General features: G+C 40.4%; 4 protein-coding genes, 1 long non-coding RNA gene and 1 other non-coding gene across 21 annotated transcripts in view; 1 reads left to right on the plus strand and 5 right to left on the minus strand.

Moving 5' to 3' along the window:
• Positions 1-11,357: 11,357 nt before the first annotated feature.
• SEC31A (SEC31 homolog A, COPII coat complex component) lies at positions 11,358-80,107 on the minus strand. 12 transcript variants are annotated; one of them, XM_060779314.2, is made up of 29 exons: positions 79,909-80,107; positions 71,826-71,905; positions 71,460-71,583; positions 68,942-69,140; positions 68,743-68,838; positions 66,961-67,101; positions 64,779-64,921; positions 64,216-64,315; positions 61,372-61,533; positions 60,384-60,533; positions 57,956-58,195; positions 55,710-55,784; positions 54,347-54,397; positions 50,500-50,577; positions 47,632-47,698; positions 47,323-47,501; positions 45,735-45,861; positions 43,000-43,145; positions 41,549-41,722; positions 39,621-39,797; positions 32,642-32,722; positions 31,625-31,754; positions 27,963-28,322; positions 23,975-24,013; positions 17,228-17,286; positions 16,144-16,425; positions 14,719-14,838; positions 13,713-13,784; positions 11,358-11,882 (listed from the first exon to the last, which is right to left on the minus strand). In XM_060779314.2, the coding sequence occupies exons 2-29, from the start codon at positions 71,902-71,904 to the stop codon at positions 11,703-11,705; spliced, it is 3,831 nt and encodes a 1,276-aa protein (XP_060635297.2). In that variant the 5' UTR covers position 71,905; positions 79,909-80,107; the 3' UTR covers positions 11,358-11,702. The 12 variants fall into 12 exon arrangements, with proteins under 12 accessions (XP_060635297.2, XP_060635300.2, XP_060635301.2 ...); XM_060779317.2 differs by having other exon boundaries at positions 28,008-28,322; positions 79,909-80,106; XM_060779318.2 differs by lacking the exon at positions 50,500-50,577.
• LOC132777372 (U1 spliceosomal RNA) lies at positions 70,112-70,271 on the minus strand. The gene has a single exon (XR_009631669.2). It is a non-coding gene; the product is annotated as a U1 spliceosomal RNA (small nuclear RNA).
• A 2,277-nt stretch (positions 80,108-82,384) lies between the features above and the next one.
• LOC137097079 (52 kDa repressor of the inhibitor of the protein kinase-like) lies at positions 82,385-85,454 on the minus strand. The gene is made up of 2 exons (XM_067468380.1): positions 85,344-85,454; positions 82,385-85,292 (listed from the first exon to the last, which is right to left on the minus strand). The coding sequence occupies exons 1-2, from the start codon at positions 85,452-85,454 to the stop codon at positions 83,514-83,516; spliced, it is 1,890 nt and encodes a 629-aa protein (XP_067324481.1). The 3' UTR covers positions 82,385-83,513.
• Positions 85,455-86,630: 1,176 nt separating this feature from the next.
• On the minus strand, positions 86,631-89,493 carry LOC132777039 (uncharacterized). The gene is made up of 3 exons (XR_009631650.2): positions 89,166-89,493; positions 87,172-87,230; positions 86,631-86,779 (listed from the first exon to the last, which is right to left on the minus strand). It is a non-coding gene; the product is annotated as an uncharacterized lncRNA (long non-coding RNA).
• Positions 89,494-92,924: 3,431 nt separating this feature from the next.
• On the minus strand, positions 92,925-134,678 carry LIN54 (lin-54 DREAM MuvB core complex component). 5 transcript variants are annotated; one of them, XM_060779313.2, is made up of 15 exons: positions 134,377-134,678; positions 117,175-117,239; positions 115,404-116,122; positions 113,640-113,760; positions 112,586-112,731; positions 108,890-109,045; positions 108,179-108,395; positions 105,016-105,092; positions 104,686-104,883; positions 103,853-103,944; positions 101,638-101,709; positions 100,396-100,498; positions 100,017-100,154; positions 98,803-99,005; positions 92,925-95,985 (listed from the first exon to the last, which is right to left on the minus strand). In XM_060779313.2, the coding sequence occupies exons 3-15, from the start codon at positions 116,085-116,087 to the stop codon at positions 95,784-95,786; spliced, it is 2,409 nt and encodes an 802-aa protein (XP_060635296.2). In that variant the 5' UTR covers positions 116,088-116,122; positions 117,175-117,239; positions 134,377-134,678; the 3' UTR covers positions 92,925-95,783. The 5 variants fall into 5 exon arrangements, with proteins under 5 accessions (XP_060635296.2, XP_060635292.2, XP_060635294.2 ...); XM_060779309.2 differs by having other exon boundaries at positions 108,890-109,048; XM_060779311.2 differs by having other exon boundaries at positions 108,890-109,048; positions 134,346-134,678.
• Positions 134,679-134,781: 103 nt separating this feature from the next.
• The window catches only part of COPS4 (COP9 signalosome subunit 4), a 13,968-nt gene continuing 4,570 nt past the window's right edge, over positions 134,782-144,179 (plus strand). The window contains exons 1-7 of the mRNA XM_060779308.2: positions 134,782-134,885; positions 138,229-138,308; positions 138,690-138,841; positions 140,284-140,387; positions 141,441-141,594; positions 142,167-142,317; positions 143,469-143,639. Of these exons, the coding sequence (XP_060635291.1) occupies positions 134,812-134,885; positions 138,229-138,308; positions 138,690-138,841; positions 140,284-140,387; positions 141,441-141,594; positions 142,167-142,317; positions 143,469-143,639 (886 nt within the window). The 5' untranslated portion in view covers positions 134,782-134,811. The remainder of the gene's footprint in view (positions 134,886-138,228; positions 138,309-138,689; positions 138,842-140,283; positions 140,388-141,440; positions 141,595-142,166; positions 142,318-143,468; positions 143,640-144,179) is intronic.

Here is a 144,179-nt window from a genome sequence, read left to right on the forward strand (position 1 = left end):
AGGCTTTGAAGCTGCAAGGGCATTAAATGCTAATCAAGGTGGCCAATTGCAACACTATTCCACAGATATATAAACCACATTTTCTTAGTTTCCAACCCACCTCACAATCTATGAGGATGCCTGCCACGGATGCAGGCAAAATGTCAGGAGGGAAAGCTTCTGGAACATGACAGGAAACAATCAAGGCCAGCTGATATCTCCCAACGAAGGATTCCCCCAGGCAGCAACCAGCCAGGCTTTGAAGCCACAAGGGCATTAAATGCTAATCAAGGTGGCCAATTGCAACACTATTCCACAGATATATAAACCACATTTTCTTAGTTTCCAACCTACCTCACAATCTTTGAGGATGCCTGCCATGGATGCAGGCGAAACGTCAGAAGAAAGATTCCGGAACATGACAGGAAACAATCAAGGCCAGCTGACATCTCTCAACGAAGGATCCCAAGCAGCAACCAGCCAGGCTTTGAAGCTGCAAGGGCATTAAATGCTAATCAAGGTGGCTATTTGCAACATTCACACCTACCTCAAATAGACAAGAGTCTTTTCTCCCACCCTGGACATTATTCCACGGATAAATAAACACAATTTTCCTAGTTTCCAACCCACCTCACAATCTATGAGGATGCCTGCCACGGATGCAGACAAAATGTCAGGAAAGAATGCTTCTGGAACATGGCCATACAGCCTGGAAAACTCACAACAACTCGGTTGCTGGAACTATTTCTACAGTGGCTGTGTATCCCACCCTACTGTTACCCAAACTGGCTCCCATAGACTAATTTGCTGGATTAATTGATTTTTAAAAATTAATTATAATTAAATACCTCCCTTCCTGAAGTGACTTGAAAGAAATCCACAAGACTCTTCTCATCCCACATAGATGGGGTTCAGGAAAAATGACTGACCCACCCAAGGTCACCCAAGGACTCCTTTCATACCAGAGGATGGACAAAAAACAGGAATACCAGACAAGAATCAATCAGGGCCAGCTAACACCTCCCAGCAAACGACACCCCCCCCCCCCCCCCCCGCAGCCATCCAGTCAGGCTTTGAAACTGCAATGCTCTTTATTTACTGTCCTGATATTATTTATTTATTTACTATATTCGTACCCCGCCTTTCGCAACCTAGAGGGACTCAAGGTGGCCTTACAATAGGCAGCAAATTGATGCCAAACATACATGTTTGAGAGGTTTTTTTAAGTACTGGTAGCCAGATTTAATACTGGTAGCCAGATTAGAAAACTCTAAAATCAGGACAGTAAATAAAGAGCAATACTAAGAAAATGGGGAAATTTCAGACAGAAAACTATTAAGGCCAGCTAACATCTCCCAACAAAGGATCCCAGGCAGCAACCAGCCAGGCTTTGAAGCTGCAAGGCCATTAAATGCTAATCAAGGTGGCCATTTGCAACATTCACACTTGCCTCAAGCAGACAAGAGTTCTTTCTCCCACTCTTGACATTCCACAGGTATATAAACCCCACTTACTTAGTTTCCAACAGTCCCCTCAACCTCTGAGGATGCCTGCCATAGATGTGGGTGAAACGTCAGGAGAGAATGCTTTGGGAACAAGGCCAGATAGCCTAGAAAACTCACAAAACCCAGTCATTTAGGCTATGAAAGCCTTCAACAACACATTCTTCCTGCATTCTCAAAGCGGATTGTACTCAATTAAAGCATTGTAGTCTACTTTAACTGTCATGGCAACTTCCTGTGGAATCTTGGGGATTTTTGGAGGGAGACTTTAAAATTTGTGGCTACTAAACTATAACTCCCAGGATCCCATAGCACGAAGCCAAGGCAGTCAATGTGGAATTATGTCCTGGGAAAGAGCCCACAGTGAGGATGAGTACCTGGGTTTTCCAAATCTCATATCAATATTATGGCGGCTGAGTGTCCCTTATCCAAATGCTTGGGAGCAGAAGTCTTTGGGATTTCAGATTTTGGAATACCTGTATTTATATACTAGCCGTCCCCTGCCACGCGTTGCTGTGGCCCACATGGCTGTTCTGTGTGGGAGGTTTGGCCCAATTCTATCGTTGGTGGGGTTTAGAATACTCTGTGATTGTAGGTGAACTATAAATCCCAGCAACTACAACTCCCAAATGTCAAGATTCTGTTTCCCCCAAACTCCACCAGTGTTCACATTTGGGCATATTGAGTATTCATGTAGAGTTTGGTCCAGATCCATCATTGTTTGAGTCCGCAGTGATCTCTGGATGTAGGTGAACTACAACTCCAAAACCAAAGGACACTGCCCACCAAATCCTCCCAATATTTTCTGTTGGTCATGGGAGAACTGTATGCCAGGTTTGGTTCAACTGCATCGTTGGTGGGGTTCAGAATGCTCTTTGATTGTAGGTGAACTATAAATCCCAGCAACTGCAACTCCAAAATGCCAAAATCAATTTTTTTTTTTAGTGAAGGACATACATTGGGTTGTTAGGTGTCTTGTGTCCAAATTTGGTTTCAATTTGTCCAGTGGTTTTTGAGTTCTGTTAATCCCAGAAATGAACATTACATTTTTATTTATATAGATATGTACACATAATGTACAGAATACTGGAGATGGGACCCAACTCTAAACACAAAATCAATTTATGCTTCAAATATACTCCCTAAACATAACCTAAAGATGATTGTATACAATATTTTGTAATAATTTTGTGCATGAAGCAAAGTTAATGCACATTGACTCATCAGAAAACAAAGGTGTCCTGATCATGGACTTTTGGGTTTTGGAGTATTTCAGATTTCCGGATAAGGAACGCTCAATGGCTATATTGCTGTTTACCTTCTATACTTGGAAGGGAGGCATTTACTTTGAAAATATCAGTCTCGATTTCTTTGTTGCAGATTGTACTCTAAGGAGAATGAGTCTGACTCTTCAGGCAGCAAATGTTGGGAGGCAGCACGTTGTTGGAGAAGGTAGCTGCTTGTCCTCGATGAAGAACGCTGTCCCATCATCTATCATGAAGGAAACCTGAACAGCCAAAGAGTAGCCAAACTACAACTTCCAGGATCCCACAGTATTGAGCTATGCCAGTGAAAGTAGTATCAAACTGCATTAACTCTGCAGTGTAGATGCACCTTTATTTAAACAGAACTTCAGTCTTTGCATGGTTGGGATGTTCAATAGATGTGCGGTTTAGTTTTTAATATGTGGTATGTTTTTAAAAATATGTTTTGATTGGATTGTTAAAAGAACATGCAGGTCAAGAATAGGGCTTCACAGTCACCTACGGATTCACCGCCAGGACACCTATCTTGGAAGACAATCCTACTCGGACAATGAGGGATCGCCTAAGTAAGTAATGTTTACTAAACATTCCTGCCACACATTGTGTTAGTCTCATCTCCTGATTGAGTTTATTGTTTCATGCTTATTTTTTGAACCCTGGTTTTGTGTATCAGGAGCCCCCAGTGGCACAGTGGGTTAAACCGCTGAGCTGCTGAACTTGCTGACCGAAAGGACGTAGGTTCAAATCCGGGGAGCGAGGTGAGCTCCTGCTGTTAGACCCAGTTTCTGCCAACCTAGCAGTTCGAAAACATGCAAATGTAAGTAGATCAATAGATACCGCTCCAGCGGGAAGGTAACAGTGCGCCATGAAGTCATGCTGGCCACATGATCTTGGAGGTGTCTACGGACAACACTGGCTCTTCAGCTTAGAAATGGAGATGAGCACCAACCCCCAGAGTTGGACACAACTGGAATTAAAGTCAGGGGAAAACCTTTCCCTTTGTATATCAGTGCAAGGCTTTCCAGATACTTGTTTCTCATTGGAGATGTATTCCAAAAATTGTTGGTATAATTTGGATATTCCAGTGAATCAAGTGGATTCATGGGCTCAGAAAGCAGCAGAATATATTCATCCCTTCCAACCCGTCTCCCGTTGCCACCATGCTATTCCATTACTTGTTGCTTTGGCCTCATTTATTTTATCCCCTTTATCATATTACAGCGCCGTCATTTCAAAAAGAGGAGCGAGGGGGGAGAAAAGAAGACAGCGCCTCTGTTGTTCTGTACTCCATGGCAGAGTTTGTTAACTGAGGATCTGAAAGATGACCCAGATTCGCAGAGAAAAGAAAATAGTTCACTGGAGCTAGAGGACAAGTTCATCCATGACTGACTGGCAGTAAGTTGGAGGAGGACATTCCACATGATCCGTTTTCTGGAAAAGCACATTTGCCTTCCTCCTTGGCGTCCTTTTGGAAAGTTTATATTATTTGGTTGCTAAGGCTGTTAGTAACTTTGGATTCAATTCTTTTCTTAACCAAGCCTTCTTATTGCTTCTCTCCATTGAGAACAACCTACCAAGGATGGAAGCACATTGGCATTGAATGTCCCACTCTGTAGTTCATGCACTGTGCAACTATATCTAAAATGTCCCATCCTGACGAATGGGGATAAGGTCCAGAGTGCAACTACACTGTAAAATTAATGTAGTTTCACCCCTTTTATTGCTATGGTTCAATGCTAAGGAATCCCGGGAGCTTGGTGAGGCACCAGCACTCTTTGGCACGGAAAGGTTAAGACCTTGTAAAATTGCAATCCCCATGATTCCATAGCACTGAGTCATGACAGTTAAAGCAATGTCAAATTGCATTAATTTTACCATGTAGATCGGTATGACAAACCCAGGCCCAGGGGCCAGATGTGGCTCCTTGGACTCTTTTTTCAGGCCCTCCTGTCTCTCACCATCATATCCTATCCTTCCTTCCTTCCCTTTCCTTCCTCCTTCCCTCCCTCCCTTTCTTGCTTCCCTTTCTTCCTCCCTCCCTCCCTCCTTCCTTCCCTTCCGCCCTTTCGTCCTTCCTTTCTTCCTTCCCTCTTTCCTCCCTCCTTCCCTCTCTTTCGTCTTTCCTTTGTCGCACCTCAGGATAGATTCACCTTGCTCAGAACACCACACACCCCAAGGCTGTAGGTTTTGTAGTTTAAGAAAGAAAAGGCAAAGTCTTAAACACAAAAGTAAAGTTGCAAAAGTTCAGTAGCCAGAGTCTTAAATGCAAAGGCAGAGTTTCCAAAGTCCAAAGGCAAAAACCATGAAGCATAATCCATAAGCATTGATCAAACAAGACTCCATGGCAGCATGACAGAGTCCCAAGAACCAAGGTCCAATACAAAGTCCCAAGAAGCCAAAAGCATTGCCCAAAAGCAGAGGCAATCCTGAGAAGTTATCAGGGTGTTCGCTGAAGTTGCAATGACAAAAAGTTGCCTTCAATCAGCTCACTAAATATACTTCTCCAGCATGAAAGCATTTCTTTGACCTCTAACCTCTCTCTTGTTTGCATGCCTTGTACTACGGCAAACCCTGAGTTGCAAGCGATCCTCCCTATCTAACTGTGGAGAACCTTCAAGATCAAATAACTCATTATCCTGGAGCTGGGAATCAGCAGCCTGAGAATTGGCAGGCAGAGAGCTCAGAGGCTGGCTTGCCTCCTCCTGCAACTGTAAAGTTTCACTAAGATCAGAAACATCTTCTAAGACAATATCCCTTCCCATGGGAAACTGGAACTCCTTGTCTTCCGCATCAACATCGTCTGTATCAACAATAAGAACATGTTCAGCAATCTGAAACCCATCATCCTCTTCCAGCTCTTCCTGAGGCTCCTGCTGAGCCACAACATCCTTCCTTCCATCCTTCTCTTCTTCCCTTCCTTCCTTCTCTTTTTCCTTTCTCCTTTCCTCCTGGGGGATGTTTAGCTGGGAGAAGAGACAATAGAGAAGGAACATGAGAGCCATGTTCCATGATTTCAAAGGGTCTCCCATTGAGGAGGAGGAAGGGAAAAACTGACTTTCTCTAGAGACCAGGGCACAAGGGAGCAATGGGTTCAAATGAAAGGGAAAGAGATGCGACTGAAAAGATTAGGAAGAACTTCCTGAGAGTAAGAGCTGTTGGAGAGTGGTGTTGGCTGCCTGGGAATGTGGTGGAGTCTCCTTCTCTGGTGGCTTTTCCACAGAGGCTGTGCTCTGATTGTTATCTTTTTGCAAGGCAGGGGGTTGGACTGGATGGTTCTTCAGGGTCTCTTCCAAGTCTAGGATTCTATATCACGAGTAGGCAATACGGGGTCTCATGGATATACTTTTTCTCTCCCATTCACCATCTCATCCTGACCAAAGCTAACCCTTTGAGATCCAAAGGATTCCTGTCTTTCCTTCACTTTCTGCCTCCGACAGAGAAGAGGAAAGGGAGGAAAGGGAAGGGAGGGGACTTGGGGAGAACCCCCCCTCTCTCAATCTGCCCACCCCACTCTGGCCCGGCATGTGGCCCCCAAGTTAGAAAGTTTTCCCATGCCTGGTGTGGATTCACTCCTAGTCTTACCATCTGTAACAGAGAATTAATCTTGGTTCTCTTCAGAACATTGAAGTGTGTGAACTTCCAGATCCCATCTCAATCTTCTCTTCTCCAAGGTAAACATATGCACAGGCCTTTCAACCATATCTTGTAGACTTTGATTTCGATATCTCTATCATTGTTTTTTTTTCTATGAACTTGCTTCTGTTTGTCTCTATCCTCCTCAACAACAGCAAAAGATTTAGAAAACCAGATTCCCCTTTTGTGAGCAAATACATTCACTGATCGCTGGAAAAGATGAAGCACCTTCCCTGCACTTTTAAGCAATTCTTAATTTTATATTTAGACTTTAAAAGGTAAAGGTTTCCCCTTGACATTAAGTCTAATTGTGTCTGATTCTTGGGAGTGTTGCTCATCTCCATTTCTAAGCCGAAGAGCAGGCATTGTTCATAGACACCGCAAAGGTCATGTGGCCAGCATGACTGCATGGGGCACCGTTACCTTCCTGCTGAAGCGGTACCTATTGATCTACTCATATTTGCATGTTTCTGAACTGATAGTGTGGCAGAAGCTGGGCCTAACAGCAGGAGCTCACCCCACTCCCCAGATTTGAACCACCAACTTTTCGGTCAGCAAGTTCAGCAGCTTAACCTGCTGCACCAACAGCGCGCTCCATTGAGACTTTAGACACAGAATATCCCATAGTAAAGCAATCAGAGGTGGACCTAGGTAATTTTCAACAGTAAGCAAACAGTATTTTGCGCCCCCCCCCCCCCCCCCGCCAACCAATCACTGATATATATTTTCTGTTCGTCGTGGGAGTTCTGTGTGCCATATTTGGTTCAATTCCATCATTGGTGGAGTTCAAAATGCTCTTTGATTGTAGGTGAACTATACATCCCAGTAACTACAATTCGCATATGTCAAGGTTTATTTTCCCCCAAGAGCGCCTCAAGAGCGCCCCCGGGCAAAATAAACTATACTGCAAATTTTTACTTTGCGTAATGGATTGAGCCGCCTCTGAAAGCAATACATCCCTTACAAAAATGTAAGGTCCAGATTTATGCCATAAACCAATACAATTGAGACACAAATTGCTTTCATTCTCAACTGAGCATTGGCGTCCATCAATTGTGCGGCGTGCTTGCCTATCAAAAGGAGGATCTACAGAAGATTTACCCAAAAAGTCAAACGCTATACCCGCTTGAAGCATACACTAGAAGAATGAGCCATTCATTCTTTTAAATCAAACCTAAAGAGGATTCTGTGTCCTTACTGTGTCCTTTTCTATGAATATTAAGCAGTTGCAAGGTGTTTTCCATTAGGTTGCTAGTCTCAAACACTGCTCTACTGATGAAAGGAAGATTAAAATAATTTTTCAGAGGTACGATATAATAGAATGGCTGAAGCACTGGAATCATTTGCCACGAATTCGCTTGAACTTATTTGAAGTATTTATAGTCCAACCTCTGTCTTTCGGCAAATCCCCATAATCCCAAGTCTTGCTCTCAATAGAGGAATATATAAAAATAAAATGGTTTAATCATTCAAGACAATTGTAAGGGCTACTGCATCCTAACTTGACCAGCCAGTCTACAGATGCATTGGAATACAACACCAATTATCCACAATGATAGATATGCTATCTGGTGGGATGGGAGTTGTAGTATAAGGGATTTGAAGACTCATGTTATGTAAGGCAGGACACTTGACAGCTGAGTGCTTTAACAATGCCATATAAGGGTTGTTGTGAGTTTTCCAAGCTGTATGACCATGTTCCAGAAGCATTCTCTCCTGACATTTCGCCCACATCTATGGCAGGCACCTGCAGAGGTTGTGAAGTCTCAATGTATTGTTGAAGGCTTTCATGGCCGGAATCACTGGGTTGTTGTAGGTTTTTCCGGGCTATATGGCCATATTCTAGAGGCATTCTCTCCTGACGTTTTGCCTCATCTATGGCAAGCATCCTCACTACCTCTGAGGACGCAGGCGAAACGTCAGGAGAAAATGCCTCTAGAACATGGCCATATAGCCCGGAAAAACCTACAACAACTCAGTTGTGAGGTCTGTTGGAAAAAAGTTAAGGGAGGTTCATATATCTGTGCAATAATGTCCAAGATGGGAGAAAGAACTATTGTCTGTTGGAGATAAGTGTGAATGTTGCAATTAATCACCTTGATTAGCACTGCAAAGCCTTGCAGCTTCAAGGCGTGGCTGATTCCTGCCTGGTGGTGGTGGTGGTGTTAGCTGGCCTTGATTGTTTCCTGTCTGGAACTCCCATGTTTTCAGAGTGTTGTTCTTTATTTACTGTCCTGATTTTAGGATTTTTTAAAATACTGGTAGCCAAATTTTGTTTATTTTCATGGTTTCCTCCTTTCTATTGAAATTGTCCACAATGTCATATAAATCAATTACTAGCCTCAGAAGTTGAGTGGGGAGATCAAAAGGCAACCTGGCAAAATGGCACTATCTAAAAGAATCCTTCACCTTGTGTGACTGTGGAGCAGAACACACAACTTCACATCTGTATGCTTGTCCTCTATGTCCTGCCTCATGTACAGAGGAAGAATTGTTGCTACAGACAATGCGGTTGCTGTTGCCCGTTTTTGGTCAAAAGATATTTATCCGCCTGCGCTCCTTCTATTTTTATCAGTTTTATACTAATTTATGCAATGCTTTTGATACAAAATAAATAAGTAGCCTCCCGAAAGACTGTTAGCTATCCTCAATAGAAACTAGATCTTTAGGTGCTACTCATCCAATAAAGGATGGAAAAGGGACTTAGTCCACCCAACTCAGGGTTACAGCATGGGAATGTTTATCTAATCCGCATATAAAACAAGCCCTACAAATATGGATTTTTAGTTGCAATCTTGTACAAATTAGAGAAAACTCTTGAATATAGAAAACTCTTGAATATGCGAGGAGGGAATTGCCATTTTGTAATGCTGTGTGTAATAGTCCATTTATTGTTCTGTTGGTGTATAACGTTAAAAGATGGCAAACCAGGAAACAGCAATTTTATGAAGCTTACTAAAAGAAAGCACATAATGTGAGCTAGCTAATTATGAGGAAAGTCTCCACAGGCAACTGCCTGAGCAAAGCAAGCTTGTAATTAAAACTAATAGACTTTTGAAATTTGTCAAAGGTCCTTCCAGTATGTTTTTGGTTAGGAATGTAAGAGAGAAACCCCATTAAAGAGAAATGCCTTGAGAAAGCATGGGGAGAAGTAATAAAAACAAGAACTTCGCAAATAGCACAGAATCTGCTAGAACAGTGGTTCTCAACCTTCCTAATGCCGCAACCGCTTAATACAGTTCCTCATGTTGTTGACCCCAACCATAAAATTATTTTTGGTGCTACTTCATAACTGTAATCTTGCTACTGTTATGAATCGTAATGTATATATCTGATATGCAGGATGTGATTTCATTCACTGGACCAAAATTTGGCACAAATACCTGATGCACCAAAATCTGAATACTGATAGGGTGTTTATTTTGTCATTTGGGAGTTGTAGTTGCTGGGATTTATAGTTCACCTACAATCAAAGAGCATTCTGAACTCCACTAGCAATGGAATTGAATCAAACTTGGCACACAGAACTCCCATGATCAACAGAAAATACTGGAAGGGTTTGGTGGGCATTGACCTTGAGTTTTGGAGCTGTAGTTCACCTACATCTTTATTTACCGTCCTGATTTTAGAGATACTGTGGTAGCCAGATCTAATATTGGTAGCCAGATTTAAAAACTCTAAAATCAGGACAGTAAATAAAGAGCAACACTCAAAACACAGTAGATTTCTAGACAGGAAACAATAAGTGCCAGCTACAAAGGATTCCCCCGGGCAGGAAGCAGCCAGGCTTTGAAGCTGCAAGGACAAAATACAAGTTGCAAACTGTTATACAAACAGAACTATGTTAACATAAACCGTGTAAATATACTGCATATAAACCCAACATTTAGGGCTGTATGGTGAACCACCCACTTTTATAAAGAAGACAAAATCCTGAAAAAGGGGAAGTCCCCCGAAACAAGGCAACCTCAACCTGGGGATCCTTGCCGCATTATAATTTGGATATTATTTTGAACTGGACAGCAAGCATTATAATTTGGATAATATTTTGAACTGGACAGCAGTTTGAACTATTTGGACTGTATTTTGAAGACAGTTTACTTTCTCAAGGACTACGAGATAACCAAGTAGCACTCAGACTTGTAATTTCTTTGTGTGGTTTATATGCAGTGTATTTACACGGCCGATGTTAACATAGTTCTGTTTGGATAACAGTTTGCAACTTGTATTTTGTCATTGTTATAGATCTCTGTGTTTCTTTGATATTTGAAGCTGCAATTGGCCATTCAAGGTGTCCAATTGCAACATTCACACTTGTCTAAAGCAGACAAGAGTTCTTTCTCCCACCCTGGACATTATTCCACAGATATATAAACCCCACTTGCCTAGTTTCCCACAGACTTCACAACCTCTGAGGATGCCTGCGATAGATGTGGGCGAAACATCAGGAGATAATGCACCTGGAACATGGCCATACAGCCCAGAAAACTCACAGCAACCCAGATTCTTCCTCTGTTCACAGATCACAGTTCCATGCAATGCAGGATAAAAGTGAGATGACATGAGAGCTGGGTTTTCAGCTAAACTCAGAGGATGTCTATATTCAAAGTGGATAAAGCCAACCTATAAAATACTTCCTGAAGTTTCAAATATTGGACTATTTACTGTTCTGAAAACTTAGGCCCAGAATGTGTTGAAGAAATATCATTAGTCCAATGGAGGGATTATATCACTGGTCAGACAGCACCAAATTTGCTACATTTGATCTAACCTTAATATAAAGTACAATGAAAAAGAAATCAGGCCTAATTTTGAAGTTTCATTTCATGGAAACCCATTTGACTAACTGTATTCATGCGATCCAATACAAAAGTGAAAGCTAATTAACTATTTAAATCAACTGACAACGATGTTCATGATCTACAACACTGAAGGGATGCTTTTCTTATGAAAGGAAATACTCAGGACACATATAAAATAGAATCTTGAATTTTTAATTGGTTGATGCTGAGGAAATGTGGCAGGAATCACTTTCAAGGTCAGCCTTAACACACAAACACTTCTCCTCTTTTCTGTATTTAAAAGCCACTGTCAAAGCAGCAGGTAACATGCATTTAAAATGGACAATACAGGATGGCATAATTAAATACACTATCTGTAGGTAAGGATAATAAAAGACGGAGAGAGAGAAAGAGAAAGAAGAAAGCCTCAGGGCTCTCCAGCCCTGCTAAAAGGAAGCTCATCGGCAAAGGGGACTGTAGTGACCAGCCTTCGATCAATCGATCAATCATGTCACGCATCAAAAACAATGCTGCTTCTCACTTCAAACGCCTAGTTTATTGGCCTGGGTGAGGACTACTTTCAACACTGGCATGAAGGCTGACGTCTCGCTGAAGTTGCTGGTGCTGACAATGTGAGTGTGGATGTTCAGCCCTTCCGCATAATTCCGTGTCTCGATGCTCCTGGCAATGTTGTGCAAACCGTTGATTATTGTTGGGGAGAGCTGGAAGGGAAGGCAGAAAAGAAAAATGTTACAGAAAACACATCTCTCGCACCTTCGTGGGCTTCCTTCTCAGGGCTGCTGCCACACTTAGGCATGATCAAGACCACACACTACAAAGAGCCACTTCTGAGCTCTGGCTTTCAAAACTGCTATTATAAATAATTTTGGGTTTCTTTTAAAGCTGCCCCTTGCTTGCTCCAATGGTAGCTGGATCTTGACTAGAATCACAGAATCCTAGAGTTGGAAGAGACCTTGTGGGCCATCCAGTCCAACCTCCTGCCAAGAAGCAGGAAAATCACATTCAAAACATCCCCAAAAGATGGCCATCCAGTATCTGTTTTAAAGCATCCAAAGAAGGAGCTTCCACCACACTCTGGGGCAGAGAGTTCCACTACTGAACAGCTCTCACAGTTAGGAAGCACTTCCTTATGTTCAGGTGGAATCTCCTTTCCTGTAGTTTGAAGCCATTGTTCCGCATCCTAGTCCTAGGGCAGCAGAAAACAAGCTTTCTCCTTCCACCCTATGACTTCCCTTCACATATTTATACATGGCAATCATATCTCCTCTCAGTTTCTCTTCTGCAAGCTAGTCAAAGGCAACTAATAAATGGCTTTCCACAGACTCCAAAGCTGCCCATAACATCTATGGCAATATCTGTTGGGCAAGTGGGCTTAACGAAAGACCCTCTCCATAAATGTACAACAGAGTAACCTATCAGCAGCGGCGTGACCCAGCACCAGTAGCCCAAATTGGTATAAAGATAAAAACAATGCTATATCTTCCATAGGAGGCTTTTCCTTGTAGTAAAATAATATGGTTGCACTATTTACAAAAACAAGGTTTCCATAACACAAATAAACAAATACACTGTAGTTTTACACACAGCAGCCTTCACACTGGAGGCTTCTCTCATACAGAGGTTTACCTCACACTCCTCTGAACAATGTTGTCTTTAAGTAGATATTGTCAGAAATATTAAATATTAGCTAGGTATTTTTATTACAAAAGAGTAAGTCAAGCACTGAAAGAGTTAACAGGCCGAAGCCTGTTAGAGTCAGTGGACCAAGCTAGTGTAGCTCTACACTAGCTTTGGTCCACTGACTCTAACAGGCTTCGGCCTGTTAACTCTTTCAGTGCTTGACTTACTCTTTTGTAATAAAAATACCTAGCTAATATTTAATATTTCTGACAATATCTACTTAAAGACAACATTGTTCAGAGTGGCCAACCTATTCCCTGTTGCTCCAACTTATCTTTGCTGTTTATTCAATGTTAGCCCTGATCTTAAAGCGATCCTTTGATTCAAGTATTGATCTTGGACTCTTTAGTGCAGGCATGGGCAAACTTTAGCGCTCCAGGTGTTTTGGACTTCAACTCCCAAACACCTGGAGGGCCACTTTACAGCCAATGGTAAAATAAGTCTTGAATTTACCACACATCCAATTAGTTAAAATTATTTCAACATCCAGCAGCGACAGTCAACCTTGTGGTGGTACCATCTCAAAATAAGTGCAAAAACCCACTCTAGTTATGCATGCAACTAATTTACTCTTCAATATGTCACCCCATAGCAGCACGGTATTATTACTAGCAAGTGCTCAGGTTGTTTTCAGAACAGAGGAACTGGGTTTAAAATAAATAAGCAAGTAAATAAATGTACAAACATGTCTGGAGAATGATCTGAGGCCAAAATGAAACAATTCTACTGCTAAAATGCAGCCTGCCCAGCTTAGGGATCCCTTGGGAACTCTTAAGGAAGCTATTCTTAGCTTGACAGGAGGACTGCAGGATATCAGTGCAATGTGCAGCAACAACAACGAAAAAACTTACTGTTTGATCTCTAAGTTTATCATATAGGAACTCCAGGCGTTTGTTGGCATCGTCTAATTTCCGCTTGGTTTGCTACAGGAGAGAATAGGCCACAGAAAATTACTGGAAGATGTTAAGACCAGAGCCGATATTCATATGTGCATAATGAGGAAAGAACAGATTTCACGCAGCAATGCCCTGAGTGTGCCTTTCATTTACTCAATTCAATGTTCAATGGGCTCTGCATCTAATTAATCACACATGTGTCTTTTTTCGACAGTGCACATGATGTTATTCTCTTGCACATTTGTGCTCCGTCCATACTCCATGGACATGTTATATTTAATATGGATCCAAGACAAATTTAAGGCCAGGTTCCTTTAATCCAGGCATGGGCAAACTTTGGCTCTCCAGGTGTTTTAGACTTCAACTCCTACAATTCCTAACAGCCCCAGGCCCTTTCTTTTTCTCCCTAAGCCAGTTTGCCCATGCCTGCTTTAATCTGTTGGAATGGGACCATCCCTATTCAAAGCATGCCCTCTAATGGAATTATAATTCCTCTAATATTGTGCTACAGGAGTTCACACCTTCCCGTTTTAGCTGAGTGTGTGAAAAATATGTTTTGCTTGTCCATCGTCCCCGTCCCCCCTCCCCTGAACAAAACATGCAAAGAAAATCCTGTCATGTGTTTGCCATAAATTGGAAACAACTTAAAGGCATGCAACAACAAATGTTACTTCTGTCTGGTTGGGAAGGACTTCTCTTAACATGGTGCTTGCAAAAAGGATCTCATTTAAGACTGTCCTACCTATGCGAAAATCACGCCATAACAGCAATTTATGGTGGGTGGGGAAGGTTAATCTGACTATATAAAGGTACACACCTATCTGATGGGTATAAATCATATCTGGCAACTTGCCACACAGAGCTTGAAATGTGTGATTCCACTGAATTAAATATATTAATAGAAATGAAAATGAAGCAGCAACCTACAACATAGAGCTAGCATTGTGTATGAAGGACATACCGGATCTGTTGCTGAAGAGAGACATCTCTGGATCAAAGCTTCAAAGGTGGTCTTTAGAATAAGGTGCTCCTCAGGGATGGGCTTTTTTGTTATCTTCTCTGTTGGTAGGGACTGCACATGCTACAACAGAGGGGGAAATCACTTAGACCATCTTCTTGGGTCCATTTGTTTCCATTTACTAAAAGGAAACCACGTGAGCTACCTAAAAGCCCACTTTTTGAAATGCAAGTATATTCCTCAGGCTGTGTCCAGAGACAGGAAAAGTTTGAATTTCATCTAGGGACTCTGTCTTGCCAACAAGGACGAGCCAAAGACATTTCAGAGTATAGGCTGAAAGTAAAATCCTGATTCCCACTCATGCCTCTTCCCTGGCATAAGTACACCTTTTAAAACTGTGGTGCTTTTTAACAGAATCTCTCTGTTGCAAATCACTACCCGATGGAACCGTCAGCCCTTTCAGCACTGGATAAACAAATGTGGTTTCCTTCTGATTGAGGAGGAAACAAATTTTTCAGCAACCACATTGAAATACCTTTGGGACCACATTAAATCCCTTCCCTGGAGAGAAGACAAATCCTACCCTCTGCCTCAACACCATGAAATCAACTTTTGGTGACAAATTCAACCTGCTTTAGAGGCTGCAAGAAGCCAGCATCTCCCAGAGCATAGCAACCCACCCACAGAGCTCTCGCAAGCTACCATGTATGAATCATTTGCTTCCACTGCCACCCTACTGAGTCAAAGGATTGGTTCTTTCTGTAGTAACCAGCAGATCTCTCACTTGAACAAGTGGGAGGGAGAAGAAGCCGTCACCTATTCAAACACTCAACAGTGGCCTATTTAGGAATACTTTGCAGTGAAGCACTCAGACACCAGCTTTTTTGACCTTCTACCTTTCTGATGGCCTTCCTCACATGTAGGGAAGAGTGTGTGTGCAACAAGACTATGACTGGTGTGTTTGAGAGCGTTGAGAGTATGAGAGAAAGACTGCAGTGTGTCGAGACTGAGAAAAGACTGTGGTGTTTGTATGAGAGAGAGAGAGAATGAGGATAGATGGGCCGATCAAATAGGCCTTTGCCTGCAGCTGCTTGTTGCAGACTTTTTGAGACATGAGGCTAACTGGGAAAACCTTTTGTGGTGAACACAATTTCACACTCCTGTCTAGCTTCAAAATTTGTAAGACAACAGTGTTCATTTTCAGTGCTGTGAGGAGGTAAGGGGGCCGTAACCACTATCACACTATAGGGAATGTACTTGTACACATCCTTCAAACCATGGTGGTCATTTACTAGCCATTCAAAAATATTATAGGAAAGTTCTCAGAAAATATATTGCAGTTCTACCAGCAATACCCACTCATTAATCTATGATGCCACCCTAGAAAATACAAGTTGACTGCATGTTGAGCCGCCCGTGATTCATTACCTGTATGGTGTTGCCAATAGGGGCTCCTGGGGCTCCTTCCATGCTAGATGCGGTCACAGACGGAGTCATGATAGTCTGACCTATAGGCTGCTGAATATTCTGGAAAGGATTCTGCAACACTGGCTGTCCAGGAGGAAGATGTGAGGGCTGAAAGGGTCCCTGAGCTGGAGGTGCAGAGGTTGGCGGCAGCTGTGGTGGCTGCTGCATCTGGGCTTGTGGATCGGGCAGAGGATTCATTATCGGGGCAGTGATGGGAACTGGTGGCATGAAGTTGTCAGGCATCTAAGGAAGGGAAAGGAAACATGTGGAACAGCTGGACTTATGACTTGAAAAGATTATTGACACAAATGGGCAGTTACGGTCACTACTCTATTGCTGCTTACAGCTTTTTCCCAAACAGTTATTTCATCCTAAAACCCTGGAGCCCCCGGTGGCACAGTGGATTAAACCCCTGTGCCGGCAGGACTGAAGACCAACAGGTTGCAGGTTCGAATCCGGGGAGAGGCGGATGAGCTCCCTCTATCAGCTCCAGCTCCTCATGCAGGGACATGAGAGAAGCCTCCCACAAGGAAGATAAAACATAAAATTATCCGGGCATCCCCTGGGCAACGTCCTTGCAGACGGCCAATTCTCTCACACCAGAAGCAACTTGCAGTTTCTCAGGTCGCTCCTGACACGACAAAAAAAAATCCTATAAACTATCAAATGACAATTAAAAATGCAGATTCCCTCTCACTATCAGGCAAAACATGCTTAAAATGTTATCTTAAAAGTAGGGTGCCACAAATGAGAATATGCTGGGTTGTCCCTGGAGAAGGGCTTCAGAGGTTGCCTCAAACCTCTGAAGAACACGGAGAAGGGTTTCAATACCTAGACAGTTGCCATGTAGAGCAGTGATTCCAAAGTTGTCTACTTTGGGAGAATGCCAATCTCCCCATGTGCCAGGGACCAGCACCATGTTTGTGCCCATTGTCTACAACTGGTTTTTCCTGCAAACTCTCCAGGGACCAGCAGTGGATGGCTTATGGGCTACCCCAGTCCACAAATCTCCACTGTTTTGAGTAGAAGTACTGCTTCAGAATACCTTCTTTTTCTTTGCAACTCTGCTCAAAGCAGGAGGGTCATTCCAGCCATTCTGAGGTCCTGAAACAAACAGTGCAAATAAAATCAGCAATGCATGAGTATGCTTCCTGCTCAGGAAGACAGAAATTGCCATATTCTGTTTTGCTCTTTGCCACTGAATCAAGTGCAGAAGCATGATAGAAGATCCACTGTGGTATTTGCAACATGAATTTGAACAGTGTAAAAACTACTGCTCCCTTCAGAGGTGGAAGACTTTGATTTAAGCCCTCGATTTCCAATTGAAACCAAGCACAATTATGTTTTTCTCCCCCCATTAAAATGTCAATAACACGGCATTATAAATTGTTGTTATTGATGGATTTAAATACACACATACATATATGAGGGTGGGTCAAAAAATAATTCCTCCATCACTCTTTTATTTCTTTCACAGCTACTGGATTAGCTATGCATGATGCGATAGAAATAACCTTACTCTACTGATATAGTCTTTTTTTTTTTGATTGACTAATTATAACCATGAATCTGAAGCTAAAAGAAAGAACTGTCATTTAATTTGTGGCAAACGAAGGATGTGCACCAAAGGAAATCCACTTGAAGAATGTTTATGATTCTGGCTTTTACCTGTTTGGACCTCTGAAAGACAACCTACATGGTTTCAGATTCAATGACCTGAATGACGCTAAAACAGCTTTAAAAGCATGGGTCACGAAGCAAAACCCTGACTTTGTCCAAAATGGTTTTGAAGCCTGGGTTAAACGATGGTGCAAATGTATACAAATTGATAGTGACTATGTTGAACAGTGGAGGACAGTTCAGACTATGATGTATAGCAACTTTTGCTGTTGTAAGTTCATTCATAACGCTTTTATGACACAAGAGGAAAAACTTTTTGACCCACCCTCGTGTGTGTGTGTGTAGAGAAGGGGGGAGGAATGGTCTACCAGTTATTAACATCTTAAAATAGTCTAATAAAAGCTTTCAATGGGAGCGATATTCAAAGATATAGCTGTGTTAATCTATATCCACATATTCAGGGATCTTGTAGCTCCTTTGAAACTGAGAGGAAGAAGTTTGCAGCATACGCTTTTTAGAGTGTTTACAAAGTAAACAGAGTCTAAGAAATCTTATGTTACAAGGTTTTTCCTCTCAGTTCACCTCAAAGGAGTTGTGAGATTATCTTCTGTGTTAAAGGACATTGCTGGGATTTATAGTTCACCTACAATCAAAGAGCATTCTGAACCCCACCAACAATGGAATTGAACCAAACTTGGCACACAGTTCTCCCATTACCAATAGAAAATACTGGAAGGGTTTGGTGGGCAGTGTCCTTTGGTTTTGGAGTTGTAGTTCACCTACATCTAAAGATCACTGTAGACTCAAACAATGATGGATCTGGACCAAACTCTACAAGAATACTCAATATGCCCAAATGTGAACATTGGTGGAGTTTGGGGAAAATAGAATCTTTACATTTGAGAGTTGTAGTTGCTGGGATTTATAGTTCACCTACAATCAGAACATTCCGAACCCCACCATCAATAGAATTGGGCCAAACCTCCCACACACAACCTCCATGTGGGCCACAGCAACGCGTGGCAGGGGACAGCTAGTCTGGGATAATTTTGATAATCTAAGGAGTAGAGACAATTGTACAGCATGTTAAGAAAAACCAAGTATTTTATATTGAGTTCTGCTCAGCACATTTCAAATTTCATTGCACTTATTTCTGAGATTAGATGGTTTTAAATACAGCAATGTTTTGCTGCATTAATACCAAAAAAAAAAAAAAAAAAAAAAGCATCAGCAGGCTCTTGAAAGCCACAATTCACAGCAGAAGCTACTTTAAAAATCAAAACAGAGTTTGGATTAAACCAGGAAGATCAGAAAAACGCAGCAGCTGTAAAAAGATGCTTATTTTAGCAGCCTGATTAAGATTTACAGTTGCTTTGTGCACAGAATACTGAACAGCCAGAAAGGGTTTGGGCACATCTTGCCACCTGAATTCATAATGAACCTAACTGGGAAACATGGTAAGAGGTTGTACCTTAACTGATCCGTTGGGATCTCTGCAGCAATGTTGCCTGACAGGAGGAATTTTAATAGCCTTGGCCAGATGTCCTAAGAGAAATTTACACACTTTCCTCTCCCCCCCCCCCGCCCCACAAACAAAGACCTAGCCATCTTTCCAGAACTTGTAATATTTCTGTCTCTTCCATTTTAGAAGTCTAAAGGGATCTTTTGCCTAAACCCTAAAACCAGGGTTTGAACCTCCAAATTCAAAATCAGTTCAGAGTGTGAGAGGCATTTTAATGGCATTGGGATAGAGGTAGTGCCTTTTGCGGAACGCTGTGCGGATTCCCACATATTCTTCTCCCCTTAGGCCATTGTGAATATAAAAATAATTCATTATTTTATACTGCTTGCCAGGGCTAAGAAAGACTCAAAGCTTGACAGGGGTGCAACTACAAGGATGGGTGGGAGTGCTGAAGGCACTGCTCTCCAGATAACAATTTATTCTGCATGAAAATTTCCTTCAATCTCCAAATTCATTGCAGAGTGTGAGACACTCAAAGCTTTCAAATGACTCTTGCTGCGTTTGCCCCCTTTTCTTTGGATCCACATATCTCGGATTGAATTTTAAGTCATTAAAATATTAAAGATGTGTGGACTTTAGGAATATTTCACTTGTGAGGGCAGAATTCTTACTGGGGGGGGGGGGCAGGAAGGATAATCTCATTCCCTTCACATCCCTTCATGACTACATCTGTATTTACATAATTTATTATTTGTTTATTTACAGTATTTATATTCCGTCCTTCTCACTCAGGGTGGATCATAGAACATACATATGCGGCAAACATTCAATGCCATTTTATACACAACTAGACAGAGATAAGAGGTATATATATCGGCTTTCCCCATTTTTCCGGCATCTCGGAACAAGTTGTGTTCGATTCTAGCCATGAGGTGTGTGTGTGGTGCTGTCGCTCCATCTCCCTGCCAAAGAGGTAGTTCATAACTTCCTCTTTAGGATTGAATTGCCGGCATTCCTTCTGAGTATCTCAGAAAACCTTCCCAGCTTTTAATGAGCGGTATCTATTTATCTAATCACATTTTTGCTTTTGAACTGCTAGGTGGGCAAAAGCTGGGCCAAGGCCAGGAGGTCACCCTGACCTAGCTTCAAACTGGCAGCCTTTGGACTGAAAAGATTGATTACAGCTTATGTTTAACCTGCTGTGCTAAAGCTGGCCCTACTATTTAAACCAGTGGTTCCCAACCTTTATTTGACCAGGGACCACTTGACCAGGGACCACTCCAACATTAGTACCAAAAGGGTTACAAATCAGTTTTTGGTCAACATTAGATTCAGATTGGTTATCTGGGGTCCTAAGTCAGAAAATTGCATTGGATAGACCACATCAACTCTAGTTTCTGATACAGAACATACACCATCCAGTAGTTGCCATCTGCTCACCCACAGAAAACCATATTTAATAAGCTTCTGTACTATAAGAGGGTTTTTGTGAGACCAGTTGCTCTTGTTGCAACGGTGTAGTAACAGTGAGCTGTGGACCATATTTTAGTCCTGATTTTTAAAATTGCATTGGATAGACCACATCAGCTCTAGTTTCTGATGTAGAACATATGCCATCCAGTAGTTGGCATCTGCTTGCCCACAGAAAACCATATTTAATAAGCCTTGGCACTTTAAGAGGGTTTTGCGAGACCAGTTGCTCTCATTGCAATGGTGAAATAACGGTGAGGCCGTGGACCATATTTTAGTTCTTGAGGACCACTGTTGGTTAGGAACCACCAATTTAAAGGTTTTTTTTAAAGTTGCTCAGTTACTTCTTACAAACACATCCAAAAATTAGATTAACTTGAGCAAATAACTTACAATATATAATAACTTTATTTTTATACCCTGCCAACCATCTCCCCTAGGGGACTCGGGGCAGCTTACAAGGGACACGCCCAAGATTACAATTAAAACACACATGAAAACACTTTAACTAATTAAAACATCAGATAAAACAAATAACAACACAATTGAAAGCAATATAAAAACAAGCCTTCAAACAAGCCAGTCTTTAGGGATCACAACAATCAAATCACTAGAGGTCACAACAATTGCTAGCATCCTAATCTAGGCAATTTTTGTGACAGCAGAGATTCACAGCAAATATGGACTGCAAAATGTATGTGTCCACTTAATGAAAACCCAATGTAGCCTCATGTGATACACATTTCAAGGGGTCCAAGTACCCTAAAGGCACCAGATCCCATTTAATACCGGCAAACTAAGCAGGGTCAGCCTTGGTTAGTACTTGGACAGAAAACTGCCAATGAATGCCAGGTGCTGAAAGCTATATTTCAGAGGTAAAACTGGCAAAACCACCTTTGAGTATTCCCAGCCTAAGAAAACCCTATGAAATTCATGGGGGCACTCAAATGCACATGCTCATGCACAATACATCTTTGCATACTGATCACATTCAAGTGACAATCAACTAGGACCAATTTTCCATTTTTTTTTAATAGAGGTTTCCCATACTATTAATCTCAAAATAATGGATGCAGATTTTCTGTAGGCATTTGGCCTTCCCCAGGGGAATACAAGATTTTCTTAAAGGTATGCATAAGATGACACTCTTTAGGTCCCTTCCACACAGCCCGTATATCCCAGGATCTGATCCCAGATTATCTGGTTATCCCTGGTGATCTAGCAGTAGGGACTAATATACTCCAGTTTAAAGTATCTAATCTGGGATCAGATTCTGGGATAAAGGGCAGTGTGGAAGGCCCTTACTTAGGCTTTTACCAAAATGAATAAATATACTTCTGGAACCAAGAAAATATATTCTGGATTGTTATTGCTAATGGATTAAAATCATCACAGCTGGAATTTTTAACCACAGGACCATAAATCTAGCAGACTGCAACATCTTCTTAATTAAAATAGCGAATTCATTCTTTTAAGAAATTTGGCAAGCATTCTGTGAGGATGTGCAGCTCAATTGTAAACAAGGACAAAGTTGTGGATTTGTGTTGAAACAAATATTGGGAACAGCTAATAAATTCTTAACAAACCAATGATTATGAAAAGTTTTTTGAAACTGTGTGGGTACTGCTTTCTCAAATCTCAAGACACCTGGATTCACAATTTAAGTCTTGCCTGGCCTTGAGACTTTCCCAGGATAAGAGAAATCTAAATTGCTCAAATGGGTGAAAGCTGCAGAATAAATTAGGAAAAATAAAAGGAAGAGAAGTTCCAGTAGATTTGGGAGTAGTCATGGGCCCGTTAACAGTTTCGGCCATTTAATTTGTAATTTGTACCGTTAGTTCCATTCGGATGACACGAAACGGTACACCTCCTCTGATACGGAAATATTAGTGAAACGAAAGGAAAGTGGGAATGGTAACCATTTGGTCACCTGATTTTCAGCACTCGGTTGCAGGCCCTGGCAGGTGCGGGTGCTTTGGGCCTGCAAACAACACACACGCCAGGACCTGCAGGGCAGGCGAGTGCCAATTGCTATAACTGAGAAGGGGAGCGTGGAAAACCTGCCTATTGCTGCCAATGGGATGAAAATATTGATTTTTTTTTTCAGACCTGAGATGAAAAAACTTATTTGGAAAGGCACCCATTTTTGGGAGAGGCATTCAAAAACAAAAACAGGGCCTTATGTGTGAAACAAACAGAAATGTATAGTGATTCTATACAAATGCATAAGACTACTTGTAAACTTTCTTTACGGTTCCCACAAAGATCATTCTCACCCAGAAAATTATGTAGACTCAAGAAGAGCTATCATTGTCCCTGAAAACTTTTGGAATGTGGTTCCATGCTGCTTGAGCTGATATTTTGTGGGATGAGTTAGTCCCTTCTCCTCTGATCCCAAACCCATCCTAGGATTTGCATTATAAACTACACCCAAGACAAACTATTGCAGCTTCCTTTCACTTCCTTTCTGCCCCTCAATATTTTGACCTACCTACAAGAATTGGGTCCTTAATTTCACTGTCTTTTTGCCAAAACATTTCCCAGGTGATATATGCTATCTACAATTTCAACCCATAGTAGTTTTTGTGCTAATAATAATAATAATAATAATAATAATAATAATAATAATAATAATTTATTTTTAACCCACCCTATCTCCTTGTTCTTGTGGAACACTTTTGGGGTGATATCAACTGGTACTATTTGTCAGTTATATATTTCTCATTTTTCTTCCACCATCTCTTATGTTTTCATGAGCTAAAGGAAGTTTATTAATATTCTGCACAGATTTGTCCAATTTGTACAAGTTTAAATAAGTGATGCGGGACACCCATTTTTAGACTGCTCAGGTGAAGAATTTTTAAGTAGAGTTATTTTGAAAACCTTGACTTGTCTTCCCTGTTATTTTTATTGCTGTCATGTTTGCACAAAAGAATGTTTCAATAATTATGGTGCAGACCATGGATCAATAGTTTAGAAAAACTGCATTGCTCCAGTAAACATTAATAAACATCTGTTTTATAAGCTGTTCGTCTCTGTGGTTATAAATCCCAGCTCTGTCATTTGACTTGAAGCATTTGTCTTCATTAAGACATTGCCAAATATTACAATTTATTGAATTTCACAAGTATTATTAGTTCAGGGTATTGAATTTGAGGTCACATGCACTGCAGGAGTCAGATTTGTTAGATTTTCGTGCTAGGCCTTAATGATTTCCTGTTTATAAGATGTCTAATTCACCTTGCAGGATACTGTCTTGCTCTTGTATGGTTTGATATTCTGCAGACAAAAATGCAAATACAGCTCAGACATTGAGTCAGGATCTACTGCTTTTTATCATTAACTTTTCAAACTTGGCATATTGCAGAAAATATTTTTAGAGGTACAGGCTGGAAATGACACTCCTTCTCATCCAATTAGCCACATAAACTCAAAGCTCTACCATACATGTTCAGAACAATAACAATTCATCAGATTATTTTACGATATTCCATTGACAGCATTTAAATGATGTGTCTCTGAAAGCGGAATTCAAAACCATAATAGGTCCTCCACTTTTGCAGAGTTGAGGGATGCCAGATCCTCCCCATCAATAAAACCACAAGTAAAAAATTACACCTTTTTTGACCTGAGAGATCACCCTTCCTGGTTCTCCAGTTTGACTCAATGGTCAACGTCCACTTGAAGCTGACCATAAAGTCACACTGGACTTACACACAAAGGTTAAACTCACTTAACTTTTGACTGTAATGCAATTTTTTTCTTGAGACTGATCTGGATTAGCCATGAAAAGGAGACACTCTATCACATGAGTCCTCTGGGGCCCCTTCACACAGCCATATAACCAAGAATATCAAGGCAGATAATTCCACAATAGCTGTTTTGAACTGGGTTATCTGAGTCCACACTGCCATATATTCCAGTTCAAAGCAAATAATATGGATGTTATTCAGCTGTGTGGAATGGGACTCACTGGAGACAACTGTTCCACAGACACATTGAATTCTTCTGTTCTCAACCCAGAAGCACAGTACTAACTGTAGTGTTACTCATATGGTAAGGCAGGACGACAAAACAAGGTCAGATGTCACTTGTTAACCTTTGGTGATGGTTACTGAACAGAGCCACTGTGGTATAAGCCATTGTGTTTTCCACCATGTTAATGTCTCTATCTTTAAGAGGTCCTTCTCATATCTGCCAAAGAGAAATGGCACACTGGGAAAAAACATGGAGACACACTCCAGAGTTATGTGGGGATAGTGTCCCAGACACCTCAGTCTTCACCATTGATTGCATCCAGCCCAAAAGTCAACTTTTAATTGAAATGAAGACTGGTAATGGAAAACAAAACATCACTCAAAAAATTCTCACTTGTGACTTCAGCATCTTCTCAGTGAACAGAATCTTAGTGACAATAGTGTATCCTCAGAGCGGTGGCTTGTTTCCCTATGGTTCTTTAGGGACTTGGTTAAGGACAATTACTGTAGTGAATTGTCAGGCTGTTTGAAATTTCTGATTAAGCAAAATGGGAGGCCTCTTTCGGTTTAATGTCATCTCAAGTGCACAATAGTGGATAACCCTATAGATTCAGCCTGGAGATTCATGGATAGAAGTGATAAAAATGTAAAACTAAATCAAACAGCAGTAGATGAAATGTGATTGGCTGGTGGCTACCTAATTACCACTCTTTCTGGATTCATCTGGAGAAGAAAATTTCCTGTACCGAATGCTTGGCCCTCTCTTCCAAACACTGAGTTCAGAAATGTTTTGGCCTCCAAATGGTGAGTTCATGGGTTCTGCACCGATACTGTTGTATTTGGGAGCTTTTTTGTTCAGAGAAGAAACTAAGGAGGTGGCAAGGCAATCATCATCATCATCTTTATTTATTTATATTCTGCCCTGCCTCCCCAAAGAGACTCAGGGCAATATGTTTGACTTTCACTCAGTGTTAGACTTTCACTCAAAGTCAAGGCTATCTCAAGTTTCGGATCAACATTGGGCACTTGGCTAATGGGCAGTTTTGTTCAGAGTTGAACTGCTACCGTGAATGAAACATCACATCGCTGACAGGGAAGGTAATCAGGTTATTTGATAAGGGCCATAAGTGATATGCTTTGAAAGCGTAAGATATACAGATCCACGTGGAAGTAGAGCAGAAAGAAATCAGGTAACTGATCCTTAGGTACTTAAGAAGCCCCATCTGCACATATGGGTGCCCAAGGCCTTACTGGAGCCACGTTTTATCAGCCCTGGACAGAAATTTTCAGACTATCCCCATCAATCATGTAAACAAGATGAATCTCTATCAGATCAGAAAGGTGAATGTTTTACATCACATTTTCCCAGAACATCATATTTTCTAGCACGGCCAATCAATGGCACTATTGGCTAGGAGATTCTAGAAGTTATAATACCAAATACTAACTCTTCCATGAACTGAATGGGGGGGGGGGGAGTGATGAGAGGACAGAGCTGTAGATTCAATATTAATCTGAGTATAATTGGCCTTGAAACCTTGTTGATCTTTTTATGAAACAACCGACTCTGTCCATTTGGTGGATGTTCTTATAGGACAACCCAGCAACATTGGCTATATGATCTATTTGTCTTCAGTTTGCATCAAATCTCATCCCAGGGAACATGCACAGGGTTGTAGCTTTGATCAGCTTTTAAGAGGCCATCTACAAGCTGAAAGCATCTGTCCACCAAGGCAAGAAGCTTTCTGCTATTAGTTTGCCTTACAGGATGACTTGAAATGCTCTACATTCTCAAAGTGAATACCCCAAGCATTCTAATCTGCTTTTCCCTCTGCCTCCCCTCAAAAAGAAAATTGTTTGTTTGAAAAGTCAGTTTCTATGTAAACAGTATCATTTCAGTGAAAACATTAATCCAGTTTTCTTTTTCCTTGCATCATCTAGCAAAATAAACAGAACACTCATTATCTCTAAAATATATATAATATCTATGTCTTTCTGTTATGAAATGTTCATTTCTTAAGACTTTTTAAAAGAAAAGGAGAGAAAAGAAGAATTGAACAGCATTGATAAAGAAACAGGTCTGTTACCATGCATTCAAAGCTGGTGAAGACAAAAACATTAATACAAAGCAAGATCACAGTAGCTCCTTGTTCTATGATACTCAAGTCTTCATGCCATGCTCACATTACATCTATGAGTAAACATTCTAGTCATGCACACATGCTTCTGTTTAGTTTGTGGGAAAGTGAAAAAGTACAACTTAAAGTGTTTCTAAACTGCAAATGGGAGGGGGGAATACAGCTTGCAATAAATAGAAAGAGGGACTGATAAGACTGCATCATATAATATTCTTCAGAATTAAGAATGTTTAACATTAAAGGTAAATGTTTCTCCTTGACATTAAGTCTAATCATGCTTGACTCTGGGGTGTGTGTGTGTGTGTGTGTGTGTGCTCATCTCTATTTCTAAGCCGAAGAGCCGGTGTTGTCCATAGACACCTTCAAGGTCATGTGGCCGGCATGACTGCTTGGAGCGTTGTTACCTTCCCGCAGAAGCTGTACCCATTGACCTACAAACATTTGCATGTTATCAAACTGCTAGGTAGGCAGAAGCTGGAGCTAACAGCGGGAACTCCCCCTGCTCCCCCGATTTGAATTGCCGACCTTTTAGCCGGCAAGTTCAGCAGCTCAGCGATTTAACCCACTGCACCACCAGGAGGACCTATCATAATCTATTTGGTGAGATCCATAGTTTAACTCCAACTAACAAGTTTTTAGATTACCCTTTAACCAACAGGTATACTGAAAGTAAGCCTGCTCAGAAATGAAAGTATCTAAGCAAGAGAGAAGGATGGATGCTAAAACTTTTAAAAAATTTGCATACTAGCTTGAGAATCTGCTTTCTATATGTGATGACTTTTGGGTATTCTAATACTTTTTTGTGTGGAAGTTATTCTTTTAGTTTTTGCGTGATGTATACTTTTAGTTGTATTTGTTTCAACCTTGAGTTAGGTGGTTTCAAGAGCGAACAAGCAAGCTCTTGATGTTATAAGGCTGGGCAGAGATTGGATACACTTTTATAAATACAAAAGCAAACCTAAATGAGGTATATGAGTGACATAATGCATACACGCAGGCAGCAGCAATATTAGTAATGATAAATAATAATAATAATAATAATAATAATAATAGATGTATCCCCCCCCCTCCCCGTTCCAAAATGCAAAACAATGGCCCCTTGCAAGCGCAGACCTGTTCTTTGGGATGCAGCGAGCTCACTGGTTGCAGGCTCTGTACCTGTGGGTCCAGGTGGCAGTGCATACGGCATAGAAGACACTGGAGCTCCTGGCCTGCCATGCTGGAAGGAGGCACCAGAAGGAGGAGGAGGTGGAGGAAGGGGAGAATTCGGATTCAAGGTCGTTGGAGAAAGCTGGGGTTGTGCTGAATATAAGGAAGAAGGCATAGAACTGGGAGGATTAGAGGACATGTAAGGAGGGTTGGGGTTAGCGTAAGAGACAGAAGCCGGAGGAGGAGGAGCAAGAGGTTGCTGCTGAGGCTGATACAGCGACGGTCCCCCTGTTCCGTAAGAATACTGCTGTGGTGGCTGACAAGCTACATTGGAGGAGAAAAGGGAGAATTGTCTGTTAGTAAGAGTGAGGGCTCAATCGTATCGCTAGATCACAATATTCCTGAGAGAGGATGCATTAAATTACTCTAGATCAGTGGTTCTCAACATTTGGTCCTCCAGATGTTTTGGACTTCAAACTCAAAAGACATTCCAGCCAGCTAGCCAAATGTTAGGAATTGTGAGAGCTGAAGTCCAAAACACCTGGAGGACCAAACATTGAGAACTACTACTCTAGATCAGGCATAGGTAAACTTCAGCCAACACATCTTTTGGGCTTCAACTCCCACAATTCCTGACAGCAGGTAATCTGGCTGGGATTTCTGGAAGTTGAAGTCCAAAACACCCAGAGAGCTGAAGTTTGCCCGTGCTTGCTCTAGATAATAGATTTTAGCTTAGTTCCTTATTAACATTAAAAAACAAGCAAACTGAAATTAATCTCAAGGCAGAATATTAAAGCAACACCACTTAAAACACATATGGTCTGGAGCCAATGTACCTGAGGGACTGTCTCACCCCTTACCAACCCCAGAGATCCCTCCGTTCTGAGGAACAAGATTTATTGGAAATTCCCAGTGTCAAGACCTTGCATCTAACAGCAACCAGACGCAGAGCCTTTACAGCAGTGGCACCATCACTCTGGAATACTCTGCCACCTGAAGTCTGTGTCTTGCAGGACCTATCAGCTTTCCGCAGGGCATGTAAGATATACCTGTTTCGACAGGCCTTTGATCTTTGATATTGTTGTTTTAAAATTGTTTCTAAATTGTTTTAAATTGTTTTTAAGTTGTGTTAGATTTTAGCCTGTTCTTGTAAGCCGCTCCGAGCCCCAGGGGAGTGGCAGCATATAAGTTTGAATAATAAATAAATACATAAATATTATGTATCCATCTCTTAGAATTTAGACAGTTCCTGAGTGCTATTTCTTTTTTAAAAAAATATAGCCATGAATGGTGGGTTGATCATTTTTGGCTCCTGGTGAAAAATCTCCACTCTGTACTGCACTGCATCAAAGTCTTCAGATATACAAATGGGTCGCCTTTTAAGTATCCTAGTTAATAACTGATGAGGGAGAGGGAAATGAGGAAAGTAATAAAATGAGTATCACAAGATTACAGCTACTTAATTTAATGTTTCTAAGAAGATCTTGGAGACAACAGTCAACCTTAGTAGAAACCAATGTAGTTGGGTTTGAACTGGGGAACCAAGAATTGAGTTTGAAAGGGAGGTGGCTAGAAACCTGGACGGCTCCTTTATAAATCCCACTGGGCAAGACACTATCTTTTGTGTCTTGCAGAGAAGGTAAAGCAAATCATTCTATGCACTTGGGACATGTCTGGGGGGAAAACATACCCCACAGTTGCCTTATTAAAAGTATTTATAGTCTGCTCTTCTCATAAAACACAAAGCTTTATAGGATGACTATACAAGAAGGGCATGCAATTCTCCAGGCAACACACCTGGATGCAGAAATATAGTTTACCAAGCCTGCAGACATGGTTGGGCTTTATAATAAAATTGGTGCTATAGGCTTTTTTTTAGCAAGACACATTCATTTATAAAGTTTATAAATTTATAAAGTGTCCACAAATTCCATGCAATGTCTCTCATAATAGCAAATAAAGTTAACACACGAAATCAGATTTACACACAGCAATCAAAAGAAACAAAGGCTCCGAAACTAGTCTAAACACTCACCAACAATAAACTGGGCTGAAATACCAAAGTGCTGTTTGAACAAAAAAGCCCTAGTTTGCTGGTGTAAAGATCATAAAGAGAAAGGGAGCCGTACTTCTCTTGGGCAGGAGTACCAAACTGAAACTAGAAGGACTTTTCTGAAGATCTAAAATATTATCAGCTGAGAACAGGGTCTTTCAAACTGCTTGATCCCAAATCGTAACAGGCTTTGTTGGTCACAATTTGAAACAGATCGATAGTCAGTGAATCTGTCCTAACAAGGGAGTTATGCACACCTCACAACTGGCCCTGTTGGCTTTCGCATTCTGGACCACCTGAAGTTGTTTAATACTGCAAATACTTTGAGTCCTAATAAATATAAACTCCCATTTGGTAGTCATCTGACCATGCAAATAGAATTACAGAAAGTTTCTTAATTACAGAAAGTTTCTTACAATGATCCCACCCACAAGAGAAAACCAGGCACAGAATATAATCTGAAATTGAGCAGAGCTAAATATCAATTGGGGAATACCCATAGTGGCCATGTTCCAGAAGCATTCTCTCCTGACATTTCACCCACATCTATGGCAGGCATTCTCAGAGGTTATGAGGTTTGTTGGAAACAAGGCAAGTGGGGTTTATATATTTGTGGAATGTCCAGAGTGGGAGAAAGAACTCTTGTTAAAGGACACCCCCAGGCAGGAAGCAGCCAAGCCTTGAAGCTACAAGGCTATTCAATGCTAATCACGATGATCAATTGAACATTAACACTTGCCTCAAATAGACAAGAGTTCTTTTTTCCACCCTGGACATTCCACAGATATATAAACCCCACTTGGCTTGTTTCCAACAGACCTCACATCTCTGAAGATGCCTGCCATAGATGTGGGTGAAACATTAAGAGAGAATGCTTCTGGAAGATGGCCATACAGCCTGGAAAACTCACAAAAGTGAGATGGTTTGTCAACAATTTTGGTGGTGTACTCATGAAAGCAGATTTTCTCTTGGGGCACCCACCTTCAGAGATACAAAGGGGAAAAAAGATTTCATGTGGGATACCTCATCAAGGGATGGAATTAAAGTAGGCTATTACAACTCCACTACTGTACACTTAAGGCACATAATCAATGTGATGAATCAGAGAGAGCTTTCCCCCAAGTCTCATCCATTTAGCCCCCTGTGGCACAAGCTGGCTGGCACACTCATCCCGAATCAGTCTTGCTTTTAGTACCAAATTCTTCCTTCCTTACTTACTTACCACCCAGAGCACAGTTGCAAAGATTGTTCAGGTCACTTTACTTAGGAGGAAATACCTATATCTACATATTACAAACAAGACCTAAAAAGAGATGGAGAATGAAGGTGGGATCTCTTTGTTTCTTATACCCTGAATATGATTTCTTTTCAAGAAGAAAATCTGGATTGATTTTGAATAACACTTTGATCAACATTTGATAGGGGAACATTGATTGGAGGGCTGAGTTCTCCCCACCAACTTGGCTTTCCTCACTTTACTGGATATGAGGGCACTTCAAAGAAAGCACTATCTTCCAAGTCTGCAACTCAATCAGAGCAAAAAAAAAAACAAAACAAAACTGCTGCTACTTACGTTGTGGATAAGGCGGCCGTGTCCCCACCTGTGAGTACATGTTGTAACCAGGAGGTGCAGGCTGATGTGGTGGTACATTGGGATTAACAGCCCCTTGCATGACAAATCCTGGAGGAGGGGGATTTTCTCCCTGGGAAACAAATGGAGGAAACACCCTTTTAAAAAGGTTACATTTGCTTTGGTAGCAAAATACTACCATGGGTTTAGGATATTCTAAGATGAGCAGTCTGATCCCAAAGCATCCAGCAGTCTGTATATAATTTCATTCAACTTCCCACCTGTTCCATGTCATCATTTACCAAACCACATAACATGAATTTTGAATGTAAGGACAGGCTATGTAACAGGTAACTAACAAGATGGTATATCAACCTGCAACATCTTGGGTGAAAATAATATGTGATATACTCTGAATTCATTACATGGACAGGGTGCAGGGAGGGAGGTGGTAATTTGTTTCAAGATGTTTGATGAGGGTGATCCATTTATTCAATAAGGGACGAAAATCAGAGGGTAGGGAAGGCATATTATTTTATTTTAGCCCATCTGTTTCCCCAAAGGAGGCTACAGTGTTTACTGCTGGAACTCAAAATTGGATTCATGAAGCCAGCTTGCATTTCTTTCAGGATTCTGAGAGTTTCCTTGCAATATGAGCAACAGCAAAATCAGACTTGATCAAATTAGAAATGTGTAGCTGCCTCCCAGACAGCCTGGGGATGCACTGAGAATTAGAAAGTGTGTAAAAAAAGTAAATGGTTTCCCTTATGATTTACCTTTCCCCTTTCCTTCTGGTTTTGTTCATTCTCTGGGCCATGGCTCCCTATATGTGTTTTGCTCGCCTCCCCCTGAACAGTTGGATGCACCATGACCTCTGTGCACCCCCACTGGATATTAAACTTATTTTATGTAATAAAAAAAGGTAAATGGTGGTGCATGAAGGTATGTGTGCAAGTGTCTGTATTTTTTAAAGGTATATAAGAGCAGGTTCTGCTCAAAGAGGAATAAGTGATGTTATACCTGTGTCCCTGCAGAAGGATGGCTGGGAAGGGCAGTGGGGTTTTTGTTACTCCAGGTAGTGACAGTAGGGGCAACTCTAACCTGAATTAAACAGAGAGATACCAATCATGGAAAAAATAAAAATGGGGAAATCCCGAAGGGTTTTAAATAGCTAGAAAGCTCAAAAGTCTATCAAAACTAAACAATGTTTTCTGGTTTTCATGCGACCTAGTAATTAGGATTAAGATTTCAATCGCGGCAAGCTAGGAAGGAGCCAAGCAGCACAGACAAGGCAGCAAGTGAAAGATGGCAAACATCCATCTGTGGCTTAAAAAGGTCACAAAGACATCTGATCATGCTATTAATCTCATATTAACAATCATATTGTTCTCAAGTCTTGCATCACTTCTTATACAACTAAGAACACTCTCAATGCCAAAACACCACTTTGCAAAATTGCCTGGTGCCAGAATTAAGCAGGAATTCTCCTCAATAATAATCTTTATGCAACATGCTTGCAGAGGAATATCAGTTCCGAGACTTTAACACAGGATTGTATCGTGCATTGTGAACAACCACACATACAGAAAGAGAAAGGAGGCAAGGAAAGAAATCACATCTTCATGCAAAAATTAGGATGGAGTAGAGAGTGGTCTATGCCCGATAGCAGTTGATTTGGAATTAGAGTATTAAATTAGGGGCGTGAGAATAAGATACATACACTCTATACAATCAAGAAACAATGGGAGATTACTTAAGATAAACAAGGCAGATCATTTTAAAAAGACTCAAAAATTACTCAATTTTCTACCTGCAGACTGGTGCATTTCCAAATATATATCTTTGATTTTGCTGTTCCAACCTGAAACATGTTCTCAAATATAGACTGTTGTTGCTGCTGTGTCTTTCAGGTCATTTCTGAAGTTTGGTGAACCTACCATAACAAGATTTTTCCCCTGAGGGGTTTGCCTTAGACTTCCTATGAGACTGAGAGTGACCAAAGTCATCCAGTGGATTAGGTAATATGCAAACCATGGTTTTCAAAGGTATGAGATCATGAATGGTCTCCTCTCTTCTGTGTGAAGTTATCCCATTGGTTTGCTTTCAGTATTACACTGTACTACACTGGCCTGTGATAATATGTTCAAAGACAATCAAGCTTTCCTGATAGCCACAGTACTATGGCAGCCAACACTAAAACTTTATTATGGGGTTACTCTTGTTACTTTAAACCTGATCTGCACCATGTTAAACAGAGCCACCTGACACTTCCAAATCTATATTTACCAAAAAAGATGGGGATGGAAGGATAATCTGTAGGGGAGAACTAACAGATAAAGTGAAAAAGTGATTAGCCCTTTCCTAGATGACTGTTTTCCCCTTTGTATTTGTTTTTTAGTCATTTGTCCATCAGAAACATTCCAAACTGGAAGTGAAGCAGATTTCATGGAAACAGATCTTAGGAATTTTTGTAAGCACAGGGTTATTAACGACCCATCTCTCCCATCAGAGAATGATAGGGTTGGCAGGGACTACAGGGTCTTCTGGCCTATGTTGGAAATTACATCCTTCTTCAAGACTCCCCTAGTGATTTGTTTGTATATAATCCTGTTGCTCACTTATTCTATGCACTGTATGTTCTGGTATGCAGATTTATTTCCTTTGCTCTATGTTTTCCTGAGAAGTTGTGGGAGGGGATGCAGACCACATGACTAAGCTCTGAGACTGCTCAGACCTCAGACTCCATTAGACTTTGGGATTGCTCAGACCAACACATGCCTGCTGTTGTTGTAAAAGAGGTGTCTTGTGCCATTTGCACACAGAGACTATATCAAACATATCTGAAACTGGACTGATAAGTTATGTATTTTGGGGCAACTGAAAAACACTTCTGAAGCATTGTTCTCTGCTTTCCTAACAGATCAGAGACAACGGGATATCAGTCTAACAACTGAAATCCAAATTGCCTTGCATAATGACATCTGGTTGTATACCACTTGAGAAGTTTCCACTCAAATGGGTTTTTGGCTCTTTGCTTTTGGCATTTCCAAAAGGTTATGATCTCCAAACGGTTATGAATGCCATTTCCCAAAAGCTTAACCTTCAGAGCAGGAATTGCAATGCAAAAGGGGAAAGGAGTACCCCTATGACATAGTCATCTGGGCTTAAATACCCCAGAGAACCCATGGTCTCCCAAAACAGGCATAATTAGGAAGTCTCCTCTGATGGCTAGATGAAAATTTACCCCTGCAATTTCCATTCTTTGATTCTAGCCTGGCTACTGCAGCAAAAGAAAACACATTTTCTGAATCTTCTCTATTAACTCCTTTCAAATATTTGAAGACAGCTGTCATGCTTCCGTCCTCATCTTTTTTTTAACATGGTAAACATATCCATCTCTTTCAGCTCTACCTGCCCTTTCCTCTGTATTCAAACATTATCTTGGCAAATGTTAACTTAGGAATACACATTTGCTGTGATAATGTCATTCCCCTCCAAAATTTGACTTATGTAAGTGAAGAGGAAAAGGAGACTAAATGTGTTTTCTTTTGTTCACTTGTAATGGTATGCTTATTTCTTTCTACTAATATTTCTACAATAGCAATATACTTTTGTATTATCATATTTCAATTATGCAAATAGTTATGTAACATCTTCTGGTCATTAAAAAGGATTCCCAAGGCAGCTTCTATCCAAAATTACAATCTCATCACAATTACTGCCAGGGAGAATCAAGGGCCAGAATAAAGACCGTTAAGAGATTATAGCAGTAACATTTAAAATTCATTAAAGCTGGTAAAAAGAGAATGTTTTAAACTGCATTCTTCAAACTGGTGCTATTGTGAAATGTTGGCCCACAATACACATAATCCACAACCATATGGATGAAAAAAGCTCTGGATGGGGACACTGCCATTCTAGCTGGGGATAATGAGTGTTGGAGTCCAATAGAGTTTGAGGGTGCCAGATTAGAGAAACTAGTCCTATATAATTCATTTAAACAATGGTAATTTGGGAAAGCTCAGTTAACAAAGCCTTTGACAAAGAAACTGCTTTTTGCAAAACAATGAAGAAACAGAAAACAAAAAATAAATCAGAATTTGGAAGATGGTATAAAGGGATTCAGAAATAAATATTTTTCAGAGTTGGGTTGCTACAGTATGTCTGCAGTAAACAACACAAGGAAACTCCAAAAGAATGGGATTTTCCTCCAACTGATGTGACTGCAGCTGTGCTTGTTTATAACAGGCAAGGTAAACAGTAACTTCTTCCAGAATCCCCTTACATGTATGATCAGCAAAACAGAGAGCAAAGAAGAAAGCATCGTTGGATGTGTTTTGGAAGAAATTTCCAAGTGGTTTCTAAAGAATTAAACTGTTTTGTTTACTAATTCTAGGTTTAGGTAAAGATAAAGATTTCCCCCTGACATTATGTCTAGTTGTGCCCAACTCGGAGGGGGGGGGGGGGAGGTGCTCACCTCCATTTCTAAGCCAAAGAGCCAGCCCCCGGTGGCGCAGTGGGTTAAATCCCTGTGCCGGCAGGACTGGAGACCGACACGTCGCAGGTTCGAATCCGGGGAGAGGCGGATGAGCTCCCTCTATCAGCTCCAGCTCCTCATGCGGGGACATGACAGAAGCCTCCCACAAGGATTAAAACATCAAATCATCCAGGCATTCCCTGGGCAACATCCTTGCAGACGGCTAATTCTCTCACACCAGGAGCGACTTGCAGTCACTCCTGACATGACCAAAAAAAAAGCCCAAGAGTCATCATTGTCGTAGACACCTCCAGGGTCATATCACAGGCATAACTGTATGGAGCGCTGTTAACTTCCCATCAAGGCAGTACCCATTGATCTACTCACATTTACATGTTTTCGAACTGCTAGATTGGCAGAAGCTGGGCTTAACAGTGAGAGCTCATCCTGCTCCTGGATTCGAGCTGCCAACCTTTCGGCCAGCAAGTCCACCAGCTCAGCAGTTTAACTCGCTGTGCCACTGGGGCCCCCCAATGTTAGGATCATCTGACCTGTTTATTCCATTTAATGTGTGCATATTATCATATTTTTGAATGGAAAGTTTGCTTGTTGACTTACTCTTCTTTTTTGTGTGCAACAACTGATTTCGATTTTCTACATGCTATTCCTGCTGCTGAAATCATCTGTTAATGTCTAAAAACACATCTACTCTTTTAACTGAGGTATACCTATAAGGATTTAGCCTAACTTCCTTGAAAAGGCTCTAAATTGTGCCACTTTAGCATTTGCATATTTAAGAGCCATCCTTTCCTAGTTTTTGTTTCATAAAAGGTTCTTTCACACAGGTATGGTGTGCCTCTGTGGCCCTCTTTCACAGTGAGAAATACAAAAGATACAAAGGAAGCTTGTTACTTGCTTCATCTTCATTCTTAATAGAGCTATTTTCTACAGTGGTGTCCTTCAAAAGGTCACGGTTGAAAAGTATTGATCTGAAGTCAGCCACTGTGTTATCAGTGCAAGGCATTCATGTGAAATATTACTGCACGCAGAAAGGCTTGGGAACTAATGATATTCTTGAATTAATCCCAAAATGTGAACACTGAAACATCATTATTAAACTAGTCTCATTCCATTATTTCCTTCTGATGTCTCCAAGGTATGTATTAAACAGGTAGAAGTAATTGTACAATTCCTACTGTCATTGGAAACATTTCTTTTCCCTTCCCCACCTCTGTCTTTTTCTGCAAGCTCTTTTATATACTAATAACCATTTCATTGCTCTCAAGACTAATTACAGTCTACTGAATGCTGCTTTAATAGGCTGTCCCACCTAACATTTCCTGTGTGACTTATGCACACTTTCATTTCCTTTCAGCATACAGTGTACTGGTACAAAAGCTTATAGCAGTGGTTCTCAACCTTCCTAATGCCACAACCCCTTAGTACAGTTCCTCATGTTGTGGTGACCCCCAACCATAACATTATTTTCAATGCTACTTCATAACTGTAATTTTACTAATGTTATGTCAACATTTGATATGCGGGATGCATTTTAATTCACTGGACGAAAATTGGCACAAATGCCCAATACGCCCAAATCTGAATACAGGTGGGGTTGGGAGGGGGGATTTTGTCATTTGGGAGTTGTAGTTGCTGGGATTTATAGTTATACAATCAAAGAGCATTCTGAACTCCACCAATGATGGAATTGAACCAAACCTGACATACAGAACTCCAATGACCAACAGAAAATACTGGAAGGATGTGGTGGGCATTGACCTTGAGTTTTAGAGATGTAGTTCACCTACATCCAGAGAGCACTGTGGACTCAAACAATAATGGATCTGGACCAAACCTCGCACAAATACTCAATATGCCCAAATGTAAACACTGGTGGAGTTTGGGGGAAATAGACCTTGACATTTGGGAGTTGTAGTTCTGGGATTTGCAGTTCACTATCAATCAAAGAGCATTCTGAACCCCACCAATGATAGAATTGGGCCAAACTTCCCACACAGAACCCCCATGACAAACAGACAATACTGATGGTCTTTGATGACCCCTCTGATACCCCCTCATGACCTCCTCAAGGCCCCGACCCCCAGGTTGAGAAACACTGACTTATAGCAACCAAAAATGGCTCTTCCTACATACGTTTTCCCTTGACCTGTTGGCAAGGTCTTAACTAAGAAATGCTTCACTTCCAGTGCTAATTACATTGGAGTCAATGAGGTAAGTCAAGACAAACAACTAGCTTGAAAATCAAAGAGGTACAGAGCAGGTAGGGAAAAATTGAGCTACTTTGTCTTATTTTAGCAGTCTTATCTAGCACTCCTTCTCATCATGCCAGTATGTGGATACGGCTAAGGAAGAAGAGATGAACACAAGCATCTAATGCAGGTATGGGCAAACTTTGGCCCTTCAGGTGTTTTGGGCTTCAACTCCAACAATTCCTAACAGCCTTAGGCCCCTTCCTTTCCCCCCTCAGCCGCTTAAGCTGAAGGGGCTTGAGGCTGTTAGGAATTGTGGGAGTTGAAGTCCAAAACACCTGGAGGGCCAAAGTTTTCCCATGCCTGATCTAGTGCTTGTTATGTATTATGAACCACAGAAAATTCACTACTACTACTACTACACACACAGCAGCCTCACAAATAAGCTTACCAAAGTTATTAGCTAGAAAAATGTTCAGTAACCATCTGCTCAAAAACATCCATGCTAGTTAATTGTGGCTGATATACCACCCTGAAAGAAAGGACAGTGTGTTGTCAAAGGCCTTCATGGCCGGAATCACTGGGTTGCTGTGAGCTTTCCAGGCTGTATGGTCCCCGGGCAACAACTAGCCAGGTTTTGAAGCTGCAAGGCTATTCAATGCTAATTAAGGTGGCCAACTGCAACATTCACACTTGCCTGAAGAAAACAAGAGTTCTTTCTCCCACCCTAGACATTCTACAGATATATAAACAACACTTGCCTAGTTTCCAACAGACCCCCCAACCTCTGAGGATGCCTGCCATAGATGTGGGAGAAACGTCAGGAGAGAAGGCTTCTGAAACATGGCCATACAGTCCGGAAAACTCACAGCAACCCAGAAAGGACAATATTTTTATAAGTTTGTAAACACTTCCCTGTTTGGTTACCTGTAAGAAGATTCTTGCTCACCAGAGGCAATGAATTCAATAGACTTTTTACAAGCCTAATGTAAATGGAGTACTCGGTACAGTAACTAAGTTATAGATTTGCTATCAGAGCTACTGGTCAAATATCCTGGCAGACAAAGGAGTACAAGATCGGGAAAGAAAAATAGCTGGCTTATTCTGAGTGGAAAGAGCAGGATAAATGTAAATGAAATCCAAGGAATGATACAGAAAAAACAACAAGGAAGTGCAAGAGTGCAAGAAACATATCTACAAAGTGAAAAAATACACACAAAAGCCTTTTATGATGCTCTTCATGCAGATCATCCAACAGAATCATTCAACTGTGTCACAATCCCAAGACTAAGCATTTCTGCTGAAGAATTACCTGCTGATAGTATTGTTGAGCAGGCATTTGTTGCGGCATCTGCATCTGGCCTGCTGGAGGCCCACCTCTTCCTTTGGCTGCAGGCTGTCTCTCATAAGATGCTTTGGGGGTCTCTGGGCCCCTCGGAAGCTCTCCTTGAGCTCTACAAATTCTCTCCCGCAATTGTACAACATTTGGCTGCAAACCACAAAACAAGGAATTATTTGTATTGTCGAAGGCTTTCATGGCTGGAATCACTGGGTTGTTGTATGTTTTTTCAGACTATATGGCCATGGTCTAGAGGCATTCTCTCCTGACGTTTCCCCTGCATCTATGGCAAGCATCCTCAGAGGTAGTGAGGATGCTTGCCATACATGCAACCTCACTACCTCTGAGGATGCTTGCCATAGATGCAACCTCACTACCTCTGAGGATGCTTGCCATAGATGCAGGCGAAACATCAGGAAAGAATGCCTCTAGACCATGGCCATATAGCCCGAAAAAACCTACAACAACCTAAGGAATTATTTACACACAAACACAGAGTCTAGAAGTCATGCTGCGTTCTGGAATCCTAACTTCTAGAGGGAAACATAACTTCGAGTAGCTTATTTCAGACAGTATACTTTATGCATTCTTTATTCAGTAACTAAGAAGAAACCTTATTAGCCCATCACCAAAGTATCAAAGACTTTCAGCATCTCATATATACTGTTGGGTGAGTGGGCTTATTAACAAAAGACCCTCCTCATAAATGCACAGCAGAGTAACTTATTAGCAGCAGCATGACCAAGCACCAGTAGCCCGAAAGTGATAAAAAGAACAAAAACACACAGACCAATGTTATCTCTTCCATAGGAGGCTTTTCTTTATAGCAAAATAATATGGTTGTACTATGTACAAAAACAAGGTTTCCATAACACAAATAAAGTTCTTTATACATCCTTCTTTGCTTTCACACTGGGCTTCTTTCTCATGCTGCTAAACAGCTTAGCTTTCACAGAGCCTCCTCTCACACCAAAGTTACACAGGAGCATCACACAGTAGCTTTTTACAAAGAGCAGCCTTGACACTTGAGCTTCCTCACCGAAGCTTCTCACACCAGGCCTACTCACATTGAGGCCTTCTCACATGGAGGGCTCTCTCAGACTGCGGCCTTTCTCCCACTGAGGCAAACTCACACTGAGGCCTACTCATTCTGAGGCCTACTTAACACACTGAGGCCCTTCTTCCAGAGACCTCTCACAGACTGACAGCTACCTCAGACTGAGGCCTATTGTATTGAGGCTTCTGTCACTGAGGTCTGCTAACACTGAGGGATCTCTCAGACTGAGGGCTAAGCTACAGGCACACCTGCTTATATAGAACTACAGCTTTTGCTGAGTCATTGCATCCATTTTCTCAGTACTTGACTCACATTTTTGTAATTAAAAATAACTAGTTAATTTTTAATATTTCTGACATATAAAATTTTGTATATTTTAAGTCTTAAATTGCATTGTATTAGTTTACTGTAAGACACTTTGAGCCTCTTTTTCAAGAGAGAAAAAGCAAGATACTAATACTTACAACAACAACAACAACCTAAGAAATCTGGAAAAAAATGATGAATTCTTTCCAGTTAAGTCAAGGTGGAAAATTGTCAGAGCAACAAAGACAAAAATGCTCTTCATAAAGACATGTGGAGGTGTATTGTGAACCATTGCAGCACAATTACAGTGACAGTATTTCCAACAAGCCCAGTTATTGGTTGGCTTTCATACTGAGTCTTCCCTTATATGCACTGACATCCGTGGTGCAGGCCATGATGCAAATTCATCTTCCATTTTACTATACTTTACTTATTATAATGGATCAGGTGGTTAAAAGGCTTTCAACTGTCAATCTAATATAAGGCAAAACCATATGAAATTAAGAAAAAAAAACAAAAACAAAAAAACCCCATTTACCTGGTTGGTATTTGCAGGCAAAAAAGCTAATGCGGCAGCAATGCTGCCCTGGGAAGCCAAGAGGTTAGCGTACTGGCTCATCTTCTCGGCCAGAAGAGCACCAACAGCATTGCCATCCATCACTTGTGTCTGCTGCACTGCTTTACGCAGGATTACCACTTTTTCAATGAGGTCCTGTAAATGTCAGATGGAAGAAAAAAAGAAACAAAGGGGTACTGCTAAAACGGTTCAAATGTACATAGCCACAGAGAGTATGAGGTGGCAATAAGGTAAAGGTAAAGATTTCCACTGACATTAAGTCTAGTAATGTCTGACTCTAGGAGGTGGGGGGTGGTGCTCATCTCCATTTCTAAGCCGAAGAGCCGGAGTTGTCCATAGACACCTCCAAGGTCAAGTGGCCGGCATGACTGCATTGAGCACCATTACCTTCCTGCAGAAGCAGTACCTATTCATCTACTCAGATTTGCATGTTTTCAAACTGCTAGGTTGGTAGAAGCTGGGCCTAACAGCAGGAGCTCACCCTGCTCCCCGGATTCGAAACATCAACCTTTCGGTCAGCAAGTTCAGCAGCTCAGAGGTTTAATCCATGAGGTGGCAATTGCAGAAGCAATCTGACTTCTTTAAGGACAGGAGCTGTGCAAGTGCACAAATAGTGTAATCAGTTAACCTACACTCACTCAAGATCTATTTATTTTTTGAATTCGGTACACAAATGACAAATTTTCCTTTTAAAAGACAGCATCAGTTGATCAAAAATGCACTGACTCCCAAACAACTGGGGTGGGCACCTATTTTGCTCCTCAAGGGTGACGCCCCACTCAATCTGGGTCAGGGGCTTTTCTGTGTGGAATGAAACCTGCTCGACGTCAGCACTGCAGATGTGTAATGGTCCCTCAGATTGCTGAGTAGAGTAAGCAAGGATTATGTTTCTATTTCAGGTGTCACGTCATTAGCAAAGTAGCTCACATAATTTCCCTCGCGCTGGAAAATCAACGACCTTCAACAACAGGACAGGGCTGTTTGCTTTGGGGCTTCCCAATGGCATCTGGGAAGAAAGCGATTGCTGGACTAGGCAGGGCTTTGCTCCCACTCAAACGGTCCATAAGCTGTTCTTATTAAGTTCTTAATACTGAACGGAACAGATGTGCAATACAAAAGCAAAAGGTGGGGGCTGTTGATTCCAGTGTCGATGAGACCTTAAGGGCTGCTGGGGAAACCCTGGATTCCCCTTCTCGCTATGCTTGGATATTTAGCAGGAATAAAAAAGCAAGTCCAATGATGTAGCCGTTTCTTTAGCAAAAGCAACACAACCGTCTATAAGATAAGAATGAGCTACTGGGAATATCGAACAGCAATGGTTTGCATCCAAACTTTTTATCGTGCTCTATCCAAATGGAAATAATAAAATCTTAGTACCAGGCTAAAGCGAATCAACTAAGGATGACACAAACCTGAAGAGACAATGGACTGTTTCCATCCTGAGCTTTCGTCCAGCAGGCAACCAGTTTCTCCACATTTCCAGCACAAATGTAGCACAGGCAAGCCTGTGTCTGCAAAAGGCTGTCACCTTCGCTTTCAAGTCTAGAGCCCAACAAATCTATAGTGAGGAATAAAAACAGAAAAAAGCTAAATATAAACTGGCGCAATAAAAACCAATCACTGAAATACTATTGAAAACAGCTGATCAAAATGCACTTTCCTGCCTTCATGTAGTTGCTTCTTCTCTTTATGGAATGGCTTTCCCTGACTACTGTCTGCTGAAATACCTAAATAAGACAACCTATTTTTGCCTAATCAGAATAAAGTAGCAAGATATGGTTGTAGTAAAAAGGGCATTCAGAAGGAAAGGGCATTCAGATGCAAAAGCCCACAACATATCTTCAGATTATTCAAATGGTAGATGGTAGAAGAGCCTAAAAACCTGGCTGTGTGCCTTTGAGGAATAGACAACAAATCCCCATATGTTGACCAACTCAGCACAAAATGCCCTTCGATGCACTTTATCTCACCCTTTAGTGAAACTAAACCCCATTGTTTGTTCCATCTGAACCTCCCATCAGATATACTACCCTATTCATCTCACCCAGGGCTTTTTTACAATTTTATCCTTTGTAATTGGCCCTGCCAACTCTGATCAATTTTTGTTATTTTATGTTATATCCTGTGTTTATCTTGTATTATTTTTTCTTTTGTTATATTTTATTATATTTTATTTGATGTATGATCGTATGTTTGTATTCTTTTTGCTTTGTTGTAAAAAAAAAAGCCAATGGGATTTTGGCCTGCATCAATAGGAGCATAGTGTCATGCTACCCCTCTATTCTGCCTTGGTTAGACCACACCTGGAATATTGTGTCCAATTCTGGGCACCACAATTGAAGAGAGATATTGACAAGCTGGAATGTGTCCAGAGGAAGGCGACTAAAATGATCAAGGGTCTGGAGAATAAGCCCTATGAAGAGCAGCGTAAAGAGCTGGGCATGTTCAGCCTGAAGAAGAGAAGGCTGAGAGGAGACATGATAGCCATGTATAAATATGTGAGAGGAAGTCACAGGGAGGAAGGAGCAAGCTTGTTTTCTGCTTCCCTGGAGACTAGGACACAAAACCATGGCTTCAAACTACAAGAAAGGAGATTCCATCTGAACATTAGGAAGAACTTCCTGACTCTGAGAGCCGTTCAGCAGTGGAACTCTCTGCTCTGGAGTGTGGTGGAGGCTCCTTCTTTGGAAGCTTTTAAACAGAGGCTGTATGGTCATTTGTCGGGGGTACTTTGGATGCAATATTCCTGCTTCTTGGCAGGAGGTTGGACTGGATGGCCCATGAGGTCTCTTCCAACTCTATGATTCTAATTGTTGGGCTTGGCCTCATGTTAGCCACGCCAAGGCCCCTTGGGGAGATGGTGCCAGCCTATAAATACAATATTATTATTATTATTATTATTATTATTATTATTATCATCATCATCATCATCATCATCATCGTTATCTCAACTAAGTCTGAATCTAGAGCAAAATTATAACAGATCCAATTAATACACTGGTGTCAGAAGAAGGGGCATCAAGAGATAATGAAAGGTGGCCTGGATTATCTTGTTGGTTGAACACAGGAACCTTGCTTTTCAAGAGTTGGGGCTATAATTTCTCAAAATATAAAGCATTCTAGGATTTTCAAAGCTATGGCATTGAGTGAATAAAGGGAGACAATGAGTAGAGAACACTCTCACAAGAATGCATTTTGAACTACAGTTCTAAAGACTTACAAAGCTATGCTGCCATTGGAATTAAGAGAACAGCCTTCTCCACGTCAACCTAAGTCTGAAACGACTTGAAAGCACACAACAACAATCCTATCTCATCAACCAAAAGCAGGCCCACATTTCCCATTGAAATACTAATAAATTGATATTTGTTAAAAATTGTTCTTCATTTTAATTATTTTATCGTTTTTAAGTGTTTTTTGCACTACAAATAAGATATGTACAGTGTGCATAGGAATTCATTCATTTTTTTCCAATTATAATCTGGCCCGCCAACAGTTTGAGGGACTGTGGCCTGGCCCTATGTTTAAAGTTTGTGGACCCCTGTTCTAAACCGTCACTGAGTCAGTCACATGATCGCAGCCCCTCCCATTGCTTTAGTACATAGAGACAAGGTAACTGCAAACTACAAACAAGACATATACTTCAGGTTACAAAATGACATACTAATAAAACATTATTACAAAACAGACAAACATCACATAGAGGAGGCTTGAGAAGGTTGCTTCCACCAACAAATAAACCCTATCATCCCCCACTAACAGGCCAGGGTCCAGTAATTATGGCCCAACACAACTGGAGGGCTATATACAGTATAATGTCATTCTCTGAATGGCCTGCTTCCAATATTAATACTGCTTTCTGCCATAGAATAGTCGAATACTGAAACAAGCTGAGACAAGGTTATATTTGGTGATGTGTACAATATAACAACTACACCACTGTTTCCATGCTGACAAACTAGATCTCAAGTGCCTTAAATAAGGGGGCTAATTTTCGAAATGGGACGTGCCCATGTATATGAGCTGCTTGAGGCCTCACGCTTGGAGCAAAGCAGAATATAAATTGAAGAAATGAAAGAGTGAAATTATTTCACTGACATAAAACAAGACTTTGTATTTAAATTAAACTTGTGTCCTTTTTCTTTACCACATAGAGAAGCAAATTCATCTGGCCTGGCATATGTCAACATGGCAGCTAAAGCCTCTCGCCAGTTTTGAAGATCACAAGATTGTACAATCTCCTTCCAGTTCTTAGTCACAACTGCGGTGATGAGCTAAAAAAGGAAAGGAAAAGATGCATACACAAGTAAGTGTGCTTTTCTCAAATTTGATATGATGTTACTGTTGCTTTAAAACAATCAAGTCAGGATTCTGGGCAAGAAAAACACAAAATCTTAACAAATGAAAATCTGACTATAAAATAGGATTGAGCAGTGTTTTCCTAAGCATAAAAGACACTGTTACTACTAATACATTAGTGTGATGACCATGGTTCATTTTGATTGCAGTATGTCAGGGTTTGGCCCATGTATGCAGCAAAATGGAAGGGTGGTAGACAGGGGCGGCTCAACCCATTACGCAAAGTAAGCATTTGCAGTATAGTTGATTTTGCCCAGGGGCGCTCTTGAGGCGCTCTTGGGGGAAAATAGACCTTGACATATGCGAATTGTAGTTCACCTACAATCAAAGAGCATTCTGAACTCCACCAATGATGGAATTGAACCAAATATGGCACACAGAACTCCCACGACGAACAGAAAATATATATCAGTGATTGGTTGGGGGGGGGGGCAAATACTGTTTGCTTACAGTTGAAAATTACCTAGAGCCACCTCTGGTGGTAGATCATTAGCAAAAAGGAGTGTACTACTTTGTAGCACATGTTGAAGGTCACATTTTGACTGCATCTTTTTTAACACCCTGCGAGGACCCAGCATTGCAATGTGGTGTTTAAAAAATGGATTTATATGACTTTCAGTTTGTAAAAATCTACATAAATTCACACAAAGGTCAGCCTATTATTTCAGAAGCACGTTTAGTTTTAGACCATGAACTCTTGCATATTAATGGTTTGACCAGACATCTCCTCGTGCCCATATAAATGAGATCAATCGAGCAAGAAGTGGCTAAAAAATTGAGAGGAAAAAAAACAAGCATTTCATGCTCTGTCCCCACAGTGAGCTCCTCTGCTTTGTCTTGATTCTAATTAAGTAATGCTCTGTCACCGATATTAATTGTGGCGAAGGCAGAAGGGGGAGATCACTGTGCAGTGACTGGTGACAGGTGCATGTGCTTAAACTAACCATCTGGCAGCAAACTCCTGAGTGGTTCTTTTGTGTGAGGAATGACCATAATTTGAATTCACTGTATATCTCCCCAAATTCAAATTGATCTTATGTTAATATATCAGTTCCACCATTTCACACTGAACACAGTTAATCCCATCTGATTTCAGACGTAATGAAGGTCAGGTCTGATTAGTCTTTGAACTTAACGCCACTGGGGAATACATGAGAGCTCCAGATAGGGCTGAGAAAGAATCCTGCTTGAAAAAAATGAGAGCGTGTTTGTAGTTAAGACAAGATTGACAGTACTGGATTAATGATCTGAAAGCTTTCTACTTTCCTGTCTTGGTGCAAAATAAATACACTTGCTTCTCTGAACTCTGTATTATCTGCTTCTTCTGGATGCCCATAAATAAAACGAGGGAGTTGTGACTACATAAACCTACATACCCTGGTAATTTTGCCTCGTGTCTTTGCAAAGTATTTCTTCTGCGTCCTGGACAGCAGCTCCTGGCCGCCAGCTATAGCCAGTATGATGGCATCAGCCATGCGATTGTCATGGAGGCAGAGGTCAACAGCACTCTCAAAGTTCCCTGTCAGCAAAGCCTGCGTGATTAAGCCGTCAATATCTGCACCAAGGGAAATACAAACATATACTGATGATCACCACTGCAGCCTTACAAAACAAAAAAAAAAATCTAAACTTTCAAAGCAATTGGAATACTCTGCAAAAAAATGTGTTTTTGTTGTTATCTTTACCTCCGGTGACGGAAATGTTAAATGTTTCTTTTGTGGATGGCAGGGCATCAGTCTCGTTTTCTGTCTTCTGATAAGGAGAAAGAATTAATGTACTTTAGTTTTTCTTTTAATTACAGCAGAATGCACACAGCTGGCACTGAGAAGCTGAGATGTGCTTTCAATGTGTCATTTTCCTAAGAAACTGCTCACTTACAGAAAGGAGAGTGCTACGACTATTGTACACAGATTATGAAGTGCCAAATCAATGTAATTCCTTGTATCCTATTCTTTCGCAGTAAGTCGTACTCGCAAAAAGGGTACATATTTAGGCTTGCAATCCTACGCATGCTTATCTTAGAATATATTCCGGTGAACTCTGTGGGATTTATATTTAATGAAACAGGCATACAATTGGATTGTTAGTCATTCAGCTAATTGCACAGTTGTCAAATAATCATGTAAAGAAACTTACAAAGCCACCCATTTCCAAAATACCATATATACTTGAGTATAAGCCGAGTTTTTCAGTCTTTTCTTAGGCTGAAAAAGCCCCCTTATACTTGAGTCAAAGTTATTTATTATTTTACTATATTTATTATTATTATTATTATTATTATTATTATTATTTTACTCTATTGTTATTACATTATTATTTTACTCTATTATTACTGTTATTATTACATTTACATTGTTTTGCTCTATTATTTTTTATTTTTATTACATTTATTATTTTACTCTATTATTACTGTTATTATTACATTTACATTGTTTTGCTCTATTATTTTTATTTTTATTACATTTATTATTTTACTCTATTATTACTGTTATTATTGCATTTACATTATTTTACTCTATTATTGTTATTTTTATTACATTTATGATTTTACTCTATTATTATTGAAAGGATACGTAGCCACATTTACATTGAAGGTTAGAATAATGGTTGAATCAGAGTTGGACAGCCTTATCTTAAAGTATAGTTTTATGTAAACATTTAACTTACTGATGCCTCAATTAATGTAATTTTATTGGTATCTATTTTTATTTTGAAATTTACTAGTAGCTGCTGCGTTTCCCACCCTCGGCTTATACTTGGGTCAATACGTTTTCTCAGTTTTTGTAGTAAAATTAAGTGCCTTGGCTTAAATTTGGGTCATTTTATACTCGAGTATATAGGTTAAGTGGAAAGTGGAGACAAAGATTAAAATATCCAGATATTTTGAAGAATGCCCGAAACTATCCAGTGCTTCCTTTTGAAGGAAGATAAGAAAGTAATACAATCCATATCCCAGGTTTACAACTGGGAATCCCTAAATTTTGAGGCCAGAATGTAAAACTGAAAGACAGTCTTGCTTTCTCTGAAGGTGAAGCATCCTTGCAGAGCAACTGATGCAAAATCAACCAGGGACATTTAATTAGACCTTCTGAGTTTGATAAGATACAGTATCAAAGAACCATAATGGCAGGCCAGTGGAAAAACAGTCCAGTTGGATCATTCTGCTGAACGTAATGGAGAAGCACAGCCCTTTGTTTTATCAATCCGACCTTGTTTCTCCTGAGAGTGAGCAACCTGGGAGCTCTACATCTCTTTCCAAGCCAATGCAGCAGAGTTAGAGGAAAAGCCATGTTATTGCATTGCTGCCCCCTGGTGTCATATGGCTTCTCATAGTTACAAAAAGTGGAACTTGGAAGCAAGCTACACAAAAAAGTCAGTCCTAGCATTCCAGGACACAAAGAGGAAATTTTGGGTGACTGGAATAGTTGCTCATGCTATAAAGTTTTACTTTTTTTTTCTTGGTATAAGAGCATCTCAATAGTTTTTAGTCTCAAATGCACAGAGACATGACATAGCACACCCCTATATTCCTGTTTTTTATCGTGTCAGAAGCAACTCGAGAAACTGCAAGTTGCTTCTGGAGTGAGAGAATTGGCTGCCTGCAAGGACATCACCCAGGGGATGCCCGAATGTTTTACCATCCTATGGGAGGCTTTTCTCACGTTCCCGTAAGGGATACTGGAGCTGACAGGTGGAAGCTCACCCCGTCTCAGAGATTCGAACCACCGACCTTCAAGTCAGCAGTCCAGCTGGCACAAGGGTTTAACCCATTGCACCACCGCAGATCCATAGTAAATGTTTTATTCTACTAGCTGAATGCCATGACAAAAGAGTTTTAAAATAAACAGAACAGTAAAAACTAAAATGTCCAAAAGACAGCAACCACAGTTATTATCAGGCTTGTATAAATAAGAGATTAAACATTTCAAAGTTCTAGATACATTTCCAAGTTGCCAACATGAAAATCAAATCAATACTTTGAATCCCTGTGGCAAAATATGGCAATTTCATCTAACTCTCTTTCCGATCTTTTTTGCTGCCAAAACAAGATCATTGAAATCACTCAGGAAAAAATGAACAAATTTATAAGAGATTTACTACCTCCATTTGTCAGGCAGGATTTCAGAAATCTTTTTCTGGGGGCACTATACAGGGGAGAGTTTAGCATGTAATCCACAATGCCGTCAACATGACTATTTGCATAGTCTATTTTCCAATGGCACCTTATTATATCATCTCTAACAATGCAGTAGACAATACGTGAAATCCCAGCTCATTACAGGCAACTTTTAAGGAGGGAAGCTTAGGTTTGTATCAGAGATCTGGCTATAAATGTTCACTTCTCAAAGAGGAGAATCATGGAGATAATTTTGAGATCCTACCAGACAGTAAATTCCTAGTTGCTGATACATATAAATGTATGTATATCCAATGGGGTATGCCTGTTCACATCTATATTACCTGTATACAGACATTCAAGTGCAATTGAGAGCTAGGAGATGATGAAAAAGCATCTCCTTGTGCAGCCATTAAGTGCAGAAGCAAATTAATACCTCTCCCAAGTGCTGATCCTTAGCCGCCAGGCCCTCTTCACCATCACTTTGTGCAGACTGGTCAAATGCCTCAAGAGCCTTTCTCAGAGATGAAAAAAGAATGTTTCAGCAATTTAGAGAGAGAGAGAGAGAGCAGTGCAGTTAAGCAAATCCCAATAGCACCATATTTTCCCCAAGTTCCCATGTTAGTAAACCTACGGCTACAGTAGGAATAAGCACAATCCTTCCTTCCTTCACTTCTCTTTCTAAATTGTCTCACACAGCGTGACTAACACCTGTCAAAATACATGACTGTATGTGAGTGCTCCACAGCTGTGCTGACAAGTGAATGCGTGGGAGGCAACCCCACTGGGGCAGCAGGCAGGGAAGAAATACTTCGTGACTCGTAGATCCTGGGAGAACTACTTGCCTGATCTCCAGATTAGTTCAGGAGAAAGGAGGATAACTTAATGGCAGAGTAAATTTCATTTATTTAAATGGCTGTACAAAGAGTCAAGAAAAAACAGAGAAGGATTTGTGTGGGCCACTCGGTCATCATGGATAAACACTGCTGTGTTCAAGTTGTTTCAATAGAAGACAAGAAGTCTCAACAATCACAATATGCGACTGGAACAAAATTATGGTGGCCTATATAAATTCAGGGGCAGATCAAGGCTGGGGATAGAATCATAGAATGAGTTGGAAGAGACCTTGTGGGCCATCCAGTCCAACCCCATTCTGCCAAGAAGCAGGAAAATCACATTCAAAGCACCCCTGACAGATGGTCATCCAGCCTCTGCTTAAAAGCCTCCAAAGAAGGAGCCTCCATCACACTCCGGGGCAGAGGGAGAGTTCCACTGCTGAACAGCTTTCACAGTCAAGAAGTTCTTCCTAATGTTCAGATGGAATCTCCTTTCCTGTGGTTTGAAGCCATTGTTCCGTGTCCTAGTTTCCAGGGCAGCAGAAAACAAGCTTGCTCCCTCCTCTCTATGACTTCCTCTCACATATTTATACATGGTCAACATGTCTCCTCTCAGCCTTCTCTTTTTCAGGTTCAACATGCCCAGCTCTTTAAGCCACTCCTGATTGAGCTTGTTTTCCAGACCAGATGTGGTCTGATCAAGATCTTTTGGACTTCCATATAATAGCAAACATCCACTCCCAACAGCCCTATTAGTCAGACTTGCTGATGGAAAGAGTCTAACAACATCCAGAGCGGCAAAAGTTCCTCAGTCTTCTCAAATGAAACTAGAGTTCCTGACACAAGCTGGATCTGCAATACCTTTTCTCAATAATCAGGATACTCAGTTAAGACTTTTCTGTGCCCTTCCGCTTTCTGACATTTCGTTCCTGGTATACAGGACAGGGACTTTTTGGTGATTATGTTAAGGCGCTGGAATAGTCTCCCTCAAGAGGTCTGTGTTGTCCTTCGTAACTTTTCAGTAGATTGTAAAGACAATCTTGCTACTTTCTCTGCATGAGACTGTGAAATTTTTCATTTCTTGTTGCTTTTTACAATTGTGCTTCTAGCTTTATTGTAAGCCACCTTGGGATGCATTTAGCAAAAATGCATCACAGAAGTATGAAGTTAAAACAAAGAACCCAAGAACTGCTACAGAATTTAGAGAAAATGGCATGCATCCTAAAAAGGGGAGAAGGGAGGCTCAAGTTGCAACGGAAGAGCAAGATGGGACTAATGGGGCACAAAGAGAGGAAAGAAAACACCAGCAAACCTTTAGTGAATGATCAAACAGTTCCCTGCTCAACTTGCTACCATTCTAAACTCATGAGGAATGCAACACAAACATAAGTTTAAACCAGCATTTTAAAGTTGTGAAAGCATTTCAAAACATTTACACTGGTAATCCATAGAGTAACTCTGGAACATAAACCTCACATCTCATTCCCACAGACAGATCTGCCTGGACTCATGTTGACAAAATTGACATATCCACACATTATGTTCAACATCATTTCAGCAAAACAAGGACAAGTACAAAGAAGATGCAGTGAGGTCTGGTGCTGTGCATATAATCCATTCTTTCCTTTTTACTTGCATAGCTAAGTTTGGAAGCTACTACTACTACTACTACTACTACTACTATTATTATTTTATTCTTATATCCTGCCGGCTTCCCCTGAAGGGACTCGGGTGGCTTACAGACGGCAAAAAGTGCCTAAAACAAACATAAAAGTGAACACAATATAAAATACAATGAAACAAATGCACATATTAAAACATCAATTCAGATTCAATCAACATGCAATCCTCTAACCATGGCAATGAATTACTGGCACCATGGCCGGGCTGTAAACATTGGAATAAAATAAGTGCCAGCTCTAGTAATGGAGAGAGGGCATGGGGAAAAGTGCAGGATGTGCAACTACTATGTAGGACAACTAGGGGCTAAATATTCTCAAAGGCTTGATTGAAGAGCCAAGTAAAGGTAAAGGTTTCCCTTTGACATTAAGTCTAGTTGTGTCCAACTCTGGGAGGAAGTGCTCATCTCAGTTTCTAAGTTGCGGAGCCAGCATTGTCCATAGACACCTCCAAGGTCATGTGGTGAGCATGACTGCATGGAGCGCCGTTACCTTCCTGCCAGAGCGGTACCTATTGATTAACTCACATTTGCACATTTTCGAACTGATAGGTTGGCAGGTGCTGAGGCTAACAGAAGGAGCTCACCCCGCTCGCCGGATTAGAACTGCCAACCTTTTGGTCAGCAAATTCAGCAGCTTAGCAGTTTAACCCGCTGTGCTACTGGGGGCTCCCTATAGTTTACCTATAGTTTATTGTATTATTTTAACTGACAAACCATGGTCAGCATCAATAACGATTTATTATTATGTTTATTTATACCCTGCTTTTCTGTCTGCGAAGGAGACTCAAAGTGGCTATAGTTTGTTTCAACTGGAAATTATAATTACTGAAGCTGGTTTACTACAATACCATAACAAAAGCTTATCACAATTTATTGTGTTTGAACTTAGAACTGAGAATAACAATAATTAAACACAAAAAACCCACCCAATCTCCTCTCAGCAAAAAGAGAGGATATTCAATATGAAACCCCAAGGTTTGCTACTGCTTGTTCATATCTCTTGAAAATATGGCTTTTCATAATAGGCTGACATGGACAACACAGGCTTGCCAGTATTTTTATAAATGTGCGTTTGAGGTGAGATCTGAACCAGCAGAATTCTTCACTCACAGCATATGCCATTAACCACTTTTAAACTACTGCTTCTACTTAGGTGTTAGAAATGACAGTCTGCTGCAAGAAAAGCTGATAGATGAAACCATGGCTCAGATTCTTGATGTACTTTCTTCTGCAGATTTAGCTGCGCTGCTTAGGTTTCTTCTTCTTCCAAAGTGGCACAACAGGGATTAATGTGCCTTCGTTTTAAAAGCTTTTATTAATTACAAAACGAGGACTCAATGCTTTTATGGAAACTAAGTGGAGACACTGTTTCCAGAAAACTGGAGAAGATAGAGAGGTGCATTACATCACTAGGGGGAAAATCAGCAGCATAAAACACAGCAGTGGAGACAACAGCACACTTGTGTAAAAAACACACAGACAAAAAGAAACACACAAATAGTAAGTCTTAGGTCAAAGAGAAGTTATTTCCCAAGAACATGGTTTAAGGATTAGGGCTTTGGTTTTTATAAATTTAAAGGCTGATTTCTTTCCTTTTTAATAATATGAACCTTTACTGCCTGATGTGGAATTTATAAACTGAAAATTAACGTGAGGACAAGCGTAGATGATTCATGCATTTCCATACCAATGCAGGTTGCCAGAGACACAAAGTGGCAGTTTCCAAATGCATTTGCGTGACAAAAGGACTATGTTTAGGTTCTTACCTCATCTGGTTCTCGGCTGTGAAGACTCTCTTTATGGAGAGCTGAAGTAATCTGAAAGGAGGAAAGAAGACTGCTCTATTTCTCTTGGAGAAAGAAACAATCTTTCAAGGCCCCTAACTGCCATAATGGCAAGTCGACATACAGCTCCTTTTTTCTAAATCTCAGGCATGAGTTACTGCATATTTTAAAAATATAACTTGTTTCGTCTGGGCATTACTGACAAGAGATTTTATACAAGACTGAAAAACCCAAAACAAAAAGTAGAAGCAACAAAAATGCACACAGTATTGTCTTTCCTACATTTCTTCCCTAAATCACATCTTAGAACTTTTTACTAGGGTTGGGTAGGTTTGTTCGGAAATGACTAAAATTCAGAAAAAAACATACGAATTTGGACATCCGATGCAGTTTCCAACCATGCAGGAAAGGTGGGGGGGGGGGGGGGGGGATCCGAATTTGAACCGCTTACCTTTTTTTTTGGGAAATATTCTATAATGTTCGGATGTCTCCCAAGGTTATTTTAATTTTCACAACCATTAAGCAACTTTGGTAAAGGCAAGGGAATTTTTAAAATCTCATTCTTTCCGCCGACAATGCAAGGAGGGAAGTGGTGGCTAATCAAAGCCATCGTAACTGTAGTTTGTGAAGGCCAGGCCCCTCAATGGCAGAGATTGCAGCTTAGCATTTCCCACAACGCTAAGCTGCTCATTAGCCGAAATGGCTGAAGGACCCAAAAAATGGCTGAAGGACTCAAAAATAACTGTCTGTAGCAGTCTTCATCTAAATATAAAATAAACCGATTGAATCTACAAAGATCTCTAAAGAAGGCAGAAAAGCAATAAGCAACTTTTGCAAAGCCAAGAGAACATAAACTGTTTAAAAACCAATCATTTTACTTTTGCCAGCCACAGCCAACCAACCAGCCCTTTACAGTCAGTAAGTAATGATAAAATAAAATGATTGGTTGCATCTGCAAAAAGGAATAAACAGATGGATGTGTCTTGAGGGTCCTCTCCAACTCAGTAGAGGAAGCAAATGGATGTCAGGAGAGTTTGGAGACTGCTTTACATATCTTTATATTTCAGGATCATGTCTAGTTCCTTCATAGCTGCTCTTCCAAATATAAATTTTCTAATTTTTTTAATGCAATTCCACTTCTGATTAATGACTGATCCAGTTAAAAATGGGATAAAATTGCTTTCCATGGCTTCAAACTTTATGAGAACTGTACATCTCTAACTTGTGATAGGAAACACTTATGCATCCCATCTACATTGCAAAGGCCTCTCATAACAGGACCTCATGAGTTTTCGTAAATATGTGTTTTAAAAAGCATGCAATATGCCAACAATAGTTGACTCACCTTTTGCCCCAGATCATCTTTCTTGTATCCTAAAAGTTCCAGATATTTACCACGTGAATCCTCTTCAAAATGCACCTGTTTTGAAAGTTGGGAGAAAGGAGAAATGTCAGAAAGTTTCATTTTCATTCGCTCCCCAATCTAACAAATGTCTGGGCGGGAAAATAGAAGCACATTGTGCCCACATGGTGCCAGGGAATCTTGAATTGGGGATGGTGCTATCCCCTTTTTGTGGAATGTCCCTTGGCTTATCCATGTCTCATATCAAAATCCCATTATTTTGGCTCCAGTATTTGCCCTTGTCTCATACATCAGGTTTAATTATATACAAGTACTAGCTGTGCCCTGCCACGCGTTGCTGTGGCCTATAGTAAAACTTATCAAAGTTGAGGTAGATATCTGGACTATTATGAAAGAGAGGTCCCTACCTATTCCTTCCCCCTTTTCCTCCCCCTTCCTCTCCTTTCTTCCTTCTCTACCTCTTTCTTTCTTTCCTTCTTTCACTACTTGGTTTCATCCTTCTCTCTTTCCTTCACTCCCTCCCCCTTTCTTCCTTTGCCTTTCTTCCCTCCCTGTTTGCTTCCTTCTTTCACTTTTTATTTCCTTTTATTTTACCACCAACATAACAATAACAGTAATGCAATGCATTGCCTCTGGGACCTGACACCTCTCCCATTCCCCCTAAAAGGGTCTCATAGGAACAATAGCATCATCATAATAATAATAGAAATAACAACCTTTACCCGCCATGTGTTGCTGTGGCCAATCTTCCCTCTTTCTCTCCTTCTTTCCCTCCTTCCTTCCTTCCCTCCCATCTTTCCTTCTCCTCTTCTTTCTCTATCTCTTTCCTTCCTTCCCCCCTTTTCTTTCTTTTCTGCTGTCTCTCTTTTCTTTCCTTCCATCTTTCCTTTTCTTTCCTTTTCTTCTTCCTTCTTTCTCTAACTTTCCTTCCTTCCCCCTTTTTCTTTACCTTCCTTTCTCTTTCGTCCTTCTTTCCTTCCTTCCTGTCTTTCCTAGATTTTGACAGGGCGGGAAGGGGCGGGGTGGGGTTTGGAGGTGGCGTGAAGTAAAAGGAGGTAAGATTGGGGCAGGGGAGTGATGGAGCGTGGGGTTGCGTGTGTGTATGCGGCGGCGGGGGGAGTGATGGAGCGTGGGGTTGCGTGTGTGTATGCGGCGGCAGGGGGAGTGATGGAGCGTGGGGTTGCGTGTGTGTGTGCGGCGGCGGGGGAGTGGGATTGCGTGTGTGCGTGCGGTGGCGGGGGGAGTGATGGAGCGTGGGGTTGCGTGTGTGTGTGTGTGCGGCGGCGGGGGGAGTGGGGTTGCATGTGTGCGTGCGGCAGTGGGGGGAGTGATGGAGCGTGGGGTTGCGTGTGTGTGTGCGGCGGCGGGGGGGAGTGGGGTTGCGTGTGTGTGTGCGGCGGCGGGGGGAGTGATGGAGTGTGGGGTTGTGTGTGTGTGTGCGGCAGGGGGTGTGTGTGTGCGGGAAGCGGCGCGGCGGGGCTTGGAGTGGGCATGGTTTCCGCAGAGGGAACATTGGCCGGAAGGCCATGTGCGCGCACCAGGGAACTTGCGGCTGGGCGCCAATGCGCATGCTCAGTTGTTTTGCCGTTTTGTGAGTGTGTTGTTGTGTTGTTTTTCATTTTGAGTAGATATGTTTGTACCTTGTGGGTTGTGTTATGAGCATGGGAATTTTGGTTAAGTTTCGTTGGGGGATTTTTGAGTTTTGTTGTTTTGCCGTTTTGTGAGTGTGTTGTTGTGTTGTTTTTCATTTTGAGTAGATATGTTTGTACCTTGTGGGTTGTGTTATGGGCATGGGGATTTTGGTTAAGTTTCATTGGGGGATTTTTGAGTTTTGTTGTTTTGCCGTTTTGTGAGTGTGTTGTTGTGTTGTTTTTCATTTTGAGTAGATATGTTTGTACCTTGTGGGTTGTGTTATGGGCATGGGAATTTTGGTTAAGTTTCGTTGGGGGGTTTTTGAGTTTTGTTTCCTCGTTGGATGCCCCTAACAAATTTATATATATAGATTGGTATATACCATACATGGGCAAACTTGGGTCTGGCTGTTAGGAATTGTGGGAATTCAAGTCCAAAACACCTGGAGAGCCCAAGTTTGCTCATGTCTGGTATATGCATTACGTTGAGACCAATGATAAATATAGCAAAACAGGCTTCTAAACCACCACATCCTGTTCAGTATTGGTTTTTAAGATGGTGGGAACCTTTAATACACAAACAAGCTCTAAAATTACCTTCAAGAAAGACCACACGTTTTTCTCAAAGTCATTCCTGGCGGCATCGATTTTCTTCTGACAGTAGTTGATGAAGGCTTCGGCTTGGACGGCCTCCTGCAGCTGATCAGAACGGCTCAGGAACTCCTTCTCAGTGACAACTTGACTCACGTACACATGATAATGCGGCGGCTGCTGCTGATGTTCTGGCCCTTGTTGCTGGGCCCTGCTATTTTCAAACGTGACCAGCTTCCCTCCAAACTAGAATTTAAACACACCACAAAGTACAGAGAACCATTTGAACAATTATTATTAAATACTTGTGTGCTTATAACTGTATTCATTAAAGAGAGATAGGAGCCTCTGGTGGTGCAATGGGTTAAATCCTTGTGCCAGCAGGACTGCTGACTGAAAGGTCAGCAGTTCAAATCTGGGAAACAGGTTGAGCTCCTGTCTGCCAGCTCCAGCTTCTCCTGTGGGGACATGAGAGAAGCCTCCCACAGGATGGTAAAACATCTGGGGGTCCCCTGGGCAACGTCCTTGCAGATGGCCAATTCTCTTACACCAGAAGCAACTTGCTGTTTCTCAAGTTGCTCCTGACATGAAAAAAAATTACAGAGAGATCATTTCTAAGAGAGTTTATTATTAGCTTAGAAAAAATGTTTTAAGGAGGTTTGCAAGCATAATTTAATGTTAGGAAACATTGTTATATCAAGACAGCAATTGAGCTTCTGCATTTTTTTAAATCCCTAAAGCATCATTTGGGTATTTAACATAAGGGACACGATTTTACTATGCCACTGTATATAATGGGACTGTATATAATGGGAGCATCCATGGATTTTGGTATCCACAGGGGGTCTTGGAATCAATCTCTAGCAGATACTGAGGGCATATTATACTTTTCAAAACAGGGTGATTCATTTAGATGTGAATACATACATAATCATTTTTTATCTTTTCAGTATAGTTAATAGAGCAGGAAAAAGACATTTGAAATGGGTTACAATTTGAATACAGTGCTTCCAATTCAGCATGAGAAAGAACTGGCATTAAATGACATATTATTGGGTTTAGTATGCTTGCACATTGATGCACTGACACCTTAAACTGTTTTGAGTTTCCCAGGATACTATATACTCTAAGGCAGTGATTCCCAACCTGTGGTCTATGGACCACCAGTGATCCACAAGAACTACAATATGGTCCGCAGCCTTATTGTTACTACACCACTGCAACGAGAGCGACTGGTCTCACGAAATCTTTTTATAGTGCTGAAGCTTATTAAATATGATTTTCTTTGGGCAAGCAGATGGTGACTAATGGTTGGCATATGCCCTGTAACAAAAACTAGAGCTGATGTGGTCTATTCAATGCAATTTTCTGAATCAGCACCCCAAATAACCAAAACTGAATCTGAAGTTGACCAAAAACTGATTCATAACCCTTTTGGTACCAATGTTGAAGAGTGGTCCCTGTTTTTTTGTTTTTTTTTTAAAAAAAAAGACTGGAAATCAATGCTTGAAGACCTACTTTCAACAGTAATCAATGAAGTCACAATAACATAGTTATATTATTATATCAACTATGAACGGTATATGTATTCATGACAAGAGAATATACATGCCATATATGTTAATCTTTATTTTCAGAAGCCTGGTTCTATCCAACTCTGATTATTTTAGTATGCCAAGGCTTTGTAATTTCTTTAATAATCTTTGATTAAACAAAACAGAATGAATGTCCCATAAAGAGGAAATAAAGTAGTAAAGAAAATCTGCAAAAAATAACTGTTAGCCAGCACACAGAGCTTCTGAGGTTTCATTGATAAATAATGTATGGAGCCTGAAACTGTTAACAGCAAAGGAAATATCACAAGAGAAAACTGTAAAAGCAAAGCACAGGCCCAAACAGAATAATGATGCTGTCTGCTGCTGCTCACAAAAAATAAACATAAAATGAAGAGTGAGCAAGTCAACACACACAAAAAACCAAACCTCTCTCCCATTACAAGATTGCTTAATCTGTAGTACATCATCTAGATGAAGGGCAAATTCTAAAACAAGAATATGAATCCAGTGGGCCTTCTGTTGCTACTAAACTACATTTTCCTCTGATACTTTGCTTTAATTCTGCTGGCAAGAGCAATGGAAGTTGCAGTCCAAATACATGTGGCCCCCCAACATTCTCCACCATTGCTCTAGAACAATGATTCTTGATCTTTGGTCCTCCAAGTGTTTTGAAGTCCAACTCCCAGATTTCCTGGCAATTGGCCAAGCAGGATATGGCATCTGGGGACTGAAACCCCAAAGATCAGGAGGGCCAAAGGTTGGGATTATTGCTCTGGAATACCACCATGTAGCAAAAGAAGCCAGTCCTGTAATATCCTCTGCAGAAAAATGATCAGAAGCATCATCAATTTTTATACAGCAGAGAAGCTCCAACTCACTGAAAAAGATGCGCCCACGGGTCGGCGAATCCACTTGGGTGGCTTCTTCAAGGGCAGGATTGTGCTCTGTGGGGCCTGCTGTGGAAGCTGCAAAGGAGGGAGCGGCTGCCCTGTTCCAAATGGGTCAAGATTCCCAAAGGATGAGGAGAGCTTTTAAAGAAACACAGAGAGAAAGGGATCAGTCTACACCGCAATCATTATTTTCGAGTTTATTGATTTTCTGCTGCCCTGGAGAGTAGGGGCCCTTCCACACAGCCTTATAACCCAGAATATCAAGGCAGAATAACCCACAATATCAGATTTGAACTGGGTTATCTGAGTCCACACTGCCAAATACCCCAGTTCAAAGCAGATACTGTGGGATTTTATTCAACTGTGTGGAAGAGGCTCTGGATTCAGAGCACTGGATTCCAATTACTGGAAAGCAAATTCCACCTAAACATTAGGAAGAACTTCCTGGCCATAAGAACTGTTCAACAGTGGAACTCTCTGCCTTAGAGTGTGGTGGAAGCTCTTTCTTTGGAGTCTTTTAAACAGAAGCTGGATGACCATTGTTTGGGGTGCTTTAATTGTGCTTTTCCTGTATGGCAGGGCACTGAAGTGGATGACCCTTGGGGGCCTCTTTAAACTCTTAAGATTCTATGATTATCATTTTGCCTTTTCATGCTTAACAAATACAAACAAGGAGTAGGTTGTGGCTGAACTAATGAGTCAACAATCTCTCAATATCCTATCACTTCATGAGTAAAGGACACAATTGTTCTCCTTAGCCTCACATGGAAACAAAAAACTAGGATTGTTACAAAACCACTGCGGAAGGAGGTTAATTATGTCAACGTAACATTCTCTGAATTCTGACTGTGGAAGAATCCTGCAACAGCTTGCAATACCTTTGACAGTCAGGCCTATTTTAAAACATTTTATCCTACATTACACATCTGTCTTGCTCCAACTGGATATTTAGTTCCATTTTGTTTTTGAAAATTACCTTGTCTACTTGCTTCTGCCGCAGGCTGTCTGGGCTTCCTCCCATGATTGAGTAAATGCTAATCCTCCCATCAAAAGAAGCAGCAGAGAGCAGAGCGGGGTTTCTGGGACACCACTGAACATCAAAGCACCATTGGGTGGTAGTAGGCAGCTCATACAACACCTGTGCCAAAATGAGATACATTAGACCAACAAGGGCAGCTATGAAAAGAAAGATCAGGTACACGAAAGATCAGCAAGACACATGGGGATATCCTAACAAGGTGTGGAGATCTTCAAACAATCCTGACACCTTTCGCTGTGAAATCCTATTAATATGGAATGATTGTACTTAGCATTTTATGACAATGTAGATTGCAACGGCATTTTTCTCAGCAGGACTTTCCTTGCCTCCTCTTCCCTTCAATTAGTCTCCAAATAGTTTCCAGCCACAGGAAGCAATAAGATACTAATGGATTCTTACAGCCCAGCTAAAAGTACTGCTGGCAGAGGAAAAGCAACAAACTTTTAATAAAAGAATCAATTACAACAAGAGATCAATGACCACAGAACCCATTTGTGCAGTTTTTCAGGTCCTCCAGACAATTCTGTGGTGTGCTTCCCCTAGACTAGGGGTCCTCAAACTAAGCCCGGGGGGACAGATATGGCCCTCCAAGGTCATTTACCCAGCCCTTGCTCAGGGTCACCCTAATTCTGAAATGATATGAAAGCACACAACAACAACAACAACAACAACAATCCTATCTTATCAGCCAAAAGCATGCCGACACTTCCCACTGAAATACTATTAAGTTTATATATTTTTACATTGTTCTTCATTTTAATTATTGTGTTGTTTTAAAGTGTTTTTGCACTACAAATAAAATATGTGCAGTGTGCATAGGAATTCATTCATTTTTTTCCAAATTATAATCCGGCCCGCCAACAGTTTGAGGGATTGTGACCTGGCCCTCTGCTTAAAAGGTTTGAGGACCCCTGCCCTAGACATTACCCACTCAGCAAATTTATAGAGGATAACTCCCTAGGAATCTTTAGGTCCTTCAGTGCCACACTATGGTATGTTGGGACAAAAAAAAATCAGGCAATTGAATCGCATTTGGTTGCATCCATGGTTTCAGGTAACTGTGATCCAGCAGGGAACATATCCCCTATTGACACAAGTGTCTTACTGTAATTTTTTTTTCATGTCAGGGGCAATTTGAGAAACTGCAAGTTGCTTCCGTTGTGAGAGAATTGGCTGTCTGCAAGGACGTTGCCCAGGGGACACCCAGACGTTTTACCATCCTGTGGGAGGCTTCTCTCATGTCCCCTCATGGGGAGCTGGAGCTGACAGAGGGAACTCAACCCACTCTCCCCAGATATGAACCACTGACCTGTCAGTCAGCAGTCCTGCTGGCACAAGGGTTTAACCATTTGTGGCACCAGGGGCTCTGCTTACTGTAATTTATCAACATTAGTGGAATGTATGCACACATTCAGACTTTAGGAAATACTTTCACTTCTCCATTCCTACATTTTCCAGATTAAGGACAGTTGGAAATAACCTTCTACAAGCCTCCTATAGTAGTTGTTTGTTATGTATATAATTGAGATTGCTTACTATATTGAATGTATATATTGGTATGCAGTTTTCCCCTTCACTCTATGTTGTTAGAGGTTGTGGGAGGGACTACAGACCATGTGACCAGATCTTAGAATGTTCAGAGTGAGACTCCATTTTAGAATGTGTTTGAATCAGAAGTCAGTTGGAGTCAGTTAGAAGAAGTCAGTTGAGACTTGAGTCAGTTGGAAGTTAAAAGTCAGTTGAGTCAGTAGATGTCAGAGCAGGAATATAGTCAGTATACTGCACTGAGATGTCAGTAAATATATTGAGTCTGTTTGCAGCAGATTTATAGTACAGTATAGTACAGTTTTAAGCATAATTCAGTTAACATGAAACCAATAAACTATGTACCTAATTGCTAAATACATGAAATTTCTAAGTAAATCAACTATGTTAACTTTTAACAAAGACTATTCATTTTTGGTCTTTTGATAGCATGATTTAAAAGCAATATATTTTATGAGGGAGTAGATAGATATATTTGTGCAACTGAAATAACACTTCCAAAGATCTGCTACATATTTTGTGCATTGGTAAATAACCTTGTTCCTAACAGTTTAGAGAGATAACCAGGTATATCAGTCTAACAACTGAGAAGCCTAATTTGCCTTGCATGAATACTAGTGGATATTTACCACTCAGGAGAAGACTGACTCAAGCGAGTTTTTAACTCTTCTCATGAAGATCATACTTTCCAAAAGGTTATGATCTTTAACAAGGCCATGTCTTTCCAAAAGGTTATGATTATTCCAAATAGTGTGAATACCAATCAATTTTCAAAAGGGTCACGCTTCCAAAAGCCTGTGGAGATTCATGTTTTTCCCAATAAAGACAACAGCCTGTTCTATAAATTATTGCTTAGGACATTGATCTAATTATAAACAGGATATCGCACCGTTAGTGGTAAAATCCAGTTCATGGAGGCTTGCCAGCTCTCACTAATTCTTATGTTGTGTTTGAAAACTTTCACATTTTCATAGTTCTAAAAGTTAGAATTCCTTAACACACACTGGCTTTTAACATGCAGTAAGTCCATGCATACCTCGATTAATGAAGCAGATATATTCCTAGGCATTACTTCTTTAGCAGAAAAGTTGGTACCAAAAGCAGAAATAGCATACAAATTATTTCTTTTTTTTATTAGGGACTTGATTTCTTTTAAAAGAAAGCCAAACTCTTGTTCAGTTGTGCTGTACTAAATGCAAAGTTAATGTATGCCTGAAAAGTATTTGCAGACAATACCTCTCCTGTGTTTGGATTCGAACAAAGAATTTTAGCATCCTTTCCACAACTCAGCAACAATTCAGGATCTGCCATACTCCAGGCAATGGTCAAAATGCCCCTATGTAAAATGAAACAACAAACGTGGTCTTTTAAAGTGAATAATGACTGCAAAAAACTATTGAAGAAAATATATGAGGAGAGTTGTTATTAATAGCAACAACTCTCCTCATATATTTTCTTCAATACTGTGACTCAGCATTTCCTACAATGCTTACAACAGAATTTTAGAAACACAAACATTATAATTAAAACAGAATGAAACTACTATCAATATTAGAAGAATTCAAAATAATTCTCAATTTATCTATGGGTTATATCAAAATCCATAATTTTGCCCCCAAAAATCTGCCCTTGACTTAATAAATGAGGTCGATTTATACAGAGTATATATGGCACTTTAAAACCAATGAAGCAAGATGTAGTGATATTTTCAACGTCTGCTAATATATTATACAGATTATACCATAATACTTGCATGTTCTGTCCCTTATAAAAAAAATTGAATAGAGAAGTACATTTACCTTGCGTGGCTTTCCAGAACACGAAGTGGGGAAGACGCAAATCTAAGGTCCCACATCTGGATTACAGGAAGCCTGTCATCTTCTGAAGCCAGAACCATTTGTGTAGCAACATCAGGATGCCAAGCCAGCCCTGAACAGTGCATCTGAAATAGCATAGCCAGTGCTTAGCTAAGAGATAAAACATGTTCAAAGGAGAGAGAAAACTCCTTTACACCATTGAGATTTCCTTTACTCAGCGTGTTGACAACCTTTATGCTTACTACAGTAATTTGCCAACTGGCAACAACAGTGGAATCATTTTGGTTTTTTATTACCTTATTTCTTCAATGGTAAGATGCCACTGATTAAGACACATCCTAATTTCAATACCACCACCACCACCACCAAACATTTTCTCCCAAAAATGTTATATCAATTAAAAAACCTCCCAATACTTAGAAGCATATGGATCTTTAAAGAATGGAACAAAGATTTACTGAAATTTATTTGGCAGGGGAAAAAAAACAAGCTAATTATTACAGGAGTGTTAGGAAAGGGATTTGGCTTCATTGTGTCTTTGTATACTTGCCTTCTACTGTTGATACGGTCTGAAGATTAATCAATAAACATTATATATCTATCAATCTAAGACACACCCCATTTTTAGAGATGTTTATATAGGAAAAAGGTATCTTAGAATGGAAGAAATACAGCTATTTTATGCAGGAGGCATACGGCATATGGTTGTGCTATTCAAAATGATTTTCACTGGTTTGAAATTATCTCTTTTTACTGGGTTACTGTGAGTTTTCCAGGCTGTATGGCCATGTTCCAGAAGCATTCTCTCCTGACATTTTGCCCACATGTATGGCAGGCATCCTCAGAGGTTGTGTGGTCTGTTGGAAACTAGGCAAATGGAGTTTATATATCTGCGGAATGACCAGGGTAGGAAAAAGAAATCTTGTCTGTTTGAGGCAAGTGTGAATGATGCCATTGGCCACTTTGATTAGCACTGAATGGCCTTGGAGCTTCAAAGACTGATTCCTGTATTGGGGAATCCTTCATTGTGAGGTATTAGCTGGCTCTGATTATTTCATGTCAGGAATTCCTCTGTTGAATGTATTGTCGAAGGCTTCATGGCCAGAATCACTCAGTTCTTGTGGGTTTTTTCGGGCTATATGGCAAACATGTGGACAATTTCAACAGAAAGGAAGAAACCATGAAAATGAACAAAATCTGGCTACCAGTTTTAAAAAATTCTAAAATTAAAACAGCAGAGAGAAAAACAGGCAGGGACATCTAATCACCTTTCAAGAAGAGTTTGCTCCAGGCACAGTCAGCCCATTGTATGCTAATCAAGGTGGTCAGTTGAAAAGATTCACACCTAGCCCAACTTACAAAAGCCTTTTGTCTCACCCTGGTCATTCCACAGATATATAAACCCCCTTTTTTCCCAGCTCCAGCAGACCTCTGAGGAAGCCTGCCATAGATGCAGGCGAAACGTCAGGAGAAATGCCTCTAGAACATGGCCATATAGCCCGAAAAAACCCACAAGAACTGAATTCCTCTGTTGTTTGAATGTTCCTCTTTATTTACTGTTCTGATTTTCGAGTTTTAGAGTATCTCTTTTTTAATTAAACTATTTGACTTTTTACATTCTTATGAACATTTATTATTTTAAATTGATTTTACTGTAACCTGTCTTGAGATGCTCAAATATAGGCAGCACATAAGCGTTTCACTAAAAAAAATGTAAAATCCAAATTAAAGTTAAGAACTAAAATGGCAAAATATATTAATATGCATTAAGGCAAAAATCTCAAAATGAGTGAAAAAGGGAGCATTATTTGCTCGAACAAGAAAATATGTGGTCAAATATGGCCACAATTATATTTGACAGATATCCAAATTATGAAGCTCTGCATTATAGGTCAAGCAGGTCCATATCCAGGAGATTAGATTGCAGCAATGGATGTTCAAACATCATGATATTTACTCTGAATTAGTTAAGTGTGTTAACAAGAGTCTGCTCAATCATTTGTTTAGCTGCTCCTGTCAAAGGGAGGAGCTACACAAACCAGAGGCTTTCTATCCACTGTTTGTTTAGCAAGATAGTTGAATAAAGATCTCATGTAGCTCCTCTCCTAATAAGCCTGAATCACACTCAGAGATTATGCAGGGCATAATCTGAATAAATCATTACCCGGTTACTGTGGTCGCTGACTTTGATGATAGGTTCATTCTTCCTGAGATCCCAGACTGTAGCACGGCCGCTAGGGCTTGCAGAAGCCAAGATATGCTGGACTTGCCTGTTCCATGCAATGCAGCTGATATCTTCAGGAGGCTGTTGAAAGCAGAACAGAGATCAGTTTCAATCTCCATAGGCCAAAATCTCATCATGCCTCACTGAAGAATGTAACACAAAATGGACACATTCTATCACAGTTGTAGTCCTTTAAAGTCACAGTGCAAAGAAACTATATTACTCTTTCTAACAAGCATAACATGGGGAAACATCACACTCGAAGGCATGTGGGATGCCATGGTAGAAGTGCTAACAAGGAAGATGACCAGGTGCTACTTCTCATTCTGCTTCTTCTATTAATTAATTCCACCCCCTTTCTAGAAATTTGACTTCAAAACAGTGGTTCTCAACTTGACCAGGGACCACTCTTCAACATTAGTACCAAAACCTTTTGATCAACTTTAGATTAGTTTTGGTTATTTCGGGTGCTGATTCAGAAAATTGCATTGGATAGACCACATCAGCTCCATTACTTGAACAATTCCATCAGCACTGCCTCCAGAAAATCCTGCAAATCTCTTGGGAAGACAAGCGGACAAACGTCAGCATGCTGGAAGAAGCAAAGACCACCAGCATTGAAGTGATGGTCCTCTGCCATCAACTCTGCTGGACCAGCCACGTTGTCCGGATGCCCGACCACCGTCTCCCAAAGCAGTTGCTCTACTCCGAACTCAAGAACGGAAAACAGAATGTTGGAGGACAGGAAAAGAGATTTAAAGATGGGCTCAAAGCCAACCTTAAAAACTCTGACATAGACAGTGAGAACTGGGAAGCCCTGGCCCTTGAGCGCTCCAGCTGGAGGTCAGCTGTGACCAACAGTGCTGCAGAATTTGAAGAGGCACAAATGGAGGGTGAAAGAGAGAAACGTGCCAAGAGAAAGGCGCATCAAGCCAACCCTGTCCGAGACCGCTTTCCACCTGGAAACAAATGTCCTCGCTGTGGGAGAAGATGCAAGTCAAGAATAGGGCTCCACAGTCACCTACGGATCCTCAAGAATACTGATCCTGGAAGACTATCCTACTCGGCCAATGAGGGATCGCCTAAGTAAGTTTCTGATACAGAACATATGCCACCCAATAGGCGCCATCTTCTTGCCCACAGAAAACCATATTTAATAATGCAGAGCTGGTGTGGTAGTAGTAATTTTTCATGGGTAGTAAGCCTCTCCCCTCCCAACATCCCTATTGCCTCGGACCTATAAGAGGGTTTTGCGAGACCAGTTGCTTTCATTGCCATGTGGTTTCCAGGCAACGGTGTAGTAATGGTGAGGTCACGGACCATAGGTTTGTTCTTGGAGACCACTGGTGGTCCACGGACCACAGGTTGGGAACCACTACTTCAAAAGGATGGGCATCATTCAACTGTTCTCTTAAACATCTCTACACAACAAGCTTCAGAAAACAACCCAAGATGACTACAATTATACAAAATTTTATACCTCTTAATTCTTTCAGCAACCATCCAATGTAAAAAGAAATAAGTGGACTTTACCACCCTTCAAATTAACAGATCTATTTTTATTTTAAGCAACAGGCCATAAATCTTATGTCAAAATATTTCTTTAAAGAAGCCACAAGCCTATTTCCATTTTATGCTGTAACCGAGTACTATGTCTATCTCACAGGGTAGCACTATCTGCTGGCTGCCTAAACATTGCTAAATAAAATATATATCCTGTACCTGAGTCTTGGCTCCTGGTGTCATTGGTGTTGCAAAGTTGTTTAAATCCCAGATGTAGATCTCAGATTCATTTGCCCCCGAGGCTACTAGATTTGTCTGTAACCAAGAGGATAGAGATTCGTGTAATAAGAATTAATCTAAACAGCTCTTATTTGAACACTATGGAAGGGAGTAGGGGAAGGAAGTAGGGGTCTCTAACCTGGAATAAGTTGACATCCAGAGCTCTTACAGGTCCTGTGTGCTTGTCTTTCTGTGCAATTACAACTTCACTTTCGCCGGCTAATATTTTAGCAGGGTCATACAAAATGATGTTTCCATTTTCACCACCTGCAATAAGTACACCTGAGACATTCCCGTCAGATGCCACTTGAGGAGGGCCCCATATTAGCTTGTGATACCTGCAAATCAATTTCAAGAGAATAGGTCGCTTAGAAAAGTGCATCCTTCTCTCAGCCAGTGTACCATAGTTCTGTGCAGAGTTGTCCAAAGTTTGTTCCAAATTTCTGCTTAAGCCCAACCCAGGTGTTCTTTAACTATGTCCAGGGAAGGCAAAGAGGGGGAATTCTAGTCTGCTCCTAAATCTAGTCCCATCTCTACTAGACAGAAGAGGGAGAAGGCTTCTGTGACTATTACATCCAATTAAAATAGGACTTTAGAAACAATGAGGTGGGTGATCTTATCTACCCCACAGGTTTTCTGCAAAAACAATTGAGCATAAGTTCGGAAATTTCTTGCATTTTAAACACTAAACCAGTAAGGCCTTACAATTTAAAACCTTTAAATCAGGATGGGCATCTTCTGAGTCTAAAGCCATCTTTTCCCTCCATCTGAGAGGGCCTAAAGCAACTTCTCATCAATGAAAAACGGTACTGCTGGAGATGGAAGTGGCAAGGGAAGCTGCATGCAATCCATAAGTTGCACTTCACTCATCCTACTTTAGAGTTTCTCAAGACTGTTTGATCTGCTTATGCTACGAAATAATGCTATACAGTAGTCTAAGTAAGCCATGTACTTCTAATGGCAAACAGACCACATAGTTTCCTATTGACATTACATCTGCTATGAAAGATTTATGGACTTATTCCAATGTCAACGGAAAGTTTTCAACTCCTTCATCACTTTAAAGAGTATCTGCACTTGCTCTTATTGACACTGTCAAAGCCTCTTTACCATAAAACAACCGCAACGATTAATAATAATTTTATTTCTTACCCACCACTCCTCATGGCTCAAGGCGGGTTACAAAATAATCAAAACACATAAACATTGTAAAAACACCACAAATACACACATTTAAAAATTATGTCTATAAAAGATACACATTAAAACATATTTCTATAAAATGCATATTGAAATACAAATACACAAAATAGAGATTAAACAAAGGACACGAGCACCACAAATTATGCAGTCAAGTTTCCCACATTTGGGGAAATCACAGGGGTCAGAATACCCGGAGTGCAATGGATGAGCCTCACCCTGGGAAAGCCACCTTCGTGATCATGGTGCCTCCCCTGCTAAGTAACTATTAGTGTACTCTGCATGCTACTAAAGAAGTCTATTAGCAAAATTCTTCGTTAAGAGAATGTATATTCAGTTTGATTCACAGCAACAAAACAAGCAAGGAATTCCAAGTTCATCTGTGCAAAACAAGGACACAGTCTGTCAAGACTAGGGTGTTTAGTGAGGACGGGAGCTTGGGCAAATCCCGAACCTGTGCATTGGACTGTTAGTGTGGTAAAGGAAATATTCGAATGAGGGGGTTTCTTATAGTCATTTTTGTGGCTCTGTTTAGAGGTCATATAGCAGGTGTGAGCAAACTCTGCCCCCCTAGGTATTTTGGACTCCAACTCCCACAGTTCGTAACAGCCTAACGGCCAAAGTTTGCCCATACCTGTCATATAAGAAAAAATAAACAGAACCACAGAGTCTAGTGATAGCTGAATTAACCACTGCAACCTCCAGCATGCTGCCCTCCCTCCCACCTTTGTCGCCCCTCAAGTAGGGACTGTTAAAACCCTGTTCTGTATATGGTTCAAAGCAGCGATTCCTCTCTGTTGCTATATCTTGTTTTGGCATGCTTTCTATGGCTTGGGCAAGGGGACCTGTACATCTGGGTTGGCATGGCAGATCCGCCACTGCCAAGCTATAGCCAAATACATACTTACATGTTTGGTTTACTGTGGCGATGAAGCTGTGTGCTCTCTCATGTGTGCAAGTGACAAGATACAGGCAACATAAGCATATGGCCACTCTTATGGGGGCTTTAGAGAACCAGTGTAGAATAATTATTTTACTGCAGGACTAGGACTCTGGAGAACAAGGTTTAATTCCCTTTTCAGCTATGAAAACCCTCTGGGTGACAAGACATACACTCTTGGCCCCAGAAACCCCTTTGAATACATTCACCCTAGTATTGCTGTAAGTCAGAAATCACATAAAAGCACACAACAACAAATGGCATGGGTTGATTTGTATCTAAGTTTTATCAATTTTTGTCAAAAAAATCACAAAACCCATCTGAAGGAGGAAAAAAACCTCGAGATTAGGAATGTTCTAGCCCAGGAATAGATAGGTTTTTTTTAGAACTCTTCTCAATATTGGCCATGCTACTAAAACCTTTTCAGAGCTTAAAGCGATAAAGACAGACTTTTCTACTTAAAACAGTGTTGTGTGGATTTCATAATTAGATAAATAGTTTTAAAAATTGCACATACCTATGAGTGGAGGAGAAGGTGGCACAAGACTTCATATCCAGTGAAGGATCTGTCAAGTCAAGTTCAAATATTTCCAGGGAGGCATTTGTACTGAAGGTAGCATCCAGCTGCTGAGCAGAGGTGCCTGTATAGAAACAAGCAATTTACTATAAACTATTATTGAAGGGAAACCTGGTCTTATCCAGTAATGCAGGTCTTGTGTTTTTATTTAGGACAAATCTAAATTAAACTGAATCAACCCAGAATGCCATCCAAAAAGTACCATTTTTATTTGCTATAAAAATGGTTTCAAGTTGCTAAAAAATTAATTTTCTTGAGTTATGACATAAAATTGCAACTGTAAGAAATGCATTTTTTAAAACGTACCAGTAGCCAAGTAAATGGGGTGGTGGTGAGAGGGGCTCCATGCCTGCATGGCAGTACGGTCTATCTCTTTCAGCTTCATCCTGTTGAGAAGAGTATAACAGGCAGCATCAATAAATGAAAGGTGTAGGGCTAAACAGGAATAAAAGATAGATTGTGAAATCAGCTTATAGATCAAAACTTTACAAGGTAAAGGTATCCATTTTTTACTTGCGCATACATTGAAATAATAAAGATCATGTCAAAACAGCTTTCAGAACATCCAACAATATCACAAATGCCAAAAGAGATATTTTTTATATTCATTCTGAAGTAAGGCCTATAGTGTTTAATGGAGCTTACTCCATGGTAAATGGGAACAGGATGCTAGCACAGGAAGATAATGTTTCTCCCAATAAGAATGTACTCAAACATGAAGCTATTTTTGTATTCAATCCAGATCTTAACTCCAGTTACTGCTATTAGTAAGAGAGAGGTCAAGAAATACTCATTGTTCACATGAGAGGACATCAATTAAAAATGTATTTGCTCTGTTTTAACTCTTTGACCTGCTTGCACACCTGAGTCAAACTGGAAGAGATTGATCAGTGTAAGGCATGTCCCTACTAGATTTTAGCCTTATGGCAATCCCATGAATTTCACAGGACTTTTCTAAGCAAAGAAGTGGTTTGGTCAATTACTTTCTCTGAAATATGCACTACAGCATATGATAATTCTTAGATGTCTTCCATCCAAGTACTACCCAGGGCTGACCCTGCTGTTTCCAAGATCAGATCTGATGTCTTTAGGGTACTTAGACAGAGTGATTCACATATAGGCTTCTAACGTATACAGTTAATTATTTCCCCACATTTGCAGAAAAGTTACCACTCAAAGCCTCACATTATCCAAGTAAATTATGAATAAACCGCCTACACTGCTCCATACATTTGCTTTCTACCTCCTTCAACCACAAAAATGGAACCAACACATGGAACCTCATTACCTTGCTATCATAGGGTGCATCTGGCGTCAGAGGCACTCCAAGTGGCCAGCTTCTGGTCAAAGAACATTTCGCATAATGCCAAGTTTTTAACTTAGTTTGTGTTTTAAAAACATTTTAACTGTTCAATTCGATAAATAAATAAATAGAGTGCATCTAGATCAGTAGTTCCCAACCTTTTTTTTTTTTTGACTAGGGACCATTTTCCAACATTAGTACCTAAAGGGTTATGAATCAGTTTTTGGTCAACTTTAGATTTTGTTTGGTTATATGAGGTGCTGATTCATGTGGATAGACCACATGAGCTCTAGTTTCTGATACAGAACCTATGCCATCCAGTAGTTGCCATCTGCTCGCCCACTGAAAACTATATTTCATCATCTAGAGCTGATGTGGTCCATCCAAGGGGTCGGGGCTGGTCAGCAACAGGGAAAGAGTGGCAGGTGGTGTGAAAGGAGCAGAAATAAAATGCATAAATTAAAATAAAGAGGAAGGCGACTCACAGACCAGATTTTCATCTTTGCAAACCACAGGTTAAGGACCACTGATCTACATTGTAGAATGTCACGCAGTTTGATACCATTTTGACTGTCCTGGCTCAATGCTAAGGAACCCCAGGAGTTGTACTTTGGTGAGACACCAACACACTTGGGCAGAAAAGCCAAAATATCTTGTAGAACGACAACTCCCATGATTCCATGGCACTGAGCCATGGCAGTGAAATTGGTGCCAGACTGCATTAATTCAACAGAAAAGAAGTAGCCAACACTCTCTTCCTCAACAGTTCTGGTAGTACGCTGCTTTTGCTCCAAGCCATGTCTAAAGATAGGTGGCTTGTGAAGCATATAAAGAACTAAGAAATTATGAATTAAGAGCTGTGACACATTTTTTATTACACTGTGCATTTCACCCACATATAGGAATGTAATTTGATCCATCATTCTTTGTTTTTCACCTTCTTTCTCGTTTGCTGGAAACCAGAAGCTACATGACTCATTGTGAAATACACACATAAAACCACAGACCGAACTTTTGAGGAAACTCAAGTAAGAGCCCATGATCACTCTGGTAAGGTTTTCATGGCACAGTATCAACCTAGAGCCTGCTTCTGATATTCTGTATAATTATTTTGGCCTTTTAAAGGCTATATAAAGCTCAGAACTGGGTTTCTAAAATGGCTATATACCACGTTGCTCCTCATAGCTAAAAATAAAGGTTGGTGAATTTATTTATTTTTCATGCTGGCTTTCTGTCTATGTGGTACCCAAGGTGGCTTACAATTGCTAAAACTCCAATAAGGGAAAATAAGTAAGTTAAAGTAAATGCTATTGTTTTCTTAAAGTGTAAGCCTGCCTCAAAGATCTGAATACTGCAGTAGGTTCATACAATCTTTCAAATACTCCATACAGGGATATACGTATAAGTCATAATCAGCACTTTCCATTATGCTGTGATGTGATGCAAATGTTGATACTGCTCTATAAAATTAATAAACTGGTGTTATTTAACCCAAATGAAACACAAAGTAATTTTCAAAGGCTCAAATAGACATTGCTGGTGGCAATGTGGTAAGTTGTGATTTTACCACCATATAGAGTGGTCAAGTCAGAGAGTACAGCTTGTATCTGAAATCCAAAATTCTCCAAAATTGTTCCCAAGAGTAGCTGAGATAATGACATGTTTGCTTTCTGATGCTTCAATGTAGGCAAAAAATGTATTGTCGAAGGCTTTCATGGCCGGAATCACTGGGTTGTTGTAGGTTTTTTCGGGCTATATGGCCATGGTCTAGAGGCATTCTCTCCTGACGTTTCGCCTGCATCAGTGGCAAGCATCCTCAGAGGTAGTGAGGTGGGCTTTTCCTCACTACCTCTGAGGATGCTTGCCATAGATGCAGGCGAAACGTCAGGAGAAAATGCCTCTAGACCATGGCCATATAGCCCGAAAAACTTACAACAACCTAGGCAAAAAATGTTTTAAGCATAATTGTTTTAAATTTTATGTGTATAAGGCATAAAATGAATGAATTTGAGTTTAGACTTCTATCTCATATCTAAAATACCTCATTTATACACAAGTATTCCAAAGGTTGTTTTTTTTAAAAAAAATAAATAAAAATCTAATATCCCAAACCATTCTGGTCTCAAGCATTCCACATAAGTGACATTCATTTCTGGAATTACATCAGAAACAATTTCTTTAATCACTGCTGTTGGGATTACTACATTTTTCTCTAATGCAAATGATTCTTTTTCTCAAAAAGAATTAATTTACATACAGTTGAATATTCCTTATCCAGAATAATACTTGGGACCAGAAATTTCCCATACGTTGAAGTTTTATTTATTTATTTATTTATTTATTTATTTATTTGCAGCATTTATATTCCACCCTTCTGACCCCGAAGGGGACACAGGGCAGATCACATACACAGCAAGCATTCAACACTGTTAGACATACAGGACAGACAGACAGATAGAAGTATGTGTCGGCATTTCCTATGCAATCATCTGCACAGCAAAACTACTTTCTTCAATACTGGTTTTAAACTGCATTCAATGCTCAGTGTTGATATGACTTGTTCTCAAGAAATCAGTCTTATCTGTGCTATTTTTTGGGGGGAGGGGGAGCACACATGGAGGACAGGGACTCAAAACAAACATTTCAACTTATATGAACATGTAGTTTCAGGCACTGGGTGTTTGGCAATAGTCAAATACTATTCATTCTTCATCAAGACACACCTGCAAATATGGGTAATTTTATAATAAATTTTAATTTATTATAAAATTGATTCCTCCCTGGAATCTGAAAATACCCCACATCTAAGGTACTCACTAGCAGATTCTTTTAATGTGCCAGAATGAGGATTGAAGAGGATCACTGTTTATTCTGCAGGGTTTCCTTTAGAGCCAAGGTACGACCTTGCCCTGTGCACTGGTATCCATAGCACCCAATACATTTCATGTTTCCAAAATAACTAACAAAGATATTATGGGGCTGTCTTTTGCATTATTATACTTTGCAAACACCAAGCAGCATTTTTGCCTCTTGCTATTTCTAAAGGTCCTGAGAGACTATGAACATGTCACATTGCCCAGTCATGTAGAGAACCTTTGATACTGACACAGCACAGAATAAAGCACCACCTCTCCTTTCGAGAGATTAGCAGACAGAAGGACACGTACTCAACCCTGCCTGGTTTCTCTTTAAACCACCACATAATTAATTTGGTTGATGAACAAATTCTTGGCACTCAACCTAATGCAAGTCTGGGTAATACAGGCAGTCCACAAGCTACAAAAATCCAATGTACATATAACTCTTAGTTAAAAACAGAGGTGAGACAACAAGAAATGAGAGAAATTTACCCTTAGGAAGGGAAATTCATTCCTGAAAGAGTTATCATGCGGGAAAGAGTCTCCACTGAAACTTTATCATCAATCCTTGTGTCCACAACAAGCCAAAATGTTCAAAATCCAGTCATCACAGGGACAGAAAGTGAGATGAAATCCTTTGAACAGTGGCACAGACAGCAAAAGAAATGTTACAGGGGTGTTAACCCTTCCCTATGCTATCCAAAACTATCTATCTATCTATCTATCTATCTATCTATTTATCTATCTATATCTGGAGTTACTTTAAAAATGTACAATTTAAGCCATTCAAATAAGATTGCAGAAAATGTGCTACATGAACGAAAATGCATGCAAAACTAAAAATAAAACAACTTTTAATAACATATCAAGATTTTGAGTTCACTTATAACTTTGCACTAAGATGTGTATACATATACACACTATCACCACCAACACTCCACTTTAACCAGAGTCCAAAGCACAAGATTACAGAGTAAGCACTCTGGCTTAAATTATCTTCTGTGCGCATTCAAAAAGGATTTGGAATTAAATGATCCTGGAATATAAGTGCTCTATGTGATTTATAACCAAATGCTCCTTGTGGAATCAAGACACTGGTAGGAAAATATCAAGAATTCAAATATTTGAAGAACGTGACACAAACCAATTACTTTTACAATTTCCAGTACTGTAAATATGGGTGAAGGATGACACAAGATATTAGCTATAGATCCTATCTTTCAAAACATTTTTGCTATGGAGGGCAATGGAATTAGTTGTGGAGTACAGTGTGACCCATATATTCACATTACCATTATCTAAGCCAAAGTCTAAAGCACTTTCTAGGTCATCGAGCATCAGTCCATGGTATTTTTGGGCTGGAAGTCCTTCATTTTAACAGGTTTTGTTATTATCTGCAGTTTCACATATCAACGCAAAGTCCTGGAACATATCCTCCATCGATATGGGAGATCTTACTGTAGTAGTTCTTCCAGATAAATGCCAAATACCGTATATAGTAACAGGCTGTTTGGAATTGTGGGAGTTGAAGTCCAAAACACCTGGAGGGAGGGCTAAAGTTTGCCCATGCCTGGTATATACAATATATTTTGCCGATATGGTTCAACCCTCCTCTACATACATAGATTCTAATTAAGAATAGGGGAAAACTTATAAATGCTAAACCTGATTGATCAACAGGGTTTAGAGTCTTTAGTCCACCTCTTCCTTACTCTTCCCTACTTCTGAGGGTTAGAGGAAGACAACGAGTGAGTCAACCAACGGCTTCTCCACCCCACAAACCAAAGAAACAAAACGGCTGCAAAATTAAAGGGTAGCTAATGTCAGCTTCCATCTAGGAGATACTCCTGGAGTCTAATTCCTGTCATCTTTTGTGTGGGGAAGAATCCTTTACTAAAACAGAGCACTAAACTTTAGGCTCAAGAAGATGTTTCGTCTGCAATAAAATAATGCCTCCACATATTGTTATTGTTATTATTGTTGTTATTGCTACAATGACGACAGCTACTACTCAGATAATCCAAGAGTTGGAAGAGAACCCAGGGGGCATACAATCCAAACCCATTCTGCCACGCAGAGAGACACAATCAAAGTAGTCCTGGCAGATGGCCATCCAACCAGAGGAGGAGACTCCGGCCCCTTCCACACAGTTGAATAAAACACCACATTTTCTGCTTTGAACTGGAATATATGGCAGTGTGGACTCAGGTAACCCAGTTCAAAGCAGATATTGTGACTTATTCTGCCTTTATATTCTGGGTTATATGGCTGTGTAGAAGGCCCCAATGAGTGAGTCAACTGACGACTTCTCCACCCACACAAACGGCTGCAAAATTAAAGGGTGGCCGATGCCAGTAGGTACTCCTTTATTGGATTCTTGTCATCTTTTGAGTGGGAAAAGATCCCTTACTAAAACAGAGCACGAACCTTTAGGCTCAAGTAGATGTTCTCTCTGCAATAATATAAGATAATGCCTCCACATATTATTATTATTGTTGTGATCGCTACAATGATGACTGCAAGTATTGTGGGCTCTTGGTATCTCAAAGAATCCTAGAGTTGAAAAAGACCCCCAAGGGCCATCCAATCCAACCCCATTCTGCCACTCAGGAAGACACAATAAAAGGAGTTCTAGCAGATGGCCATCCAGTCAGAGAAGGTGACACCAGCTCCTTCCACACAGCGGAATAAAATCCCACATTTTCTGCTTTAAACTGGAATATATGGGAGTGTGGACTCAGATAACCCAGTTCAAAGCAGATATTGTGGGATTTTCTGCCTTGATATTCTGGGTTACATGGCTGTGTGGAAGAGCCCTAATGTTTAGGTGGAATCCCTTTTCCTGCCATTTGAATCCATTGCTCTGTGTCCTAGTTCCAGAGCATCCAAATAAAAAAGGCTTGACCTCCTCCTCAATGTTGCATCCTTGCAAATATTTATTTCTTCTCTGGGTCCTTCCACACAGCCATATAACCCAGGATATCAAGGCAGATAATCCACAAGATCTGTTATGAACTAGGTTATCTGAGTCCACACTGCCATATAACCCAGTTCGATGTGGATTTTATACAGCTGTGTGAAAGGGGCCTAAAAGGGTCTGCTTTTATTGTGAAAGTTAAGCAGAGTCATCCCTGGTTGGGACCTGGATGGGAACTCACCAAGGAATAGCAGCTTCTGAAAAAGTTACATTTCCAAAGAAAGGAATGGGCCAAAACTACATTAGGGCCCCTCCACACAGCCATACAACCCAGAATATCAAGACAGACAATCCACAAAATCTGCTTTGAACTGGGTTATCTGAGTCCACACTGCCATATAACCCAGTTAAATGTGGATTTTATACAACTGTGTGGAAGGGACCTAAAAGGTTCTGCATTTATCTTGGAAGTTAAGCAGAGTCAGCCCTGGTTGGGACTTAGGTGGGAGCCCACCAAGGAATAGCAGCTTCTGAAAAAGTTACATTTCCAAAGAAAGGAATGGGCCAAAACTAAGTCATAGTGCCCTTCCACACAGCCATACAACCCAGGATATCAAGGCAGATACTTTATTTATTTATGTATTTATTTACAGCATTTCTATACCGCTTTTCTCACCCCGAGGGGGACTCAAAGCGGTTTACACATAGATAATGGCAAAAATTCAATTCCTTACAACTATAACAGTAAAACCACACTTTTAACATAAATCATATTTAAAACAGTACATCAACAGATATCAAAACAGTTATAATCCCCAAGATCTGCTTTGAATTGGGTTATCTGAGTCCACACTGCCATGTAACCCGGTTCAGAGCAGATAATGTGGGGTTTTATACACTACCATATAAAACCCAGGCATTATCTGCTTTGAATTGGATGGAATATATGGCAGTGTAGACTCATACAATCCAGTTCAAAAGCAGACAATGTGGATGATCTGCTTTAATAATCTGCATTATGTGGCAGTGTATATATGAGTATCCCTTGTTGAAGAAAACCCTATGAAGTAAAGAAAGGTTGTGGCTTTGAGTCCCTAAATTGAGGGAGGAAAGAGAGAGAAAGCTAAATTAAATAAAGATGGACCAGAAACCTTTGTGGAGGGTACTTTGGCTTACTTTCAGGCAGGAATAAATAAACACACAGGAATATATATACATAAAAGTAAAGGGTATTAACAGAAATGGAGGAAGCGCTTTCCTCCTCTTCTGGCATCCCCTGGCCTCTCCCTCCTCCAGCCTGTCATGCCTCACCTGCTGCCGCCCAGAAGCTCAGCTGGTCGGTCACCCTCCCTAGGAAAGCCCGAGGCCCGGGTGCGGCCTGCTTCTCCTGCTCCTCCTCCTCCTCTTGCCAAGGCCCGACGCTGCTATTCCTCTACGTTCCGCTTCAACGTGGCAGCCACAGCGCCGCCTCCCTCCATGCCGCCGGCTTCCGGGCCAAAGAGAGGCCCGCCCCAAAGGAGGGTTGGGCCTACTTCGCCACTGAGACAATTTAGCCCAGGCCTGGGCCAACTTGGGCCCTCCAGGGGTTTTGGACTCCAATTCCCACCATTCCTTTCCTTTCCCCCCTTATCCAGAACTGTGCAAATTTAAACCCTCCAGGTGTTTTGGACTTCAGTTCCCACCATTCCTCACAGCCTCAGGCCCTTTCCTTTTCCCTCTCAGCCAGGCCTGGGCCCTCCAGGTGTTTTGGACTCCAACTCCCACCATTCTTCACAGCCTCAGGCCCTTTCCTTTTCCCCCTCAGCCAGGTCTGGGCCAACTTGGACCCGCCAGATGTTTTGGACTCCAATTCCCATCATTCCTAACATCCTCAGGCCATTTCCTTTTCCCCCTCAGCCAGGCCTGGGCCAACTTGGGCCCTCCAGGTGTTTTGGACTTCAACTCCCACAATTCCTAACAGCTGGGCAAACTTGGGCCCTGCAGGTGTTTTGGACTTCAACTCCCACCATTCCTCACAGCCTCAGGCCCTTTCCTTTTCCCCTTCAGCCAGGCCTGGGCAAACTTGGCCCCTCCAGGTGTTTTGGACTTCACCTCCCACCATTCCTCACAGCTAGGCAAACTTGGGCCCTGCAGGTGTTTTGGACTTCAACTCCCACCATTCCTCACAGCTAGGCAAACTTGGGCCCTGCAGGTGTTTTGGACTTCAACTCCCACCATTCCTCACAGCCTCAGGCCCTTTCCTTTTCCCCCTCAGCCATGCCTGGGCAAACCTGGGCCCTCCAGGTGTTTTGGACTTCAACTCCCACCATTCCTAACAGCCGGCTGTTAGGAATTGTGGGAGTTGAAGTCCAAAACACCTGGAGGGCCCAAGTTTGCCCATGGCTGCTGTATCCACATTATTCGTACACAAGCACACGAGGACTGGCATTTAAAACTGACCACCAACTCTGGACAATGTCCCTAACTGGTTAAGCTTTGATTTCAGAGTCAATGTGTAATTCTGAAATCACAATACAATATGGTCCCGATGTATGTCCATTTGCATTAACATTGGTGCTTCATGTGCTTTCTTCCAGTTCTTGTAAGCCTTTCCTACATCAGAATTATCCATTTTTCAATATTCTTTTCCACATCACTCTTGTAAGTCCTTGCTTACTCCGAAGCCTGTATTTTCAGTGTAGAAGCAAAGCGCTTCCAAGTCACATCACTTCGAAGCCAGCTGAGCCTGCGCCTTTAATTCATCCTAGCCAAAGAAATAGGTTTGCACCCTTATAGTCATAATATGGCACAACTGACATAGTGGATATACATCAAGCTTGGGCCGATTTGGTGTTTTGGACTTCAACTCCTAACAGACGGAGTTGGCAACCTCTGAGGATATCTGCTGTAGATGTGGGCGAAATGTCAGGAGAGAATGCTTCTGGAACATGGCCATACAGCCTGGAAAATTCACAGCAACCCAGTGATTCTGGTCATAAAAGCCTGTGACTGCAGCAGCTGCACACATATTGTGCTTTTGGAATGTTATTTTGTTACTGTGTTTATACTTTTTTCCTGTAATTTTGCTGATGTTGCTTGTTGTTTATGTTCTGGTTTTATTTTGCTCTAACATGTTGTCCGGGCTTGAACCATGTAAGCCGCTCCAAGTCCCCATCAGGAGATGGTGGTGGGGTATAAATAAAGTTTATTATTATTATTTTGTGTATGTGGATTCTTGGCCAATGTATACAGTATCTGTCTGCTTCTGTTGGAATTGGCAGAAGTACTTCCTCTTTTCACACAACTTCCCTGTTACACCAGCTCTACTGGCTACCAGTCTGCTACTGAAAACAATTCAAAGTGCTGGCTTTAGCCGAGAAAGACGTAAATCAGTGTTTCTCAAGCTTCCTAATGCTGCAACCCCTTAATACAGTTCCTCATGTTGTGGTGTCCCCCCAACCATAACATTATTTTTGTTGCTACTTCATAACTGTAGTTTTGCTACTGTTATGAATTGTAATGTAAATATCTGATATGAAGGATGTATTTTAATTCACTGGACCAAATTTAGCACAAATACCCGATACACCCAATTTCGAATACTGGTGAGGTTGTGGGGTTGATTTTGTCATTTGGGAGTTGTAGTTGCTGGAATCTATAGTTAACCTACAACCAAAGAGCATTCTGAACTCCAATGATGGAATCAGCTAGTTCTAAAAATGAATAGCACTTTAAATTATATAAATGTTTAAAATAGTTCAATACCATCTTTATAAGCTCAATATAGAAATAAAGCCACAAGACCATGTTCTGTTAAATAAAATATTTTATTAATAAGTTAAATCATAGAATTTCTAACTGTATATAAGGAATTCAAACACTATGTAATATTATTTTCCACAGAAATGAATGTGTGTGGGACATAGCTGAACAAATGACCCAATTGCACATAGACCTGCTGATGCCTAAATAAATCAAATGCATAGTTTCAGCATCTGCTTAAAACTCATTAATCCTTGGACACTTGAGAAGACCAAAAAATAACAATAATCTATAAAACCAGTGCTTAGACTAGAGGTCCTCAAACTTTTAAAACAGAGAACACAGCTTTTAACTTTGTATTATTATTAAACTTTATTTATACCCCGCCACCATCTCCCCTCAGGGACTCGGGGCGGCGAACATGAGGCCAAGCCCAACAAATACAATAAAATACAAACAGCAGATAATAAATAAAATACAAAAATAAAAGAGAAAAAATAACAAAAAATAAAAACCCTGGGTATGAGGTAAGATGAAAAATTAAAAACAAAAAAATTGAACAAAGTGAGCTGGATCAGATGCAAGAATAAAAACAGGGGACATTGGGTGAGATAGAAAAACGAAGCCCGAGAAAACGAAGAAGTTTATCTGGTGGGAGATACGAATGGGACAAGCTATGGGGTTTAACTTACCTGCTAGAGGAGGAGGTAAAGTGCATCAAGAGAACAAGTTTATGCTGGGACGGTCATGGTATGGGGATTTGTTGCTCCTTTATCAAAAGCAAAGCAGAACAGACAAGTTTTCAAGCTTTTCCTAAAGGCTGACAAATTGGGTGCTTGCCTAACATTGTGTAATTTATTACTATTGTTTTCATGTGATCTGCTTTATTATCAAATGCTGTGTTATATTTGTTTTTAATGATTTTAGTCTATTGTTGTATTTTACGACATTGAAAGTTTGTCTTTTATGTTGTGAACCACCCTGAGGGGGAGGCAGGGTGGGATAGAAATAGTTAGCTCATAGTCCCTCAGACCAGCCCACAGCCAGAAAAAAAAGTGTGTGTTGAAACAATTTTTTTAACAAAACACGAAGAGTTCCATAACACAAAATAATTTAAATTATATGACTCATTCTATATTTTATATAGACTTAACTAAACCAAATTTCTATTTTCGTTACAAAAGAATACCATAACGCCTGTTAGAAACACTTGAAAACTGTGTCAGTACACTTTGACAGAAATCAGAATCTATCGATAAACTTCGGTGGACACTCAAGAGCGCAAGACCAGTCAATCTTTCTTGCCCCATTGTGCTTCTTACATATCTTTTCAAACTTTCACTTGTTGAAAACAACCTTTCATTTGTAGCTGTTGACGCTGGCAATGTGGCACAAATCTGAAGAAGTTTCTTCACATTGGGAAAAACCTGTCCATCACAGACAAGATATGCTTCCAGAGCATTTGTTGGTCTTTCTGCAGGTGCAATCTTTTTCCATTTTCTACACCACAGGTCAGACTCTTCTATCAGTGTGTCAGGATTTTGAAGGCATTCATTGTAAAGTTCTGCACACTTGTTCAAGTTGGATTTTAAACGTCCACAATTAATAGGGAGGAGAAGTTGCAGTTCCTGAACTACTTCCCTGTGCCTTGTAAACCTTTCTTGAAGCTGATTGCAGAAAAAGTCCAGAAATGGGATGTACACATGTAGCCTATAATATTCTACTGGTGTTAGTGAAGCAGCCTGCATATTGTTTTCGCAACTCTGCCTTGAATAGATGCAAGGAATCGTAACTTTTTCACCCATTGACTCCACTACAGATTTTGCTGTGTCAAAGATCTCCTGAAATTTTTTCACAGATTTTGTGCGCATTTCCCTGGCTTCTTCTATGAGAAGGTCAACATATTGCAGACAATCAAAAATGTTGACATCTACTCTTTGTAATGCTTTGCTAAACTGGAGGGATAATGACAGAAACTTTCTTAAGATGTGTACGGTTACTACAAATTCAGCATTCAGTACACCTAAAAGAAGGCTCCACGCTTCTGAAGAAGTCTCACTGTTGTATAGAGGACTCTCATTTAGTTCTTCAAGTGTTCTCACCACCACACTGTACAGTTCAACAAAACATAAAACTGCATCATGCCGCTCAACCCAACAGGTTTCACAAAGCGGCAACAGGTATTTTGCTCTTGATTCAGGGAAACTGTCTTTTATATTTTTCTTCAGCAGTTCTAGTCTGATGGATGATGCTCTGAAGAAATTGCAAACGTATGATATATTTCCTTGGCAGTTTCTGACAAGTGGTATGTTGCAAGACTTTGCTAAGGCTAGATTTAGTGAGTGAGCACTGCAATGGGTGTGGACAGCCAATGGATACTTCTGTGATATTATTGCCTGTGCTCCACTAATATGACCACTCAGATTAGCAGCTCCATAACCCTGTCCACACAAGTATTTCAAGTTTAGCCCAATTTTTTCTAGCCTTTTTAATATAATGCCAGCAAGTCCTCCACCTGTCATATCACTTATCTTCACAAAGCCTATAAAGTCTTCTCTTATTCCTGCAGCTTCAACATCAACATATCTTACCGAGAGCGATAACTGTACTGAGGTACTCACATCCAAAGTTTCATCTACCAAAACAGAGAAACACTGTGCTGCATTGCATCTTTCAACAATTTTTTGAACTATCTTGTCACCACAAATTTCTATTAGTTCATCCTGTATTTGAGGAGTAGTATATTGGGCATTCAGAGCTGCAGTTTCAAGATGACCTTTCAGGTTATTGTCTCCTGATCTGGCATGAAATCTCAACAAGGCCCTGAAATTACCATCCTTGTCCAAAGGTTCATCACAGGTAATAGGTCCTGAATCATTGTTCCCTCTTAAAGCCAGTTCTTGTTGGCCACAAAGGACAATTGTTTCCACAATTGGCAGAAGTTTCTTTCTATTCTCTTATGCTTTATTCCCTTTAACTTGATGATGGGTTTCCTCAGTTTTCACCTGCAATCCAGGTGTACTTGTAAAGGGGCCTTCATTAGTAACAGCTGCTGCAATGATTCCCAACCTGCTGCTGTCTTGATCTTCAATATTTGTTTTTTTCTTTTTCCCCATGAATTCAAAAAATTTTGATAGACGTTTAGGCATTTTCTGGAGTCATGTGGATGAAAGGAAACACTAACAACAACTAACAGGGTGTCTTAGAACAGCAATTCAGCTTAGCAGACAATTGAACAGCAGCATTCAACAAGGCGGATGTAAGAGAGAGCTCTGAAAGGGGGAAGAGCAAGAGAGCAATGAGGACTATTTTCAGGTGTATTTTAAAACAATATTTCAAAAACTCTTAAAGATCATTACATAACAAATGAAGCTACATAATAACATCTATAATTCTGTTCAAATTTCACAAAAATGTTTAGAATTGGAGATACAGCATTTTGAAAGATCTCTTACACACACACACTAAATTGAAATATAAAAAAACCAAGGTCTGTGACACACACATATTATATTTTTAGAAACTACATAAAATACTTTTAATCTGGTACCTAGTTATTCAAAAATACTTGAGTTTAGGAGAAATTAAAAGTATAAACTTTTAAAGCAAGCACGAATGATCATAGTAATAGTAATAGTAATAATAATATCGTTATTTATATCTTGCCATCATCTCCCAAAAGGGACTCGGGGAGGCTTACATGGCAACCAAAGTTCAATACATACACACATACATATATAAAATCTGCCCACAACAATGAGCAATACCAAATAACATAAAATAGCAACTAACAATAATTAACAGGTACAACTTAAATTCAACTATATAGTGAAAATGCAACAATAAATTAATCCTTGATCTATCCCTTACCTAGTTCTCCCTTGCACTTTCCCGTATTTCCTTTTAATGTTATCTTGAAAATATTTTTGATAAAAATAAATTAGAAATAAATTAAAACTATTTATTTAAATAAATAAATTAAATTAGATATACAAACAAATAATGTTATATACCTGGAAACACTGTAAGTTGTATTAAAATTTAACTTTTTCTTATAGAGCCTAATAGGGAAGTCCGATTGGAAATCAGTTTCGGTGGATTACATTATCATAGATTTAGCATGAGGATTTGGTTAACTAGTTAAAATTCATGAGTAAACCAGGGCTTTAAAAAAAAATAATCATGAAAGTTTGGGGGGGGGGGGGGCATGAAACCAGAAACACACACACACCAGGCCTTATACTGTTGGGCGGATGGACAAAAGTTTGAAAAAAACATAAACAAATTCCTAATGACACTGCACATATCTTATTTATAGTGCAATTAAAAAACAGTGACCTAATAACTGGAATCCTGTTAAGCCCCAAGTACAGTATTCATCAAACCAGTTGCTGAATAGACAAGTCCATTGAGTTATCTTGTATTTAGAGTTTCTCGATCCCTGAAAAAAAAAAAGAGAAAATATTTTCATTATGTATAAGCATTCATTTATCAAAATTAAATTACACTATATTCAAGAATCTGGTACAGATTTTAAATGTGGTGTCCTCATCCAAAAGATTAATAATCACAGCAAATCATGATGTGAACAGCAAAGGGTTTAATCATTGGACACCAGGGGCAAAGCAGCAGAAATTACTACATGAAAAGCAAATACTTAGAAACCTACAAAAGTAACAAGTTGTGCTTTTTAAAGAATGATCACATATTAAAAGACCATACGCAGCAACTGTTATAATATGCTTTCATAAACAAATGCATGGTACTCATGAATAGAGGTCTTTAAAAACAAAAACCAGGATTTATTTTGAAGAAAATTTAATAAAATCATACCTAAAGATGTTTGGGATTCCCACGTTCGAGGTGTCTTGTTCATGGAAAAATTACTTCATCTGAAAATAGAGAAGATAGAATCAGAATTGGAAAAGACTTCGTGGGCCATCCAGTCCAACCCCCTGCCAAGAACAGGAAAATCGGATCCAAAGCACCCCCATCAGATGGCCATCCAGCCTCTGTTCAAAAGCCTCCAAAGGAGGAGCTTCCAACATACTCTGGGGCAGAGAGGCCCATGCTGAACAGCTCTCACTCAGGAAGTTTTCCCTAATGTTTGGTTGGATTTTCTTTTTCTGTAATTTGAAACCATTGTTCAATTGCACCCTAGTCTCCAGTGCAACAGAAAACAAGCTTGCTCCCACCTCCCTATGACTTCCCCTCACATCTTTATCCATGGCATTTGTTCCTGTTGAACTTCATTCTGTTAGTTTTGGCCCATCTCTCTAATATGTTAAGATCATTTTGAATTCTGCTCATGTCTTTTGGGGATATTAGTTATCCCTCCCAATTTGGTGTCATTTGCAACATGATGATCATGCCTTCTAACCCTCATCTAAGTCATTAATAAAGATGTTTAACAGAAAAGGGCCCAGGACAGAACCCTGCTTATGCCACTCCACTTATCACTTCTTTCCAGGATGAAGAGGAAGCATTGATGAGCACCCTCTGGGTTCATTCGCTTAACCAATTACAGATCCACCTAACCGTAGTTTTGCCTAGCCCACATTTAACTAGTTTCTTTGCCAGAAGGTCATGGGGACCTCACTGAAGGCATAACTGAAATCCATATATGCTAGATAGTCTAAAATACTTAGCCTCCTGCCAATTCAAAACATTAGACATAAAAATACATATGTATAAGATGGAATTGAGGTAGCTAAAAAATAAAAAAATTACCAGGCAAGGGCAGCTGTTAGGAATTGTGGGAGTTGAAGTTCAAAACACCTGGAGGGCCAAAGTTTGCCTATGCCTGCCTTATACATATGTTTTACTGTATCATTGTGTTCCAGTCAGCCTGGAACTACAAGAGATTAAATGTTATGCAATGACCAGCCATGAAAACATGTTTAACAGAAGCTCCAGCTGTCCTTAATATGACTGGTGTAGGTCATTAAAAACTCATTGCATTGCTTGTAACAGAATTATCAGGTAGTAGGTAAAGGTTTTCTTCTTGACCAGGCCCGTAGCCAGGATTTCGTTTTGGGGGGGGGGGGCTAATTTTTTTTCAGGGGGGGCTGAGTCTGAGTGAAAGAGGGTCTAGCCTAGCAAACCTTTTGTATCGTTACCCCAATACCCCCATGCATATGGGATATATTTTGCATGGTGATCAGATCATGATATGAATAAACGTAACAGTTTAAATAATGTACCAGTAAGGCCTTCTCGCAGACCACCATGAGAATTTCGGGGGGAGGGGGGAGGCTGAAGCCCCTCAAGCCCCCCCCCCCGCTACATGCCTGTCCTTGACATTAAGTCCAGTTGTGCCCGACTGAGGGGTGGTGCTCATCTCCATTTCTAAGCCAAAGAGCCAGCGTTGTCCATAGACACCTCCAAGGTTATGTGGCCAGCATGACTGCATGGAGCGCTGTTATCTTCCCACCGGAGCAGTACCTATTAATCTACTCACATTTGCATGTTTTTGAACTGCTAGATTGGCAGAAGCTGGGGCTAAGAGCAGGAGCTCACACTGCTCTCCAGATTCAAATCTGCGACCTTTCGATCAGCATGTTCAGCAGCTCAGCGGTTTAACCCACTGGGGGCTCCCCGGGTAGTAACCAAGCCATTTGCTTCTATGAGCAAATCTAAAATCAATTTATTATTGTTATACTTATTTTTATCTCTCTGGAATGATGCAAAACAGCTCATACATACATATATACACACAATATTATTTCTCAGTCTTGACTTTGATTTCTTTCTAACATAATAATAACTATCTATTACAAAGAATAATGATCATGGTTAGTTAGAAGAACCCAAAAAGTAAAACAAACCTCATGTTACCAAGCACAGGCCTCCTATCTATATAAGAGATAGATAGATCGATGGTTAGATAGGTGGATGGATGGGATTATAGAGTTGGAAGAGACCTCATGGGCCATCCAGTCCAACCCCCTGAAAAGAAGCAGAAAAACTGCATTCAAAGCACCCCAGAGAGATGGCCATCCAGCCTCTGTTTAAAAGCTTCCAAAGAAGCAGCCTCCACCACACTCCAAGGCAGAGAACGAGTGGATGGATACAGATTAGATTAGGTAGATATCTCTCTATCTGCAGCCCGCTCCCTCTTGATCATCCTCTCTCCAGGAAGGAAGGCAGCAAAAGGAAGTCCGAGGAGAGAAGCGCCTCTTAGCAAACCTCGTTTCTAACTTTGCCGCTTCCTCATTGGCTTAAACGACGTATTGATTTGGATTGGCTAATGTCCTACCCAAGAGCCGACCAATTAAAATAGACGTATGGCGGGAGAGAGCCAATCAGAAACAGGCTTAGAAAAAAAGGCGTCCAACTGAGAAGGGCGGTTTGATTGGCTCTCATTCGCGGCTCTTTTTTGGGTCATCGCGAGAGTGGGAGGGGACAGGATTGGCGCGAAAACCCTCCCGCTTTCTCGTCTCCTATTGGTTAGAGAACGTGGCAGAAGGGAGGGGCTTAGGGTAGTTCTATCGATGGCAAACTGGAATGATCCAAAAGGAGAAAAAAAAGGGGGGGGGGACACAAATGGGCGAAACCAACTCCCTTCCTTGGAAAGGGACGGTCATTGAATGGGATGACACATATCAATTATTTTTGGGAGGTTTTTTTCGCATTTGTGTAGGGTTTTTTTTTTCTTGTTGCAAGAATTGTACCTGATTTGATTCTATCCTATCTGGGTTGTGGCGCAGCTGGTTGGGAGTCAGCTGCATTAAAATCACTACTGGCCGAGAGGTTATGAGTTCAAAGCCAGCCCAATCGGAGTGAGTTTCTGGCCATTTGTCTAGCTTGCTGTTGACCTTTGCAACCTAAAAGGCAGTTGCATCTGTCAAGTAGGAAATTTCGGTATTGCTTATGCAGGGAGGCTAATTTAACTAATTTACAACACCATAAAACTCTCCAGCAGTGGTGCAAAAGAATGAGGAAGTACTCCATTGGTGTCACAAGTTAATGGTGAAGCAACAGTCCCCCTGATGGCCCGAATTCAAAAAACATACCCTCATGAAGCTGGAAAATTAAATGGCCTCTGTGTCTCTGTCCATGTTGTGTGTCTATGGCAGGGGTCCTCAAACTTTTTAAACCAAGGGCCAGATCACAGTCCCTCAAACTGTTGGAGGGCCAGATTATAATTAAAAAAAGTGAATGAATTCCTATGCACACTGCACATATCTTATTTGTAGTACAAAAAAAATCACTTAAAAAGTAATTCATTTAAAAAGCATTAAAATGAAGAACGATTTTAATATAAACTTATTAGTATTTCAATGGGAAGTGTGGACCTGCTTTTGGCTGATAAGATTATTGTTGTCTGCTTTCAAGTGTTTTCAGACTTAGGTTGACACTGAGTGAGGGCCGGGTAAATGACCTTGGAGGGCCATATTTGGCCCTCGGGCCTTAGTTTGAGGACCCCTGGTCTATGGCATTGAATGTTTGCCATGTATATGTGCATTGTGATCTACTCCTGAGTCCCCTGCAGGGTGAGAAGGACGGAATATAAATACTGTAAATCAATAAATAAAACAAATAAAAACCTGCAGAGAAGGAGACACAGCTCTTACCATCAGGAACGCTTCATAATGTTTAGGTGGAATTGTCACATTGCCAAGGCTCTACCTTGTTTAGGAAGAGATGAACCAAACTCCCAGTTTTATGAAACAGTTTAATTAAAACAGCACTTACTTGCTGGCTGTTTTTATAGTCCAAAATATAAAACATAAAGATAGCACGCAGCCACAGAAAAAACAAAAACTGATAACAAAAGCGACACCGTAGTCAAAAGCCAGTCCAAAGGTTCAAGGATTCCAAGATTACAGGAGACAGGTCAGGGTACTGAAAAATCCAACAGACCTGGGGGGAAAAACCAGCAGCATCCACCACCAAAATACAACAAATACTTTTCTCCCAAACATCAGTCCCAAGGTTAGCTCCTTAAATCCAGTAACACCCAGCTGCAATCCATCTTCTGCACACCTCCACCCCTAATTACTTTCACCCATGAACTCCCACTTCCAGATCACCAAACCCTCTAGAACTAATACTCACATTAACCCTTCCATCACCAACCACCATCAACTGCAGATCATATGACAGGAATATCTTTTCTTTGCAGTTTGAATCCATTGCTCCATTCTGTTCTAGACTCGAGAGCAGCAGAAAACAAGCATTTCTTCTCATCAGTGTTCCAAATTGTAGAGATGTGTTTATTATAAAGTGTTATTTATAATGTGTTTAAACTGTATTTATAATGTTTATTATAAAGTGTTATCTATAATGTGTTTGAATCTGTATTTATGTATTACATTTGTTGCCAGGGCCTAGCTGAGAGAGATAGGTTGCCATGGTGACAAAGCCTCAGAGGAGGTGGGCGGAGTTTAAGGAATAAAAGGTTTGAAAGGTCAGTTAATATTCAGTCAGGAGGAAGAGACCCTGAGGAGAAGAGCAGAGCAGAGCCAGTTAAGGGCTCTGGGAAATAGCAGAGTCAAGAAAGGACTCTGGGGAAAAGTAGTTTAGTCCGGTGGATGAGACCCGGGGAAGAGGTTTAGAGTCAGTTAGGGCTCTGGGTTGTGAAGCTGTGAGAATTCAGCAGTTCTTAGAATTTGTGAATATTTCTTCAGCAAGAGAGCTGAAGGTGTTACCTTGTTAGATTGCTTAGGTTAAAGAATCTAACAGAGGGGGTTTTAAGGATCGCCAGTAAGGAAAGACTGGTGATCAGTGGTTTGTTCCGAGTATAGGGCAAACAGTGTGGACATTCACAATAGGGAACTCTGAAGTAATAAAAGCACTTCACTAAAGAAGGAGTTTATAGAATTGTAACATCAGAAGCTTGAATGTAACTCAAACCAGCCATTTTGTAACATCAAGCCTTGTGCCAAGTTCACATTCTCAAAACTGCAACAATTACGTTCTGTTAACAATAAAACTTGTTCTCTTTGTATTTCAAACCTGCCTCCTCCATTGCTTTTATGCTTTGTGCATTCCACACTACCAAAGTCACCTCACAACACAACTAAAGATAAACAGAGACATAAACCAGCGTCTCTAAACATATTGGTGGCAGCTTAATTGATATTTAGAAGAAGGTTCCTCACAGAATATTGGTGGCATTAAAGAAGATTAATACTTCCTTACATAATTTTGGTGGCATCTAGTGGGATTAGCGCTTCTTTACACAAATATTTAAACATAGCATCATAGAATCATAGAGTTGGAAGAGACCTCATGGGCCATCCAGTCCAACCCCTGTCAAGAAACAGGAAAATAGTATTCAAAGCACCCCTGACAGATGGCCATTCAGCCTCTGCTTAAAAGCCTCCAAAGAAGGAGCCTCCACCACACTCCGGAGCAGAGAGTTCCACTGCTGAACAGCTCTCACAGTCAGGAAGTTCTTCCTAATGTTCAGGTGGAATCTCCTTTCCTGTAGTTTCATGTCTCCGCTCTCAAGTTAAACATACTCAGCTCGCAAAGCCGCTCCTCAGAGGGCTTAGCTTCCAAACCAAGATACTGATAAGATTTGACAGTTTAGTATTCCTAATTAATAAAGAAAAATGTGAAAGAATTCCACTTGTACATAATAGTATAAACATTTTATTTTTCCTTGTGATTTATCTGACATTTGTTCTCTTTTTACAATATAGAAAAAGTGTCCTCTTTGAATAGTCTAGTAAATATAAATTTAACTTTATTTAGATGTAAACCGGAACTAGAAAATAAATCCCCAATACGGCCCCCCTTTCAAAATCTGCTGACATTAAATATGATACAAAAGGTTTCAGCACCTGCCAGTCGTTTCCACAGGGGCTTCGGCAGAATACTGCAAAATTCCAAAGAAGTGGAGACAATCGTGCTGCAGGTGTGCTCCTCCATACCTTTTCTCCCTGTATCTCCTGAGAAGTTGACTATTTTTACCAGCTTATTGAGCAATTTAATACAAAGGACTAAGCTTTTATTTTTAATTTTGTTAAAAACCCCAACACCAAACCCACATGAGGTGAAAGAAGGGAAGAACCGAGCTAAGTACAAGACAGAGCCTGTTTTTAAGAGACAGAAAACTAGATCTTTGATTGCACCTTTTTTTCAAATTTTTTACACGTAGTTCTCATCATACATAATCTACAACTGGAATCCCAACTTCACACACTTATATAAATAGTTACACATCACAAAAAAGGTGCAAATAAGTTCAAATAAGACAGACTATGTACAAAATTAAACACCAATTTAATTCTAGTCCAAAGGATGCATATTCTTTTAAAAAATAACTTGATCAAATATTACTTTGTCCACTTACACTAATTTACATTTATACAAATCTCTCATCTTACAGATGCTTATGTAATTAGCAAAAGGCGAGTTCTCACCATGTTCTCTGAAAGATAGCACATTTTTTTTCTAATGAAGAGCACTACTTGCTAAACATTCTGCAAAAATTGACATCTTCCTTTTCGGGAGTTGTGTGTGTGAGTCATTATTGTGCAATGCATGCACAGGTACATAATAGAATACATATGTACAGTTGTATTGTGAAAAAGTCCCTTTTAAAGAATTGCAGCATAATAATTACAGAGCATATTAAGATGGCGAGGAAGTGCTTTGCAATTCAAACACAGAATTTAAAACCAAATGTGTTGAATATTTTGCCATGCTAGAAAAGCATGCAGTTGTGTTTATAACATTTTAATAGCATTTGTCACAAATATTCTCGCTTCTAAGCATCTCCATTCAAACAATGCAATTTAATCCTTTTTTCTATTTTCACCAAGTAATCTTTAGGTCTAGTTTTTTTAAAATACAGTGCAAAGCTAACATACTGCACTACTTCATTATATTCTAAAGTATCAGTCGAATTGAAGCATATCAAAAGTACACATGGCTTGTGGTTAGTTTGAGTACAGATAATTTGAGCAACTTGGGTGAATTCTTCCTAGGACTTTGCTCTCTGTTAAAAAGCCTGAAACACCCACATTTCTATGATAGATCTCTTCCTGCTATTTGAGAAGATGTGGTTTTAGGTAATTTGTAAACAGACAAATCCACGGTCACATTATCACAATCCAACAAATGCTCTTTAAGTACACAGAAATCCACGGTCTCGAATGAACTAGGATGGACTAGTACCATCTAATGATCTGTGTTTTTATTCTAGCCAAATCTATACATAACTATTACAGATACAAATGCACATCTCATCCTTAGAGAACCGCGCCCCCAACAGCATTAAGATGTGCATGAAAACAATCCTTGACTCATGTTTATGCATTCCCACTGATTTTACGATCCTACACGTCACTTTTAGTGTACAAAGGAGATTCCTTCAATGCCATAAATTGGATGGCCTCCTTTCAAAAAGAGCTTAATATGGGATCTAATTTAGAAGAGAAGACTGACACTTAGTGGGCAAACTATCAGTTTCATCCCAGTCAGTAGTTAAAGGTAATTATGCATTGGAAGTACATAAAGACAATTTTAAGATGATATACAGTACTGTTACTGTAACTGGAGTCATACTGCCATAATAGAACATATGTGGATGATCAGGAACTTACACAGAATTTGTTTCCTGAATGGTAGCTAGGATCAAGATAAATTTGCCTCCGGTCCTTCAGAGGGCTGAAGGGTGTTTTGAGTCATGTTAAAAATTCTCTTAGTTACATTAAAATTTGTCCAAAACCAAATGAATGCAGTTTATTAAAATTTGGACTGTGTACTACAGTGATATATTACTTTTTTAAAAAAAAATTACCAAAAATGTTTTACGGCAATCTGAAGATATGACACACCTTTTGACCTTGATTTTCATATATTTGTATATATTTCCAAAGCGAGCTACATTAATGTGCTACTCTTAAGTCTTCCACTGAAGTCAGAACTGCAACCAACAAGGCAGATTTGCATCTCTTTCTAAGTCGCTTTTCTACAAATATTTCTTTCTATTTACTTTTGTTCACCACCAACTTGTCCAGGGACTATCAATGTGCTCTTGTGTTGCTGAGTGAAGACACTAGCAACATGTCTCCAAGATTCACCGGTCGTTTCAAAGCAAGTGTGCCCAAGAGGTGTTTCTAATAGACTTGGCAGTGTCTGTTCCCCCTCCCTCTATACAAAATTGAATACTATACATGTCAAATAATAAGTTAAAGAGTTAACAGCAAAAGAGGGGGGAAGCCTTCGCAACTCTGCACAGTCCTGTATATAGTTTAGAGGGCGAGGAAAAAATATATACACATTGCAGTGGGGAAAAAAATATACACATTGCAGATGTTAAGTAGAAGAAAGTTAAGCTACAATGGTACTCGTCATTACAAAGCTCTATATCAACATACGCCAACGAAAACCAAGCAGCACTGAGTTAAGAATGAAGACGGCTGCTGAGAACAAAGTGTCCACGTGCCTTTTAGTGTCCTGTTTAGACTTCAGCTCCTTTTCAAGAGTCAGCAGTTCATGGCACAAGGGTCACTTTTAGACTTCCCTGCTGAGTTAATGATCCTCATCAGGCAACGCCCAAACTCCTCCAGAATAATCCGTTCTGCTGCCGCCTTTGACTTGCCCGCCTTCTCTGCCTGCTCCGCCTGCGCAAGTAAGCAGTCACACGTCGCATCAGCAACCTCCTTCGTCACAAAGGTAAAGGGCAACCTGGCAAGAGAAGAACATGCTTGCATGTATCACGGTGGTAAAACCAGGTTTATTTTAGAAGCCAGCTTTATTTCAGGCAAGTTTCACAATATGTGTCAAGAGCACGAGTCAGGGATACATCCTTTAGCATTCAAACTGTGAAGTAATTATTATTTATCTATTTATTTACGATATTTATACCCCGTCTTTCTCAACCCCGAAGGGGACTCAAGGTGGCTTACATATAGGCATTTATTCAATGCCATAAAGCAACATACAATTATAATTTAACATATAATTATAATTTAAACTAGTCGTCCCCTGCCACGCATTGCTGTGGCCAAGTCTGTGTATATGTGTTTTGTGTGTGTATGTGTGTGTATATATTTGTGTATATGTGTATATATGTGCGTTTGCACATGTGTTGGGTTTTTTTTTTTTGGCTTTTTAAGACTCTTCTGCTGTGTTTTTCAGAGTTTTTATGATTGACGGTCACTCATTGGCCTGATAGATATGTTGTGTCCAAATTTGGTGTCAATTCGCCCAGTGGTTTTTGAGTTATGTTAATCCCACAAACTAACATTACATTTTTATTTATACAGATTAATTAATGCATATTAAACATTTAAAAACATCACATTCAATATTAAAAATCACGCCAACCATAATCATAGTCAAGGGCCGTTCCAATAGTTATTGTACATATTCCATATCTATTATTGCACTGCAACTATTCTCCGAAGGCTTGGTCCCAAAGCCACGTTTTTACTTTCCTTCTGAAGGCCAGGAGGGAGGGGGGTGAGTTAATGTCATTGTGGAGGGAGTTCTACATCCAAGGGGCCACGACTGAGAAGGCCCTGTCCCTCGTCCCCACCTGCAAAGAAGGTAGGACTGAGAACAGGGCTTTTCCAGACGATCTTAATCCCCAAGGTGATTCATAGTTCGGACAGGTAAGCTGGGCTGGAACTGTTTAGGGCAGTGGTTCTCAACCTGTGGGCCCCCAGGTGTTTTGGCTTACAACTCCCAGAAATCCCAGCCAGTTTACCAGCTGTTAGGATTTCTGGTAGCTGAGGGCCAAAACATCTGGGGATGCACAGGTTGAGAACCACTGGTTTAGGGCTTTATAGGCTAAAGCCAGCATTTTGAATTGTGCTCGGTAGCAGACTGGCTGCCAGTGAAGCTGACAGGAGAAATGACACAACAGGAGAGATGTACATCCTATTTCCTCTCTGAGTAATGCAGCTGGTCCTCCTGCGGGTTTGACTTTTGCAGATTTAGTTGAGTAAAATGTTATCTCTAGGAATCTCTAGGTCCTTCAATATGACTCTAAGGTTGCACTGAAATGGGAATGTAAAGTCCTGCTTGGAGGAGTTAGAGATTCCTAGCAAGAAAACCACTCAGCATGGCCACACAGTCACGCTGGAGAAGTGAGAAATTCATAGAGAGGTGTTCTCTCAGGTAAACAAACAATAGCATTATTATTGTTGTTGTTGTTTCTATCCCACCTTTTTTTTCCATAGGGACTCAAGGTGGCTGACAACAACATGACACAAGCCAATAAAATTTAAAAACACAGAAAACACAAAAATTAAAAAGCAATTAAATATTTTTGTCATGAATACAAGTTAAAATACAGTTTAAAATATAATTAAAATTACATTTCAAAGTAAATTTCCCCCCAAAATCACACTCACAACCTCCCCAGCAGCGTGCCCCCATCCTTCCCACAAATGCCTGCTGGCACAGGGAGGTCAACTTGCTTGCGGAAGGCCTGGTCTCTGCTGGGAGGGAGTTCCACAGTCTGGGAGCAGCCACCAAAAATACCCTCTCCTTTGTTCCCACCAAGAATGCTTGAGCAAGTGGTGGGACAGAGAGAAGGCCCTTCCCAGTTGATTGTAGATTTCTACCAGGTTCATAGAGAGATACGGTCCTTCGGATAACCTGGACCTAAATAGTTTCTTTCTATTTTATTTTTTATTTTCATTTTCATGGGGAACCTAGAATCATAGAATCATAGAGTTGGAAGAGACCTCATGGGCCATCCAGTCCAACCCCATTCTGCCAAGAAGAAGGAATATTGCATTCAAAGCACCCCTGACAGATAGCCATCCAGCCTGTTTAAAAGCTTCCAAAGAAGGAGCCACCACCACAGAGTCCCACTGCTGAATGGCTCTCACAGTCAGGAAGTTTTTCCTCATGTTCAGATGGAATCTCCTTTCTTGTAGTTTCAAGCCATTGCTCCATTGCGTCCTAGTCCCCAAGGAAGCAGAAAACAAGCTTGCTCCCTCCTCCCTGTGACTTCCTCTCACATATTTATACATGGCTATCAAATCTCCTCTCAGCCTTCTCTTTTTCAGGCTAAACAAGCCCAGCTCTTTAAGCCGCTCCTCAAAGGGCTTGTTCTCAAGACCCTTGATAATTTTAGTCGCCCTCCTCTGGACACATTCGAGCTTGCCATATCTCTCTTCAACTGTGGTGCCCAGAATTGGACACAATATTCCAGGTGTGGTCTAACTAAGGCGGAATAGAGGGGTAGCATTACTTCCCTAGATCTAGACATATGCTCCTATTGATGCAGTCCAAAATCCCATTGGCTTTTTTTGCCGCCACATCACATTGTTGGCTCATGTTTAACTTGTTGTCCACGAGGACTCCAAGATCTTTTTCACACGTACTGCTCTCGAGCCAGGCATTGTCCCCCATTCTGTATCTTTGCATTTCGTTTTTTCTGCCTAAGTGGAGTATCTTTTGCATTTGTCACTGCAAGATACTGATTAACCTCAGGACTGATTGTAACATTTAAGAAACTACACAAAGCCAATATGGATATGGACAGACCTTCCCCCACCACTGGTGAGTACTGGTGCTGGCCTTGTCAGCAGGTCGGAAATCTGCGAGGATAGCTTTGTTTTTGCAGCCGTTTGTTGCTGGACTCGTACTTCTGCAGCGTCGGCTAAATGCATCAATGTCTTCCGCTCTGGACTTTCCTCAAAGTTCTTGCAGCCAATGCATTTGCAGATTGAAGAACACATAATCTTCGCCTAGAAAAATATTATACATTTTAAATATAATGTTGCATTTGATTCAGTATTCAAAATTAGTGTGGCTGTTTAAGATACCTTTCAGTGAAACCAGCCAAATAAATATGCCTTTTTAATCCAAACTAACAATCTATATAAATAAAAATGCAATGTTCATTTGTGGGATTAACATAACTCAAAAACCACTGGGCAAATTGACACCAAATTTGGACACAATACATGCATAAGGCCAACGAGTGACCATCACTCATAAAAACACTGAAAAACACAGCAGAAGAGATTAAAAAAGCCAAAAAATAAAAATTGCATTACAATGCATGCGCAAAACCACACATATAAACATATACACAAATATATACACATATTTATTTATTTACAGTATTTATATTCCGCCCTTCTCACCCCGCAAGGTGGCAAACATTCAATGCCATAGACACACAACCTATATAGACAGACACACAGTGGCTATTTAACTTTCCAGCTTTCATGAGGGTATTCTGGTCACCAGGGGAATTGTCGCTTCACCGTCCATTTGTACTTCCTCATTCTTTGCATGCTTGCTGGAGATTTTTATGGCGATACCTAAATTTCTTACTTGACAGATGCAACTGTTTTTCAGGCTGCAAAGGTCGACAGTAAGCTACACAAATTGGTTGGAAGCTCACTCTGACCCGGGCTGGCTTCGAACTCATGACCTTTTGGTCACTAGTGATCTTAATGCAGCTGACTCCCAGCCAGCTGCGCCACAGTCCCGGTGCACAAATACATAAACAACACACATGTACACACACATATATACACACAAAACACATCTACACAGACTGGGCCACAGCAACGCGTGGCAGGGGACAGCCAGTGCCATAATGAATTCCTCCTTTCAACCTCTCTATACGAATATCATTTTCATCTAAGGACTACAAATACTTCCTGTATTACAATTTTTTTATTCAAGAGAAGGAAGGGAATACCATATTCAAAGGGTAAAAATCACAATGTTTTTTCTAGTCTTACCTCATAACATTCACAATAGTTTTTGAGGCATCCAGACCGCTTGCAGTTGCAACCTTTGCTATGCCGCCTGTCCGATTCACCTTCTTTTCCCTTCCCTATTTTGGGCTTGAATGCTTCAGGGTTTCTATCAAGGCAGGCCTAAGAAGACAGAGGCAAGGAAGTGTTCAACAAAGGTAAATGATGGAAATTCAAACCCAGTTCTTTGCAGGAAGAATTAGCTGAAAGTCTTGAGTTCAAACTTTTAAAAATATAATTATCATGCCTCTCAATACCATCCACCCTAGGAAGGATAACAAAGTATGAAAGGGTGTCAATGACATTAAGAAATACACTTTAGGATTCACCCACTAGAGTATTCTTTTTAAAAAAGATATCCTACCTTGATTGCTTTTTGTCTATCATTTTCATGATCCAGGTTGTTGTAACAATTTGCACAGTTGCAGTTGTTGCAGAACTCGCCATTGGCAAAGCAATCACAATACCTATAAAGGAAAAGCCAACAATGTTTTGGAAAAAGGAGTTGGTTCTACATCACTAAATAGCAGCTAATAATTTATTTATTTATTTACGGCATGTTTACCCCGCCTTTCTCTACCTCAGAGGAGACTCAAGGCAGCTTACAAGTAGGCAACCATACGAAGCCATCGGATATGTACAATTATAAATATGTAAATAGAGTTATAAACTACATCAAAACAGTTTAAAAACATATAATACATTTGCAGATAATCTCATGATCCTTAAATGTAGTCTGGCTGTTCCAGTTAGTCAATGCACATCAATTCCATATCTTTCTATTTCTCAGTTCTCCAAACGGTTGGTCACAAAGCCAAGTTTTTACTGGGCTGATCTAATGTTTCTGGGGAAGGAATTCTACAGCCGGAGGGCCACCACGGAGAAGGCCCTGTCTCTCATCCCCACCAATTGCGCCTGCGAGGAAGGCAGAACCGAGAGCAGGGCCTCCCCAGATGATGTTAGACTCTGAGAAGACAACTTGCACACTGCATAACTAAAGCAAACCCAAAAGGTTGCCCCAATTCCTCCAAGCAGCTTCATAATAGGCCAATAATCATTTTAAGGGTATTTAACAGTGACTCAAGCCTTGTTTCATGAAGTAAAAATTATGGAGTCGACTTATGAGGAATAATCACTATCAAAGATCAGAGCTATAAACTTTTAGATGAGAAAAATGAGACTTCTGGTCCTTCCCTTATTTATGAACCAAGAGAGGGTTTTTCCTGAAGTGAAAGAAAAAGACAGACTTTCTCTATTGGCTTTGCAGCCCATTTGGTCCATTAGGCAGAAGTTTTGCTTACACTTCTTACTCAGTCAACCAAGCTCGCCGAAGACTTGCCTCCAAGCACATCCTGACCTCGAGTGGCATATCCCATCACAAAAAGGCCTTATTCTACCATGTTCATGGGGCTTAATAGCTACTGTGCAGATTGTAGTCACATCCTCTGCTGCTCAGTGAGACTAGATAACTGCCTAGAATCCATAAGACTCAAAACCTCCACTTGTTTATCATCTTAAGAGCCAGCTCCAATATATTCACCTAATTGCTCCAGAGAAACTGGGATGTTTAACATCTGAAGTTTTCAACAGAAAGGATTATACTTACAGTTTAAGACACAGTGATTTTGTACAGTTGCATGGCTTTCTGGGACGATTTGCAGATTCAGAAGAAATTACCCTGCAAAACAGTAACGATAATAATAAATAATAAAATAAGAACTGGCTAAAAATGCTGCATCGCTGGTATCTCTCACCTCAGATGATAGCTAAAATGTATAGGAATACGGACAACAGATGTTGGAAATGTAAAGTGAGGGAGGGATCCTTTTACCATCTTTGGTGGCTATGCCCAAAAGCGAAAGAATATTGGAGGTCTATCCATAACAAGTGTAGGAAAATCCTAAAATTAGAAATTCCAGTGCTCCCAGAACTATATTTATTAGGAATGTTTGATAAAAAGCTGTTCCCCAATAACAACATGGAAAAACTATTTATTTTCTTTACTACAGCCGCTAGAATGATATATGCTAAAATGTGGAAGCAAGAATTGACACCAACTATGATCCAGTGGCTAGGAAAGCTGATAGAAATTCAAGAGATGGATGAACTGACCTTTTGGTTAAGACAAAACACTGGAAAAGGCTTTGAAATGACAGACTGGAGTTTGCTTAAAAATTACATCGAGAATGAAAGATATGGGAATACCGGGTCGGACTAAGGCCGCTCCATGAGAGGATGTAGCAAATGTACTAATGTTTAAAACAAATGTAATATTAAAAATAGGAAGCGCACTTTAAGGAATGCAAATTTAGAATACTAAGAAAAGGAAATAAGGTTTTAAGAAATAATATGTATTGTATATGTATTGTATATGTATATGTATTTATACAAAAAAGTTAGTATAAAACCATTTTAATACATATACAATACACATTTTAAGAAATGAGGAGAGAAAGGCTGTAATAACTTTATTTATTGTATAAATCGTCTCCCATGCGGGAGAACTAACCATTGTAAATGATTGGTGAGGGGAAGTCGGTTTTATAGGGGGGGGGAGGGGGGGATCCAAGGGGCACCGTATGTACGTTTGTTGGTTAGATATGTATGTGTTTCACACCTAGGAGTAACTCGCTGTACCTCTAGGCGTACTTATTACTAGGTTGTATTCGTAGTTCTGTTTCGTCTTTGTCACGTCATTGTTTCACTGTTCTCCTCTATTTATTGTAAGCGCAAAACCAATAAAAATTAAAATAAAAAAAATAAAATTTTATTTGTAACCTGCCACCATCTCCCCAAAGGGACTTGGGGCGGCTCACAGAAAGCACTCAATAGTGCAACAAAATACAAATACAACAAAATATAGAAAGGTAAAAATTGATAACAACAAAACTGACCCAATTGTAGTTAAAACAGTGATAAAATCCCTCTTAATTTAAAAAGATAGTATAAAACAATAAAATGATAATGTCCTCAGGTATTTTTCTCAAAGGATAAAAAAATCAGGATGGCTACTATATAAGGGCAAAGCTGTAGAATGAGGGTGAAGAGCCTGTGGCTTTGGAAAAGTCATGTTCAACTCCACAATGCTAAAATTCCATTCTCAGAAAACAGGACCATAATCGACAGTTGTTTCCAGAGCACACTATGTGCCACAAGAGAAATACAAAACCAGATGGTAAATACTTTAGGATCATTTTCCATAGGGACCACACTATCTGCTCTGGCCTTGCTCCTTGATAGCCAGTTACTACCAATGACAAGTAATTTCGCTTTTGCCAGCCATTAGGCATAACTTCAATTATTCCAAATTAAAAGACATAGAACAATTGCTACTCTCTTCCTCCATCCCCAACTCCCATTGCCCTGTCTCAGAGGGAGAGAAGAAGAGGCAGGATCTACTGGAATTAATGCCTACCCTCACTGCCATCCACTTTCCTTGTGTGTTGAATCTGATTTAGATCGTAAGCCTATGATGAGGAATCCAGATGACAAGTGGATGGAAGCAAAAGTAGTGATAATATCTGTAATGGCTTTACAAATGATCTGTTTGAACTACATATGTTCATGTCTGTTCATGTCCCATGTCTTTGTGGTGAACTAAGCTAATGGCTAAAACGACACAAGGAGTCAACTAGACCATATGCGAACAAAACAAAAAGATAGGAGGCAGTGCTGTGGAGAAAAAGGGGTTTTGCTCCTAAAAATATACAAGATTAACAATCAAATAATGGACATCATTTTCCATGAATATTTCCCTTCCCATTTGATTGAAATATTGTTCAAAAATAGATACAATTTTAACTCATCTGTACAATACACACCCATTAAATGGCAGTCGGGCTTGGGTCTGGATACCAGATGTCCCACTAAGACTGGCGTTGCTTGCTATGGATACATAGGATGACTGCTGCAGCTAAAAGAGCATAACATTAGTACATGACTTACTGCTTGTAGATTAGTATTTTCATAAGCAACCTTAATCACATGCTGCTATTCTGTGCTCAAGAGTCAGAAAGCATTGCTCATGCCTTTTTGTAGGAAGGAGCAAACATTTTGTCATCTTGGATTATATTCTCAGGTTCAATATATACATAGGTTTCTAGTGGCAATGAAACCCCCTTTTATAATGTTATATTTTTCTATGAATTTAACAAGTTTATTTCAGTGCTGCTGTCTCATAACACCAACACATTATTTGGGTGCATGCGCTGAAAAATTCATCAACCCATCACTATAATATAGCAAAACACCCTGCTTTATTTAACGCTATCTAGGAATCAATGCTATAGCCCAGGCCTGGGTAAACTTCAGCCCTCCAAGTGTTTTGGACTTCAACTTCCACAATTCCTAACAGCTGAAGATTACCCAGGCCTGCTATAGCCAATCAGCAAATCAAAACTCATTCCTATCTTGGGTCACATCCATAGACCTTGAATGAGGTAATGCATTTGAATTCTGTTCTCCTTGGTTTTCTTCTCACTGATAAACCTCTTATATAATTCCTCCATAACTACATGGTTGTTTTGGATCTTTTCATTTTTGCTGCTGCTGATATTAAACCAATTTATCAAGTAAACAAACCTTCAAGTCTCCCTAAGCAAATTAAATATAAGCTTCATACACTCCTCATTCATGATTTTGGTCAACACCATACCTGTGTGACGTATTGAGCCGGGAGAACTGCATATCCCACATTTCCTGCACCAGGAGCTGGGGCCAGGACAGTTCCTGGGGGAAGGTTGGTGAGGTTTGGTTGGATCTGTGGCAGTGGCGTGGCGGGCATAATGAGTCTTTGCTGGGGCTGGCTTGTGGTCACTATCTGTGAAGTTGTGTTAATTGGTTTGGGTGCCACCTGAAAGGGAACGAAAAGTTTAATGACATCGCCACTGCTGAGAAAGTGTTAAACTTTTGAGGGAAATTATTTTACAAATGTCTTAAGACATTCCAGGTAACTGAAAGAAGGTGGATAGTACACAGAACTTACTTGTTTCACTGTCTGTGTTGCTGGAACAATTGGGACCGACATCCGCACCGGGGTTGCATTCACCACCATTGGCTTAGCTGTTCAAAAGAAACTGCATGAGGCGCAACATGCAACATATGATACAAACCATTTAGCTGACAAACAGCTTCTTTGGTTAGCCAGAGCAACATGTTCTTGTCCAAAACTGAGAGTCTATCTAATAGGTTCCACCATGCTTCAGCTCACTATCACCAAGAAATGTTGGCTGCCTTTGATCCCACAGTGTCACAGTGTTGGAGGGAGAATGGCAAAAGAGCTATTTTGTTGACTAGGCAGAATGCCATTCTGGATCTCATTGTAGGGCCAAAAAATATGTGGACTGAACTCATTTGTATTTCGATAGCACTGAAGGAATTCTAAAGTGCATTAAAATAAGAGACCTCGACAAGATGGCCACTGTGTAGGTTCCTTCCCCAGTAAGCTCCCAGTCAAAGAAACTATGAGAAATATTATAAATTAACTAGGTATTTTTAATTATAAAAATGTAAGTCAAACACTGAAAGGGTTAAACAGATTAAATGACTCAGCAAAAGATGCAGTTCAATATATGCAGGTGTGTCTGTAGCTTAGTAGCCCTCAGTCTGTGAGAGGTCTCTGTAGGAGAAGTGCCTCAATGTGTTAGTAGGCCTCAGTGTTAGTTCATTTCAGTGGAAGAAAGGCCTCAATGGGAGAAAGGCCTCAGTGTGAAGTAGGCCTCAGTGTTAGTTCGTCTCAATGGGAGAAAGGCCTCAGTATGAGAAGGCCTCAATAGGAGAAAGGCCTCAGTGTGAAGTAGGCCTCAGTGTTAGTTCGTCTCAATGGGAGAAAGGCCTCAGTGTGAGAAGGCCTCAATAGGAGAAAGGCCTCAGTGGGAAGTAGGCCTCAGTGTTAGTAGGCCTCAGTTTGAATAGGCGTGGTGTGAGAAGTTTTGATGAGAGAAGCCCCAAGTTGAAGGTCATTTTGTGTGCAGCTCCAGCGGCCATCGTGTGTGAAGGCCGCTGTGTGTAAAGCTACTGTGTAACTTTGGTGTGAGAGGACGCTCTGTGGAAAAAAAGCTATTTATTTGCATGAGAAAGAAGGCCAGCACAGAAGCAAAAAAGTATAAAGAACTTTGTTTGCGTTATGGAAACCTTGTTCTTGTAAATAGTGCAACCATATTATTTTGCTATAAAGAAAAGCCTCCTATGGAAGGGATATATTGGTTTGTGTGTTGTTGTTCTTTTTATTACTTTTGGCTACTGGTGCTGGGTCACACTGCTGCTAATAAGTTGCTCTGCTGTACATTTATGAGGAGGGTCTTTTGTTAATAAGCCTACTTGCCCAACAGAAACTACCATTTGAAGAAAACTCCAGTCCAACAACATCAACAACTGGAGAAAATTACTCTTTAGGAAAAAAGAGTTCGAAGATTGTTCTCAATTTTCTGTTTCTGACTTTGATGTCTGGCTGTGGCATTTATCATGGTGTCATGCATCTAAGGTCAGCAAGGACTATGAATAAAACCCACCCACATCTTGTCTTCTGGCAAGCAGTTCCAAGCAGTGCCAAATGTCCATTTTTAATGAAGAAACAGAAGGTATAACTTTGTAAGAAGCTCTTTATCTCAGACTTATTATCTTCCCTTCTGGGCCTGCATTATTTTACTTATCTGAGATACGTTAACAAACTCAGTCTTAAAGGAAAATAAATCAACAAAGCTGCAGTTACAAACAGCTGTAAGCAGAGAGTCCCTCACTAGCATCTCCAAACTTTAAAAGATTGCTTCATATACTTCAAAAAGTCTGAAACTAATAGGAAGTAAATATTTGAACCCTTAAAGAGAATTAGAAAGAATTTGCACAGCAGAGTTATTGTGTGTTTAAGCTAAACTGATGACAGAAAAACCTTGATATTTTAGACCAACTGTCAGGAAGGTTGCTTAAGGTCCTGCCAGACAGTCATATAACCCAGAATATTAAGGCAGAGTAACCCACAATATCTGCTTTGGGCTGGAATATCTGAGTCTACACTGCCAGATATCCCAGTTCAAAGCAGATCATGTGGGATTTTATTCAGTTGTGTGGAAAGGGCCATAGAAGATTTCAAGGTCAATGGCTTTTAAAGAACTGTGAGCGTTTGTGGATCAGAAAGTAACAATCAGATTAACCCAGATTTTATCAATCAATGAGAGCAGTATTTGTGAAAAAGATCTTGGAGTCCTCGTGGACAACAAGTTAAACATGAGCCAACAATGTGATGTGGCGGCAAAAAAAACCAATGGGATTTTGACCTGCATCGATAGGAGCATAGTGTCTAGATCTAGGGAAGTAATGCCACCTCTTTATTCTGCCTTGGTTAGACCATACCTGGAATACTGTGTCAAATTCTGGGCACCACAATTCAAGAGAGATATTGACAAGCTGGAATGTGTCCAGAGGAGGGCGACTAAAATGATCAAAGGTCTGGAGAACAAGCCCTATGAGGAGCGGCTTAAGGAGCTGGACATGTTTAGCCTGCAGAAGAGAAGGCTGAGAGGAGACATGATAGCCATGCATAAATATGTGAGAGGAAGTCACGGGGAGGAGGGAGCAAGCTTGTTTTCTGCTTCCCTGGAGACTAGGACGCGGAACAATGGCTTCAAACTACAAGAAAGGAGATTCCATCTGAACATTAGGAAGAACTTCCTGACTGTGAGAGTCGTTCAGTAGTGGAACTCTCAGCCCCGAAGTGTGGTGGAGGCTCCTTCTTTGGAAGCTTTTAAACAGAGGCTGGATGGCCATCTGTCAGGGGTGCTTTGAATGCAATATTCCTGTTTCTTGGCAGGGGGCTGGACTGGAGGTTTCTTTAAACTCTATGATTCTATGATTAGAAAGGACTTTACAGCTGATATGAAAGAGATGTGTAACTCTTGGAAAAGCTGACTGGGGAAGTAACTGAAGAACCAGAAATCAGTGAAACCCGAACATGGGGAACAAAACCAGGAAGAAATGGCAGAGAAACAACTGCACAAGCAGGAGGAATTTTTTACAAGTACCAGTACTGTATCTTTAGGAGATGATTAGCTGATGATTATTTGAAGCACTGGCATTTGAACTTCTTAAATATATTGAGTGTTACTGTTTGGTTTAATTAAGGGCACTACTATTCAATTAACTACGTTACTTACCTTGCTGAAGGGGTGCTGTGCTGGTGCTGGGGTTCTGAGTGGCTGGTTGTGCTGAGCTGCTGGCTGTTGTGGCAGTTACAAGCCGAACATAATGAAATTTGCTTCCAGGTACCTGAATCTGCTGGACGTTGGGTGCTGTTGCCAAAGGAATTATGGTCTTAAACTGAGACGTGCTCACTCCACCTACAGTCAGGGTTTGTACTGCAGATTTCACAGCCTGTTGAAGAACAATAAAGTTCTATTATAGAAATCCTTCTAATTTTTATTGTTGGCAAATAAATATTTCCAATGAGGGTTGGCACTGTTTACCTTCACACTTCACATTAAAGTACAGGTATATGATATATATTAGGCATGGGCAAACTTCGGCCCTCTGGGTGTTTTGGACTTCAATTCCCACAATTCCCAACAGACGATATTGTGGGAGTTGAAATCCAAAACACTTGGGCTGAAGTTTGCCCATGTCTGATATATATATGCTTCTATCTGCCTGTTTTTCATTATGAAATACATTATAATCATACTACATTACAGATAGCCAGTATAAATATTATTTTGGATATAACAAAGCCACTGCTCTCATTAAGTTTGCAATAAACTGTTTGCTCAGCTGTATTTCATTTGAGTACACCAAAATGAAAACAGGAATAGGACAGATGCATATTCAATAATATCTGTAACAAGACACAAGCAAGTTACATTAGTGCACACCTGAGCAGTTGTACTGTTTGCTACAGCTTTTCCCGGGGAAGATGGTGTGGAATGCTGCACGGCCAGAATCTGCTGCCCCAAGGCAACATTTAGTGGGACGCCAACTGTTTTCTGTGGGGAGCTTGGAGGTTGTGGGGCGACTGACACCACCGTTAGCTGCTTAACAAAAATGGAAGACCTCAATTAAAACACTTCGTAAGAGGCAGATCCACACAAATGCAACTCATTCAAGTTCAGAATGTATACATCAGACAAATATGCAAAATGTCCTTTAATGCTTTTCATGCTGTCAGGGCAGGGTTGAGGACAAAATAAGAAGGAAAGACCCCAAAAGCAGAAGTTCTGGTTTGCAACATTTTGAAAGAAGCAAAGTGGTACCTATGACTCTCTAAAAAGAAGCAACTATAAGAGCATTCAGTCCAGAATCTAAAGTTACTCAACTGCATTTCTGTGTTCGTATGTCAGCATCCCCTCACTAAGAGCATGTAACACAGCCCCGTGAGCCTATTTATTTAGAGAATCCCTAAACTGCCATTCAGCACATGCTTCATGGCACAGGCATTAAGTTCACAGTAATGAACTGGAACAAGAACAGGAAACCCTGGGTTATTTAAGGCTGCAATTGTGTCTTTAGAAAGCCCATGTTGGTGTTTGAGTTTTCAAAAATGCTTTTGAATTAGTATGTCACAAAAAGGTCCATAGGAGCCCCCAATGGCGCAATGGGTTAAACCAGGGGTCCTCAAACTATGGCCCGCAGGCCAGCCCCAGCCCCCCAGGGGCATTTCCCAGTTTCCAGACCCCTTTTATTTTATTATTATTATTATTATTAGTAGTAGTAGTAGTAGTAGCATCTTTCTCTATTATTGTTATTACATTGATTATTTTACTCTATTGTTATTACATTTATTAATATTATTATTACATTTATTATTTTTCTCTATTGTTATTACATGTATTTCTTTAACTATAGTTTGGCCCTCTAATGGTCTGAGGAACAGTGAACTGGCCACCTGTTTAAAAAGTTTGAGGACCCCTGGGTTAAACCCTTGTGCTGGTTGAGAACACATACACAGCAAACTATAGATCCCAAATAGTGAAAAAGAAAACAGATCTCCATTTTCATTACCCCTAGAGCAGTGGTTCTCAACCTGGGGTCCCCAGATGGTTTTGGTCTTCAATTCCCAGAAATCCTAACAGCTGGTAAACTGGCTTGGATTTCTGGGAGTTGTAGGCCAAAAACATCTGGGGACCTCAGGTTGAGAACCACTGTCCTAGAGTGAAGGGAAAAAGAAAAGGAGACATAATTGGGAGCATACATTCGGGATGGTGTCAGCTTGTAAAAATACGACAAACTTACAAAAAGCTTCTCATTTGGTAACTGATAATTGCCTTTGGGTAAACAAGCAAGGGAGTGTATGTAAACCGAAGCAAGCTCTTCCTTCCTCCCTACTCACAGTTTCCAGACCATTGGTGGGCCATAGAAAATTAAGGCAGAATGCCAAGGACACTTATTAGCAAGTAAGCCTCACTGAACTCAAAGGAATTCACAGCCAGCCAGTGTGGGCTGATATCAGTTTTTGACAATTAGGAAGTTTTATGAATTTACGTTTTGTAGATTTGGACAATTTATTGACGGAAACTGCAGACAACTGCAGAAATCTTCTTCCCTGAATCTACAATTTGGTGATGGATCTGGGCATTGTATGTTTTTACCCTGTTTCCCTTTCCGCTCCCTCACCCATATTGTGCTTCAGTAGTTATATTTATATTTTAATGTACCAACCATACCAAGTTTGTATGAAAATGTGACTATTTCCTGTGCTGGTTAATGACCGAAATAAATGATTTGATTTGATTTGACAAGTGTGCAAATTTAAAAACCCTGAAAACCATTTGCTTATCATATAACAACAACAACAACAACAACAACAACAACAACTTTATTCTTATATCCTGCCACCATCTCCCCGAAGGGACTCGGGGCGGCTTACAAACGGCACAAAGTGCCTAAAAACAAACATAAAAGTGGACACAATATAAAATACAATAAAATAAAACACATGCACATATAAAAACATCAATTCAGACTCAATCAAACTGCAGTCCTCTAACCGTGGCGGTAAATTACTGGCACCATATCTAAATAGTAACATACAACATTTCTCTGTAATTAACCTGATCTTCTAAGGTGAATTTATAATAACAATTACATCATGCTGATAAATATGGAAAGGTACAGAGCATATGTCCTTGGGATTTTGACGGACTTGCATTTAATATTAAAACAGCTCAATACTAAATATAAAAAACCTAAAAGCTATCTAAAGATTGATGTAGAAAGCAATTAATTTACTACAGAAAGCAATGACATTGGCCACAGCAAATGCAATGAATAACATGAGCAGTTTCCCATGTTCATTCATTGTCTGATTCTAAAAGAGTTTATCCATTCCAATTAATTTTTGTACCGTACATCTATATTTTAAGTTACAGCACTTTAAACAACAGGATATAGCTACACTAGGAAATCAAATCACCCTTCCCTATTCCACTCCAGGTATTTTTGCCAATCCAGTGAGCTTTGGCAATATTATGAGAATTCCAGTTTCATTACAAGAAATATAAACATTGTCTAAACATCAGCCTCACTGCTGTATATAACAGAAAAAAAGATGGTGGTTTTAAAATGTGGTCAAGCAGAGGCTTGGATTAATGGCCATTCAAATCTTGTTGATTCTAAGTCCAAATAGATTGATATTCTAACATGGACCAAGAATAAGATGATTTTAATCTTTAGTGTGCTGTAACACACTAAGCAGAAGTTAGTATCAATTTATTTATTTACTATATTTGTATATTGCTCTTCTCAGCCCTCGGGCGACTCAGAGCAGTTAACAATAGCAAAATTCAATGCTCAAAAATATCATAAAACAGTTAAAAACAATTAAAACAGTAGCATAATAAACAGTCAATATAAACCAATAAAAAATCTCATTAGCGTCTCATAGTTAAAATCAAGATCCAGTCTCATCATCCAATTGTTCCATATTCCTATGTTCATTACACTGCCTATTCAAATGCCTGCTCGAACAACCAAGTCTTCACTTTCCTCCAAAATGTCAACAGGGAGGGGGGCAATCTAATATCTGTAGGAAGGGCATTCCACAGCTGAGGGGCCACCACTGAGAAGGCCTTGTCTCTTGTCCCCGCCAAACGTACTTGTGACGCAGGCGGGACCGAGAGCAGGGCCTCCCCAGACGATCTGAACACCCTAGCTGGTTCATAGGAGGAGATGTGTCCAGACAGGTAAGTTGGGCCAGAAACATTTAGAATTTATAGGCTAAAGCCAGCACTTTGAATTGTGCCTGGTAGCAAACTGGCAGCCAGTGGAGGTGGCGCAACAGAGAAGTTGTATGCTCCCTGAGCGCCGCTCCCGTTAGTATCCTGGCTGCTGACCATTGGACCATTTGAAGCTTCCAGACAGTCTTCAAAAGCAATCCCACGTAGAGAGCATTGCAGTAGTCTATACGGAATGTAACCAGAGCGTGGACCACCGTGGCCAAGTCAATGGTATATGTTTGCCAGTTACAATCATTTCAGACCAGCACTGGAATCAATGTAAGTGTGTATGAAAAAGTAATGTAATTTTGCATTATTCATTAACACAGAAGGAAAAAAAATACTTAAGATACTTACCTTGTTGGGGGATTTCAAGGGAGAAATTGCTATCTTGTTTGGTGCCTGCTGTATAGAAGAACTTATAGAAGTCCCAATAACTCCACTTTCTGAGATAGTTACAGTCTTTGGGGGTGTCCCCGGAGTAGTGTGAGAAAGAACTCTACCTGTAAGGACAATGACAAGAGAGACATTGTGTTGTCAAAATCTTTAATGGCTGGGATCATTGGGTTGATGTGAGCTTTCCAGGCTGTACGGCCATGTTCCAGAAGCATTCTCTCCTGATGTTTTAGGAAGTAGCCAAGCCTTGAAGCTGCAAGGCTATTCAATGCTAATCAAGGTAATCAACTGCAACATTCACACTTGCCTCAAACAGACAAGAGTTCTTTCCTCCACCCTGGACATTTCACAGATATATAAACATCACTTGCCTGGTTTCCAACAGACCTCACAACCTCTGAGGATGCCTGCCATAGAGGTGGGTGAAATGTCAGGAGAGAATTCTTCTGGAACATGGCCATACAGACCAGAAAACCCACAGCAACCAAGAGAGACATTATTGTTACAGTGGCTAGAATTTTTCCAACCTAACTTACAAGTCAGGAATGTTAAGCAGCCTGTCAATTCACTGTTCCCTTCTCTTGTGTACGTTAACAGACATGTCATGGAATTTCTGATTGAATCTAGTAGTAACCATTAAGATATCATCTTCCCAAACCTAAACTGCCTAAACAGCCATGAATTCAAAGCTCCTCACCATGCTGCTGCATCCTGACACTATACAAGTTAAGATAACACTTTGTAGGCAATACTGGGTGACTTACTGCTCCATTTTCCTCCTTGTTCCCTGTTCTATTTTCACTGAAAGTACATCTGTAAATATACAAGATCGGCACATCAAATTTTACTCTGGAGTTCAAGGGTAGCTTATTCACAGGGATCTGGAAAGCCGTAATGGGAAGGAATAATGCCCTTGAAAAGCCCCCAGGACGATCCAGCTACATCTCCAACTCAACTGACAATAACACCCTTGAAAAACAGCACCATGCAAGAATATATAATTATATATAAAAACCTGCAATGATCGGTGACACTTGGGTTGTCTGTCCTGTAACTGCTTTGCTATTGATGGGTTTTGTGAAGATCAACTTTGTTATTACTGGGGCTGAGGTTGGTGTCCTAGTTTTCTTAGCAATCTGAGGAAAAGAAAGAAAAATCAAATAACAAAGACATTCCTTTACAGTTTTTTTCTTGAGCACTGATACTAAAGCCCTCTTTAGATTGGGTATAATTTTGCAGTTTAATTTTGAGAAAATGGAGAAAAGGGGAAAAACAGAAACAGAGGCAAATGTATAGAAATCAATGTGACATTCTTGAATTCATGTGAAAAAAGCAGCTGATCAACAAAGTGAACATACATTACAAACTGTTCTACGCCTGTCAAATTTCATTGTGTCTTAGGATGCAGGGGGTGATTTAAGTTCACAGCAATTTCTGATGTGATATGAATAGCAAAGTACCCCTAGGGGAGCTAAAATGCAAATCTAACCATTTATGTTTGAAATAGCATCCACTAATAATCCAACGGTTTGGTGAGAATCAACCTATCTGCTGTTTAAAAATGCAGCTACTTCTATATTGTTGTGCTGGCAAAATCTACCACAATATTAAAAAATAGTTGACAAATGTCTATCTCCATGACAACTACTACACCTAAGAATGGTTTCTTATATTTAAATATATTCCTTCCTAATTGTTTTCAGCTTTATAAGAACTATTACTCTCATTCTGCACTGCATCCCAATCAACAAATCTCAACGCAGTTCCAAATTATTTCTAGTCATCACTAGCAATGCTGATCTTTTCATGACTTTTGGGAGACATCATTGAACACAGTTCTGGTACTACCTATTTATTTGTTATGTGCCTAAGTAAAGGTAAAGGTTTCCCCTGACATTAAGTCTAGTTTGTGTCTGACTCTGGAGGGGAAGGTGTTCATCGATATTTCTAAGCCAAAGAGCCGGCATTGTCCATAGCCACCTCCAAGGTCAGGCGGCCAGCATGACTGCATTGAGTGCTGTTATCTTCCTGCAGAAGCGGTACCTACTGATCTATTTACATTTGCATGTTTTTGAACTGCTAGGTTGGCAGAAGCTGGGACTAACAGTGGGAGCTCACTCCACTTTCTGGATTCGAACCTCCAACCTTTCAGTCAGCAAGTTCATCCGCTGCACCGCCAGGGAGCCTGTTATGTGCCTAACCCAGTCCATAACAGCACATCTCAGAACAGGACACAATCAACACAACAATTCAATAAAAGACCATAGACAATTAAACTGGACGTTATAAACATCATCAATACAGGCTGGCCATCACCTGTCTGAAACACTTGGTGTTTTGGATTTTTCATATTTTGGAAAATTTATATTTACATATACGTATATAAGGAGATATATTGGAGATGGGCCCAAAGTCTAAATACAGATTTCATTTATATTCATAGCCTAGGAATCTGAGAATCCAAGAATCAGGGTGAGCTCCCGCTGTTACCCCCAGCTTCTGCCAACTTAGCAGTTTGAAAATATGCGAATGTGAGTAGATCAATAGGTACCACTCTGGTGGGAAGGTAACAGCGCTCCATGCAGTCATGGGGATGAGCACCACCCCCCAGAGTTGGACACAACTAGACATAATGACAAGGGGAAACATTTACTTTATATCTTCTTGATATTCAGTGGCCTCTTATCTGCCTGAAGTTGATCTAAGTACAACAAAAGGGAGCTCCCATTAAGAGAACAATTTTATCACAAAGCAGATAATTAACATAACCTTTTCTTACCTGCACTGCTTTAAGTTGTTGTGTCGGCAATACAGAGGACTGGGTGGTAGTATTTACTAGCTGGCTCCCTGGAGTCAAAGGTGACAAGCCAAGGATAGGCTGCACCTCTGCCCGTCCTCCGATTGTTACCACCTTGAACTGCTGTGCAGGGACCTTTGAGTCGCCTGTTTGCACCTGTGACGTAGCTTTTTGAGACTGTGACAGCTGACTGTGGGGCAGAGCGAGAACAATTGGTTGCCCAGGCTTCCCCAAAGTTGTTACAATGAGCTTTTGTCCATCCTGTTTTATAGTCTGTTTGCCAATTTTCAAGTCCGTTGCCTTGTTTAAGATGATCTGATTGGCGGATATAGTGACGGGTGTCTGTGTACCCAGTTTTTGGAGGCCACTTTGAAAGGGAGGTTGCACACTCACACCCGTTTCGGTTTTTGCAACAGGAGCATTGCCAGTGACAAGGCTCACACAGTTGCTGGGAACCGTGACAATCTCGGTCGCGAGGGACGATGTAGCAGCCGTAGTAGAATCACCAACTAAGGTTACATTTGTCATTCCTTCCAGTTCCATTTCCATAGGAATACTCTCACCCACAATTACAGCCTCAATGTTCTCATCATCTTCCGGGGTTATACTCGTGTCCATGATTTCTTCAGGTAGCAAGCTGTTAACTTCTGCTGACACCACCTCCATGTTGTTAGTGTTGATGGCAGGTCACAGATGATTCACTGCAGTGTCAATTCAAAAGAAATTCTAGTTTTCTGCTCCAAAATAGTATGTAAATAAGAGTCATGCATATGGTAGAACAGTATATAAAACTGAACATGTATATGGAGCAGTTATGGCTACAAAAGGTGCTCCCAAACTCAGTACTATGGATGACTAATAGGGACTTTCATTGAGAATACTGAGGACATGAAATCAGCCATGGATAAGTAACAAAGGGAAAATCAAGAAGTTCCTGATTCAAATTTCATAAAATGATATCACCTCCTTTGCATCCGGATTGCATTGTGATTCATGTCTGGCAGAGATATAACATTTGATGGAATTTCAAGGCAGTATCCTTATATCTGTTTGATGTTTAGGTTGCATTTTTCATTTCATTTTTCGTGTTAAGTTATAATTTGCTGGGTTGTCAATTTTCCTTATTATGGATGTATTGTTATTATGTTCAGGCATTAAATGTTTGCCTTTTTAGGTTTGGAATCCGTCCCTAGTCCCTCTGGGGAGATAGGGAAGAATATAAATAAAGATTTATTATTATTATTATTATTATTATTATTATTATTATTATTATTATATACAATAATATATATCTAACTATAGTGTGAAGGCTGAAAAAGTGATCACATTGCACCCGAGCATAAGGACATTCCTTTTAAGGAACTCCCTCTACAAATACCCTCTCATGGCTTTTTTAAAGTTTTGTATGAAGAGGTGGTGGAGAAAGTAACATAAAGACCCTATAGGATACATCTCATTCATAAAACCCAAGGTAGCCTGTTATACTAACATGGGTACTGTAATGACAGTTAACAGCAATGAAATGATAAAAAAGATGCCAGGAGTTCAACTTGTACAAGCAAGTAGAAATAACTAATTATGAGATTTAGGGAGAACAGAATATTCTGTGTTTTCACACTCACTTGGGAGCATTTCAGGAAATATTTAGTACAAGTAACTCTAGATTAGACACTATCTGGCCTTTGCAGCTGTTACTATGACGCATGAAATTCTGAAATACACAAAAAACAACCGTTGTATGTACTCTCCGTACCTGAAATCCTTTTAAATTATATTCCACGTCAGACCACCTCCAGCAGCATCATAGTACAGCACCATCTGTTGAGACAAAAGAAGATGAGGAAATGTCAGAAGTGACAGAAAGCTTCTCTTTATAAATCCAGCCATGAACATCAACAACAAGTGCTGCAGCCTGAGGATTGTTGTTGCTACCTTTGCTGTGCATATTCATAGCGTGTGTGAAACACCCCTTTCACAAAAGTAAGTTTCAAAGCCCCTCACCAAAGCCAACTTTTCAAGCACATATAACTATGCCAAGACATACGCCATTAATGGCAGAAAAATCTATTTCATTAGCTATTACAAAAACACAGTATGGAAGTACAAACTGCAGTAGCCATCCAAGTTAACAGACCACTTTAATTAACCATTTAAGAACAACCTGGGGACACTGATTTTGAAGCAACTGGTAATATCATTTTTCTATTGAAAAATAGCTGTAGAAACAGAATGAAAAGAACAACCCAATTTTTTTGATATAGCTTTAGTATCTGCAAAATTTCACTAATCAGAAATGTAATTTGACTACAACTGAGATCGCTATCTTGGAAACTCTTACATGCATATTGGAAATATGTTTTATATGGAAAAAAACACCCCTATTTATTCATTCATGTATTTACAGTTTTTATATACCACTTTTCTCACCCCGGGGGACTCAAAGTGATTTACACTATAACAGCAAGGGAGCAATTCAGGAGCAAAGACATTGACTAACTGTGAATAAATGAGCTAAGGAATAATTGGAAAAAAATGTGGGAAGTTACCTCCATCACAATTTAGATTCAAAACTGCCTGGTAAGCATACATTAAAATACGTTGTACAGTTTACCCTTACACATAACATAATAATTTTATAGGATTTAAAAAAGAATTACTAGCCTTCTGAAGGACTTAATTACCTTCATGTCTGCATGCATCATGAGCTGGGAACATTTGCTGACCACAAAGAGCAATGTCTTAAAAGGAGACTCATACAGAGGCACAAAAGGCAGCCTCTACGAAGAGCAAGGAATTGTTTTGCAAACTCACCTAACGCAGCCGTGCAACAAAATTGTGTCCCCAAGCAAAAGTTTAATTACACAGAGATAGGGTACTTCGATAACCTTGATGTTTCCTAATCTATGATTTTTTTTTCACAGTAGCAGACTGTTTGAATCACATTAGCATATCTTAGCACACTGTTTGGAAACTACTAACATTGAATGTTAGGGTCAGGTCAGCATAAAGATGTGAGAAGACTGTCTGGTGTAAATGGCCATGTACTAGAAATACAATTTTTGTTACAGCAAGAAAAGTTGAGACGATGGGCCTTGTCTCTTCTTGTTTTGATCTAATTCACCAGCATCTTTATGTATAAAACTAATGTTGGAGATGAGAGCAGAACATAGCTCTTCAAAACTGCGTAGGTAACTAAACAGACCACAGCAAGGCTATTCATGTAAAATTCCCATGCATAATTAAAGGATTAGCACATTAGAAAAAGCAGTCAATGTATTCTAATGCACTAATGAAATACTGAGGGTTTTGTTCATTACAAAGCTTCTTTATGGTTCAATTTATACCACTTTAGGACTAATAACCAGAACAGACCACAGATAAGCAGAGTTTATTCATCCATGAGGCACAAATAGGAGGAGGGAGTGGATTTCCCATGATTATACTCAGATGAGTTCAAAACAACACTGTTCCACACTCCCCAAGATACAGAAGACATGACTCAGACTGAAATAACTATGGTGATTTAAGTTTTGCCTTCCTCTTGTCACAGATCCAAAGACTGTTCTAAGTAAGTCCATGTGCTTCTGGCCTTCAAACCCAGTGTCAAAGTGATACAAAATGCAGTCTGTCCAGGATATAGTTTTCTCATAGTTCAAAACAGTTACCATTATCCTAGTCGTTTATATATATTTGTGTATGTGTGTGTGTGTGTGAAGGAACTGGACAAAACAAGAAACAGATTACTTAAAACAGATCTACATAGGGACCACCAAACGCAAAACTGCCCAAACACGAATCAAGGAACATGAAAGGCACTGCAGACTACTTCAACCAGAGAAGTCAGCCATAGCAGAGTACCTGATGAACCAACCTGGACACAACATATTATTTGAGAACACAGAAATGCTGGACCACTCCAACAACTACCATGTCAGACTACACAGAGAAGCCATTGAAATCCACAAGCATGTGAATGATTTCAACAAAAAAGAGGAAACCATGAAAATGAACAAAATCTGGCTACCAGTATTTTAAAAAACTCTAAAATTACAACGGCAGAACAACAGAGAGGAAACAATCAAGGACATCTAATCACCTCTCAACAAAAGATTGCCCCCAGGCACTGCCAGGCCATCAAATGCTAATCAAAGTGGTCAGTTGAAACATTCACACCTACCTCCAACAGACAAGAGTTCTTTGTCCCACCCTGGTCATTCCACAGATATATAAACCCATTTTCCTAGTTCCAACAGACCTCACTACCTCTGGGGATGCTTGCCATAGATGCAGGTGCAACGTCAGGAGAGAATGCCTCTAGAACGTGGCCATATAGCCCGAAAAAACCTACAACAACCCAGTGATTCCAGCCATGAAAGCATTCGACAATACAGATCTGACAAATATTTGCCCTTTAAATGCTACAGGAAGTTGTCCAATTCTATTTCTCTGAAGCTACCTGAGTTGCAGATGCCTAATAAATAGAAATATGCAGAATGTAGTAGAGAAAAGAAACCAACAAGATGTGGACATGATGATGGAGACAGAAAACAAATGAGACAGTTGAAGATACACGAAGAACGGAGGAAGAGACAGGGATAGCTGCCAAAGAGATGTATGGAAGAAATAGAAGCACTTTGTTAAAACCAATGTTTTAAAAATCCTATTTCAAAATTTTAAAAACATTTTAACAATATTAGGCTGTTTTGGGGGAAAGCACTTTTCAATTTATTTATGTATCGTGTCCAAAGCAAGTTGAGGGTACAGTTAGAATGCATTTAAAAACACAAAATTAAAAAAAAAAACCTTGGCATTATGCTAAATGTCGTTTGACCAGAAGCTGGCCTCTGGTGTCGCTGTGAGAAGATCCTCCATTGTGCATGTGGCAGGTCTCAGGTTGCATTGTAGTAGGTGGTGTGTGCTTTGCTCTTCTCCACACTCACATGTCATGGACTCCACTTTGTAGCCTCATTTCTTAAGGTTAGCTCTGTATCTCGTGGTGGCAGAGCACAGCCTGTTCAGCGCCTTCCAGGTCACCCAATCTTCTGTGTGCCCAGGAGGAAGTTTCTCATCCAGTCTCAGCCACTATGTAATGTACTTGGTTTTAACCTGCCACTTTTGGATTCTTGCTTTCTGAGGTGTTCCTGCAAGTATCTTTCTCAATCTTAGGAAGCTGTTTCTTGATTTAAGCCGTTGGCATGCTGGCTGATATCTGAACAGAGGATAGGCTGGAGATGCCACTGCCTTCATCCTTTCATTATTGGCTGCTTCTTCCCAACAGATGTCAGGTGGTGCAATACTGGCTAAACAGTATAATTTCTCCAGTGGTGTGGGGTGTAGACATCCTGTGATAATGCAGGATGTCTCATTAAGAGCCACATCCACTGTTTTAACTTTTCAATGAACCACTCAGTTATACAAATGTGTTTATAAATATAATTATTGCACATCAATTCTATTTACCAATAAAATATGTTTATTTTTCTGATGCAATGAATGTTTTGCTTTGCTGCAATGAATACTTTGAAAATATTAGATCAACCAGCTAAACATTTTTTTAAAAATCATTAGCTTCCAAAACACAATGCTAAGTAGGGAGCAGGTAAATCACTTGCAGAATCAGTTTTAAAAAAACAGTCATAGTAAAGTTTATGGCATTGAAGATTACCATTTCAAAAATACATTTTCAATTTGATAAAATAGCTTATTTTAGAACAATATTTCTATATTTTGAAAACTTTAAAAATACAATTACATAAATCAGACTTATCAATAAGCCACTGACTATGTTTAAATTTCTGAGAGATGGCAAATTTCCATCTATATCACCAAGCTAAGAATAAGCAAATAAAACTAATGGCAGCTACAGAGTTGCACACAGTACATTGCAGCATAATCCCTCAAATTACTAGGATTCATTTGTAGAGAAAAGAGATTGATATTGCTAGATTTCAACTGGCAAGGGGCAATTTGCCACAGACAACAGATGGCGGGCCCTTAGTGTTAATAAAAGGGTATTTAAATTCAGTGTGAAAGTCTTGTACAAAAGAACTATGTAGAGCTGACTGGGAAAACAGAAACATATTAATGCACACCATAGGGACACATATGAACCTAAACTCATTCAACAATCATTCTTCCAAGGTAGAACACAACAATTCTCAATTTCTTCCGTGGGCTACACTGCTTAAAATTTAATACTGTCCTATTTCTATACAGTATGTTTCAAATGTTCTGCACTAATAGCAATGGAGGAGTTACAAACATAATCTTCACACAGGCAGACAATTCCCCAGGGTCATGCTTTGTTGCAAGATTCACACTGAACTAGACCTGCATTTTATGACACTATCATATATTGAGTTGTAAATAATGTTCCTGACTTCCAGCCACTTGTCATATACAAGAAACAAAGTAGCTGCACTGGCCATGTGGCAAAATATACCGGTAACAAAATCCAAAATCCACAAAACAGCGATCATTTTATTGAGTCAAAATATACCTGTAGCAAAAATATATACACAAAATAAGTCAACCAAGCTTTCAAAGCTTCAGTGGCTTTTACATCAATGAAAAAGGTTAAAATCATACTGGAGAAGTTAGAGTTATTTATTTTGTGTCAAAAGCACTGCATAAATAAATAAAAAAACCCTGAAAAAACAAAGGAAGCACAAGTAGCTAAATAATTTTAGACCAAAAATGGGCAACAGTGACCGCACTGTCTGTAGCTTTAACCAATTTTTCCTTTGTGCATGAGGCAGGGCATTGTGGGCAAGCATACAGATGTGAAGTAAATACAGTCCAGAGTCCCATGAGCAAGGTTTCTTGTAAACAGCTACTCTTTCCAACCCAAAAGCATTGCTTTAGGACACAATGTCAGAGTCAAAAGCCTGCATTTTGTCTCAGCTACTATTTCTGTTGTCACCTAAGATGGCCTGGAGAGATTTCAATACAGACAGAGGAGAGTCCCCTTCTTGATCATTTGAAGAGGGTCATAAAACACAGGCAGTGAAATGTGTAATCCAGCAGCAGCAAAAAACAAAACAAAACAAAACAAAACAAAAAAGCAAAACAAAAACAAAAACAACAACAAAATAAAAACAAAACAAAACAACTTCTAGGATTGTGCATTGCTACATTAACACCTAAAATTATTCAAATATCCTCACTTGAGACAAGTATTAGCATTTTGATAATGTATCATAGATCCTTATATACCTGACATTTTACATGCTCATTGGCCCTTCTTTAAAAATAACTTCACAGAACAGAAGTGAATGACATGCTACCTCAGATTTCCATCAAAATCTGAAGTTCAAAGATTATTGTAATATTATATTGCTTTCAGAGTGCCCATATGACCTGATCATGCATCATCCTTCCAGAAGGAAGAACTGCTCACATGCATTTAGTCAATTTATATTCACTTAAAGGAGTTGTGGCTGATCTCAGTACTTCTAGAGCAGGATGTAAGCAGGCAGGTGGCAGGTCACTGGAGGAAGAAAAGCTGCTCTTATAGAAATTCTCATACAAGATTGCTATAATAAAGATCGGGTGGCGCAGCGGGTTAAACCGAGTTTCTGAACTTGATGACCGAAAGGACGTGGTTTGGATCTGGGTAGCAGGGTGAGCCCCCGCTGTTAGTCCCAGCTTCTGCCAACCTTGCAGTTCAAAAACATGTGAATGTAAGTAGATCAATAGGTACAGCTTTGGCGGAAAGGTAACAGCGCTCCATGCCGTCATGCTGGCCACATGACCTTGGTGGTGTCTACGGACAACGCTGGTTTTTCGGCTTAGAAATAGAGGTGAGCACTACACCCCAGGGTTGGACACAACTAGACTTAATTTCAGGGGAAACCTTTACCTTTACTTTATACTCTATTATGTCCACATTTTTCACATAATATTTGGGGAGGGGGTAGGTTCCTTCAGATGGGGTAAATGTATCAAAAGGATGAAGTATGTGATTTTTCGGGCTAAATGGCACTTTTCTAGCAATTCCTGGAACCAGTTGGAATGTTTTCCTCTCACTTAAGTTGATTTCCTTTAGTTCCAAGACATATCAAAATAAAAAGTACTCACCTCCTCTATTCCTTCCTAAATTTTAAGAGAGTTAGTACTGTTATAAATCGTAATGTAAATATCCGATATGCAGGATATATTTTCATTCACTGGACTAAACTGAGCACAAATACCCAATATGCCCCAATGTGAATGCTAGTGGGGTTGGGGGGAGGGGGGGGGGAGGATTGATTTTGTAATTTGGGAGGTGTAGTTGCTGAGATTTATAGTTCACCTATAATCAAAAAGCATTCTGAACTCCACCAGCGATGGAATTGAACCAAACTTGGCACAAAAAACTCCCATGACCAACAGAAAACACTGGAAGGGTTTGGTGGGCATTGACCTTGAGTTTGGGAGTTGTAGTTCACCTATATCCAGAGGAGCACTGTGGATTCATGCAATGATGGATCTGGACCAAACTTGGCACGAATACTCAGTATGCTCAAATGTGAACACTGGTAGTCTGGGGAAAATAGACCTTGACATTTGGGAGTTGTAGTTGTTGGGATTTATAGTTCACCTACAATCAAAGAGCATTCTGAACTCGACCAACAATAGAATTGGGTCAAACTTCTCACACAGAATCCCAATGACCACCAGGAAATACTATGTTTTCTGATGGTCTTTGGCGACCCCTTTGACACCCCCTCACGACCCCCTCAAGGGTCCCGACCCCCAGGTTGAGAAACACTGGCTTAAGCCATTAAAGTCATATTATTTGGAGCATTCTATTATTTTTGTGAGCAAACAAAATTAAGATATATCCACTCAATAAAAATATGTTTTCAGGAAATGATGCATAATTATAATTAATCATAAAAAATTGCTAGGAATTTTAGTTGTATTAAATGGCAGCAATTCATTGACATACCAAGATAACACTTGCAAACAATATTCTTTTACACCTCCTCACATAAATCTAACACATTTTACAAGTTCCTTTCTTTTCTATATTAGGTGCAATTACCTTTCTAAAGCTCCCAAAGGTGATTTCACCAACCTCCCACTTATTTACAGTTTTAATGAGTACACATGCTGTGAAGCTATTGCTGCCCATTGCAACAATGAAAGTGTTAATTAACAATGAATGCAAATAAGTGATGTGCCTTGAAAATTAGAATCCCATAAGCAGTCTGAAGAGAGGCGTAGTGGCTTTATCATTGGAATTACATCTCTGGAAAACAGGATTTGAAACCCCGCTCCACCATGCAAATCCACTGGGCAACATGGCCAAGTCACATTCTCTCAGCCTCAGAGGAAGGCAAAGGCAAAAACCCTTTGTACAAATCTTACTGTGAAAGTTTCACCTTAGGGTCTCCATTTGTTCGAAAAGACTTGAAGGAACTAAATAACAACAAATCACTGGGTTGTTATAGGTTTTTTCGGGCTATATGGCCATGTTCTAGAGGCATTCTCTCCTGACGTTTCGCCTGCATCTATGGCAAGCATCCTCAGAGGTAGTGAGGTCTATTGGAACTAGGAAAATGGGTTTATATATCTGTGGAATAACCAGGGTGGGACAAAGAACTCTTGTCTGTTGGAGCTAGGTGTGAATGTTTCAACAGACAAGAGTTCTTTCTCCCACCCTGGTCATTCCACAGATATATAAACCCATTTTCCTAGTTCCAACAGACCTCACTACCTCTGAAGATGCTTGCCATAGATGCAGGCAAAACATCAGGAGAGAATGCCTCTAGAACATGGCCATATAGCCCGAAAAAACCTACAACAACCCAGTGATTCCGGCCATGAAAGTCTTCGACAATACAATGAACAACAAATCAGTTTGAACCACAATTTTTTAAGAGACAAAATTACAGAGATATGTAAATATATTTAATGTGAGAAATGTGTATATCAGTGTCTCTAATAAAAGGATGCTTCGGTTTTAATACCTTATTTACGAATAAAGACTGAGAACTGACAAGAAAAAATGCTGCACAATTACTTCTCTACTTTGCTCTTCTGACTTCTGTCTGTCCCTTTCCCTACCTCCAAAACCGACAAAAACAACACTAGCACAGCTCCACAACAATGTGACCCAGACCTTAGCCAGAAGACAACAGGCCTAAACAGTTCCAAATACTCCCTCTTTGATGGCTCTGAGTTTTGGAAATACCTGAATCTAAAGCCAGATGACCCAAACTCAACCCGTCTCCTCTTGACACAGGCCTGAGTGCATCTCTCTTACCCTTTTTCAGGAGCAGCCATGAATTCTTTCCTTCCTTCCTTCCAGGCTTGCTGAGTTCCAGCTCCAAGAGTCGGAATAGCTGGAAAGCTGGAGGGAGAAACAAGGGGGAGAGGGAGGGTTTCTGGCACCAGCAGGGTTAGAGGCTGACCAGGCAGAGTTTTCTCCAGGCTTAGCTCCAGCCTCTGGTATGTCAGAGGCCGGGATAGTATTTCGAAAGATCCGCCATTTTCACTCCGTCATCACCATCACAAATCCAGCTCAGCAACAACCTCCACCTCCTTCCTCCGGGCTGGACTGAGCCCGGAAGCCACTCCTCATGGCAGAAAGCCTGCCCACTTTGCTTACACTGAAGACACAAAACAGCAAAGGCAAAGGAAGGGATCGTGTAGCACTTTAAGAGACTAACAGGGAGAGATGCTGGCAGCATCAGCTTTCCTAGACTTAAGTCTGCTTCATCAGAGGCATGCTGCTCTCTGTCTCTCAAGTGCTAAAACATTTGCACACTCATAATCCAAACTAAGTATTGATGATTCTAGAGCACTAAGAGATTCCTTTGCACATTCATATTCCAGTCTATGCCCCTGAATGCTACGAAACAGCCAAGAAAAGGGACAATCCTTCAAAGGAAAAGCCAATTCCACTTCTTCTCTCAAAAGCACAACGGAAACACATCTGTAGCACAGACAGGACAAACTGGCAGGTGAATTTCTCAAACAACAACAACAAAACTCAAAGCTCTGCAGCACCTTAAGAAGTAAATACATTTAGGATGGATGAGAATTTATCAGGCATTTATCAGTGATAGTAAATTACGAAATGAAGGAGAAGTAATCTTTCAGTCTGCAAATACAGGATAACAACAACTTTTGCTAAATAAAGTTTTGTATTTGTATATCCTGTGGCTAAATATATATATAATATTTGTATATCCTGTGGAAGCGCAAACCAAATGTGATAACTATTTGCATTTACTGATAATCACACAATATATTTATAACAGAGACAGGTAGGTTGTGGCCTCTCTCCAGTAACAATCCCACTAAAGAATTTATAGCATCAAAAGTTTTGAAAATGTTACATAGAACGAAAGGGGAAAAAGTACTTATGTTTGATTTTCACAGATACACATACAGACATGTGCCATTAGCTGCCATTAGTTTCCAGCCAATTAAACTTATAACTGATAACTTTTCACATAATTTGAATATGACACAATCTCAACTAACTTAGCCTGAATTCTAACACACCATTAAATTGAATAGACTTGCATAGAAAATTATTTTAAAGCGAATTTTATTTTACATAGGTATTTTACACAATTTCCAAATACGTATCTTGTAGTCACCAAGATAAACGATAGTGTTAACGATATCAGAAAAGAGAGTGGACTGAATAGACTATGCAGTTCCTTCCCTATGTCTCTATGACTTCTTGAGCAAACAGCAAATACATTAATCAACAATATTGTCCCTCTCCAATGAACTTATTCTGAAGATATTGTCAGCTCAACTGATTTCAAAGGCACTTGCAAAATTCAAAGGCACTTTAAAAAGTTTTATGCACAGAATTTGTATGAAAATTAGCATGAATGCATTTTAATTAAGTAGCAGGTTTTGTTTTTAAACAGAGAATACAGAGAGATTTTAGGAAATATACATTTCAAACTATTGTTAATAAGAACTGTGATGCAACTCTAATTTATACCAGGCACAAGCAATTTCCAGACTGTGGGTGAGGGTTTCTACTGGGCTTCCAATCTTTTCTAAGCCTTGCCTATTTTTATATGTACAAACACAGTGAGAGGAGATGGGGTTCCTTTCTGATTGTATACTGATAAAAAATAGTTTCCCCTATTTCTTCACTAAGGTGAGCAGCATTTATCTCTGATGACAGATTGTGTGAATGGTACTCTCTCTCTCTCTTTTTCTATACATGTGTCTATGAGACAAATGAAAACAGAATGTGAATTAAAACAGGAACAGGCAAAAATGGTTCAACCCACTTGGGGCATTAATCCTTAAAGCCTGAACCAGATTAGTTCTGAAGCCTGAAATTATTCTTCGTGACTGTTAAAATCAAAATACTGGCCCTGACAAAAAAAAGTTAGTTATTCAAACAGGTGTACAATAAAATAGGCAGTTAATTGATGCAGTCCATTTTTACAGTATTGACAAATTATTTCAAAATCCTTCCTTGATCAAGTCAAATTTATTTATTTATTTATTTATTTATTTATTTATTTATCACATTTATATCCCGCCCTTCTCAACTCGAAGGGGACTCAGGGCAGCTCACAACAAAGGTACAATTTGATGCCTTGAGTATATATTAAAAAAGAACAACATATACTTTAAAAATCACAAAATTAAAACATATCGCTTAAAACAATTTCTTAAAATCACAGTCCAAAAGCATATGCCAGGAGCCATTCCAATTGTCATTTGCATTATTCATTATTGCATTGAGAAATCATTGATGCACTGGGAATCATTATACAAACTCTTGGTCCTACAACCAGGATTTAACCTGAAGGTCAGGAGGGAGGGGGCTGACCTGATTTCCCTGGGAAGAGCGTTCCATAGCCAAGAGGCCACCACCGAGAAGGCCCTGTTTATCATCCCAACCAGTTGCACCTGCGAGGGGAGCATGATTAATCTTAACCTGCGAGATGGTTCATTGGGGGGGGGGGGGGGGAATACATTCGGACAGGTAAGCTGGGCAGGATTTGTTTGGGGCTTTATAGGTTAAAGCTAGCACTCTGAATAGTGCTCGGTAGCAAACTGGCAGCCAGTGGAGCTGGCGCAGAGGGGAGTTCCTTGCACTCCGCTCTAGTTAAGAAACCTGGCTGTTGCCCATTGGACTACTTGAAGCTTCCAAACAGTCTTCAAAGGCAGCCCCACATAGAGTGTGTTGCAGTAGTCTATTCGAGATGTAACAAGAGTTTGAACCACCGTGGTAAAATCTGCACTTCCAAGGCACAAGTTTTAATTGTACGAAAGCACTCTTTGCTACCGTCAAGACCTGGGGTTCCAGGCTCAGCGATGAATCCAGGAGAACACCCAAGCTGCAAATCTCCGTTTACAAGGGGAGCGTAACCCCATCCAACACAGGCTGCAACCCTGTACCCATAGAATCATAGAGTTGGAAGAGACCTCATGGGCCATCCAGTCCAACCCCCTGCCAAGAAGCAGAAAAATCACATTCAAAGCACACCCGACAGATGGCCATCCAGCCTCTGTTTAAAAGCCTCCAAAGAAGGAGCCTCCACCACCCTCGGGGGCAGAGAGTTCCACCGCTGAACAGCTCTCAGAGTCAGGAACCAGAGTCCCTCTGTCTTGTCTGGATTCAGTTTCAATTTGTTGACCCTCATCCAGACCATCACAGTGGCCTGAATACCCTTCTTATCAGTAGGTGGAAGGGAGTGATAGAGTTGGACATCATCTGTGTACAGATAACATCAAGCTCCAAACTCTCCCAGCAGCTTCATGTAGATGTTAAACAACATGGGGGACAAGATTGAACAGACAAAGGCTTTGGGGCAAAGCAGGTGTCCCCCAACAACGCCTTCGGAGAGTGATCATCCAGGAAGGACTAGAGCCGCTGTAAAACAGTACCTCCCAGATCCATTCCCGTGAGACGTCTCAAAAGGATACCGTGGTCTATGGTATCGAAGGCTGCTAAGAGGTTCAAGGAAAATAAGAGGGACACATTTCCCTTGTCCAGTTCCTGACATAGATCATCCACTAAGGTGACCATGGCTGTTTCAGTTTCATGCCCCGAGCTAAAGCCAAATTGCGCCTGATCCAAATATTCCATTTCCTCCAAGAACACCTGGAGTTGAGAGGCCACCACATGTTCCAAGGCTTTGCCCAAAAAGGGGAGATTAGAGAGTGGTCAAAAGTTGTTCAATTGCGCAGCGTCAAGTGATAGTTTTTTCAAAGTGGTTTTATGACAGCCTCCTTTAGGCCCCCTGGAATCTTGCCTTCTTGTAAGGAGGCATTAACCACCACCTTCACCCACTCTGCCAAACTCCCCCTGGCTTCCTTTATCAGCCAGGATGGACAGGGGTTCTGGATGCATGTGGCCGCCCTCATTTCTCCAAGGATCGTGTCCACATCCTAATGCTGTACGAATTGAAACGAATCAATTAAAACTGGGCAAGCAGGTTCTAGTGGAGACTGCTGTTAACTTGGTATCCAAGTCAGAATGGATCAGAGCAACTTTGTTTGCAAAGAACTGAAAAAATGCTTCACAGTGAGCTGCCGAATGATTAGGAGCCCCATCTTATGTGGGCCCTTGCCACTATTTATGGCAATTCCCGAACATCAAGATATGAATTACAGCACTGAACACCTGGATCTGTCAGATAATAATAATAATAATAATAATAATAATCTTTATTTATAACCCGCCACCATCTCCCCGATGGGGACTCGGACCGGCTTACATGGTTCAAGCCCAAATAACAATTACAATAAAGAAAAACCAAAACACAACCAAAAACACAAACAATAAACAATAACATAGTTACGTAAAACATATGAATACATAACAATATAAAAATTACAATATACACAAACAATGGACGGACTACATGTAATGATTAAAAGACAAACTGATTAAAACTAATTAAAAACTCGGGGGAGATAAAAGAGAGAAGCAAGTAATTTACGGAGGAGGGCTCGTTATAGCGGGAGTTATGGAATCAAGCTTTCCCATGAGATTACGTTGATGCAAGACACCACCACAACAATTTCTGCAATCAGCACCTCAAACGTCAGTATACCTTAAACTTAAAGCATTCTTAGAAGAGAGGAATTTTAGTATAACCTAATGTTAAATGTTTGTTTCACTGGAAGAACAGAACAACAAGTTGCTTCTACATTACATTACATGTATGGGGGGGGGGGGCGTACAACTGCAATCAAATGCAACTATCCCAAATGATTTAAAGACAGGATCCTCTGTGCCTTTCAATTCCCCATCCTCATTACACCATTTAGGTAATTTCTACTTACCATCTTCCAGCTCAGAAAAGCCTACGCAAAGCAGCAAAAGAATGAGAAGCAATCGTTTTGTCACAGGTGGCAGGGCGGTTAAAACAACCTTCTTTGTTCCCACTAATAAAGCTGAACCTATGACACTAAATCTCGACAGTCTGTCAGCAGAAGTGATGTTTTCCTTCCCCACCTCCTCATCACCTGGCTCAGCAACATGCCAGCCACTTGAGGCTAAATATCAGCTAGAGTTTTCCTGTTTCTCCTGCCATGCCAAGGCTTCCTATACTCATTCCAACCCTAACAATCATGCCTCAATCTTCCATCAAAATGCTATTACGCTTACACCACTGGCTCAGCACCTGAAGCAGTAGTTCCTAATAAAAACAGGGGGAGGAGAATGTGGAACAGGACAGGGAAGGGCAGAAACTACGGCAGCCAACCCCTTCATCCCACACCCGCCCACCCTGTCCCTTCCCTTCCCACAAGCCAGCTGGACGAGTCCTGTCAAAGGAAACCAAGGAGAAAGGGAAAGCAATGTGTTTGGCTTTCCCTCCCTTATAAGAGCTGTCATGCCTCCTTCTTCCCACTCTTCATGCCAACTTCAAACTACTTCCCCTTTTGGGCTTTCTACTCTCAGACATTACCAGGAGTGACAAAGGTTGGCCCATGCCTAATCTACACTGGTCATCTAGTCCAACCTCCTGCCATGCAGGGAAAACAATCAAAGCACCCCTAACAGATGGCCATCCGTCCACTGTTTAAAAGCTTCCAAGGAAGGAGCTTCTACCACACTCCAAAGCAGTCAGTTCTTAGTACGTAGCATGTTTTGGAAATGTTAGAATTTCTCTAGAACATGGCCATATAGCCCGAAAAAAACTACAAGAACCCAGTAATTCCGGCCATGAAAGCCTTCGACAATACAAGGAAATGTTTCTGTTGGCATATTCTGGGACTGTATTCTTGAACAGTCATCTCATTCCGGGGAGGGCGCAGATGAGCTCCCTCTGTCAGCTCCAGCTCCCCATGTGGGGACATGAGAGAAGCCTCCCACAAGGATGGCAAAACATCAAAAACACCTGGGCATCCCCCTGGGAAACGTCCTTGCAGACGGCCAACTCTCTCACACCAGAAGTAACTTGCAGTTTCTCAAATTGCTCCTGATACAAAAAAATACACATCTGATTCTTGCCAAATACTTGGGGGGGGGGGCTTCTTATATTATTTCTAATGGTAACCTTTAGTGCTGATTTGTAAAACTTCCCTTTATAGCAGAGCCTTTGTTTTGGTTTCACCAGTTGCTTAATGCTATTTCTGGCTCTGTCAAAACACACAACACCCATGATCAACAATCAAGGAGCAAATATGCTAACATCCAGTTCACTATGGAAAAAGGAAGGAAGACTGCCTTTTCTAGATGTCCTAGTCATCCGTAAACCAGATCAACAATTGGATCACACAGTTTACAGAAAACCCACACACAGAGATAGATATCTACATAAAAACTCCAACCATCACCCAAGTCAAAAAAGAAGCACCATTAAAGCCTTGACAGACAGTGCAAAAAGAATCTGTGAACCCCACCTCCTCCAAGATGAACTGAACCACCTCAACTGGGCTCTCCAGGCCAATGGATACTCCACCTCAGACATCAGGAGAGCTTCAAGACCAAGAACAAGCCACGAGAGTACGGTAAAGATGAAGATCCACCCAGAGGAAAAGTGTTCCTGCCATACATCAAGGGAACCACTGACCGCATAGGGAAGCTGATGAGAAAACACAACATACAAACTATCTACAAACCCACCAAGAAAATCAAACAAATGCTACGTTCAGCAAAGGACAAGAGGGATCCTCTCACCTCTGCAGGAGTCTACCATATACCATGCAGCTGTGGACAAGTCTACATAGGGACCACCAAACGCAGCGCCCAAACACGAATCAAGGAACACGAAAGGCACTGCAGACTACTCCAACCAGAGAAGTCAGCCATAGCAGAGCACCTGATGAACCAACCTGGATACAGCATATTATTTGAGAACACAAAAATGCTCGACCACTCTCACAACCACCATGTCAGACTACACAGAGAAGCCATTGAAATCCACAAACATGTGGACAATTTCAACAGAAAGGAAGAAACCATGAAAATGAACAAAATCTGGCTACCAGTATTAAAAAATTCTAAAATTGCAACAGCAAAACAGCAGGGAGAAAAACAGGCAGGGACATCTAATCACCTTTCAAGAAGAGTTTGCTCCAGGCACTGTCAGCCCATTGTATGCTAATCAAGGTGGTCAGTGGAAAGATTCACACCCAGCCCAACTTACAAAAGCCCCTTTGTCTCACCCTGGCCATTCCACAGATATATAAACCCCTTTTTTCCCATTTCCAGTAGACCTCACCTCTGAGGATGCTTGCCATAGATGCAGGCGAAACATCAGGAGAAATGCCTCTAGAACATGGCCATATAGCCCGAAAAAACCCACAAGAACTGAGTGATTCCAGCCATGAAAGCCTTCGACAATACATTAAATATGCTATTTGTTTGTATTGGCATCGTATCGGTGCCCAATGTAAGGCATTGAATTTTGCCATTATTTATGTGTAAACTGCTTCGAGTCCCCCCAAGGGTGAGAAAGGCGGTACATAAATACTGGAAATAAATAAATAATTAATAAATAATAAATTTCTGTCCCTGGGTTTTTTTTTGGTTGTTGTTGTGTCAGGAGCGACTTCAGAGACTGCAAGTTGCTTCTGGTGTGAGAGAATTGGCCGTCTGCAAGGACGTTGCCCAGGGGATGCCCAGATGATTTGATGTTTTTATCATCCTTGTGGGAGGCTTCTCTCATGTCCCTGCATAGGGAGCTGGAGCTGACAGAGGGAGCTCACCCTCATTTTCCCCGATTTGAACCTCTGACCTGTTGGTCTTCAGTCCTGCTGGCACAAGGGTTTAACCCACTGTGCCACGGGGGGGGGGGGGGGGTTAAAATCCTCAATTCACGTTTATGTGGCACCAATGCTATGGGAAGTGGAAGTAGCACGGAGAAATCAATAGAATGAGTACAGATAAAGAGGTTATCTCATATTACACTAGGTAACAAAATTTGGAAAAAAAAATCTGTCGGTCTTCAGTCCTGCCGGCACAGGGGTTTAACAGGGCTCTGTCCCGGTCAAAACTCATAACACCCACAATCAACAATCAAGGAGTGATTAACAAGTTTTGGAGCTATCAACAAGCATGTGTCCTATTTAAATGCCAAAATGAATGTATGGTTTCAGTTGATGTGTCAGATATGCTCCTGCAAAAACAACAGATTGTCCACAGGGAAAAATTACACGGTGTGCAGTATGGATTAGGCCTGGGCCAACTTGGGCCCTTCCTCCTTCCAGGTGTTTTGGACTCCAACTCCCACAATTCCTAACAGCCGGCAGTGTAAATACACAAGGCCTGGGCCAACTTGGGCCCTCCCTCCAGGTGTTTTGGACTCCAACTCCCACAATTCCTAACAGCCTACCGGCTGTTAGGAATTGTGGGAGTTGAAACACCTGGAGGGAGGGCCCAAGTTGGCCCAGGCCTTGTGTATTTCCCTACTGTTAGGAATTGTGGGAGTTGGAGTCCAAAACACCTGGAGGGAGGGAGGGCCCAAGTTGGCCCAGGCCTGGTGTATTTACCCTGTCCCGTAATGCAGTTGATATGAGGCACCTGTCACTCCAGGGCGCGTTTCCCGTCAGGCTTCTCCTCCGAGCACCAGGCCTTCCTTCGCCCTCAGGCTGCCGTTAAACCCTCGCGGCCAGAAGCGCAGCCCTCTCTCCCCCGCCTCCGCTCTCTCCTCCTCCTCCTCCTCTCCCTTCTCTCCTTCTCCCGGTTCCGTGTTTGTTCAAAATCACGCGCCCAGCGCCATTCCGCCGCATCCCATAATAGCTCGGCAGCGCCGCCGTCTTGGCAACGGCTTCGGCGTCATCACTCTTCTCCCGCCTTCTCCAAAAACACAGCCACTTCCGGGTTGAAAGCGTCACTGTGCGTGCGTGCGTGTACGCGCGCGCGCTCGAGAATGACGCAGAGTCCGCCCTCATTGGTTTCTGAGGCGACGGAGGGGGCGTGGTTATTTTTCCCTCACCGGAAGTGTAGAAAAGAAAAATGGCGGCGGCGGTGAGGCAGGAGTTGACGCAGCTCATGAGCTCCAGCGGCTCCCACAAGGATTTAGCCGGGAAGTAAGCGACGGCTTCTTGGTTTTCGATGAGGGAAGGCGGAGCGGGGCAGGAGAAGCTCGCAAAAAGGGAAGGGAAGGCATTGTATTGTCGAAGGCTTTCATGGCCGGAATCACTGGGTTGTTGTAGGTTTTTTCGGGCTATATGGCCATGGTCTAGAGGCATTCTCTCCTGATGTTTCGCCTGCATCTATGGCAAGCATCCTCAGAGGTAGTGAGGTCTGTTGGAACTAGGAAAAAGGGGTTTATATATCTGTGGAATGACCAGGGTGGGACAAAGGACTCTTGTCTGTTGCAGCTAGGTGTGAATGTTTCAGCTGACTACCTTGATTGGCATTTGATGGCCTGGAAGTGCCTGGAGCAATCTTTTGTTGAGAGGTGATTAGATGTCCCTGATTGTTTTCCTTCTGCTGTTTTGCTGTTTTAATTTTAGAGTTTTTAATTTGCTTGCCACAGATGCAGGCAAAACGTCAGGAAATAATGCCTCTAGAACATGGCCATATAGCCCCCAAAAAAACCTACAACAACTGAGTGATTCCAGCCATCCTCAGAGGTAGTGAGGTCAGACTACACAGAGAAGCCACTGAAATCCACAAGCATGTGGACAATTTCAACAAAAAGGAGGAAACCATGAAAATGAACAAAATCTGGCTCCCGGTACTAAAAAAAAACTCTAAAATTACAACGGCTAAACAACAGAGAGGAAACAAACAAGGACATCTAATCACCTCTCAACAAAAGATTGTCCCAGGCACTGTCAGGCCATGAAATGCTAATCAAGGTAGTCAGTTGAAACATTCACATTTAGCTCCCGCAGACAAGAGTTCTTTGTCCCACCCTGGTCATTCCACAGATATATAAACCCTTTTTCCTTGTTCCAACAGACCTCACTATCTCTGAGGATGCTTGCCATAGATGCAGGCGAAACGTCAGGAGAGAATGCCTCTAGACCATCGCCATATAGCCCGAAAAACCTACAACAACCCAGGGAAGGCATTGATTCAGTGGTTTAAACACGGCCTGGCCCGTCCCTTGCCCATCTTCACTGTAGAATGAATAATAATAATCTATATAAATAAAAATGTAATGTTCGTTTGTGCTATCCATAGAACTCACAAACCACTGGGGCAACTGGCACCAAATTTGGACACGATACACCTAACAACCCAATTTATGTCCTTCATTCAAAAAATTGATTTTGTCATTTGGGAGTTGTAGTTGCTGGGACTTGTAGTTCACCTACAATCAAAGTACATTCCGAACCCCGTCAACGATGGAATTGAACCAAACTTGGCACGCAGTTCTCCCATGACCAACAGAAAATACTGGAAGGGTTTGGTGGGCAGTGTCCTTTGGTTTTGGAGTTGTAGTTCACCTACATCCAAAGATCACTGTGGACTCAAACAATGATGGATCTGGACCAAACTCTACAAGAATACTCAATATGCCGAAATGTGAACACTGGTGGAGTTTGGGGGAAATAGAATCTTGACACTTGGGAGTTGTAGTTGCTGGGATTTATAGTTCACCTACAATCAAGGAGCGTTCTGAACCCCACCAATGATAGAATTGGGCCAAAGTTCCCACACAGAACCTCCATGATCACAGAAATTACTGTGTTTTCTGATAGTCTTTGGCAACCCCTCTGACACAGCTTCGCAACCCCCCCAGGGGTCCTGACCCCCAGGTTGAGAAACACTGCTCTAGAACATGGCCATATAGCCCGAAAAAACCCAAACCCTGTAAAAGTTAGACAGTCATACACACATCTCAACATGTGTGTGTGCAATCTCACTGAGACCCCCTCCAAAAAAAATACTGCTTTATTGGGTCCCTTTTCATCTTCCAGGTTCTCTAATTCACTATGGATTCATCACATTTTGTCAACATCCTACCTCCACTTAGCCAAGCAAACATTTTCCTTCTCTTCTATTAATTATTTTTACATCCCCAGCTGTTAATGCCCTTTGCATGTGGTGTTATCGTTTCCCCTTCTCCTTGCTCTTGAACCTATTATCCTTGAGAGTTTTATGTACAGCAAACCATCTTTCAAAACAATTTCTCCCACTGCAACCAAAAGGCTTTCTCTAAGACAATTACTAAGTTGAACGTGTTTATAAATTGAGCAAAATCTTGCTTTTCAGTGTCCTTCAATTATTCCAATTATTCTTCAATTATTATTAAAATCCCAGCTACATTCCCTACCCTGAAGGAGGTTGCATCTCTACTCATCAGGATCAGTATGTGTCACCTTCTCAAATGCCACCGCTTGCCCTTTATTAAACCTATGGTACTAAACATAGTATTCCCAACATAGTATTCCCATGAGGCATCACCATCTGATCTGTGGAGACTTTCTAGGAAATAAACAGGTGCAGTCAGTGGACACAAATATGGTGTCACCTATAGCACTTTGCTGTTGTTCCTCCGCATCAGATCCTACTTACTTACTTAGGTTATCCCTCATTGTCCGAGTATTTTGGCCTTTCAATTGTAGTGTCTTGGTGGTGGATACATATAATAATAATAATAATAATAATAATAATAATAAACTTTATTTCTACCCCGCTACCATCTCCCCGATGGGGACTCGGAGCGGCTTACATGGGGGCAAGCCTGGACAACATAATACAGCAATAAAATCAAAACATATACAATGGACAGCAACAACATTATCAAAATGATATTAAAATAATAATGTTAACCCCTCAGCTGAACAGTTGTTAGGATGTAATCTCCATCTCAGATGGAATTTACTGGTTGATTTACCCTGTTTAATGATTAAATTATTGATACATTTGTACTCCTGCCTTGTCTATACAGTGAGCAGTAGGAAATAGGAGTAAGATACTGGTTTTCAAAGTGTTAAAAATAACTATTTTCTTTCCAGCAAGTCATGTTTTTAACACTCCTGAAAATCAACAATCAAGATATTCAAATAGCACAGTGAGAAATAAGGTGACAGTTTTGTGGTTATGGCCTTTGCGTTTTGAATGTGACAGGAAGTATGTGTGACATCCAAAATATAGACATGGTGGCCACAGCACTGTCACTTTCTTTTCCTCATAAACAGTTTCACCATTTTTGCTTGATAAAGAGTTCTGTCAAGCTTTGAAAGCAAGTGGAATGTACTTTGTGCCTTTCCGTTGGCCTAGTAAAGGTATCAGCACAGAAGAGAGTTTTGTGCTTTGTTGTGTTTTTTTTTAAGGACAAATTCCTTAAACCTAAGTTATGTTTTGACTGTTTACATTGACTACTACTCTCATTCCACCCAAATGTAAAACTCATTCTGAAAATAAGCCAGTATTGTTAATTGTGACTGATTTATTTTTGACATTTTCTGGCAGATATCGGCAGATATTGGAAAAAGCAATTCAGCTCTCTGGAGTCGAACAGTTAGAGGCATTAAAAGCCTTCGTAGAAGCAAGTGAGTTTCAACATTGTTTTTCAGATGTTGTTAAATGCCAGAGTTATAAATGCCGAACTGCAGGACTTGCATTTGTGTTTGTGTGTAGGTAAACAGTTTTTCATTTGCCTGTTTTTGTGTCATGGAATTGCTAATGATGCTTACTCTTGTTAATCCAGGAGTACTTGGACCACATGAGACAAATGAGTTGAAAATTTGACAATGTACCACTGTTGGTGTAATATACAAAAGCTCATTTCATTTAGTTTGGCTGTCTGAAAATTAAGTTTGCAATCAACAAAATATAATTTAGTCTTGATAACAGCATGATTATGGTCCAAATGACAAGCCTGATTTAAAGGTATGTTTTTTTAAAAATTTCTCATTGTGTCCCTTATTTAGTGGTGAATGAAAATGTCAGTTTAGTGATTTCGCGCCAGTTGCTGACAGACTTTTGTACCCATCTCCCGAGCCTTCCTGACGGCACAGCTAAAGAAATCTACCACTTCACGTTGGAAAAGATCCAGCCTCGTGTAATTTCATTTGAAGAGCAGGTAAGAACAAGAAATCAGGGGCTCTTGATTTCTAAAAGGCTACTCTGTAGGGTTTTTGCCTAGATTTGTACAAGCGCAATGGGTTAAATCCTTGCACTGCTGAATCTGCTGACCTGAAGGTTGGCGGTTTGAAGCCAGGAGTCAGGGTGAGCTCCTGCTGTTAGCCCTAGCTCCAGCCAACCTAGCAGTTTGAAAATAGGCAAATGTGAGTAGATCAATAGATACCGCTTCGGTGGGAAGGTAATAAAGGTGCTCAAGCAACCACGCCAGGAACATGACCAGGAGGTGTCTACGGACAACATCTCCTTGGCTTGAGAATGGAAAAGGTGTACCTCACCATGGCCAGAGTTGAGCACTGCCTCCAGAAGCCAGAGATGAAAGGGAAAGCCTTAACGTATGTTCTGTGTATTTGTGTTCTCTTGTTATTTCACTGCATTAAAGGCACTGAATGTTAGCCTATCTGTGTATGTTGTAAACCACTCTGAGTCCCCTCGGGGAGATAGAGTGGAATATCAGTTAATTATTTATGCTAAAGTGTTGATTCCCCTCTTAAATGATTTGAACACACGTTGTAATTGATGTGAGGACAGATGCTTTGAAGCTTTTAAACCAGAACTGCAGTAGAAACTGTTTAATACAGCAAACACATGCTGACTGAATTCATTGTGTGGCTCCATTTTTTGTAAGCAAATGGTTATCTAATTATTTAGATGTTTTATTGTCAGTTAAAACTTTTTCCATATAAAATTAAAATTATAGTATCAGTGACATAACAATAACAAATGTCTGATTTGTATCATCCTATACTATCTCCATTTTCATTTCTAGCCTCCGCTATGGATTTTACTAAATTAGTTTGGATTTTTTTGGGCTGCGACTGCAAATGTGGCAACCTTTAATGTTATATTTTTGAAATAATGTTATATTTTTGGAATAACTGGAAGGAAGGATATTAGAGACAAAGATGAAGTACTTTGGCCACATAATGAGAAGACAATAATTCTGAGGAAAATGGAAGGAAAAAGGAAGATGGACCGACCAAGGGCAAGATAGATGGATCTTATCCTTTAAGTGATTGGCTTGACCTTGAAGGAACAGCGGGTGGCAACGGCCAACATGGAGCACTGAATGGTCCATGAGGTCATGAAAAGTCAGAAGCAACTGAACGAATAAACAACAAAACAAAATATTTCACCTTGGAATGTATTAGGTCCTAATGCAACAATGTATAAATCCTTCAGTTTTGAAATGTAGAACATGATATCTGTTTATTGTTTAGTTTATATAAAAATGCAAATCAGGATATTAGTGATCAAGTAGGGAAAAACTGCTAATAAGAAAAAAGGGTTTATTAAAAGTATTGAAAGTGGATCTTTTTTACATTAGCTCAACTTAGTACTTTTAACTCTGTGTCTCCTGCATCTGTCCCATTATACTTGCAGGTTGCTTCTATAAGACAACATCTTGCATCAATTTATGAGAAAGAAGAAGACTGGCGGAATGCAGCCCAAGTGTTGGTGGGGATTCCTTTGGAAACAGGACAAAAGTAATTACTGTCACTAGAAAGCTGCCACTTTTTTCTTAGTACATAGTGTGTTTTAGGAATGTTTCAGTCTGGCATATTCTTGAACAGTCATCTCATTCTGTGCCAGTAAAAACGGCTTTTTCAAGATACTGTTGGGGAACTTCTTATATTCATTCTAATGCTAACCTTTAGTGCTGTTTTTGTAACTTCGCTTTGCAGCAGAGCCCTCATTTTGGTTTCACCACTTGCTTAATGCTATTTCTGGCACTGGTTAGGAGGTCCAAGAGTGGACATAATAGTGGGTTAGTACAGCAGTATTTTAGTATATTTGAATCACAGAAAGCTGAAGTCTATCTGATTACTATGAATGAGTATGTATTGTATATTTATATTACTATGAATGAGTATTTATTGATTGAGTTTATTGTACTAGCCATAGGCCATGACATCAAATAATATCCAACCTTTAAAACTACAATAAGCACTTTCTAATATAAACATTCAAACTTTTTCCATATACTGGCTCTTTAAAATTATAGTAGCATAGTAACAATAACAAATGTCTGAGTTGTATCATCCCAAACTATTTCCTTTTCTAGCCTCCATTGTAGACTTTAGTAATTTAGCTTGGATATTTTGGGCTGCGACTGCAAATCTGACAACCTTTAATGTTATATTTTTGGAATAATCTACTAACAAGTCACAGATAACTACTGACTGTTGCTATGCTGCCATTTCTTCCAAAAGGGCTCAGAATATTGTTTCTAGGGTCATTATACAAAGGGCAATGTAACAGATAGTGTATTAAATCCTGTCTTTCCCCTGACCTACAAATGCAAAGTCATTGGGCATGAGGGATCCCTCTGTATCTTCCCTGTATCTTCTTTGCCGATTACTATATTTCCATCGGGTTGCTTCATTAAGGCACTATAATAGAGAGTTATAGAAATCAGCTTTCTTCCTTTCGCTACAATTGATGTCTAAACATTATTTAGCATGTATATTTACAAACATATGTGACAAAATCAGAATAGACTGAAGTTACAATGTTGCACATGTCTTTCCCCATTCAAGGCAGTACAATGTAGACTATAAGCTGGAGACTTACCTAAAAATTGCTCGACTATATCTGGAGGATGATGATCCTGTTCAAGCTGAAGCGTACATAAACAGAGCCTCTCTTCTTCAGAATGAATCAACCAATGAACAACTTCAAATACACTACAAGGTGAATTTCTTTCCGAGGGGGGCAGGGGGAGAGGACAAATTGCAGGAGGACTTAATAAGAGTAATTACTTATCAGAAGAGCTGCCAGATTTTTCTAAGCCCTGTTGGATTCTCAGATATCTACTGGAGTAAACTATGGCTTTTCACATGGTAGACAAATTTCGAACACTAGAATAAAAAAGACAATTCAGTGTGTCTCAAGATTTATTCATGCATGTCATCTAGTGCTTCCCTAGTGATCATTTTGACAGTCGTTTTGCTATGCACCTCTTTAGTGACAATGTAGAGCTCATAGGTTCAGATCCCCAAAATGTAAAGCTGAGACTGTTGCCACAGTCTCTGCGAGCAAGCTATGTATGATGGAGGGAAAGAGGCACCAAGCTAGATTGGCCTATGGGCTCCCATTTACTAATCCTTAATTCTATAGACTGACCCGAAGCATTCCAATTGACAAAGCAAGGTAAATTAAATTACAGGTTTCATTTTCCTTTTTAAATTGGCAGAATACGTATCGAACAATCTTACATGCAGTATGTGAGTTTTAAGTTATATCCCCCCCCCCTTTTTTTTCAGGTGTGCTACGCCCGTGTTCTTGACTACAGAAGAAAGTTTATTGAAGCTGCCCAGAGGTATAATGAACTTTCTTACAAGAGTATAGTCCACGAAAGTGAGAGACTAGAGGCACTGAAACATGCCTTGCATTGCACTATCTTAGCATCAGCAGGTAAAATCATTTTTATTTTAAAATTTGAGATGTGTCTGCACTGCAGGATTAATGCAGTTTTGCATATCTTTAGCTGCCATGGCTAAGTGCTATGAGATCCTGGGATTTGTAATTTTGTGAGGCACCAACACTCTTTGGCAGAGAAGGCAACCTGCTTTGTAAAACTAAAACTCTCAGGATTCCATATCATTGTGCCTTGGCAGTTAAAGTAGTGTAAAACTGCATTCATTCTACATAATAGATTCACCCGTGGAAATGCTATATGATAATGTTTTCTGTTCCTTAAAGCTATTCTATTTCTGCTCTTATTGAAAATCTGTATTTATAGTGTTATAATTTCCCCTGAAACGCTTCAAAATTTTGGGAAAACATGTATTGTATGCTATAATCAAATCCAGGAAGTGGTACATGTTGAAACTACTATATCTTGCCATCTTAAGTAGAACTAATTGAACTACAGCAAGAAATTAATTTACCCATTTTGGTATTTTGTTTTAGTCCTGGTCATTTTCTGTGTTAGATATTTCACCTGAATGAATATCTAACCTGTCATAAATTGTCTTTTCAGTGGGCTATTTCATCTGCAATAATATTTTGTCAAAGGCCTTTCTTTGTAGTAAAATAATATGGTTGCACTATTTACAACAACAAGGTTTACATAACACCAAGTTATTTATACTTCCTTCTTTGTTTCCACACTGGGCTTCTTTCTCATGCAGATAAACAGCCTTGCTTTCACAGAGCCTCTTCACACATCAAACTTGCACAGGAGCTTTGCACACAGCAGCCTTCACATTGGAGCTTTACACACAAGGTCTTCGATCTGGGGCTTCCTCTCACTGAAGCTTCTCACACTAGGCCTTCTCATACTGAGGCCTACTAACACTGAGGCATTTCTCACACTGATGGCTTCTCAGACTGACACCTACTAAGCTACAGACATACCTGTGTATATAGAACTACAGCGTTTGCTAAGATTGCATCCATTCAATCCTTTCAGTGCCCGGCTCACATTTTTGTAATAAAAAATACCAAGTTAATATTTAATATGTCTGACAAAGAATGCATATCCCATCCTCTCTGAAGTGTAATACAAAGGAATAATACTGAATTGAAACGAGCCAGTTGACAATATTTTCCTGTTTTTTCAGGGCAGCAGCGTTCTCGTATGTTAGCCACTCTGTTCAAGGATGAGAGGTGCCAGCAGCTTGCAGCCTATGGGATACTAGAGAAGATGTATCTGGACAGGATTATCAGAGGGAACCAACTGCAGGAATTTGCTGCAATGCTTATGCCACACCAGAAAGCAACAACAGCTGATGGTAATCAGGTCTCTCAAGTGTAGATGATCTGTAAACTAAGAGCCACTCAGATATTGTTCACATCAATATCTGCCTTTACTAAAATGTGGGGTTGATATGCCAAACCTTTGACTCTGAGTACTCTATTTTTCTGTTGTGTGACTGAATCCTTCATAAATGGGAAAAAATATTATTAACATATTGTTTAAAATGGCAGTTCAAAGCATCTCATCGCTTGTACATGAATCGTCAGACTGCGTAGATTAGTAGAATGTAAAATATATTTATTTTAATTTTTGAATGAGAAAATGTTCCCAAATTCCTATGCAAGAATATGCAACAAACTAAGGATTACATATGGTATAGGCACTCACATGCATAGTTTGTAGTGGCCTCTGGTCTCAAGAAATAATTTGGTACAACTGATATTACTGCTTCCTTTACTAAATGAATATTACTGTATCCCGAGACTCCGTAGTAATGTCACCTTGGCTCCTCCAGTGTTTGAAACAATGTGAGCTGATTCATAGCATTTGCAGCTCCTGAAATGATTGTATGCCA

The sequence above is a fragment of the Anolis sagrei genome, chromosome 5, assembly GCF_037176765.1.
Source record: "Anolis sagrei isolate rAnoSag1 chromosome 5, rAnoSag1.mat, whole genome shotgun sequence".
Lineage (NCBI taxonomy): Eukaryota > Metazoa > Chordata > Lepidosauria > Squamata > Dactyloidae > Anolis > Anolis sagrei.

Bases quoted from the DNA above. Each gene is read 5' to 3' on its own strand.
- LOC137097079 (XM_067468380.1), bottom strand. From the start codon at position 85,454: ATGGGGAAAAAGAAAAAAACAAATATTGAAGATCAAGACAGCAGCAGG. The intron at 85,293-85,343 runs GTGAAAACTGAG...AAAGCATAAGAG, and splicing joins CAAGTACACCTGGATTGCAG to AATAGAAAGAAACTTCTGCC.
- SEC31A (XM_060779314.2), bottom strand. From the start codon at position 71,904: ATGAAGCTGAAAGAGATAGACCGTACTGCCATGCAGGCATGGAGCCCC. The intron at 45,862-47,322 runs GTATGTAGGTTT...TTCCTTTTTTAG, and splicing joins CACGAGGCAAAATTACCAGG to CTCATCACCGCAGTTGTGAC. The intron at 32,723-39,620 runs GTAATTCTTCAG...TGTTTAATTCAG, and splicing joins CTCAACAATACTATCAGCAG to GTTAGAGTTGCCCCTACTGT.
- LIN54 (XM_060779309.2), bottom strand. From the start codon at position 116,087: ATGGAGGTGGTGTCAGCAGAAGTTAACAGCTTGCTACCTGAAGAAATC. The intron at 100,499-101,637 runs GTAAGTATAATC...TTTCCTTTATAG, and splicing joins AAATCACTGTGTCTTAAACT to GTATTGTGATTGCTTTGCCA. The intron at 95,986-98,802 runs GTCTGTCCATAT...TTCTCTTGCCAG, and splicing joins CTCACCAGTGGTGGGGGAAG to GTTGCCCTTTACCTTTGTGA.